The sequence below is a fragment of the Phalacrocorax aristotelis genome, chromosome 3, assembly GCF_949628215.1.
Source record: "Phalacrocorax aristotelis chromosome 3, bGulAri2.1, whole genome shotgun sequence".
Classification (NCBI taxonomy): domain Eukaryota; kingdom Metazoa; phylum Chordata; class Aves; order Suliformes; family Phalacrocoracidae; genus Phalacrocorax; species Phalacrocorax aristotelis.
In genome coordinates this window covers 101,460,911-101,604,407 of record NC_134278.1, presented here as the reverse complement: position 1 = coordinate 101,604,407, position 143,497 = coordinate 101,460,911, and the positions used below count along the sequence as shown (strand labels likewise).

At 41.3% G+C, this 143,497-nt stretch overlaps 2 protein-coding genes and 2 long non-coding RNA genes across 7 annotated transcripts; 2 read left to right on the top strand and 2 right to left on the bottom strand.

Annotated features, from left to right (window-relative positions):
- Nucleotides 1-25,652: 25,652 nt before the first annotated feature.
- Nucleotides 25,653-41,881, bottom strand: TLR5 (toll like receptor 5). 3 transcript variants are annotated; one of them, XM_075088791.1, is made up of 4 exons: nucleotides 41,789-41,874; nucleotides 32,905-32,961; nucleotides 28,270-29,324; nucleotides 25,653-26,197 (listed from the first exon to the last, which is right to left on the bottom strand). In XM_075088791.1, exons 2-4 carry the CDS (start codon nucleotides 32,913-32,915, stop codon nucleotides 26,190-26,192), a joined length of 1,074 nt encoding a protein of 357 aa, XP_074944892.1. In that variant the 5' UTR covers nucleotides 32,916-32,961; nucleotides 41,789-41,874; the 3' UTR covers nucleotides 25,653-26,189. The 3 variants fall into 3 exon arrangements, with proteins under 3 accessions (XP_074944892.1, XP_074944889.1, XP_074944890.1); XM_075088788.1 differs by having other exon boundaries at nucleotides 25,653-29,324; XM_075088789.1 differs by lacking the exon at nucleotides 32,905-32,961 and having other exon boundaries at nucleotides 25,653-29,324; nucleotides 41,789-41,881.
- On the top strand, nucleotides 41,867-45,065 carry LOC142055199 (uncharacterized). The gene is made up of 3 exons (XR_012659842.1): nucleotides 41,867-41,954; nucleotides 42,353-42,439; nucleotides 43,099-45,065. It is a non-coding gene; the product is annotated as an uncharacterized LOC142055199 (long non-coding RNA).
- A 197-nt stretch (nucleotides 45,066-45,262) lies between these two features.
- SUSD4 (sushi domain containing 4) lies at nucleotides 45,263-130,130 on the bottom strand. Its single transcript, XM_075088792.1, has 8 exons — nucleotides 130,004-130,130; nucleotides 87,898-88,110; nucleotides 80,313-80,492; nucleotides 76,606-76,794; nucleotides 61,596-61,787; nucleotides 60,971-61,115; nucleotides 58,916-59,298; nucleotides 45,263-57,674 (listed from the first exon to the last, which is right to left on the bottom strand). Exons 1-8 carry the CDS (start codon nucleotides 130,128-130,130, stop codon nucleotides 57,646-57,648), a joined length of 1,458 nt encoding a protein of 485 aa, XP_074944893.1. The 3' UTR covers nucleotides 45,263-57,645.
- Nucleotides 130,101-137,726, top strand: LOC142055198 (uncharacterized). 2 transcript variants are annotated; one of them, XR_012659841.1, is made up of 3 exons: nucleotides 130,101-130,191; nucleotides 136,809-136,913; nucleotides 137,655-137,726. It is a non-coding gene; the product is annotated as an uncharacterized LOC142055198 (long non-coding RNA). The 2 variants fall into 2 exon arrangements; XR_012659840.1 differs by having other exon boundaries at nucleotides 130,105-130,195.
- Nucleotides 137,727-143,497: the final 5,771 nt, after the last annotated feature.

Genomic DNA, 143,497 nt, shown 5'->3' with positions numbered 1-143,497 from the left:
CTTAAAAATTTGACCTAAGCCATATCTTCTGCATACAGTAATGTTTTTAAATATTATTCAGGAATTGTCATGTTTTACATTTTATGATGGATGATGTGCTGAGATTATTACTGAATTGACGTATATTTGAAGTCATTTTCAGGACAAATGAAGGACACGTGAGGACAGCTTGGCTTGAGATGACTGACAAGGTGGCACCTCTGGTTGTCTGCCCTCACCCAACCCTAGCAGCAGGTCGCCTGAAATCACCTTGCTGTAATGGCAGCGTTCGGGAGCTGACAGAGGAGCAGCCAGGTACCTGCAGCATGGGGGGAGCAGTGGGGCAATAACTGCATCAGCTGCCTCTTATCCCCTTCCCTCACCCGTGGAGTTCTTCGTGTTGTAATAAAAAAAACCCTTCTGTGTGTTGCACGCTGGGACAATAAGTCAACTCTTGCTTTAATGGTATAAATCAAAAGAAAGTTAATTGGAGTTACTGGAGCTGTGTTAGCATAAGAAAGGGAAGTCTCACAACTGCTGAGTTCTTGGCTCTCATAAAAATTTCTGGTCTGCTTTAGTGTTTGGCCCTAAATCTGTTTTCGAAGAGAGATGTTTCTGTGCAAAAGCAGAGCCCGTAGATGTCCTCACAGTCCAGGTAAAAATGAACAGAACTAGGTAACTAAAGGCACGTGAACTCAGTACTGAAAAGCCTGACAGCACAGAAAGATGGGTTTAGCCATGCTTTGAGTGGGGATTTTGTTGGTGCCATTCTGCAGTATAGGGTTAGATACTCTCCTTCACTTTTTTTTCTTACAAAAATACTCTGTTTAGATATATGTTTTAAAATCTGTGGTTTAAAAATTTATGTTTTAAATATCTATTTTAGAATACATTATTGTATTGTCCCAAATATTTTTCAAGTGATCTGATATAGCGTTGCTGAACATCAAACCTTTTTCCTAATATATACATTTTTCAGTCTGACAGAACCTGAACTAGTGGCTGTCATTGCAGCAAAGCTGTCCAAGACTCTTATTCACCCTTTCTTCTATTCTGCGTTCTTAGTAAGGGTCCCGTCTCATGTGACTGTAAATTTTGCGCTTTTCTTAGTTGCCCTAACAGCTTGAGTTCTTTCCTGACATAGTACTGAATCTGTTAAGCGCCAAATGTAGCTCATTTTGACATTAATATGCACTAAAGGTAAGCAATTTTCCCTGTATTTCATGTATTCATGAAAGTGCATGTAGCAGGCCATCCTCTTCTTTTGTTGTTTCCCATTTTTCTTGAGTTTTTAAAATACAGATTGTGTAGCATAATCTCTTTGATCCTTTCATATTAGAGAACCTTTATTTACATTTGGGGAGTATAACATGTCAGCTTTCTAGCACTTCACAGCAGTATTACACAACTAAATGGGGCAGAAATAGAGAGTACTGTGTTACACTGACACTAGTTTGAATACTTCTAGCAGTAGGTAGTTACATGATTTGGAGGTGTTTCATTTGGCATAGCACTCAAAGAGTATAATCTTCACAAATACGGGCATTATGAATTTTATAACATAAATGACATAATGACTTACTCTCACCTTTTTTTGTCTAGCATTATCTTCACACAAAGAAACTTAAAAGAAGTAATTCAGGAAGTATTAAGGAAAACAACATAAAATGGAAAAATGCTAGAATTACAGTGGCTTGCCAGGAGGTAAGCTCTGCTATTTTCTCAGTTCTGTAAGGACTTTTTAAACACCTAGCTTAATATGTCCCAGGTGAACAACATGCTGTTGTTGAATGAGAATTCAAGAAACTGTCCTCTGATACCTCTAGAGGGTATCACTTTCCAGAGAAGTTTGAATATGTGAAATAACAGCACTGGGGATAGATACCTTACCAAAATAAGGTGCCATAATGAAGACTATCATTCAAGTGTTACTCAATCTGGCATTTTCATCATTTGCAGCTGAGAAGCAATGTGGGACTTCAACTAAAATATTTTAACTGCGAGATACTCAAGCCCATACACAAGAATTTGAGACAGCTCGGTAGGTGTACTGGATAACCTAGATATATAACCTTCAATTAGCCTAGTTAAGACAGAGCAGGGTGGTGGGGGAGAGAGAGAGACGTACCACAAATCCTTATTTGCATTGAAATATTATTGTACACGATAACGGAATAAATGTCTTGAAAATGTGTGTTAACCACCCTATTTGGGACTACAGTAACTTTTATGATCTCGGAGTAATAATAATGAAACCGAGTTGTAGACAATAGCATGTAAAAGGTGATTGATGTTTAATAAGGGAATTGTAAACTTCCATGCATTTAAAATTAGTGGTATTTAAAAAGGATGCAGTCCATGAAGCTGCAATAAATGTTGGTACTTGTTCAAGATGACCAGTAACTTGATACATCCAAACAGTTTTTAGTGCTATAACTTTGACATACTCCACTTGGCATCAATTATACAAGTTCACAGGTATGTCAGTGCAGCAAATTTGGCTGTCACCAGTCAGGACTTTGGATGGAGACTGAACTGCCTCCTGAATGAGCAGCTCAAAACTGAGGCCGCCTGTAAAAGCAGAACGTGAGTATGCCTGTTTGGCTTTTGCCAGAAACTGGTTTGTTATGGGCAATGGAGGAGGGGGGTTGAAATCCATACTTCTCTTTGTCCCCTGAATATAGAAGCTGGTAACTTCGACCAGTATAGATGTTTCCAAATTCAGAATGTGAATGAAGTCCTTGTGATGCTGTGTATATGTAGCTGAAACTGTGTGTATGTGCTTGGATTCTTTGGTGTTCCAAATGCACACTTGGATTTTTATAGCTAAGAAATTACTGACATTCAAACTGATTTTTTAATTTTTCACTTCACCCTGGTTAAGCATAAGAGGTGGCCTGATCTGTTTCTGTTTTGGTGCTTTCAAAGAAACACTATGCTCGTATGTTTAAAATAATATTTATTTTAAATATATAAAATCTAGAATAACATGCCCCAGTCTTAAACTCCTATTATTATAAACTGATGTTTAATGTTATCATTACTTCAGTATTTTTATAAATGGTCCAGCACAGTAGGGACATATAAACTGTGTTTTCATTTACCATTTTTAGTACTTCATGATGCCTTTAAATTAATGAATTTTAAATGCTAGGCCTGGATCCATAGATGATTCAAAGTAGCTACAGCTAGCTTTAAAACTTCTTGAAACAACTGGGGAAGAAAAAGACAAAACACTTGACCTATAATAGTAAAACAGAAGCCCAATATACTCCATTGCTAGCGAGTCTGTATACACATGCCTTTTTCACAGCCCTCCTTTCAAGACTACCTCCACCTTTGTTCCGGCTTCAAGTTCTCCTTTCCAGCTCTGCTTTGGCTCCCTTGCAGTGTCTGAACATGCATCCTAAAGGATGAGAGCTGGTTATCATACCACAAGGGGCCAACCATTTCGGAGGGGCTGCAGTTATGCCATTGTGCGCCTGCTTTTTAAGTGTATGTTCCCAGACACGGAGCTTGAATAAGACCTACTGTTGTATCTCGCCTAGTTCTCTGGCCGCAAGGGAGTGATTGATCTCAAGCAACAGAGCAGGTGTGATGGCCTGTGCAGCAGGGGGGCACTGGGCCATGCAATCCCTGAGGATTAGCCTCCAGTCCTAAGAACTCTCAGCAATTTATCTTTCTGATATTAGGTCTAAATTTGCCTTTTATCCATTGTCATTGTGCTACTCTGCAAGTTACTCCCCCTCCTTTGGACAACCGAGAGCGGCTCCCTCCTGGTGCTTGCGTTCCTCAAATCCTTGCAGTCACTGCTGCATGCAAAGAGGCCCTGCTGAGGAAGGAGCCCCTGCTGCTTGTGTACAGCCTTGTTGGAGCGCCTTGTCAATGGAGGAGAGCTGGCACGATTCATTTATTTAAAGGGCCTTGCCCCAAAGATAGCTATTGTTTGTATTGTAACCACTGCCACCTGGAGACTGGGAATGGGGCAGGGGGGTGTGAGCTTCTGAGGTGGACTGTAAATCTAAGGGCTGTGGATTTAAACCTGTTTTGTTGTCTGACTGTGCAAGAGCTCAGAAATCATCCTGACATCTAGCATGTGCTGTCTCACTCCTGCTTTTTAATACACTAGCCTGAAAAGCCTGATTCATGTGAAGCGCTGCTGGAGCCTTCAGCTTTCACACTTGCTCTGGTTTCACATTGTTGTATTTTGAGATTAGGAGAGCAGAGATACATGTGAGATGTTGTTGCTGCTAGTGTATTCCTCCTTCTCACCACCCAAGTCCATGTTATCTGGAAATAACATGTTCCACCCTTCCTTAGGAAACCCAGACAGTGAGGAAGCCACAGCCTCTTCATGTTTTTACGTTTAGGTGTGCCTGACTGAATGCAGATTTCCTCAAAGCTATCGCAGCATTCAGTTTGGTTTGTTTTTACTACAGAGGGTCTGAAGTTGTATCTCAATGCATTGACCTAGATGCAACTCTTGTTTGTAACCTCTCCTACAGTGGGAGGGGAAATGGGGAAGACAAACTGGAACTGCGTCAAAAGACATTCTCATAAAATCGTAGAGTGTCCTGAGTCGGAAGGGACCCGCAATGATCATCAAGTCCAACTCCTGTCCCTGTATAGAACAACCCCAAAATTCACACCATGTGTCTGAGGGCGTTGTCCAAATGCTTCTTGAATATTGTCAGGCTTGGCGCCATGACTACCTTCCTGGGGAGCCTGTTCTTTTCCATCCCTTCTCTGTAGGACAGTGGCTGATCTGTAGCTGATGATCTGAACTGAGAATTTGGCTCCCAGCTGCCAAGTTTTGTCATATACTGAATTAGTTCAGTAAAGTGAGATCTGAGAGCTCCAGCCTGCCTGGGTATGGACGCAGCAGACAATAAGTATGCCAGAACCTAGAGCTGACTTAAGAAAAAGCATGTGCATCCTGGCCTGTGGTGTCCTCCCTGAAATCCCTCTGTTATCACTGCAGAAAACCTCCAAATTAAAACCGGGACAGGAAGCTACTGACTGCATAATGGCAATCTGAGACGTACTCCCACTGTCTTCTTCAGACATGCAGTCAAGGTGCAACCTTCTGGAAGCACTTGTGTGTCTTCCCAGTGACTGTCCAGAGAGCCCGAGATCCTAATTTAGGAGCAGTGAATTGTACCTAACTTGGAACATCACCGTCTGAAGGTTTCCAGAGGTTGCAATGTCTTTTTGGCTAACAATGCAGTATAGTTTCTTTCTTTCCTGTTAACTAACATACAAGGGGATTGAAACCTCAAACTGGAATAACACGGGAAAGTTGGACAAGCACAGGAACAAGTGAAATATTTATTTCCTCTTTGACATAGCAAGCTTGGCAAAAGGGCTACTTCAGTTCCATGAATCTTTTTATTTGACCAGGCAAAGGAAGAGGATGACAGCCCTTACCTGGGATGCTTGACTGGTTCCCCTTAGCCACCAAAGGAATCAAGCTGGGACAACACAAGCTCTGGCCTGGCTTATTTATCCTGCCTTCAATACTCAAGCTACCACATGTATCTGTGTGCTGTGGTCTGCAATAGGAAATTAAGCCATAAACCAATGTCGACTTCTGTTGGAAGTCATCCTAAACCATAGCCTTTATTATTTGCCTTTTAGGGACAGAGCACCTCCTTTTCTGGGTAACTGGTTACCTATTTCATGATAGGGTAAACTCAGTGGTTACAGCAGTCCCTGGGTCCAGTGCTCTGAGCCAAGCTCTTGCCTAGTCTTCCCCATGCTGATGTTTTAAATCCAGTTCATCTTGTTGCTAAAAGTCAGCCATCAGCTGTGTGCTGGCTTGGGAAATCTTAATTCAGTTGACTAATCTATTGTTCCCATTTGTTTGTTTGTGTAGGTTTTAACAGGAAAAGGCGTGTGTTTTGGTCTGGCAGCAGACAGCACTCACCCAGGACAACTGGTAATACTTCTTTGTGTGCAATACGCATATTAATAAAAAAGTTATGTCTTGTGTGATTTTTGTAAACTAAAATACTGGATTTCCATTTCAGAGTCTTCCAGTATGTAAACAGAGAAGCTAGGAAATACAGGTGATCTACTCTTGTTCTTAGAGATCTGCGGTTTTCTTACATACCTCTGTAGTTCCATGTAGGAGCCATCATTTGATTTAGGTTTTGAACAAACCCTCCCTGACCCTGGAATTTACTGTCTTCCTTTCTTGTAAGAAGAAACAAAGTGAGTAATTTCCAGTGGTAAACAGTTTTTCTGGTAAAGTTCTGGCATCATATAACTATATGTAAATGTGTATATAAAAACAGGAAATAAATAAGCCCATATTTAAGCATAAACCCACATTTCTTTAAAGGTTAGATCTGGTCATAAGGGTTGAAGCTGTTAAAAGAAAATATCTTGCCATGTTTACTTACGGTGTTTAGGCCAGCTGAAACTTTGAGACACATCAACATGCTTTACTTGAGGAAGCTTATGTTTACATTAGTTTCTAAAAATGTAATCTTCCCCTTCCAGCTTTCTAAGAAAGTTTGGCCTTTCTTCCCTTACACAGCTTCTGGCCACATATGCCAATTCATTCATCACCTCCAGAATGTGTTACTGTGATTTGTTTTATCTAAAGCTGGGTTTGAAGATGATGCACAGATTTCAGTGGGGACAGCATATGGTTGCCTGCCCTCTCCACGCTTCAGGCCACATTGGGCATCAAAAGCCTGCTCTCTGCTGCTTCCCGTTTAGTTTCAATACCAATTTAAGGCACTGATCTAGGTTTCAAATCCATAAATGGATCAAGCTTCAGCCACATTAGCAGCTGAATATTAATCTATGTATCTGGTGTGGCTGCTGCATTCCTGTAGGACCACACCAGGCACACAGCCGAGACATACCCATTCTCTTGACAATTGACAAGGGAGAACCTCTCAAAAGATACTAGATGAATCTAGAATCAGAACTCCCTGAGGATACATTTCAGAGCTTCCTTAGAAAGCCTTTTTATACTTGGGTACTTAAATTGTGAACTTCATTCTTGTATCTCAAAATCTTCTCCCACCTACCCCTTCTTTACTAAAATATTTACCCCAATGAATGTTGACCTTCAGGAGGGAAGACTGACAGGCACTACATGATATCTGCTTCATTTCTGCAATATTACAGATAGGGCAACACTGAAAAGAATGCCAAAATAAGGCAGCTGGTTTGGTTGTCTAGCATTTTTAGTTCTGTATTGCTTCTGCAGCCTTTTGTGGACGTTCCAGGATTTGCAGATAAATATAAGGTCAACTCTGGAAGGCAAGGATATTACCAGAGAGGAGTAGATACAAGAATTAGGGAGAGCCAAGTAATTAATACAGGTATTAGCTACTCCCAATTCAGAATTTGCAGAGCCCCAGGAGAAGGCACCATTTCATAAATTTTATCTCCACTGTGACTGCATAATTTTTCTTATTAAAAATGACGTATGAAATAAAAAAACCAGCCTAATTCTCAGATGATGGGTTAAATCCACAGCACTGGCAGCCAGATAAATCCTTCTTCTGCCAGGTAAATAAAGCAGAGACAGAACTAGCTACTCAGAGGTGTATTTAATATTGACTGAACAAGGGATAAAAGGGACCTATATAGAGACAGACTAGCTGAGCCTGAGTTGTACATGTGCCTCTGCAGGGTATCTTGTTGAGTAGTGGACTTTAATGCATTAGTTGGGAAGAACTGCCAGGCTTAACAAAGGCAGTTTGACCTGCAGGACCAGTGATGAGAACAACTAGAATTTAACAGTGTGTGCAGAACTGTAATACAGGTCCTTGGTGGATATGCAGGCAATATGCTGTGGAGTAACTGTAGTACCTTAACAGACACTCATTAATGTGTTGGCATGAATTGCAGCAGCCAGCCATATGTGGCTCATCTGCCAGCATTTCAAGAGGAAAGGCAAAATTCCTCTATTACTGTGGTCTGGATTTCTACCTTGTCTTATTTTTTGTACTGCTACAGGAATTTTTGAGAGGAGAGTGAGTTGTCTGGTCAAGTGTTTTCTTTCCAGTGCTTCCAGTTGTGGCTGTTTCAAAAAAGGTTTAAATGCTCATTGTATTCCTGTTGTAACGACAATGAAGTGTTGTGTGGGTGAGGGTGGGGAAGCTATTTTGTCTTGACCTCAGCTGGCGATCAGTTTATCCCCTTGAAGCATGGCAGTTGATATCTTTGGACATTAGCTAGTGTAATATTAGATACTATTATTCTTCACACAAATGCCTAATCCAGCTTTTGTTCTCTGAGCTGGCTCTGCCAGAGGATATCCGAGCTGAAGAGAGATGGAGAACAAGGAAGACAGTGTACTGTTGCGGTGTGACTGATGTTACTGGGAATGCGTAACAGTAATTGCAGGTTTTTCCTGCCCTAGTTTCCTCTTCCTGTTGGTACTGAAGTTAATGAGGATTTGAAATAATTCTTCAATATTGTGTTTGTATAATAATTATTGATATTATGAACAATGAAGGCTTTAAACATGCAACATACTGACATGCCATCAGGAATTTAAGTAGTGTTGCTGTGGGTGGCGGGGGGGGTCACACAAAATACAGTGCAAATAACATTTGTTCATGTGGGGCAGGAAGTCAAAACCTTCCCTGAGCCTTTATAATATAAGAAATTGTTCTAAATTTTGCCAAGAGAGCAGCTTGTCTAAGAAAGCAGTTTCTGGAGTAAATCAAAGTCCTTGTTGCCCTTAGGGCCTCACTGAGATGCTCTTCTCAGATATCAGCTGCATGAGATGGCTGTAAGTGTGTCTTTCTGACCTATTGCTGGTCTACCTTGTCTTTCCAGCAGCCTGGAGAGAATTAACAGAATCATAGTCCTGGAATGAGTGTGGAGTTGTCAGAAATCTCAATATTTGGGAGGCCTGAGCTTTAAGAACATGGCTGAACTAGAAAACTCTTCAGGAAGTTTACGAGATTTACAAAAATACAAGAAATTTAGCCATTTAAAGAAATAAGCCCTGTTTATCAGCCCTGGAAATTACTGTCCTTAACTGTGTCTGGCCATGGATTGGCAGTAGCAAGTGCTAGTTTTGTTCTGCTTGCCATTCAGCATAGGACACTAGGCAGGAATAAGAAACAGTGAACTCTGTACTCCTGTAAATTTTGTCTTTAAAAAGAGAAGCTGGAGAGAGAATAAGATCTAAACAATCATGTGACACACTTTGTTTTCAAACTGATGCTGAGTGATACCTGAATTCAGAGACTCAAACCTCCAGGGTTATTGTTTAACTGTTATTACTACAGTTTTAAGTGCAGTTTGGAAAATCTTGAAATGTCAGAAATGCTTTGTAAAACTCAGGGTGTTATTTCAGGGCTTATGAAGTAATGATGGTAGAAAAATTATATTTTAAAATGTTTTAATTTCGAAGGGCTTTATATACAGCATAAACACCTTATTAATTCAAAATATTTCACTTGCATTTGTACAGAAAATGTCCAGGTTTCTTTGTGGCTGCTCAACATTTTCTCGTTTTCTTTCTGTCTCTGAATCTTTCTATTTTGCCACTGAAAAAGTGAAAGACGAGGGAAGGTGATAAAGGAAATCAACCAAGAAAAAAAGACAAGAAAACTGAGCTTCTTTAATCCAAGGTTTCATTTTTTAGGAAGATGATTCTGACAATAAGGTTTTTGCTGGAAATTAATATTTTATATGTTTCCTGAAATTAAAAAAAAAAAAAAAAGCCTCAATCTGATAAGGATAGCTTGTTCTGTTTAAGAACTTTGATCTCTTTCCTGCCCCTGGCCTTTGTGCAGCTTTGTCTCCCCTTTGTATAAATCACAGGCTGGTCTTTTCACTCCAATTTGGGAAGAATGTCAGGTATGCCTGTGTCAAATTGCCCACATAACCTTCACTGCTTTAAGGCACACACTGACATTAAGTTATCTCCGTGTAACACTGGCCAAGGTATCTGGTTTATCTCCGTCACCTCAAGGTAAAGTCACCTTCTACACTGACTTTTTCAGGTAACTCGATTAAAAGCAGTATCTGCCCAGACTTTTCAGCTCTGCCATGCGTGCCTAATGGCATGGCGACACGAGTCCCTGCAAACAGAGACCATAGATGAAATCTGGCTCCAGTGAAGTCTGAATTCCTGTTAATTTTAGCACCGTAGGATTTGGAGAAAAATGCCTTTCTCCCATACTGATGAACTTTCTATGTGGAGATTCCTGGATCTCCAGAATCCTTCACTTTCTTTCCTTCTTTTCTCTCAGGAAAAGCTACATCTTCTTTCAAGTGCTGGCATCCCCATAGCCTACCGGTGCTTAAAAAAATCAGAGATCACTCTGTGGTTTCAGTGAAGTTATCTGGGCGGTTTTGATTCTCATCAAGGTGTTCATACAGGGTTACGCCAGTTTCCTTTGCTGTATACCTTAATTTCTGTTTGCAATTTCCTTTTTTTCTAATCTCTAATCAGTGTATCCCAGTAAGAGTTCTGCTTCTTTGCTTAATTTCCATGTTTCACACAAAAACTGTTTATGATATTTTGCTTAGCAAAGGTGCTTGGAAATTAGGGGCATTATAAGAATAACTGTGCAATGCAATGACTTTTTTTAATCTAAACTAAACCTCCCTCCCTATGAAGCAAAAGCTTTTACAAGTTGAAAAGAGGTAGGTCATCCAGACCGTACAGTGAAACTGCTATCACAGAAAATTGCTTGTTTTCCCCACTGGGGTGTTTGGTGTGTCCACCCAGGCCTTTGGGCAAAAGCTGAGTTCAGTGACTAAGTTGAGCAAAAATGAAACTATTTGGTGATTCTTTCAAAAGATTTTGGACAGTCCAAGAGGTGGTTACAAGAAGAAACATAAGGACTTTGATTCTGGCCCAGACCCTGGCTTTTCCAATGACTTTTGTACTATTTAGTTTCACTGTGCTGTCAAGTCTGAGCAGAGGGGATGATAATGCTGATAATTCAGAGAACTGAAGGAAGTTTACAAAGTATTCTGAAACTGCAGACCGCTGTTATATAGCACAAATTATCAACAGTTCACCCAGACATTCCTAATGTGCTCCTGAAGGGGACTACCTAGTTATCAAAGGCAACCCACCAAAAATCCCAAACTCAAAAATCTCAATTTCTCAATTAGCCAGCTGGGGCTAAACCACAACACTAACACAGATGGGATGATATGGCCATGAACAAATGGGGAGGAAACGCGTAGAATTGTGAGCAGAGCTTCATCTTGTCATTGCAGAGTTCTGGTTCCAGAGCCAGCAGGACTGAGACTGGTCTTGGCTGCATCTTTGGAATTGTCTTCTGTTGGAGCACAGATTCAAACCAATATGAGTTTTGGGGTGTTGGTTTTTTTTCCTGTATGAATTCTGTAATTATTCCCCAAAATTCTGTAGCTAATTCTATTTCACACCTTGCACTTTGCAGCTATTCAAGATCTTTATCCACTGTTGTCATACTTCGAAATACACCTTAGCTTAGATTCATCCAATATGTAAGATATTGCTTGGAAATAAGATAGAAACCCCTGGGCTGGCGTGTGACTTCTTCCACATGATACTTAATGCTATATAAAAGGAAATCACAGATGCTGAAAAAATTCCATTACTTAACTGATCTCCGGAGATACTGGCATTTAACCATCCTCTGAATCCACTTTGTCCTAGGTCAGTTCTATACATGCTTAGCTTTTGGATATAGCTTTGGTTTGTTGCATGTGCAAATGTAGTGGAAGTCACAGAAGCCATGCATGTATAATGCAAAGCTAAATATGGTACTCAAAACTCAAAGAATTTTGCCTTTAAAGTGTCCTTGATCAATTACCCAGTTCTTCCTGTTCCAATAATAGCTCCTCTGATGCTTTCTCTGAAAAATGAAATCACATTATGAAATTACATTAGCATGCATTGAGAGAATACCAGTTATCTCATCTGACGTTTTATATATTGATTGAAATGCTGAGAGACAAGAAAGTAATGATTTATAATGGAACAGTGAAAAACTGAGAAACAGATGGGGTAAGGTCACAAAATATGAATGATAAATGGGAGCTGAGCACACTCAGCTCCTGTGAAGCACAAGCCTGACAGGGCTGCTCCGAGGTGTTAAGGAAAGATATAAGGGGTTCTTGTTCCCCCAGCTGAGTTTGGTTTCCTTAGCTGTTTTATTTTTCTGTTTAGTCTTACTAACCTATATGGAACAAAAACGACTGATAGTAAGAATATATAGTAATATCTAATCCAGAACTTCTTATTTTTAAGTCTCAAAAATACTTCAGAAAGGTAAAGGAGCAGAGATGTCCCAAGGTAATTACCTAGCAGGTTGGTGGGGGAGCCAGGACAGCCCCCAGCACTCATGAACCCCAGACCAGAAGTCTTTCCTTTTGGCTGGATTTCCTCTCATCATGAGAGTAAGGAAGGGTGATGTCAGGATTGTGTTGTTGTCCACGGTTTGAAATAGCTGGGCAAGTTACGTTTAACTTGAACTGGTTTGTGTGGCATGTTTGGCTTTGTCAGCCTGCCAGCGCTGGCCACTAGGGAAGAGCACAGAGTATCTTTTAGGGGAGGGTTTTTTACAAACAAATTTTTTGTTTTAATTGCTATTTACATGTTCCACCCTTTGCCCTTTTTCAGCTGCAGGGAGATCTTGTTCTATTTTAAAAGCTAGGGCAGGAACTTGAGGCTAGAGACTGCAGCCAAATCAAACAGGAATCTCACCAACCTAATAGAGGGTTGGCTGATAATAAAGGCTATCTTCCCAAGCCTTTAAAGCTCTCTTCTTCCAAAGACGCTCCCTTATCTGAAGCCTCTGGCTTCCCATGAGAGGGTATAAACATCTCCCTCTGCAGCAGGGTACCCTTTGACAGTAAGAGGAAAGTACAACTCTAAGATAAGTTGAAGAGGCTTTTATGTCTAATCTCAGTAAGCATTCAGAGGCTGTGAATGTCTTTTTATCCTGAGTTGCTGGGGTTTGTTTTGGTTTTTTGGCTGGGAACACATTTTGCTTGGAGTTTTATTACATCCTTCATGGCTTGCTTTTTCTTTAGCCGAGCTGTCAGTGCATTACTTGTTTGGTCAAGACTTGTGTGTTTACTTGGCATCTTCAATATATAAAACTAGCGCTGTTTGCATGGCTTCCATGCAGCCAATTCTGCTAATATTTTAAGGCTCTGACTAATGCGGCTTGAGGGTAAATGTTTTCTGACTTTAACGTTGTACCTTGCTCACAGGGCAGAGGTTTCAGTTTTGTCAATTCACTGCTATTCCTTGTTAGAGTTTTTTTTTAAAGAGGTGCCAAAGTTTTAATTCTTTTTTCATAGGTGTTGAGATCCCACCAATGAACAGTTCATAAAAAGCCCAGCTCACTTTCACACAAATGCATTAGTATATCCATGTGATTGCTGAAGGCAAGACCCCTACACTGCCACTGTAGTAGTAGTAGTAATAATAATAATAACAACAATAATCTGCACTTCCAGGAGTGCCGGGCTCTGATATGCTCTCTGGGACCTGTTCATGGATCCTTGTTTCATGTCCCTTCCCAGCCCTTGCATCCCAACCATTGGTCTCCTGGCTGGTGCAGAGCAAATGGGATTCAAAGCCTGGGATAAGCAGCCCTGTTGTCCTTAAGGACTGATGCTGAAGGATGGGAGGTGCTTCGTGCCAGCCCAGGGCTGTACACTTTGCTTCCGCTGCACTCCAGACAGTCTGGCTGGGAAGATGGTGGGATTGACCTTTCCCTCCCAGCAGCAGTGCCAAAGGCCTCTCTCTTCTGCTCTCTGGGAGCCAATTAGAGAGAAAGCAAAGACATTTCAGCACAAGATTTACCCCTGTGGCTTAGCAGCAGTGGTGAGCACGAGCGGAGAGTTTACTCAAAGGTTGCCTTGAACCTCCTCCTGTCCCATGAATGAAGACTGAGAGTCCCTCACATGTTCCTAGTAATGACCAAAGGCCCTCCACAGTTGGTGTTCCCCCATGTTCCAGCCACCCTTCAACTACCTTCATGTCTTTCAAAAGGAAAACGTCCCTTGAAGCTGATGATGCGAACTTTTTTTTAGATAAAGCACATGTATTCAACGACCATAATTAACCTTCCATTTTAGAACCTCCATTTTCAGATCTGTTCCCTACAGGCTAATTTTTCTGTTTGCAGGAATACGCGAGTGACGCACAGATGCTCTGTCAAGATACTTTACCTATTCATTAAGTTTGATTAGATAGCATTTGCACTCTGCCATCTAAGAGTGCACCACTTTCTGATATAATTAGTGCTCCTCCAATTAGGATAAATGGCTGTTTCATTACTTTTAAGTGGGTCATTAAAGTGCCATTCCTGTCTCATGCCTCTGGAGCTGACAAGGGTACCTGAACACTCCTTTTTGCAAAGTCAAATCTAATTTCAGAAGGCTAATGGACAAAGTAATGTACCAGGGCAGATGTTGCTCATGAATCCTGCTGAGAACAGTTCCTGGGTAGCTGATTTTCCTGTGTACTTGATACTCTGATTTACTGACGAAACGGAAGTACCTATTTGCTAAGGTACCTTTTGAAGAAGTTCCTGGAGGCATTAAAAACTGAGAATTATTTAAAATATGTATTGATAAGCTTCTGTTGCCATATGAATTCCTGTTATGACTGTGGAAGTCTGTGGTTATCCCAGGGAAAACATAGAGATTGTGCCTTATCAAGAGCAATCCTTGCGTCTTTGTTTTCTCATGTCCACATTCATCCATAAGGTTATCTTCTCTCCAGGGATCTTGGTATTTTCTTGTAACCTGGGTGTAACATCCTCTTCTATTTCTTGAACAGGCCTTGCAATTCCTGAATCATTAGATACTGCAATGCTATAAACACCATTTTCTGAGAATTGGAGGGCAGATTTCTGGCCCACATCAGAAAATTGTGACTCATATTTTGGGAAGGGATAGAGACATCTTTTTTGCAAGGGAGATTTGAGAGCAGTGAGTCACCATGGTGGTCTCTTTCTGTGACTTGTCCTTTTTAGATGTAGAATTCACAGACAGCTGCATATTTAAAAAAATGCTTAAGGCCACATCTGCAGGAGAATGATCTTGATCATTTTGGATGTTGTAAGTCAGAAGCTGGTCCAGGGCTGAGATCATCTGATTCTCCCCATCAAGATCTAAAACTGTTTTTAAAATTTCTCAAGAAGGGCTAAGATTTTGGAAAACAAAGATTATACTTCTTGCTGTGGGATTAATCTACTAAAGAAGTAGTAAAAATGCCTTTTTTTTTTTTTTTTTTTAACTAAAAGATATATGGAACTCCCTGGGTGTCTTTCTATTGATGAAACTGGGTCAGATCTTCGATTGCTTAAAATGTAAAAGTCCATTTGTTTTCCTCTGAATTCTTTGTTTTTCTCTGATTTTCAATCCCTTTTCTTTTCTTTGCCTTGTCATCCCCGGCTCTCCTTTTACCACAGTATAACTGTGCAAGACTTCTCCTCCCCAGTTCATCCAGTTTACAACCATCTAGGTATTTCTCAGGCTCTCATCTCAGATGACTCATCAAAGCCAAAACACCTATTAATCAGTCACCATCTTACTGATTAGGTTTATTTCTATTAAGTGTATTAGTACCGAAGAAAAAATTGTTCAAAGATGTTTTTCCCGTCTTCCTCAAAGTCCGTGGATATAGGGCAGACGGGCTGCAACCATTATCCTCCTCAACCACTTCTCATTGGGTAGATCAAAACATGCAGAGTAGTCACAAAAGGCAAGTGGGAGCTAGGCAGGAGGGATTAGGTCTTGAGGAATTTTATTTAATTAACCTTCCTGCTAAAGCAATCACGTCTCACTTCTCAAGACCCTTACCCTCCTAGGTCATGTTTTCTCTATCAAACTGTGAGGTAACACACAGAATTATATAGCTTTCTTGGTATCTTTGATTAAAAAAAAATTCTGAATTGACATGAAACTATAAATAGATGGAGCATGAAAATATTTACTACTGCATAAACAGTTATCAGTCTGACAAAAATCTGTGCAGCTGCTGGATCTCTGTGGGAGGCAAGCCTGAGTCTCACACCTTGGGCCACTTGTGACAAAGGTTTGCATTGATCCCAGCTGCTACTTTGAAAACTGAGGCTTGATATATCTCCAGCCTTTGCAGGAAGTCAGAATAAATCCAACAGCTTCTGTCTAAAATCTCTGCTCTTTTTGCTGTGGATGGTGTTTTGGTGGCATAGCAGCTTTTAGTGAAGATTCTGGCTTCAGATTCATGTCCCAGGAGAACAGAACGATATTTTGTAAAGCCGAATTTTGGTGACTAAGGGATCATGATAGCTCATCAGGCATTATTAATGCATGTATCCTGGAGCTCTAAAGATGAGGGTCTGGCCAAAGGTTCATAGGTTCAGGCAGGATGTGCTGCTTTGTCATGCCAATGAAATGCAGTCAACAGGATATGGGGAGAACTCCAACCTGAGTGTAAGGGCTACCAAAGGGTCACTGGAAGAAAAGCTGCTTCTTCTATACACGCGTACAAGCTGTATCCCTCCAGAGCATCTCCTGCTAAGCCTCTTCCTTCAAGGGGGTAAAGCCAAGGTCAGAGAGCAGTGAATTGCTAAGTTAAAAACTCTGTATTCTGAGGTCATCTGAGAAGCAACAGAATCTCCAGCGTGGCAGAACGAAGGGTGAGGCTTTGCCAAGAAGATCTGCTGTTGTGCTTCTTGCAACATGTAGGTCTGTTTGGTGGATTTCATCACTCATTGTTTTGTCTCATGTATGAGAAGTATGGGCCAGCTCCTTGATGAACAGCCTGCTCCCATGGGAGAACAGACATATGAGAAATACCACCTTTCTCTGAAAATTGAGAAGGGAGAACAGCCCAGCCGTAGTGGTTACTTGCAGCTACCTACTTTGTAAGATATTTTTCTGCAGATATTCCTGATAAGTCACTAAGTTATAGTGCCAGGCCTCTTTCCTAAGGGCTTACAAGTACTGACTACATAGAAACCTGAGGTGAGTCAGGAGACCCTTTGTAAACCATGGACCCTGCAAGAGGCCTGTGGAAAGTAACTTAGTGGCAGAAATAATTATTTCCTAAGGACAGTGTCCCTGCTGCCTGAAGTCAGTCAGCAGTGTCTGAGCTGGTGTCACAGGTTGCCTGTTGAATGAGAAAGATAAAGCTGGTAGATTGGCCACTGCCACCTCCTCACTCTCTTCTTTACAATTTTTAAGTAGCTTCTTAAGTTTGGCAACCCCACAGTATCAGCAGGACGGACTGTCCCTGGGCACCTCTGCTAAAAAGGTGCCTCTCTGGTGCCTTTGGCAGCTGCCAGCAAGTGTGCTGGACCTGTGTAGAAAACTGCAGCATCTTATTTGTTGTTCTTCCTCAGGCTTCATATGATTGGGCAGCCCTTTCATCTTCTGACAATTTTAGGGCCATAACATGTATGCTGACACAGTGGAGTTGTGCAGAGGAAGTGTCAGATAGGCTTTGTAGCTATGTGCTTTATAGTGCTGTAACACGAAAAAGATAGTGTAGTTCTGTCCCTTCAGCTAATACCAAATTGTGTTATAACCCATCCTCAGACAGGCTAATGTTTTCTGTATACGCTGGTCCTTCCTCCTTGCTGGGCAGAGTACAGGTAGCGGAGCAGCAGGTGGGTCCCCAGCGTGTGCGTTGCAGTTGGCCAGCCGCAGCCCGGCCTGCCTCTCTCTTCAGGGTTGGGCTGTTGGCTGACTGTTGGTCTTCCCCAAATTATTTACTACAGCTGCTCTCAAGCATTTTATAGGCTTTCCTCTTTATCTCTTAGCTTGCAGGTAGCTTATTCCTCTCTCATGAGAGGTAGAGTTTGTGTTCTGACGGCACACATGTCCTCGTGTGGAAATAGTCATGGTTCCAAATCCTCTAAATATTGTAAAATTCCAAGACCCAGTCCAAGTCTCCTAAAATAGCACGTCTGAGCAAACTTCCTGGGGCTTTTTAAACAGCCTTCTGATGTGTGTGCTGGGGTATGAATGGAACTGCGGATTTCTGAAGTGTCAAGGGAGTGAATGTGTATATACCCAAATGAGAATATTATGAATGAGTCTCTTCAGAGAAGAACACTGATGAAAAGGACACTGTTAGCAAAAACGACCACAGAAGTATGAGCAAATACTTGAAAGGAGGAACACCCAGGGGGAGCGGGTTCCCACTTTCTAGTGAAATACATTATTTTCTTTTCAGAAGTCATGCTAAATAGGAAAGATTTTCCAGTTTTAGCAAGAAACTGAAATAACGTTTGTCCTCAGTGAAAGTTCTTCTGGGTGTGAAGACAAGTGCCAGTGTACTTCCATGGATGTAGGACAAGCCTATGGATTCCACTCACAAGAAGAGAGTAAGTTTAAAAAGTTAAGCCCTTATCTTAAGCCCTTATCCTTCTGTGTTTACATTGCTCCATCAGCGCAGTGTTTAAATGTATCTCAATTTTAATGTATTTACGATTACAGCACCCTTGGAGACCGAGCTTGTGCTAGTCTTCCCATGAAGAAGATGAAGAAGTGAGGTATGAAGAGGGTGATTTGCACAAGATTCCTTAAAAGTTTAATATGTCTCCTTTACTTCAGGTTATGGACCTCTTACGCCATTCTTTACCTTTCATTTAGTCGCTGCACCTACAATATGAATAGACAGGGAGTTGGCAGGGACAGTGCCCCCTGTAGGAGTGCAGCTCCTCTTCACCCTGGAAACTTCTGCTACCTTCAGATATATTTTTCTTGCAGCCATTCTTGTTGGTAGTTCCTTTGCTACTCTGGTTCTTCAGCTCTTTCAAATCAGACTACGGATCTTTTGAAACCTGTCTTTTTTTTCATGAAGTGATTTGTTTCCATCTTCAGCCAGAACCTAGGCTAGGAGAATTGCACAAAAATGGAAAACACAGCAGAAAACTGGGCTTTTCTAAAGCCTGTCTCAAGTTTTAAGAACAAAAAAGAAGAAACTCCTTCATGATTTAAGTTGTGTCATTCCCAGCTAGAGTCTGCTCTCCATCAAGTCGCATTCCAAATTACTCCTGGTAAAGAATTGTAAAGACAGTACTGAGTGAAATACAACTAGCTTTGTGTTAACAGACAGCCTACGTTTTCCTCTTGCTGGACGTGGCCCTGAAGAGTGTCGAGGGATTTTTGTGAAGATGCTGTGTGTTCTGGTTTTCTCTTTTTTTCCACATAAGCTTGTATTTTCCCTTGTGCCATGAGGTCTGCTAGGGGAAGCACTGGCTGCTACAGCTGAAGGCAGAGCTGGCATCTTCTTAAAAAGAAGTTTTCCTCTGGCAGGAAAAGTGCAGTCCAAATTTCAGAGACATGAGGAGGGGCTGTGATTAATCCATGAGTTTTCTCAGAAATCTGTGTTGTGCTATGGTAGACATACATAGGTAAACGGTTTGTTGATCTTCCCTAACTTGTATTTAATTGCACACACTTTCCTGCCACGCAGCTGTTGTCAGTCCTTGCCCACGGCACAGGACAGTCCTTTCCTGAATGGGTACAAATCCATTTGCAACAAAAGATGGTCCAGGGATGTTTGACACTGTGGAACTGGGGAGGTTACAAAAAAGAGTTACAAAGCATTTGAAGTTTGAAATCAAAGAAACTGACACTGAGAACTGCAAGATGGTTCCAACAGGAGCAGTTGGAATGCACTCACTCTGCAGCTTGAAGGCTACTCTCCCTAGGAAATGAGTGAGAAATTCAAGGCCTGCTGTTCAGGAGTGTTGAAGGTTCATGTCAGGATGGCTGCAGGTGCTAACACTCTTAGAACAAAATAAGTGATTCACCCTGGCATTTTTCACCATCCCAAAATGAAGGCTGGGTCCATAGGCCTGGGGTTTTCCTTTTTGATGAGCAGCCGTAGGAGTAAATTCAAGAACAACAAATCTTAATCTTGAAAAAGGTGGTTATAGTCAGAATGCATTTCTTGTACTTCCTACTGTTAATTCTCTTACCTTTTTTTTCCTTATTCACATTAAATTCTTAGGCTTCATTGTTTTGAAGCAACATATCCAAACGGCTCATTCCAAAGCTTTTTCCTGATAATTGATGAAATTTTAGTATCTTGGAGTTCTCAAAAGAGAATTAATGTGTTTAAAAATACTTTGCCTTCTCCCTATTCTCCCTACTCGATTGCTGGTATTCACACAGGTATTTTTTCATCTGGACTAGGCCATATGTCCTTCACTGTTTTTCCCATTGTTCTTAATTTGAAAGCCCTCATCAGAAATACCGGTCCATGTGGCTACCTGAAAAGTGTTAGAAACTCCCAGTGAAATGCCCAGTGAATTCTTGCTCCTATCCTGAATAGGCCCAGATCATCCCAAAATCACTGGCTCTCATGATGGCAACTCTCACTGACTCTTCAGCTACCGTCTCCTCCCTGGAAAACTAGTTCTGCCGCACATGGGCGAACTGGTGGCACATTAAGCGGAGACCTTACACTGTTAATTAGTTCTGTGGATAAATGGGAGACTTTAGCTTCCAACGTAACAAAAAAACATGTCGTAAAACTCCAACAAAACAGAGCAAACAGAATTAATAGCTTATCCTTTGTCAAATCTGAGTTCTCTTCCCAATGCTGCCCATGACAAAAGGTACATAACTTCATTCTCTCTACCTCAATTCCTCCATCTTCAAAGAGAAGATAATAAAATTGTTACAAAGCACTTCCAGCTTCACTATTACAAGGTGCCATGTGTACTAAACATCTATGCTTTGATACTGCATATAATCACAATACTGAAATTCCATGGGCAATTCAGTTTTTAGGAACAGCTTCAACAGACATGGCTTGAAGTATTTATCTGTGGGTGGCAACATGAAAAGGTTACACAGCCTGGAAACATCCTGATGAAAAAACCCCCTGCCACATCAAACTGTTGTTCTGTGTGAGGTTTCTCTGTTTGTCCCACTGCTCTCCATCAGTGCTCTCCATGCAGGCTTGAGGCAGCCTGATAATGCTGTTCTTAGACTGTGGAAGCTTGCAAGAAGCAAGCATACAGGTGATCAACCTGGTGCAATGCCTGCTCATAAACCCATTTTTGCAAGAGGCTGGTGAGATGGTAAAGATAAAGATACTCTAAACAGCAGTGTAGCATTTGGGATGCACTAAATAAAGACTGAAGCCTTCTTTGATACTTACTGATGTTTACATACCATGTATTTATTATTATCATTGAAAATCCTGACTTCCTTTCTTTGAACATAATGTCTAAACAGGAAAAAGCTAACCTTCCTGTTTGGAGAATTGTTAGTTTCAGATGAAATATATTTTTCTCTTGTACTTGCAGTTTTAAAAGATTTTATTTTTAATACAAATGGAAAAGACAAACAATAGGCTATCTAAAAGGAAGGAAAACTGCATGTCTGAAACAAACAGAATCTGCTATGAATAGATAGTCTGCGCTATGAAATAACTCATGCCATACCTATATACTGACTTTTGCATATTGGGAAAGGAAATGTCAACTTATTTTTGGCACCCGCCACACTGTATGTACACAATACAGAAAGCAAAGGTAAGGTTACAAAGGGAAGAGAAGCCTCCTGTCAATCTCTGTGCAGATAGCAAGACAGAATCATGCAGGGGTTGCATTGGCCCAACAGTAATGCCCAGATGTGATACAAGGTTGACTCACAAGGCTGAATTTAAAACTTCTGGTACCTCCTTGGCATCCAGCATTCCCTGTGGTTTGTGTCTGTGCTCAGTGGCCTTCTGGGTAAATCTCAGCTTTTAAACTTTGCTTTGGCAGCTTTTGTTTAGTTGAAGGAAATACTGGTGGAGCAGCATCTGCACCTGCAGTTCTGTTCCAGGTATGTGGAATCTTTGATGGCTGCCGGGACCAGCATGGTGAAACTGAAGACCAAGATGCTCAGCTCATCTTTGTGAGGGACAAAACAGAAAACAGGTAACTAGAAGCTATGTATGAAAAAGTGCTTATGCCCAAAAGCAGAATGAGCCGTTAGGCATCCGAAAGGTGTTTGATACCGTCTCAGAGACTGACAAGCAGCCTAATAGAATAACCACCAGAAAGGGTTTGTGAGGACCATAGATGTAAATCTGTCTGTATGGGAAGTCTTCATATCACCACTTCTTCAGGCTATTTCATTGCTTTCCAGGCTACAGTTTTCCTGATCCTATTTATCAACAACAACTATAAAATCTTGCAAGAATGAAGGAGGATATATGTGATATAAGACTACTGCCCAGAGTGGACTGGGAAGCTGGAAAGGCCAGCCTGTCTTTTCTTCACCATCTTCCTAAAGCTACTTTTTACTCAAGGCCTGACTAATTTAGCCATACCTCACAGTTAAGCAGAAGTCCTGAAATACTTGGATTATTTCTTAAAGCTTTGGCTCTTGTATTTATGGACTGCATGAATATCCACCTTCTGATTGTGAAGAAAGTGTAAAAATGTGGTCTTACAGGGCCAAATACCAGACATTTATAACTGATCTCTAATCTTCTGGGTTTTTTACACCAGTCTTCTGATTTTGGAAGCCATATTTCACACAACTGCATGCTTGCTTTTGGCAGTAGTGTATAGTGCGAAGAAACCTTGCAAATATTTGCTAGTGCTGGTCCTATTTTAAGTTAATCTGCCTCCTGTTCCAGGGCATTATTTTTGGTCACCTTTGTAGAGTCAGACCCTAAAGATGTATCTTGTTCCATGTCTGTCTTTGCTTCTTTCAGATTTCCACTTCTCATGGAATGCAAGTCCCCTTTTGATGGCAAGATGCTTAGGCTGACATACATATACCCTTCCTAACTTTGCTGATCTCTTTGCAGAGATTCACATGTGCTGCTTCTGCTCCGTTTGCAGTGTTTTCACCACTCACTCCTGCCACTCAGTTGGGTATTGCTCTTCATCTGCAAGTAGTTTGCCAGGTATGGGCCTTGCTTTGTGAATCAACTGGACTACTGCTATTCACAGTTCTAGCAAGAAGAGAACATGTTAAAGCCATTGTAAAATAATCAGCACCATGTGAAATTGAGAAGGTAGAATGCAATAATCTGAAACCCAGATGGTCTCTGGCAGTGAGAAGTAGGAGAGATGTCATGCTGAAAAAGACCCAGAAGTCAGCAACTGAGCTGAGTTAATGATGTGACACAAGAAAAAGAAAGGCAGAGTGATTCTGACCAACGTATGTAGGAATGTCCTGCTCGAGAGATCGAACTCTCTGTATCTTATCTATGCTAGTGTTCTCCACAGAGGTGGTACAGCTATTGGGGTCGAAGCAATGATAGATTAACAAGGTGGTAGATCTACCAGTATGCTGGAAAGTCTCTCTGAGGAGGGATTAGCAAATATCATTGGACACCACTATGCTAAGACTAGTGTGCATGTTGGATGGGAGGGGGAGGAGAAGCCCGATTTCACTGTATGTGAATTAACAATCACGTAAAATGTGAAATAATATGTGGGCTTATAATTGTTGGCTTCTGTTACCCTCCATAGGAACATGTTTGTAGAACCTGAGTGCTGGTCCTGAGTGCCCTGATTTCAACTAGGAACCCGTGTAATTTTGGTTCTGACAGGTTGGCTAGCTGTTACTGTTGAAAAACACTGCCTGTTTAACTGGCTAATGTTTATAATGTATGTTGCAATGGTGGGAGTGGGCTTTTACTATTAAATATCTGAGCTGATACCATGTGGCACTGAGTCACTGTCCTCTGAGTATTCCCTGTGCTGCTACTGCATACAAAATCACCAGCTTCCCTCTTAATAACTTGCTTTAGATCCAGTGTCACACTTCACACCCTGTTCTGGACACTCTCCAACAAGTTAATGTCTTTCACTGAGGAGGGTGAGTAAAACTGATGAGAGTATCCTTAACTAAAGAGCCATAAAATTCTAATAGAGCAGTAATGTTCCCAGTGAGCCTGAAGGGGATCTGATCAATAGGTATAAGGTTGAGGCTCAATTTATGGCCTTAACTCATCAAGCATAGTCATTCTCCATTTTTGTACAGGATGCTTTTTTGGTTCCTGCTGAGCAGAGGAGTATAAAGTCTGCACAGGCCCTTTTTTGACAATTGCCCAGGCTTTGTCATTTAAGGAGAGGTGACTCTATAGAGGTGGTGATCAGGGTCCTATGATCTATTTGAAGTCAATTTTTTCATTGTATAGGACAGAGGGTACCAACTGCATTTGATCCCAGAGTCTCAGGCTTGGAGTTATTTCACAGTGAGTAAAAAAGAAAGTTATTTTGGGTCTCTTTAAAATTTCACATTGTATTTATCCATATGCCTGCAAACCACTCCATAATCAGGTATGGTTCATTAGCATGCTCTCCAAAAATCCCGTTACTGCCTTTTGTAGACGTCTTGCAAGAGAATTTGCAAGGGGCAGATGGGGGCTGGGCTACTTCTATGTGTCTGAGATGACCTCTGTGGCAGAAAGGAATTTTCCCACCTGCTCCTGACACAGGTTTGATCTCTTTAAGTTTCCAAAATGGTATATAAGCATGGAGGCAGGCAATGAAATTTCGTCCAAAGGTTTTATTAAAACCTTTATGTAAAGAGTCAGACCTTTCCAAAGACTGAAGTAAATGCAAGTTTTATATAGCCACCTCCCACCAGTGGCATTACCATGAAGAAGACAGAAACATTTCAAATAAAATGGAAAAGCCTTGGTTAAAGCCATCTCGGTAATCACTGTGTCTACTTGTCATTCCTGTATACACAGGTTAGCAGAAGTAAGTTTTAAGTATCTGAAGTGATAGGAGTGTCTTGTAAGTACGCAGTAAGGTACTAACTGGAGAGGGCTCTCAATTAACACTTGACCAAAAATGTTTTGTGACATTCATTCAAATGTAATTTCTAAAGTGTGCTTTTAGAATTCCCATCTCTTACACCGTGTACACATCCATAGGCTAACAGTCTAGATCTGCACATGATCTTCATTGTACGGATTCATTCCTGCTTTGGCTACACGTCAGTGATTTTTAGTGTGAAATACTCCCTGGTATAACCTCTGATTTTAAAGGATGCCTATAAATATTTGCACTGGTTGGGGAAAAGGAAAAAGGTTGGACATTTTCAGAGAACTGTAAGAAATACAGGGAGTTGAAGTGCAGGTGGTGGCTTTTCTGAAAGCCCACGGGGACCCTGGGAAGCCAAGGCTGCTGGTTCTTTTTCAGACTCCCCTCTGCAGCAGCATTTTGTCCCTAATGCCAGCAGCTGCGGCAGACGGGAGGCAGGAGGAGTTTGGGAAGCCCTAGCTGTTACCCGAGCCAACAGCGACACCCGGGGCTCCATCAGCACAGTCCAGCCCCTTTTCCAATCTGCTCCCCCCCGCCCAATGCCGCCTGGAGAATTGTCCAAGGTTTAGCCCTTTTCTGTTCCTGAATGACTACACTGATTGAGAAGAAGTAATATTTTACTGTAGTAATTTTATCAATAGAAATCCTGTATACTGGTGCACTGAGAGTAAATTAGATTAGCCACAGGCACATCTATATTCAAACACCGACATTCACATGAAGTGGACTGTACTTTTTTGTCTCCATCAAAATAGTTAAGATGGTATTATTTGTTTGCAGCTAAGGTCAAGACAGTTTATAAGACCTCCTATTCCTGCTTCCTCACTATAGCGAAAAACTCACTGAGGCCATACTGAAATTATTTTGTTGAATAAATGTATAAACCGAGATGAACAGTACACTCAAGGAGTACGTCACCATCAAAATAATAGGGACAGGTTCTGTAACAGTGAACACTGAGTCAGGCTTTTATTAAAATGACCCTGAACAACCCTCTGAAGACACATACCTGAACAAACAGTGGTAAAATGATTAGAGATGTAAGAGAGTACCAGGCATTAATGACTGTAGAAAAACATTTAAACAGAAGCAGAAAAACACCTTAGAATTGATCAGGACACAGGATGTACAGAGAACAACCCAAATTACACACCAGTTGTCTATACTTTCCACTCCCAGAACGTGAAAGCTGCCTGGCAGTCACTGGGCTATTGGCCACGTCACAGGGGTATAGACTGCGTGGCTACTGGGGTAGTTTCTTGTTTGCTTTTCAAGCCCAGGCTTGCTTCAGATCTGAAGGGGATACCTGTTGTTCTCTGCAGGGCAGAAGGCAGCTCAACTGAAAAGGCACCAGGCTGAAACAGCAACAAACGAAGTAGACCAATGACCGCAGTTTTGCCACTGAGCAGAGAAGTTGGGGAGGGTAGGAGGCTGAATGAAGTTCAAAGTTTGTATGTTCCACTTGAGAAGCTGAAGCTAATTGACTAGAAAACAAATAAATGAAATCTGTGTTACCCCAGTTTAAAGCATAAAGGTCAAAGCACTGATTCTACTTTGAAACAAGAGCATGAAAAGTTACAGAGTTCAGAAAGCACAGGAGTAATCCATTAACCGATGGCCAGGCTAGGCCATACATGAAAGCATACTTGGGCACTCCCATACAGTACCATGGTGTTGTTTTAAAACAACACCCATGAGCATCCTTCTCTAACTGAAACAGATCTGTAAGTAAGCAGTACTCTGAAAATCAGGACTAAAGTGTCTGAATTTGAGCATCCAAAATATGAAGCATCTGTGATTCATTTAATTCTTCTGAAAATGTGTGTCATAGTCCATAAAATAATTGCACTTTCATATATTTGCTGGTTGCTTTCAAGGTGTCTCCACGTTTAGTAGGATTTGTACTGAAATAGTTATTTTTCTACCTGCTTTTTCACAGAAAGATGTAACAAACTTCTGTTTATTCCTGCCATGGCACAGCTGGAAATGGGATATTCAGAAAGCCAGCAACCCATACGCTATCAGTGTGAGAGTGTGGCTACAGTCTGCAGCTCTATACCACTGGCTTTCCTTCGCACTTTTCCTTCCTTCAGAATTTGGCAAGAAAGGTTATTTAAAAACCAATCTACATCTTGATAATCTTCAGGCCACCGCAAATATCGACTCCTTTGTAAAAAGTTTCGAATTGGTTTGTGTTTCATCAATTGATACTGAGAAAGTGACCCAGCCACTACCATAATGAGGACATCTTTCAGATCACAGAAGTACCTGCTCTGGGCAAAATTAAAGGCTTCCACACACCACCCATCTTTGAGAAACTGCCTGGTCACAATGCAAATTGTTTTCCTGCTGTTCCAAATGGCATCACGAATATTGTTGATATGTTCTTCCCCAGGCAAGAAATCTCTTTCCTCAAAGCACAAGGCAAATCTGTTTTCAGAAAAATACTGTGAATCCAGGTGCTTTAGCAAAGAATTCTGGACCCATTCAAAGTCGTTTTTGCTGTAGCACAAATACGCATCATATCTGTATTTACTTCTATCTGCTACTTGTGAATGGCTGCCTATAATTTTTTTGGTGATAGTTCTATACCAGACAAAACATATACCCCGACAGCGAGTAAAAATGATGACTGCCATCAGAAACATTAGAAGAGTGATGGAGGTGAAGATGAATAATGAGAACCTGAGTGTCTGCTGGAGTTCATCGTCATTGCAACCCTCGTATGTCAGAGCCGACAGTGGTACCCCTGCAAATGCAGGTGGGTATACGCAGTACCTGTCAGACTGTGAGCCAGCTAGCGTTATGTTGGTTTCATTTAGCCACACTAGTAGGCTCTTTAAAGTACAATCACAGACGTACTTATTGTGTGTTATATCCAGGATACTCAAAGTCATAAAGACTTCAGGCTCAGGGGAAAAAAGCTGGTTTCCCGATAAGTTTAGGTTTGTTAGGCTTTGTGGAAAAAGCCCAGGAGAAAGATGAGTCAATAGGTTGGAAGCTAGATTAAGTCTTTTTAGGGATGTTAGACCTCTAAAAACCTCCTGTGGAAGTACACTAAGGTAGTTGTTGTTCAGATGTAGAACCTGAAGTTTGGACAGTGCCCTGAACACATCCAAACATAAATCTCTCTCCCACACAAGCTGTAACATATTTTCGCCTAGATCCATATAGATTAACTGATTGTTTTCTGTAACATTATGACTTTTCACACAGTAAGACAAGCGATTCTGTTTTAAGAAGATATACTGCACATCTGGAACTTGGAAAAGAATATACAGGTCACCCAGGTTTGCCAACCAATTTCTTTCTAATTCAAGGTGTGTTGCTGCTATTGCTGTGCCAGCTACAGACATTAGTTTATTGTCCCCTAAAAAAGCAGAGGTCAAATGTGGAAAGGAAGGGAGTTTTTTAATGGCGTTGTCTCGGAGATCAATTACTTTCAGACTTACTAAGTTACTGAATGATTTTTCACCAATCATCCCGATATGATTTTGCTGTAAATCAACATACATTACACTATGTAGACCTTCAAAAGTATCATCGTACAACTCACCTAAAAGATTACTTGAGAGATTGAGAATTTTTAGGTTTCCCAAGCCAAAAAATGCTTGCCTTTGGATTTGATTTATCTTGTTTTTGAAAAGGTTCAGCAATTCCAGATTACCAAGGCTTTGAAAGATTAAAGAATTGAGAGAGAAAATGTAACCATTTGAAATATCAAGCAAACGAAGATCACTTCTCGCTAGTCCTGCAAACGTATCACTATCTGGATTTTTTATATTTTTAAAGCCAAATCCTGAACCCATTGTATGAGAGCTAAATATTAAAGAATCTATTTGAGTCCCTTTAATGGCTGCACAGAAATATTGGACTTTCTTTGTGCTCCAGCCATTGTCACTAAGGTCTAGTGAGTTAAATGTAATATTTCTGAAAGGATTTGGGCATTTGGCCCAGGCCATTTCATCTGTCTTGTACAAATTATTAGCACTGAGGCTAAAAAATAAAAAGTGTTTTCCTTGGAAGCTGGTAAGATTGCTTTCGCACAGGTTGGATATCTTGTTGAATTTCAGGTTCATGGTTTTCAAGAGTGTTAGATTATAAAATAAAGGATGAGGCTGAAGTTTTGTGATTTGGTTTCCTGAAAGATCCAATTCTTCTAATGAGCTCAAATCTTGAAAGTAACGTTCCTCCAGGATGTAATCTCCAAGGTAGTTCTGAAACAGACGGAGTACAGCCAGACCTGGCAAGCCCACAAAAGCATCAAGATCCAGTTGAAGAATCTTATTGGATCCCAAGTCTAATACACGAAGGTTTGGCAGGTTCCTGAAAGCTCCTTTTCCTATGGTAACAGGATAGACATACTGCATTCCGATTTCCAACACCAACAAGTGCTCCAGCAGTGGAAACGAAGTCCCAGTCACTTGTCTGATATAGTTGAAAGTTAGCAAAAGCTTCACTGTATCCTTCGGCACAAGTGGAACATCTGTGAGATTGCAGAAATAATACAGGGAGACTTGGGCTTCTGAGTAACAGCTTCTAAATGCACATATATCACTAGCTAGTGATAGTCCAAAGACAAGTACTAGCTGTTGATGTAACATCACGAATCTATGTGAAAAAAGTGAAAACAGGAAGCATTAATTCTGAGGTTGGCTATCTGCAGTAAGTTGTGGAGCATGTTCTTAACAGTTGTAGAATAAAACACTATTTTCACACTAAAAGTTAGTAGTGATTTGGGATTCATTCTTTCTCTGAAGTCTAACAGGCATCATCTGATATGCTGGCTGGTCAGAAGATGGGTCTCAAAGAAATGCAAGCACCTCCTATGATCTAAAAAGTAACCCTCCTTTACATACCTTGAGGGCAGCACCAAAATCCCACTAGGTAAGCGTGAAAATCTTGGCCTAGCTATTTAATTTGCGTCATGGAACTGATAATGCTGGTGTATTAGCGTAATTCTTTAATTGGTTATCCAAACAGGTTTAAACAGTTTGGATTATCAAAGTAAAGTGCAGTCATCCAGTCACCTCAACAGAACAGGCCAATGCTGCTCTTTCCCTGAGAGCTCTCGTTGCGAGGGCAATCACGCTACTTGGAATTCGGATTGCTGTCACACAGAAGTGCCTAACAGCCCTGAATTTTTAAAAGGAGGACCTCTTTTGGGGATCCTTGAGCCTCAGACTAACCCTGCGATGTGAAATTGTTTTAGAAAGGGTTGTATAATAGTTTTTACAAAAACTATAGGCAGGAACAAGGCTAATGGCAAAGGAAAAGAAAAAAACGTGGTAGCGTGAAACTGTGCTGCAAGACTTCACATTTTATGAATGAACTGTAAATTCCTAAGTTAGACAAAAAGGTGCATTACATAATTCATGCAGCTCACTGATCAATTCATTTATTAATTTATTCTCACTCTGGATTTTCTTTGCATTATGCCATCTGTCTGCCTGTCTCTTATCTCTGTCTGAGACAAAAACCTCTTCAAAGCAAGGAAGGTCTTTTTTTATTGAATGTGGTAAAGAACAGAGCAGATTATTACCCCTAAAGTCATTGTTTGTGTACTGTGGTTTAAAAAAAACCGTTCTAACTAAGACTGCGACCACCTGCCTCTGCTTTTAAAAAAGCATTTATTGAAATGAGATGACAACGCGATGGAAGAATTTTTGTGACCTCCAGCACAATCTGCTTAAAAATTGTAAGAGTAAATCCTTGTGGAACCAAAGCCCCACTGGCCATCTAACATCTGCAAAGTAAATCTACTTCAGAGAGGAAAAAAGTTGGTCTTTGAGACAGTAATTAAAAAGAGGTAAACCCTGCTAATTATTGTTATGATTTGAGCACACTGCTTCTTTAAAGCACAAATACAAAATTCTGTGAGGAATATTGCACTTGAATTAAAATAATCTTATGCTTGTTGCCATCATACAAAGTGATTTCTGGGAAATGAAAAAGTATGTCAGTAGAAACCACTATGATATTCCCATTGCAAATACCAAATTAAAGAGCTAGCCATCTTTTAGAGACTATCTGATAAATAGGAAGTGCAAGGATATTATACTACCATTCCAATCTCATAACTAATACAGTCTCACTGTATCCAATATTTTTTGTGATGTTCTCAAAGTCATCTAATTATACTAAAATGTTGACTTGTAAAAACTGTGACTACTAGGATGAGTCTGCAAATTTCCGCCCTAGAGGCTCAAACTCCAAGTGGGAGACATATGTACCTTGCAACTTAAAATACTAACCTTGTAATATCTTAAGACAATTTCTTGGTTTTGGGACAAGATCTGATTCTTGAAAGTAAGAGAGATTATGAATATAGGATGGAGTGCTTAATTCTGAAGTCCTGGCATTCAAATTTCATTCACATTTTATCTCACTAAGGAATTTAGGATGCACTGCAAAGAAAAGCAAAATGCAGGCAAGTAAGTACCAAAATTCTGTTAGATTTTAACTGCATCTTTGGGGAATAATTCCTAGTACTAGAAAATAATTGTGTTTTCTACCCTCCTTTTTTGACTTAGCATGTACTGCTAAAAGGGGATATTATAAACAGTAAACTATGTAATGCTTGTTTCTGTGACTACAAAATGTTGCAGGTTATTAAAATCAACTAAACATACAGGAGGTCATTCAAGATCTTGTTTACTTTTCTCTTTGCTTGAACAATGAAAACAAACCACCAAGTTTCCCTTTTATTATTTGTTAACTATCACAATGGTTCTTGTTGACACCATAATATGTTTAGCACAAACAGTTTTAAATTACATTTATCTTACATTTCCATCCCTTGTATTTGCCATGCCCAAATTATGTGGCTGGTTTTTAAAGTTTGGGCAAAATCCACAGCATCACCAAAAGCAGTGACCAAAAAAAGTACTCGGGACATCAAAATTTAATAGACGTGTATCAACTTACCACAAGAAAAAGTTCAAAATGTTTAGAGTGGAAGAATTAGAAAATGTTGTTGGTTTTAAATTTAAAAATGTAGGTTTTATTATTAGAAAATAAGAAAATGGTGGAATATTTCTAGCTACCTTTGTTTTTAAACTTACCTGCTTTTCCATGCTCTTACAGGTTCAAGAAGTCTCTAACAATCCCTTAACAGTTGTTACATTCCACCTCTGCTCTGGTGAAGAGGAAGATTTCATTTGAAAACTCTTCGCTCCCTCAATTTTTTCTGTATAAGTTACTACCTTTTCCCAGGAATCTTGGCCCTCCATAAACAGGAGGAGGACGCTGCCAGTAATGCCTCTTACTGCTCTCGTGAGGAAAGCAAAGATTTTTACTGTAACGGAATCCCTCCATGTAGCCTTTTATAGAACCCTTCACCATTGTACATTAGCACCTAAAACCTTTTGGGAAAAATATTCTTCCCACAAAATGACAATCACCCCATTCAGTTATGAGCCTGTGCATGGACACAGAGATGAAGGGATGTGCAAATACTTAATTTGTTATTGAAAACTGGAGCAATGAAGTTTAGAGATGAGAGCTCAGCATGTGAGATTTTGTTTCCTTCTACTGTGTTGATGTGAGAAGGGGTAAGCAGTAAAGGGAAGGGAAAAAGTAGGAGGGAGGGGAAAAGCGCAGCAAATGCTTTTGGGATGGAAAGTCCTAAGCAGGGTGTGTTTCTAAGCAATGGAAAGAAGTTTTACAATGCAGGGTGGATAGTCTACCTAGATCTAAAGGCAGCAAGCAAGTGCACATGGAATGCAAGTGCTTTAGCCCTGGCCTCAGCCTCCTCAGGAATTGTGCCTCTGGATCAGGGAAGATTGACACAGATGCTTTGAGTCATCTGGAACTGACCTACACTATTGTACTTACTTTTTTTAAAACTCAGTTTTGTTAATTTGGTTTTAGATCACCTAGAAGCCTTCACTAGCACAGCAAAAAAGGAAGGGAACTGACAGTACCCGAGAGTGGATGTTGTAGTAGTGCCTGTCCATCTCAGCACAGCTGTGCACACCTTAGAATACCCACAGAAGCTGTCAGTAAGCAGGGCCTGAAGTAGAGCTGAAAAGGAGGACTAAGACTGTCTCCTTTTTGATGTACGCAAGACAGGAAAGAAGTTAGAGTAACAACTCTCCCACAGAGAGTTAGAAAACACTTGCCATTCCCCTTTCCACAACCCTAACAAAAATGCACTGGAGTCCACATAAATAAAGAATGGGTTACATACCCTGTTTTCATCCTTGCTGATGGCCGAGAGTATTTGCTTGCTTTTAAAAAGAGTGATCTGAAAGGAAAATTTCAGTCTCAGAAGTGGTTTTGTGCAGCATTCAGTAGCATGCTTCCTCTCTTCATCAGCCTCCCGTGCTTCCACCACATAAACCCAGGTCAAATATGAACCAGCACATGTCAGTAGAAGTGAACAGACGTGCACCGTATCTGCTTATGAAAATGAGCAGCGGGCCTAAATGGTTCTCGGTTGTCAGCCATAGGTTTTGGGGAGCCAGGCAGCAGAGGAGCTGGCTATCTGGGTGGACTCTAGAGATCAGTCTGATACAATCATCAATAAGATTTAAAGAGTTTAAAGTATTTTCAGTAACCTATTGAAGTGACCATGATATCCCCCTAAAGAGATTTTTCCTAGATGACAACTGAGTCAGCCAGAGGAATTGTGTGCCCACCACAAGCACATATTGCTTGAAAGAATTCCACAAAGATGAAGTCCTGTGACCAAGAATACCAGTCATTTAGGTGTTTGGGATGTGGTTAGTGGATAAAAAGGTAAAGACAGAGGTAAAGCTTGTCAATTTTTCATTATCTGCACAAAAAAAAAAAAAAAAAAGAAAAACAACACAAAGAAAACAAAAAAAAAAGTAAATTTTTTTGCTCATGCTAATTTTCACAGAAACATCCAGGCCATTTTCTGTAGGTCACAGAATCACAGATGAGTGTGGTATATATATAAAAAAGGTAGCAGTATCTTTTGCTGAGTGTTTGAGAGTCTCGCCTCTAATTGCTGCAAGCCTGCTTTAGGATTAAGGATTAAGGGATAAACATTAATCCTACTGCCAAGTTGGAAGGCTTTTTCTTCCTTTAGCTCCACAGCTAAGGGCCATGCTGTTTGGACACCAAGATGCAAGAGCTCACATGGAGCCTGTGTGAGTGCTGCTGTTACCCTGATGTCTTTCTGTGAAACACCACTAGTTGTCAGAGGTAGAACAAAAGCTCCCCAAAGAAAGGGAAGAAAGAAAGATAAGATTAAACAGCTTCAGGGTGTATTTCTTGTCTGTAAGATCAATGCTTAGAAGGTAGTCCTCTTTTCTCCCCTCTATACGCAAAAACATCAGGCACCAAAGAGACAAAGACCATCTTAATTGTCCCTTATTTTTTTTCTATAGTGAGATGGGTTTGCATATAAAATTACACTTATTTAACTTAAAATTTGATATGCATATTGCTTTCATCATCAGCGTACAACTTTTCTTGTGAATATATACGTATCTTGAAAATATATTTAAGCCAACTGCTATATATATATTTGTTTTATATTCATCTAACCTTAACTCCGCTGAGTTTGCAGCAGTGTTTATGAGTAAGTTTCTGCAGACTGGTGCCACACTTCTGCTTTCCAGCAAATTCTAAGATTTGAAATAATTCTCTGGTTTCAAATCTAATCAGCAATAGATGTTTCTGTATAGAAAATCATATAATTTCAAATGTTTTACATTCTTGCCAACTTCTGTCCCTCTCTTACTTTCACCAGAGTAACTGTTCTGCCCGATAGGGATGGACATGCTTACAGCTGTGATATAATGAATTAGGGGTCCTGCCCATATACAGCTTCTGAACTCTGCTTGAAGTAGTTACGCTCATAGTATGAAATTGTTCTGGCATACTGCGCCTCTACATGGCATCCAACATTACTGACAAAGGTTGCAGGATGTCTTTCCCAGACCAGAAGAAACGGTCAGCTGTTGAATCCTTTTGGGACAATGGATTAACCATTAATTCCTAGAAGAGTTAGTTAACCCCAGATCTTTCTGCCAGAAGCCAGCAGCATGCAGCACTCACAAACAGTATCAATAAAGAAAACAGCTGCAGGTACAAAGTACATGGGCATGAAAAAGCCACTGGGAAAGAGAAACAGTGAACAGGAGGAGTTTGGAACCTTTGAGTAAGTGAGGACATTTTTGCTTAGTTTCAGGTTAAGCCTGACTCAGTATAGATAATCTCAGCTAGGAGGACTCTGAGATTTCAAAGGGCTCTTGATTCAGTCCACAAGTTCTGGAACAAGAATCCTGACAAAGTCAAAGAAATCCTTTCTTTCTTCTCTCCTCCTTCCTCTTTCAAACCCAGTTTACTTTTGAGAACAAATGTTAGGAAAATGTTCCTGTCCTGATAGTATTAAATTATAAATACTTGATCTTTGTACATCTGTAACTGATCTTTGGCCATGTTGCATATAAGGTGCTTGGAATAGCTCCAGGTAAGGTGTTATGGTAGAAACAACAGTCTATTACCACTCAGTCATGCTGACAGGACAGAGCTGAGCTTCAAGATACATTGAAACACACATACAGCTTGTTGGCAGTTGGGGCTGAAATGGCCTCTCACAGTTCAGCAGTGTGGGTCAGCTGAGCCAACCCAGAAGTGCTGCAGGAGCTTATGTGAGACACTGCTCCTGACCTGACACTTTGTATGTCAATGAATTATCTCAGTTCCCATCTGCATCTTCTTTTCTTCAGTGCCTTTCTTTTTTCACTGTACTTCGGCTTAGGCATGGACCACGTACACCAGCATAAAAAGGGGGCTTTAAATCCTACATTAGTATAACCTACTGCATCTGTCCTCTTTCCACATTGCTATTTAGGCTGGATGTAAAGGTAAGACTTAACTTACCTGCCTGGGGAATTTTGTATGTTAGCTCCCCAGTCAGAAAAGTAACCCCCAGTCAAAGTCTCAGAACAAAGACCCAATGCAGCCCATGCACAATTATATGCTCTCTCCCTGGTACGTGGCTAGTGTAGCTCCTGTCTTGTTTGGATTGCATTGACCCTTCTGTGGAAACACCCAAGCAGAATGAAGCAGACTTGAACCTCTCCTCTGCCTGCCCCCCCCTCCCCCCCCCAAAAAAAAAAAAAAGAGGAGAGAATAACAAGCAAACTCCACTGCAAATGATGGAAATTTGTCCCTGTTGTTTGTATGTCACAGGGCTTAGAATGCCTCTAAAGTATCTAGAAGAGTTGGGATAGTTACCTATGACTTTCAAGTTTTCTGAGAATGGGTCAAAGCTATGGAGGCTAGAGGCTGAACTTTGGAAAGTCGTACCTCAAAGTGAAAGGAGATGCCAAAAGAAAAACAGAGGAGTTAATTATAGCCCTCCAGTTCTGCAAAACAAGGGGAGTACTGATTGGGTACAACATTATGCCAGAGGCATGTACTGACAAAGGGAAGCAGAGGACAATGACATCAGTGGCTAATTCTGTACTCAACACTATAAAAATGTATAAAAATGGGCTACAAAGATGAAGTCTGGTTATGGATTTTAGCTAAACTAGCGTTTTGGATTAATCAGCCAAAATCAAGCAAGCAATGTTCTATTCTGAAATAATTCAAGGATTTTTTTATCTTCCAATCCCTGCTCAGATTAAAAATCCTCACAGCTATTGCATTCTTTGCACAGCCAAGCTTCTGCAGGAGAGGTGTAAGGTACTGTTACCTAACATACTTCTTTCATAGTATCTTAGAATGTCCTGAGTTGGAACAGACCTGCAAAGATCATCGAGTCCAACTCCTGTCCCTGCATAGGACAACTCCAAAATTCACACCATGTGCCTGAGGGTGTTGTCCAAATTCTTCTTGAATATTGTCAGGCTTTACACCAGTCCAATGTAACCCCATTTAGTATGGCCTTTTGAGCCCGACCCACCAGCCAATTGCTCACCCATTGCATTATATGTTTATCCAGCTGTACGCTGCACATTTTGTCCAGGAGGGTACTGTGAGAGACAGTACAGACAGCTTTAGTGAAATACAAAAAGATTACATCAACTGCCTTCCCTTGGTCAACTAGGTGGGCAACCTTGTCATAGAAATAAATTAAGTTTATTGAGCCTCGTGGTTAAAGCAGTTCCCTTGAGTGAGAACCAGACTGAAGCTTTTCAGACTGAGGAAAGCTTGGTACTTAGGTCTTCCACTTCCTTTAATGGTCTAACTGGGTCATAATATCAGAGGCTTCTCCCTTCCTTGGCTAAAGTTTGAAAGAAAATGTCCATGGCTAGTATGCTCTGCACTAGAACCAAGCTGCAGCTCTGCTGGAAGCGCTTCCTGCAGGCTCCCCTGAGGAGGCCTGCTTGGGGCTGTGTTCTTCATATTGATCTCCACAACATCTGCAATTGCTGTGCAGGGCTCCTCACCCTGGGGTGCTCCTGTGCAATGGCTTACATGTACCAGGAGCAGCAGCAGAAATGGTGGTGTCATGTGGGTTTATAACTGAAGGAAGGGCCTTTTGGACCAGATTTTGGGGACCTGGCTACCTAAAAATCTACTGAAATTCACCTCACTAGACAAACATGGCTCAATCTCATTTTTCAATTCTTGGGTCCCTTCATGCCATCTAAATGAAGGAGTCTCCCTGTTCAGTTTTCCCTGTCATTCACAGGGACACATGTCACAAAACTATAGTGAACTGAGAGTCATTCCTACTTCTAGGTGAAAGTGCAGAACAAGTAAAATAGCCTCCTCTAATAACCTATATCATTAGTCTTTTCTTCACTCATGGCAACAATTATGGGCATCTTTCCCAGGGGCTGGTGATACACACTGACTGTGAAGGCCTATTTGTATTTGGCACTTGTAAAATTTCTCAGAAAAAAAAACCCAAAGACCTTCAAAGAACACCGTTTTTCTTTTAATCTAACAGAAAGCCTACTGACAAGAAGTTTGTGATATTTATCTGGACCGTAAAAATGATATTGAAATCTATAACACAAACAAGAAGCCTTTGATCTTAGACTGTCCAGATAAAGGCCAAGTGCTATTATGAAAATCTGTATTGCTGCTGTTAACGGATTAGACCAAATCTACTTACTGAAACAAAAACAAAGCTCCAAGTTTTGTCCAGGCTCTAAGCCATCATAATATATGCATTTGTGCTCATAAAAAGCTGTGCAGTGTAAACACACTTTTCTTCATGGGGCTCCTCTAGCCAATTACAATCTAAAATGAAACAATTTCATTCATCAGATGATTAATGAATGTGCCCTTCCCACCCCCTCCACCTCTCCCTTACGTTGTTAGGATGCTTAGCTCAAATACAACATTTTCCAATTTAAAGTCAGGAAGCATGTTATAAGGTAAGTGAGTACTGTGACAGTTTGTGTCATTGATGGGAAAACCTAAGACAATAAGGCATTTAATGACCTGACAGAGCAGAAGGACCATAAAAAGCAGCCGCTGGTTTCGGTAATCAGAAGCTACCTATGGGATGTAGTGATCTAGTTCCTGTTCGTCATCTAGATTTACTTGTTTTGTATTTATTTACTTGTTTTGATATCCCTCCGATTATATGACAAGATGTGGACACACAAAGACAGTGTGACTCCTCTATTGTTATTATAACAGTTCTTTAAAAGAAAGCAGTATCCAGAAAAAAAGGGAAAATAAACTTGAAAGTATAGACTAAAATATGCTCTGGGCTATTTCTCTGGGGACAGGACTAAACTGGTTAGGCACAGGGAGGGTGCTGTAGCCCCTGGCCCCAGCTCAGCTGTTTTTAGCCGCTAGCACTGTTTTGAGTGTCTCCCTCCTGAGCAGTCTCTTTTTCCTGCCTGAGCAGCCAGCGGGGCTGATTGTTCTAGTGAAGCATCCCAGCGCTGGGCACTGGTCCATCTGCCAGCGCTGGGCAGCCCAGGCTCCTCTGCCTGTGTCTGACAGGGGATGATGAAGGGAGAGTGAGCCTCTGCTAGGCTTGAGAAGACGACCAACAAGATTTCTTATGCTCTTCCAGGTCCTAAGGAAATTAACTTCTCGAGGCTTCAGTGCGGACAGTGAAGATTCCTGGTTTTGTTTTGGTTTTGGATTTTGGTTTTTTTTTTTCAACTCAGTGCTACAGTTGTTTCCCAGCAGAGAGGCTAGTTCAAAGCTGTACAAACCACCCATGGGCAGTCACAGCTACCACTCAGGTATTTTTGCCTCACACCCTAAATCCATGTTGACTTCTTCTTTGAAAATTGTCATGTGATAACTGTCTGGTCTAGAGTAGAAGCCACTCCAGGGAAGTGGCGTTTCCCTCCTCTTAGTTTCCCTTCCCTCTTAGCTATCATTTTGGACTGTGTTTTTCATGAAGTGGATTTAGCCCAAGGACAAAAAGTCTTTTTTTTGTGCTTGGAGGATAATTAGAAGCAGCCAGGATTAAAACTCTCACATGGAAAAGATCAAAGTGATAATAGGAAAGGACTCTTAAGAATGACAGCTGAGTTTTTAACTTACAGGAGGCCAGCTTTCACAGATGGGACAAAGATTCTTAAGGAAGCAGCAGTAAGTGGAGAAACAGCATTCAGGCTGTAACTGTCAGGGTCACAAGCAGAGCTCTGTACAGCCTTTCCTGCAAAGCTAACCTTTCATTAAAGCTCATCAGCACTGTCATGCCTGTGAAACAGTGGTCAGGCAAAAGACAGCGGTAATGGTTCTGTGGCTGAAGTCAGCAAAGATGACTAAATGGCTAGCTGAGGGGAAATGGCATGCCTGCCACACCTGCATGCCTGGCACCCAATCTGGGCACGTTATTTATTAAGTAACTATTAAAAAGACTATGGAGACAGGTGCCTAAATATGTGGAGCTGAACGGAACAACTGATAAAAAAGAAATGTTTGCTTTTGCAAGTATATTTTTTGCACATACCTTTTAAAAAAGCAATCCAAAGATAACAAGCTGCAAATGTCCAGTGACAAAAGGACCATAAATATAGCACAAAAAAGAGACAGCCAATGTGTCCAGCATTTAAGTGAAGTTAGAAGCCTGCTCTGCTCTTTCCTGGAACGGAGATGTTGAAAGGATACCTTCTGAATTTCTTTGAAATTGGCTTTAAATCAGAATAAATTTAAGTTAGCTCTTAACTTCTCAGTGGAGTAGAAAAATGTGAAGATGACACAAGTATAGCTGACATTAACTTTGTGCCGTAGAACCTGTTGCACAAAGGAGACCTAACAAGTGAAGAAGGCAGAAAAGTAGCTAGTAGTAGCCTTGTGCTTATCTACTCATTTTCCTTAGACAAGATGGTCCCAACCCAACCAAGAAGAAGAGCTGTCATGCTGGCTAACCTGCATGAAAGGTGGTTAGAGTAGAAACAATACATTCCGTGCAGCGCATGTAGAACAATGTGCACCTGATTTCTGAATCCATGAAAGACCTGCAGTCTGACTCTTAGGGACTGACAAAACAGAAGTCCCCAAGCAGTTTAGATTTTAAATTCTGTCCCTACCCACCTCCTTCTGGAGTGCAAGCTAGCAATGTCTTCATTTAGCATGTCAATCTACCACGTAAAACAGCTACACTCAATACTGTTTTCTGCACAGTGCAATACCAAACCCTTTCATCTCACAAATACCCATTAACTGTGGAAGCATTGGTTATTTTGGACTGCAGGCACTCTTCTGTTACAGCTTTTCCAACTGAGTGAATAATGTGCAAGATTCACTAAATCAAAGACATGTTTCAGCCTAATGAGGGGTTGGGGGGTGCTTTGTGTGGGGTCCAAGGGAAGGGAGGGAAGAGATCTGCTCTGGGCAGTTTCCATATTCTGACTACACACATGTTCAACCCAGAAACCATCCTTAAAGAACAGCGTGCTGGCCCTTGCCCTCCCCTCTAGTCCACAGAATCACACAGAAAAGTGGGGGTTGGAAGGGAAGATGATCTCGTCCAACCCCCCTGCTTAAGCAGGTACCGCCTCTCACCATCTCACTCAACTTCTAGAAGTTTTTGTGCAATGACGCAGCTTCAAAAGGAAGCTGAAGAGTGCCAAAAAGAGCCTGTCGCCAATTAGGAAGAAGACACATGTCTCATTTGGCCTCAGGCAGAAGATGGAATCGAATGAACTCTCCCATGACCTGAGTGAATGCTCCTAGCCATAAGCTACTGAAATAAAGGTGTACAGTAACAGTTCATCACTCCATTTTAAAACAAAGCAGCAGCTATTGTGCATTTTGGGCTGGATCTGAGCTAGAAGCACGCCTACATCAAAACACCCGTGCAGTGTAGCTGGATGAGACATTGACTAATCAGCCCTGTCAGACTTAGGCATTGCTCAGTACCTGCAAAAGCAAAATGTTTTGTGCTTGAATACTGAAGTGAGGGGTGAGGAATCCTGTTGACATCCAGCAAGCTGGGCTCTTCCAAGATCAGGTGCAGGCGAGGCTGTGCCTCATCAAGTCCTACCTCGGATAGGACTTTTTTAGGAACTTTATACCCCACATATCTATTTTTCTCCTATAAAATGACTGTAACAATCCTTATCTGCCGGGGGGGGGGGGGGGGAGGGGGGAGGGGGGAGGGGGGAGGGAAGAATGCTGAAAAACATAGTGCTCAGAACAATGCAAAGTGCAACCCAGGTGCAAAGAACTTTCCTAGGGGTGGGTAACACGTCTTGCTTCTTAGCAGCTCAAAGAGGTGGAAAGGGAAGGAGAAGCTCGGCTCTTGGACAACGGCAGGCTGCGAAGGACCTGTCCGAGGCTGCCGCTGCCTTCCCGCCCCCTGCCCCGTCCCCCGGCTCACCCTGCCTGGCCCAGCCCGGTGTCCCGGGGCGCCCTTAGGTACACGCCGCGGCGGCGCCCGCCCCAGCCCGGGGGCCAGCAGCCGCCCTACGCGGGCCCGGCCCGCCCTGCGGCCTGCGGGGCTGCGGCCGCCCCGCCCGCGGGCTGGAGCCCAGCGCCGCGGCCGTTAACGGAAGCCCGGCGGGCGGCGGGACCGACCCTGAGAACGGCAGCGGGGACGGGGTCGCCCCTGCGAACGGCGGCGGCCGCGGCGTGCCCGAAACGGCAGCGCCGCCGTACGCGGGTGGCGAGGCCCGTTTGTCACCCTGCCTCGCATCTCCCCCCCTCCCCGCCATACCCACCCGCCGGCTGAGGCGATAGCGCCTGGTCAGAACGAAGTGGCTGGGGTGTCGAGGGGTGTCGCCGCCGGCCCTGGGCAGCAGCGGGGAATCCCTGTTTTCCAGCCTCAAAGAGAGCAGCTCTCGGAAAACGAGCTGTGGTTAAGCTGCGTACTAGTGCAACGCGATGGTAAATAAAGGGCAGCGACACACAGAGGTGGGGTGCTGCAGGGGTAAAGAATGGAGGAAAACGGTGGTTAGGTGGGTATGGAATGGGGAAAAAAAACCGTAAAAGAAAAAAAGGTAGAGACAGCAATGAAGAAACACTGGCAGGGAAGTTCCCCAGGAGGGTGGAAATCCTCCCCAGCTTTCTAAGACCAGGCGCTAGATGTCGAGAAGGGGTCGGGCAAGGGGAAGCCAAGCTGAGGGGTGCAGCCAGGGCACAGGAGCCCAGCCCTTACGGCATGGGCTCAATGTAAGCATTTTAATCAGAAGATGATCATACAGACTCATCTCAGTCTAAGCAATGTAAAAATGTGTGCTTGCTGGCTGCTTGGTGCTTGAGCTGTTCCTCCTGGTCTTCTGCAGGTGGAAAGAGCCGGCTCATCTCCGTCTCTTACCTCCAGTATGGCAGACCCTCTGACGGGGACTTCATCTGACCCAAGCTTACCAACTGTAAGCGGCTGATCCTCTACTTGCATTCTTATTTCTAATGGTCATTACATTCAATTTTCTACATTGCCTTATAGTAAGTAGAATACTTAGGCTTACTAAAGAAGGTAAGATTAAATGATAGGTCTGTAGCTGAAGTGATTTATTTGCCCGGTACTGCAATTCTTAAAGAGGACTCCAAGAATGAAAAGGCGGGGAGGGGGTCTAAAAGCGAGGACAGAGTAATTTTTATTTCTAAAAACTATAGCAATTTAAATTTTAATTTTGCATTTAAATACAATTTCTGAAAATTGATGCTGTTTGAAAAAGCGGCCACTTCTGAGCACACTGTTGCCTGGCCATATCTGTAGCAGTGAGCTGGTGATTTAGTAAGAGCGCATGGCAGACACAGGTGCCTAAAGCATTGGATCTACAATATGTGTCATGTAAACCAAAGCGTGGCCTAATCTGACAGTTGGAAGTGCAGAATTTGGGGTCATGTCTTAAGATTCACCTATTAAATAAAACAAGGCTCCACTCTGTTGGGCTTGCACAACTTTCAACCTCTCTTAAACGCCTAAGGCAGCTCTTGGTTGCAACTCCCAGCAAGTTGTAGCACCCTTCTCCTATCCGAACACTCAAAGGTCAGGTTGCTCCTTCTGGACCCTTGCTGTTCCTAATAGGATCTGAACTCCTGTCCCTGATGTCCCCCAATGTCCCACCAGACCACGAGGAAGTCTAGACAGGAAATTCTCACTCTTTCCTGCTTAAGCTGATCTGCTTTGTATGGAATCAGTTGGGCCAGAGAGGACACCAAAGTGCCTGTCTTCATGCTAATCTGGCTTATGTACCATTACTTACTGATACTTACGTCACTTCTGTATTAAGTACTTGTAAGTGATTGGATATATATGTATTTTAATGGTATTAATGCACTTCTCTGGTTACCCATGATATATTCTACTTATGTTAAATTGGGTGAGAGATTACATCACACTCAGGTACTGAAACAATAGTTCTGAGGCCACTGAAAACAGGACCTCTGTATCTGGAGAGAAGTAATTTTGCTAAATTTGTAATACTCTGTTTAAATGAAATACAGGGAATCGGACAGGACTTTAGGGAGAGTCCTACAGAATTCTGTCAGGTCACATGGGATATTAAAGAAGTATCTGGAAGCACCTGTTGTTTTGTGCAAATTTACAGTGTGAGGAAATGGTTGTGATACTTACGCTCAAATATATGATACTGATTTTCTGTCCTGCTTCTCTCTCTTACTTAAAATTGAATACATGGAATTGGATACCTGAAGTTCTGAATATTTTTGGGATTACTCTCAGCTGTAATTAATAGGAAAAGACAGTAAGTCTTGCTTCTACTGAGCCTGCCACCACAGCACCTCTTTCCAGGTGGTGACAGTAAGAACCACCATCAGGATTTAGACATGTTTGCCCCCAGTTCGCACATGTCTCAATGTGCGTCTGTTGTATATATGTATATATGTATAATCCTATTGTTGTAGCTTGTTGATGCAGGTGGGGAACACCTAGGTTTTTGTGGATACTGTCAGCTTAAGCCTTTGTTTTTCCATGTGCATAAAAGGCTGAGATATTTTATATTGAAGTTACCGAAGCAAGGCCTAGGACCCAGTGACAGTTTAGGTGCCAGCTGAGCCAGTTTCAGACTGTGACTTAAAACTTTAGAAGTGGCTGAAGCAGGAGGTAAGCAGGACTGCTATCCTTTCATAGCTATAGTCTTGGAGCATCTTTTTGTTTAATATATAATGTACATTTCAGCATGGAAGCAAGGTATTCACTGCTGCTTGTGCAGTCAACTGCTGCTGACAAGTGCTCACAAATTTACATAAGTGTTTTTTGCAAAACTTTTGCCAAGTTATGATTGAGAATCCAACCTGGAACTTTTTTTAGTTTGGTGCATTGACCTTGATTTATCACCAAACAATGCACACACACAATTATCACAACTGTAGCCTTGCTTCTGGATTAAATCTTTTGATTCAGTTATTAAAAACCTCCAGGTTTAAAATGTGTAGATCACAGGATGCCATAAAAGATGCCAATATATTCAGCTGCTGTGCTTGTGAAACTCAGAGAGGAAAGAAACAGCTATGTTGTCTGTTAATGCAGCCATATTTTCTGTAGCACGGTGCTGACATCTTTAAATGACTTCTTGCACAGAGGAAGTAATATAATTCCAAATGATGCAGACAAGCATGTTGTATTTTGATGACAAAAGGCACACGTACAGAACCAACTCATGTTGTTTTCCCACTTGCAAGAAATGATGGAAACTAAACCAAAAGTTGTCTTTGTGCCAAGGTGTCTGTGTTAAGCAGAGACGCGTTTTTTTGTTCCTCTGTTGCCTTATGCAAGTCACATACACATAGCAATCTAGACACCTAGCAGGAACTGTAAGGGATTAAGAAAGAGGGAAAAAGAAAAGATGTCCTCTCCACTATACAGATGAAAACACCAAAAATTAGGAAAAATTACTTACAGAATTTTAGTGTGTCCTAGATTTATGCAGCTTCTTGAAATTAAGCACTGAGATACCTAATTTTACATATTATTAATTTTAAGAAAATACCATATATGAAGGTTCATTTATAAAAGGTCAGTAAATGCTTTAACAGGTTTTGTATCAAATAGTCATTTGTCTCATATTTTGATAAAGACTGCAACAGGTTAAAAGGCTGTTTATTGCCATGGTTTGTCACCAGCTCTGGTGTCTTCTACTGATGTGCCTGTAATGTCTCCAGCGTATGCTGCTCTGTTTTCAACATGCTAATAAAATACATTAATAATGTGCAATCTTTTATAAGTCCCCTTAAAATGCAACCAAGATATAATCTTTATTGAAATAAGACCCAAACAGGTGCTCTCTCATATTTAATGGAGTGGATTTAATACTGAAAAAATGTGCTTCCAGCCAAAGAACAGGTCCTTGTGTGTGCTGGTTGTGCAAACGACGTTTGCCAGTTGTAATGAACTCAGACTATGAACTTCTCATAGCCACTGAAGGTTATCTATGGCGAATGACTAATGCCTTCTAAATTAAGGTCTATGATTGCACTCCAGTGATTAATGCATTAAATTAATGATTTCTTACATGAAAGACCCTTACCAAACGTGCATCTTATTGTACCTCTGGGCTCCCCTATAATGTACAATAGGCAGGTGACATACATGATATTTCCCACGGGCTTCTTGTAAAGCAGGCTTCCACCCACACAAGTTCAATGCTGTAATAAGGTCATTATTTCTGGAGACACGCATTTTCATATCTTGCATAGGTAGTGACATTAAGGTTCTTTACCTTATGATGTAGTTAGAATTATTATATTAAATACCAAGAATTATTTGATTTTTCCCATGTGGATTTCACGACAAACACAGGAAAATCTGTGATCTTGATAAACCTCCACTTTAATAAAAAAAAAAAAGAGCCAGTGTGGGATGTGTTGAGTGGAGAATTATTAAAGTGTTTTAAAAAGCTTTTATCAAAGCAGTGAACTCAACAGTTTGTTCACAGAATGCATAGAATAAGGAAAGATAAATTTCTGCAGTGTACAAAGATAATTATTCTCCCATAAGGCATATAGAAGGATCCAAAATGAGCCTCTGCACATGAATTTTTTCCTGGTTTAGGTAGCATTGATTTTGATCTGAATGTGCTTCTGTGAGCTTCATTCTCAGTGAGACTGAAGACTTTGGAGAGGCAGGGTTTTGCATTTATATGCCTTTATAGCCTTGGCTACCACTGAGTTCAATTACAAATATGACGGTATTAATTGAAGCAGAGAAAAGAAAAGCAAGATCAGTAAAGTCTAACTGAGCAAAGTGGATCACTTGATGAAAGTGCTCTATCACTCTCGACGTAAGAGTAATGCAACATATTGCACTTTAGCCTGAAAAAGCTGGTATTTTAACACATGTTGAAACCAAAGTTCTGTCTGTTGAAATGAGTGCGGTCAGATCTTGGCCAAAAAAGCTGAGAGCTGTGCTTACCCTGCTTTGGATTCTTAAAAATAAGATTAAAATGTGCAAAAGGGCAGTGTCTGAGGAACTGACTCAGCCCACTTTGCTTCTCTCCAAGGTCTGAGTAGGTTGCAGGAGAAAAATGTACTCCCACGCTTACTATATATATATATATATATAAAAATACATAAAATACAGCCCTGGATTGTCTGACCTCCACAGCTGTACAGGGCAAATCCCTATTTCGGGCCCTGCTGCCAGGCCTGCCAGACGCAGCAGCAGCTTCCCCCCGAGGCCACTCAGAGTAGAAGGAGACCTTTGTTCAGGCAGCACCCGCCGGCCAGGCAGCTGTTCTCTGTATTCTGCAAAGAAAAGCTGACCGGAGCTGAAACCTGGTTTTATACTAACCTAAATACCTTTCAAACTTTGGGACTGTAGTAAATTGGCCTGTGACAGCTTTCATTTTACTGAATTCTCTGGCATTTGTATATGAGCGTATATACACATGCAGTCGTGCAAGCTCAGGTCTCAGAAACCCCCTGGGAATCACACAGCACAAACATTATCAGCTAAGACAGGAGAGAGCCCCAGGAAATAATTCCTGCAGTGTTAATAAAAAAGGGAAGATGAAGGTAAAACAAAATCCACTGGTAACACCAAAAGAAATGTCCCGTGAAATTGAAAATTGTACATGCTGACAATATGCCAAGGTTCTGCATGCAGTTGGGGTTTAGAAGTCAGCACCTCCACGACAGCCTCGTGACTCCTGTTGCACTCGAGACATCTGTCAGTTAACGACAGTGTATTCAGCTGGCATGGCTGGATTGCTCCATTCTGACTGCTTCTCCAAATGTGAAAATGCCGGATGAATTGCGCCATGTGATGTTGTGCCGCTCAGAAACACAAAGGGTGAGGAGAGCGTAGAAACAGCGCATCACTTCTTGCACTCCCAGGAACATTATTCTTTTAAGGATTGTCAAAGTGGTTTATTAGCAAAGCATGTAATATCCTAGACAAAAAGCCCTTAATTTTTTCACATGGAAGGATGCCTGCAGACATCAGAATAATAACCTTAAGTCTCGATACTAGATCACATTTTTACTAAGACTCAGGAGGAAATAATCTTCTACCCAGATTCAAGAGGGAGGATTGCTGGGTGGCCATGGGAGTTCCCAGGCTGGCTGGCAGGCTCTCTGCCGCAGCTGCCTCTAGCACTTAATCCCAGGGCAGGAGAGGCCCCAGAGTGGTGCAGATAGCGGGACCAGCCTGCCATGGAGCTGTGCTGGGGCCGTGCTTCCCAGCGGCACCCTGCCACTGCAGCCCTCTCCAGAGAGGTGACCTGCCCACTCAGCCTCCTGCCCCACAGCAGGTAATCCCATTGACGGGTGGGGTCTCACCTGCCAGGATAGAAGAATACAGCAGTTGTGCTGCACCTCACTTGGTGCCTGGTTTAGCCACGCTTCAGCCAGTGCTGCTTGCACTCCTGCTTTTATGCTAACAGCACACTGCCAGCCAGGAGTAACTGGAGAAAGCGGTTGGAGCAGGAGGTGGCTCGGCAAATGTCACATCGCTTCTGGCTTCATCCACACCTGAGAGTCCAACCCTTCCGACATGAAATGTTTTTCACTTTTCTATGGCCTCTTCCTGTATTTTTCCTACCTGTTTTGACTTGCCAGCAGTTTCTGCTCATTTTGTGCTATCAGCACAAGCCCTAAACCACTGCTCTTATCTGCACCTCTTCCTGCCATGGAAAGTGCTGCTTACGTAAGAGAGATGGTGCAGAGGCTAAGCTTCTGTGACTCTGCCTGTGAAGCAGCCATCGCCTCACAAATCATGTTTGCCTGAAAATAGCATGCTTGCCATTTTCAGTAACCCCACAGATTGCTGATATTTTTCATTTACTTCGTACATTTGAGAGGATTTTGTGTGTAGTCACCTTTGCTACTGGGTTTCCTGGCTGATGTGCCAGTATTTGCACTGACGGAGCTGTGTGGGTCAAGACCTGGTACAGATGGGCTACAAGAACATAAACTTGTGTCTCTTTTGCCCTAGTGTATATGGTGCAAACCAACAAACAGCCTTCAGCAGTGAACAGCTGGTGTTTTTAAGAGAGCAGAATCAATTCTCTATGATCATGCCAAGGGGTAGAGCAGTTGCTGAAGCAGAGCATTTCCCAGTTACCACAAATCTGTGCTTTTGAATTTGTTTGCATTTCCTACCTTCTTAGAATTACATAGAAAACAGTTGTGTTTGGCATCCATACATGTGAGTCTGTCTACATTTGGAATTTAAAATGTACTGCAATCTGCTTGGCATCAGTTTCCCTGTAAGCTTTCAGCATATACTTATTGCTCTCCACAGCCGTTCTTCATGTCTTTCTCTGTGGCCCCGCTAATTAAAGCCTTAGCTCATTTTCCTTTTAAGGTCCAAACTCTCTTCACTCTGTAAAAGAGAAAAATCTTAATCAAATGTCAAAGGTCTTCAAACTGTTGTATTTGTGTTGCAGCCTGTGATGATTACAAAGGACCGACCAGCAGCCTGGGGCGTACACCTTTCTCATTCAGTAAACAAATCCTTTCCACAGAGTTTAAATATGTAATTGCATGGCAGATGCTGTTTCTTTTCGTAGAAGTGCTTACAAACACATCTTGCAGTAAGTGTTGAGATTTCAGTGCAATCATGGGCTAACATTTTTCTGATTTACATGCTGTTTTTAACTTCCAGGGTCCTAATTCTGAACACGGGATTTGGCTGCCCCGTTGTGAACTTCCTATTCTTCAAGTGCATAACTAATCTGAACAGGAAAATGAATGCACAGGGACAACACAACGAGGCTACTCCTAAGCTTGATTGTTGTGTTTAAGGTTTTTAAATACACTTGCTTTGGAGCAGGTGTGAGTTGAAAATAACCCATTACCTCATACAGCTCGGTCTGAAGAACATGCTGATACAATGATCTGATAGTGTTGTATGCTGATGATGCAAAAACCTAAGAGGACAAACCAAGGAAAAGGAACGATAAAGCACTGCTGCAGAGGGAGGCCCATTCCACCATGGACTGTAAATATACCGGGTTCAGTGGGGGCTGCAGAGCTCAGCATATCTGAGCAAGCAGGAGCAGCAACGTGGGCAGCGCAAGATGGCATGGGGGGCAGAGTGCTGCTCTCTCCCCATTGCATGCAAAGGCATCAGCCTCCTCGTTCTCATGTCCTCCACAGATGGGGCTACAGGATGTGCAGACAGACGCTGTGTGCTGCAAGCATTGGTGCTGTCAGAGACCCAAAGCCCACAGTCATTTCTTGCTCATTATTTGGGAAAAAAGTCCCCTCTCTACTTACTATGTGTTCAGTCTTGGACCACACAAGTAAAGTGTGTGGGGTTCAGTCTTCTTTTGGGCTAATTAAATTATCATTTACTTTCTTGAGAAAGGATATCCACTACCCTTCCTTCTGAAGAAACCCAAAATCTAAATTTATCTTGGATTTTTTTTTTTACAAACTATAGTTTTTAAATTATGTAGTGAAAAAAAAGCATAAGATGATACAGAGTGGCAGGTTATTGTTCTTGCCAGTGCTGCAAACAAACTGAGGCAATGCCCCTTGTGCTCGAAACCGACCGGCAGACCTGTGAGGATGAAATCACATTTTAAAACTGAATTTGGAAGGCAGAAAATCCTCCCAAGAATATCTGTCTGCATTAACGATGGAAGTAATTTCCTCCCTTGTTAGATACTCTGAAGCAGGCAGATATTTGATTTACATCTGCTGCCTCCTCGTGACATAAAATATGGTTTGGTGACACAGTCTCAATTAAGAAACTGAAGGTCAGGGAACAATTAATCACTTTGTTGCTCATAATTTAATATGAAGATATTTAGGCATATTTAGGATACTTAGGCATCCAGAGATGAAGACAGCACCGTGCTGGATTTAAAAAGTGTCTTAAAAGGGGAATTGTCTTGCTTTCACTTGCTTGTCAGTGCCTAGAGCAGCCAAAGGCTGACTATCAATGACCTGTTGCACGGCCCTATGTTGTGAAGGCTTAAATGAATGCAGAGAACCACAATGCACCCAGTCAGCCTCAATTCACTGCAAAGAGTATAATGCAAGTAAAATCAGAGAGCTGGGTGGAGTTTCCAGGGTCCAGTTTTCCTCTAAAGGAGTGTAATGCTAAAACCTGCCTTCCATTGGATGGGAGCACGTGGCCTTTCTTGTGCTTCTGGGAATCAGGAGAGGGGGGCTCTCGACTGTATGGCCAGAAAGAGCTCCTTGCCAAAAGGGGTCCCAGTTCCCATCCATTTCACTGGAAGCTGAGAGCAGTGCATATGTCCAGAGACTTCTGTCTGGAACAGCTCCCAGATTCAAAATTTCAGGGAACAGGAGACTGCCAGAGAGGAGAAAACTGACTGGGGAGGCACCATTACCTTTAATGAGGCTTCTTCTTGGCAATTCTTTCCCCACTTTTTCCATAAAACAGAGAGAATGTTATCATCTAAGTCTTGTCGTAGATAGGTCTATCTCCAGTAAGATGTACTCGTGACATCAGCCCAGCACTGTAAGCCTAACTGAAATGTTAGGCTGCCATGATATCCTTTTTAACACCAGGCTTCAGCAATCCTGTAGCTGTATCTAAGCTGCATGCTCCTGCCATGTGAACAGATACGTAAGTGAACCTGCTAAGTCACTGTGGCACTTCTCCCATGTGGTTGCCCAAAATCCAAAGGAAAACCAGGCAGTGGGTACACAAGCAGGCAGCTGATTTTGCCTGTTGGACTAATCCAACAGCTAATTACACCAAACTTCGGGAACGTATGTATCAGTGATAGACTGCAGACATTTATAGTCTTCATCAATGAACAGGATAAGCTAAGCTAAATCGTTCAGCTAAACTTTAGTAAGTAATTAACCCTGAATTATCAACAACAGGCAGCTATGGTAATGATTATGAAAGAAATAACAACAGGTTGTACAGTTATTCATACAAGAGCACTGAACAAGGCAGATGAACAGCATGTGCTGCCATGGAATTAATAGAAGGGACAATGGTGGCGAATGCGATCTCCTGCAGGGTGGTACAGTGCCGGGGGCTGAGATAGCTGCTGAAGGACACTTGCTTTGGCAAAAGCAGCATGTACTCAGCAGTAGATGGATGGAAGTCAGAAGCAGCTAGTAATAAGGAGCGTTAAAAATAAATCTAGCCTAATTAGGTTTAAAAAAAAATGTGAACCTGACAGCTCAGCAACTGGCAACTGTTTAGTTTGAGCAGTTATCCTAGGGACAAGAAATTCATACTGGAGTACCAGGAAGCGGACAGATAAAGTGTCCTGCTGTGTACCCTGTGCTCCCTAATTGGACCATATCAGTGCCCATTTTCTGAAGCTGTGAGCTCAGGTGTTTCAGAAAGAAGGGTCTCTTTAAAATGTCTTACCTTGAAACACCCTAAAATATTAATTAATTCTTTAAAATCTAGGCTACTGCCTTTGTATGGGAGCATTCACGTGTACCTGTGAATTCTGGGCCAGTGAAAGATCATGAGCTGACAGGCTTGGGACTGAGGCATGTAGATATATCATGGATATAGTAATGTGGGCTCCCCTCAGTGTCCCTCTCTAACCATTTTCGTGGACCATTTGTCAGCAGAGTGAGGAGTTCCATGTCCCTTCTTGTCCTCTCTGCTGAGAACGTAAATGAGGAAGGCAAATAAGAGCAACTTCTTATGAGGGAGGAGACATGTCCTGCTGGGTACTGCACTGCAATTAAGCAACTTGTTTCACTTCCCAGCATGACTGGGGTGGCAGAATGAAACTGGAACAACAGTATTATTTAAAACAAAAACAAAAACAAAAACAAAAACAAATCAGAAAGGCAAGAGTGGAAGGAACCGGAAAAGAAACAGTGGGGAAACAGAAAGGAAACACAGTAAAATCGAAAAAGTGGTTCCAAACCAAAACCAAGGCCCTTACTGCAAGCAGAACGAGTCTGACCACTGAAATGCAGAGGTGATGGAAAAGAGCTGCTGGACCCCCCAAACCAGGAAGCTTGTCTTCCTTCCCTGCCTCTTGACTGTCTTTTGAACCAGCTGTATTAAGAAAACAGCTCCCTCGGTTCTTACTGAGGAACATGGGGAATTTATCCATGTACCCCCTGGACTTTATTAAAATTTAAGTGGCTTTTCTTCCTTCTCAAAGTTTCTGTGTAATATATTTTATCAGGTGAATCCAGTTTTCCTGGGCTACAAAATGTCCTCATGTAGCAGCTCCCTCTGCCCTGCAGGGCAGTCCTTCTGCCTTGCTGGGGAAAGCTGCCCCAGGAATCCCAGTCAGCGTTATCTGTACAGTTTCTGTATGGGGTCTGCTCTGATATCTGGACAGCAAATAATTTAATCTCCACCTAACGCCCTTTCTGTTATTGTTAAATAACATATCTGTTCTGGAAAAGGTAGGGCTGGAAGAATGGGCTGCCCACTACTATATAATGGTAGTGACAAGAGAAGTCTTGTAATGCATGAAAGAAGTTGTATACATTATTCTGGGGGAGAAGGATTTGTCTGTCTGTTCTGGCTGCACACCCTGGCCTGGGAGAGCGATAGGCAAAGTGGGGCTGTCTCCCCTCTGCCATAGTGCAATTCCTTTGGGAACTGTGTTGAAGGAACTGGACATGCCCTTGACAATGGGAGATGCTCCTGACTTTGGGGCAGATGTTGACTTGCTCGTTCACTTGCTTTCCCGTTCTTCTTGCCCTGGAGTCCTACCTCAGAATCCACAGGAGACCAAGAACAGGAGCTTGGGATGGGCTTCTGTGCTACTCCTCCTCTGACAGCTGATGCTACCATCTGCAGCACAGCACAGAGAGGAATAAACAGCTTTTGTGGCATGGGAAGCAAGTTTTGCATAAACATGACAATGGTCTCTGCACTCCAGTGGCTGAGCTGCTGTTTTTCCTTGAACTCAATAGGTGTCTTCAGATCATTGCCATGAGAGGATTTACTTCACCTAATGTGCAGGGAGTATTAGAAGGGCTGCATTCATTTAGCTGCCTAAGATAGACACGAAGACCAGAAAATCCCAGATTTGGATTTGTAACAGAACAAAATTCTGAAATCAGTGTCACTTTAATGCAACAGGGTCTAATTCACAGGATTTTACTGGAGTTCAGCCCACGCTACACAAAAAGCTTCTGTTGACAGAATAGAGTATTTCTGGCTGTGATTTTGACAACTGCTGACCAGTTTGCCTAGTACCATCAGTTTGGAATTAGTCTATATGGGGAAAACCATGCATCAGCCAAGTTTAGTTCTCAAAAGCTGGGAATCACACAGAAACAGAGTGAGAACAGGCCCCAAAGCTTACATAGTACATCCCACCCCAGTGTTTTCCTGGCCCCTATTTATTTAAAAGTTTTTAAAAAATCTCTCACAACAGAGGTTTTTGACAGCTTCCTCAGATCATCTTTCTTGCTTGTAACCATCCTCGTGGCTAGAAGGTTTTTCCTAATATCTAACCTAATTCTCTCAAGCTGCAATTAAGCCTATTATTCTTGTCCTACTTATATGGATAATTCCCTTCTTCTTTGCAAAATATGCTTCTTACAGAAAACCACATTTTTGTGTCCCCTTTGGTTTTCTGTTGTTCACACTGCACACTACATCATCTGTAACGTGACCTGTGAGGACAGGCTCTTCCAAACTTCTAATAATTCTTGACTCTCTCTGTTTGGCTTCCCTCCAGCTACTTCTCATTTCCCTTGAAGAGGAAAAAATTTGCTCAACATTTGACACACTGCTCTAGCTGAGGCCTTACTAAAGCTGAGTGGAGCTGAAGGATTGCTTCATGCATTTTATAAGTTACAGTTCTGTGGAAACATCCCTGTATTGACATCTAACATTTTCACAGCAGCCAGGTCCTGTTGACTCATGCTCAGGTAGTGATTCACTCCCTGCAGTGCTGCTGGGAGACCTTGGATCCCCACCTTTCCCCCAGCGCTCTGCAGGTCAAGCCCTCATTAATAAGTCAGTGTTGGAGGCTGACACATTGCTCCTCCTCCTTTTTCATTTTTAGAAGTATTGGCACGCTGCAGCCAGTTCTTGTTTTTCTTTCCTGGATTTCTCAGTACATACCCTTTCCTCCCTCAGCCAAAGGCACACAAATTGTCTATCTTCACTAATGTGCTGCTTCTCCCCCCACCAACAAGCATGTTCCTGATTTTTTTTTTTAATCCGCATCCCGTTAGCTCAAGCAAAAACAGCTTATGATCTGCATAAGATGCATTCATCCTCCCATCTGGTTTCATTCGCACAGCAAACATACTGTCATGATCTTACCAGCTCTCCAGACTCTCGGGGCCCTAAGAGTATCCGCCCTCCTGAAGGTTTGGCTGCTGGAGCTCAGGGAGTGCTCAAGGTCGACCTGAGGTGTTAGGCCAGGGAGCTGTGGTGTTCTCCAGGCTGGCAGGGTGGCTGGGGAGTTGGGCAGGCTGGGGGCACCTGGGGGCAGCCCACAGCCCAGGGCATCAGCTTGTGGGTCAGGGCACAGGTGCAGATCCTGGGGCAGGTGGACCTCTCATGGGTATTCAAACCCCATGTGAAAAAAAAAAAAGCAGCAGAAACAGTCCTCTCTTTCCCCCCAAATATTCAAGCATGCAAAAACCCCAAACTCAAACACACAAGTAAGCCCCCCCCTCCAAACACCCTTTCAGGAAGTCTTATGCATCATAAGCAAAAAATGGTAAAAACCTTTCTTTTATCTTTGCAAGTTATATTTAGGACAGTGCTATCAAAGGACTATAAAACAATATTAATACATCAATGTTTTCTAGTGTATTTGCAGTTCTGCACTTTTTGAAATAAAATGGTCTAATAAGCCATAAATTTATATTTCTTAAGTTATCCTGTCTGGCTCCCTCAACAAAATGACTGCAACACAACACATAACAGCAGTGTAAATCTGTAAAACTGTAGAGCTCCAAATATTAATCAGAAACTTTCCTAACGAAAATTAATAAATGGAAGTCCAGAAATTTAATAAGGAATTAAATTTCACAAGCTGTTAAAAGAGCAGCAAAGACAGATTTCATAATATTTTATAGGGCATCTAAAGTAAGTTCAATACTTTCCAATGACATTATGAAACAAAAATCACTTAACTGACTGCAGGCTTGAGACGTGCTTCAGTTCAAGGTTGGTATTTCAGCGCTCTTGTCTTGTTTGCTGGGGTGACAATCCTGAACTACAGTCTGCAGTGCAAACACCTCTGGAAACCATGGGACCTAAAAGGGAAGGGGCAGCAAAGAAAATAATACCCAATAGATACGACTCTAGGATAAACCTGAGGATATGATTGCAGTTGAGAAAATTTCAGCAGAAAAAATTGTAAATCTTGTGTAGGCAAGAATGGAGGATAATGTGGAATATGTCTTATCTTTCAATACCAATCACTACATTCTCATCAATGATACCGTAGAATAATTAAGATTATTGTAATAATTGCCTCTCCACTGCACAATTTTTTGTCTCCATTTGCTTCTTGCTGTCATATACAGTTGCTGACAGGATGCTAATAAACACTTTTTTGAATCTGTGTTGCAGCACATCTGTCATTCTACTAGCGTAAGTGAGGCCACTAGATAATACCACAATACAAATAAATACTTAAACTATCATGAAAAAATAAGAGCAAATTGTAGCGCTCCTCTGTTTAGAACAATAGAGATATTACTGGTTTACTTAGTACATAAAATCAGAACTCAGTCTCATTTTTCTCGTTGGTTTGGATTAGCCCACATGATGACAATCTCTATCATTAACATATGTGAGTTCTTCCTTCAAACACTGCCAGTGTAACATATGTTTTGTTCGTGCAATACCAAAAATAAAATGAGAAAACCTGCTTGGCTTTCAGTAAGTGTATGAAACTGTCAGGAATTTTCCTGACAAATAACGAGTAGCCTGTAACACCACAAAGGTGAACCGTTCATACAGGCTTTAGCACAGTGCTCTGGTGTAGAGGACAGAAAAGCCAACAGCAGCATCTATAGAAGCCATGCCACTGCCGCACCCATTTCATGTGCTGTGCTTACCCAAAACCCCTCTGCCCCTTTGTAGCTGGGTAATGACTATAAAGCTGAAAATACTACAGACCAGGTGTTCTGCTGCCACCTCAGCTTTCAGGTGGGAGCAGGTGAAACAAGTGAGGAACGGAAAAAAAGGCCAACTACACAGTGTCAGATAAGTCAAAGGAACTGAAACGGAACTTTATTTTTTTTTTTTAAGTATTCTACAATAATGGCTCAGAATACTACCACAACGTACAGGGACAAGGTAGTGCTCTGGGCTATGACTGTAGATTACTCTAGTATGTATATATTTGTAAGAGCTAAAGAAAGGTTGAAGCAGGGCAGTTCAACATTTCTTAAGCACATCTTTCATAATTTTAACATTTTCTAGATCTCTCATAGCAGGATTTATCAAATGCAATGTAGTCACAGAAGTCTTGCATAAATACAAATATTGATACTTTACCTTAAGTATTGAATATGATATAAATTCTGCCTTACCTTTAAAAAAAATCTCCAGATCATTATGTGACCTGGGAGTCTTTCCTTTTCTTTCTCTTCAAGAGTTTTTAAATATATATATATTTATATATTTTTTTTATCATACATCAAAGTATATATGAATCCCATCATTTCTGTTATATTTTCTGCAGACATGGTCTGAAACAAAATCACCAACGACTAAATCAAAAGCTTTCTGGTTAACATAGGAAAGCCAAAGAGGATCTTTTCTCTTTTTTTTGCATTTCAGTACTAGTTTTTTTTTAAACTTGTAAGGATTCTTCATAAACTAGAGGTCCATATACCTAGTCTTTATAAGCAAATTTACATACTTTGACATGCTTTTGTGAGGCAGTTAGTATCAAAATCCAATAGTATTTCATACAGAACCATATGACTTTCTGCGATGCAGATATACATTTCATTTCTAAAAAGCCACAGTTCTTTTTCTACATCTGCTCTCATCAAATCCCCAGGATTCATTCATAAAACTGCTGCTGTTCCAAATACTGATGCTGTTATCCCTGCTGTGGATTAAGATGTACACCCAATCTGGTGAAGTCCTTGTGTGGAAGATTGATAAGTAGGAAAATACCCTCCCCAAATCCACAGATAGTCTTTTCTATCTCTAAATCCTCATAATTCATGTCACCAATGCGATGAAGACATGTCTCTGTGCAGGCTAAGGGTCTTCTTCCATCAAAGGAATCTCTAGGGGAAAAAAAGAAATAGCATTGATTGCTAGTTGTAACTTCCCTTTATACTTTTGCAGAGTATTAATATTAGCAATTCTGCAAAAATAGAAATGGACATTGTAAGGATCTGAACAACACGTACAGTGTCTCTAATTCTAGACCCACCTAACACCTATATGAAAATTAACCTACTAAAACTACCCAGATTTTCTAAAACAAGTTAGGTCCACAAAAACAACTGCAAACATCCTTTCTACTACATTAATTACTGAATCAGCATTCAGAGTAGGCAGAGACTTTTGCTGGCATTATCATAATCTCTCCCTCCTCCTTCTAGCTGTCCTCTTCCCTTTGCAATGCCATTGCAAGTTAGCCCCAACCCTATGAAGCAGGAAGACTTCCTCCACCCACACTTTCACCCACACTAAATTTAGGACACTGGGCTTGAGCTTGCTACTGATAAATCACACAGAGTTTGCTTTGCCTAGTGACCCTCAGTGACTGTGGAGAGCAGGATCACGGCCACTCCTTTCAAATGTCTCCAAGAAAATCTATCTGGTTTCCTTAACACTCTGAGCAGCACAACATACAGCCCCACCAGAACTCAACAGAATGATATCAATGCATGCTCATGCTCAATTTAAATGCAGATGATAATATATGGCAATCTCCATTCTCGTATGTAGTCCTGTGGGTATGTTCCCCTTGTGCTGTGACTCCCACATCCATGGCTTAATGCGTACATGCTTTAGACTGAAGAATTTGCTTTACCCGCAGACATGACAAGCTTGTTAATAACAGCTGCTAATTTTGGTTTAGTATCAAAACATGATTTGCTTTCCATTTTAAGGAGAAAACCCTGTTCTTTGCTGTGAAAGCCATGCGTGTGAGGGAGTTGTGAGTGTAGGGGTTGAGGAGCAGATGAACAGACCAACACAGGCAAGATGATCGTTAGCTTCACTGCTGTACACAGGTGCCTGCTGACATCCCTGTTGATGAGACTGCTGTTACGTGTCTGGACAGGAACCTTCTGGCCTGGGATCCAAATCCCTTGCACCACTGCTAGCAATGACATATTACAGACATGAAGCTCTATGACCATGGAGTAGTATGGTTTAAAAAATGTCCAAATTAAGATGTAGACAAAAACTTGGAGAAAGTAGGAGCAGGTCAGCTGGGTTTATTCCTGCTCTGACAGTACAAACAAATGATGGCTCCTGGTTATGGACTCACCTATTGCACCTATGCAAGACTCACCATCTGCAATATCGATCCGCGGACTTGTGGATGCAGCCTCCCCGGCAGTGCTACGGGATACATCAGTTCGATCTGAACTGGGAAGCGCTGCTGCTTGGCATGCTGGGGATGGGTACAAACTTTGGAGCAGTTCAGAGGAGGCTGACCTACTGTCACAGGTCTCAAATTCACTAGGCATCGTGTCTGTAATCCTGGGGCCAGGGTAAGCAGGAGGATTCTGATCTTCTGTCTGCAAACTGTGCTCCTGGTCTGTGGTAGCTGAGTATCCAGGTGCCAGAGCATTCAAGCCGCTGCTTACAGCTTCATCGTAGGAAGGCAGCATGACAGGAACGCCATCCACCACCACAAAGTCGGGGTCACCCATGGAGCCCTCCTGGTTGCCTCTACGTCAAACACAGACGAATTATCACAGAGAGCAGGAGCACGTCAGAAGCACCTTGGAGCAACTGCTGAACTTAAATAAACACAGCAGTTTCTAGTCATGCAAAATGAAGCTACAGGGTCATTAATATTCACAGAAATGTTTGCTTCATGGGTTTGTAAAACTCTGTTCAGGTTGACAGTCAGGTGGAATCTGTTACAATCGGAAAAATGAAACCAGTAATGTGAAGAACAATTTTGAGAAGGGGAGGAAAACAGGTGCTTGGAAGAGATAAGGAGCACCGTTTGCTGTGCTGTGCACAGCAGGTGCCATGCATATAAGATCACAGATGTAGTTCACCAGTCAAAAGTGTCTGAACCCCTGGAAAGATGTGTGCTAGAGCACCGAAGTGTTTACAGCCCAAATAAACAGGCCCTGAGATTACTACTGGATGACAGGGCTGTGGTGGCCAGATTTGTGGCCTCCTTCTGGTCTTATTTTGAAAGGATGAAGGTTTCCTTAACCAGTACCAAGCTGGCTTCTTTTTTAAGCAAAACATTTCTATTAATTAGGAAGGTCTGGTAAACCCTACAGTATCTATTTAGTAGCCAACTAAATCATAGTAGAGTCCTAGCAGGAGGGAATTGGTCCCAGGACATGAAAACATCTGAAAAGGAGAGGATGGAAAGCCATTTCAGTAAGCTAGACAAGTATGGGCTATAAAGCTTTCCATAGTGCAACCCATTATCCTGAAGATCTTCCTAGTTACATACATATATGTATTCTACTCTCCACATACTGTATATGTGCACATATACATGCATATAAATTATAGGCATATAAATGTACACCACTTACATAATCTGTATACTTTTATGTACTCATTTCTTTAAGATCACCAAGTCCCTTCTGCTGCATATATTTACTGACATACAGCTTTTTCATCTCTCTTTTCTGTACATTGTAGAATGTAGACATGAGAAGATGCAAGCGCAGGAGGGAGGCAGTCGCACAGTGAAGGTCCGTAGCAAACTGAGCAGACTGAAAACTAGAAACAAGTCTAAACCCAGATACAGTACTAGCTTTGCCTCCACATACCTGCCTTTGTTTCTTCAGCTGTAAGATAATAATAATGCCCACCTACCTGCCTCATGAGGAGTGCTGTGAGAATCAATGACAAATGCTCATAGCTGTATGGTATTTTATGGAAATAAAGGAAGATGTAGGAGATGTTTATGAATCATGATTAAAATAATACTCATGAAGGGAAAGCAAACTTTTAACATAAATTTGTCCATAGGGAAAAAGAAAATCTTTCTTAAAACTTACATTACTAAGTCTACAGTAGTTAAAAAATTAATTCCCCCAGCACCTGAAAATGAGTATTTAAAAATATTGTCAGCTATTTTTACATGCAGAACCAGCAATTCTCAGTAGTAGAGCTGTAATTACTCCCAAAGTGAATCTGGCAATGTTTCCCTTTTATCTTAGCTGCAGAAAGGACTACTGCGGGTTTTTGGGGGTACCCTTCCACACTGGTGGTTCAGAGACTTCTGCTCAGAGCAGAAGAACAAGGTATCTGCAAGGCTTGTGAGTCGTGCTGCCTCCTCAGCAAGGAGTACTGAATGTGAAAACTGAATCAAGGTCCTCAATCTTAAAAAAACAAAACAAAACAAAAACAAAACAGTACAAACCTTGGAAGGAAATGTGTCTTAAATTTGGTCTGGAACATCCTGGCTAAAATAACCAGTAGCAGTACTAATAAAACGCTGGTAGCAGTAAACGCCACTATTTTCCATGTCGTCAGGAGTGTCTCCTGAGTGTTTGGCCAGGTTTGTTCTGTAACAAAAAGACAATACAAGAGTTGTGTTTGATTATTACTGATGTTATTTTGTATTACTACTTCAGCAATACTCAGAAGTGCCAGTTAAGACAAGACATCTTTTATACATATGTTGTAAAAACACACATGAACTCAGTGCTACGTACCAAAAGCAGCCTTAATATTAAGCTGCCACGGGGGCTGTACCTTGCTTTTTCCCCTTGACTTTTTTTATACATGCAATCATGAACTTAACTTATATAGCATATAAAAATATCCAGAAGATGTTTAAAAATACATTTGAAGAGCTAACGATTGAAATGGTTTAGGATCATTCAGGATCTTGGAAACGCACTGTATTTAATAGCATCTTAATTCAACATTCCTCACTTAACCATGAAACAGATGAAGTCCACCAGGCATTACAGACCAACAAATTTGCTCTAAAAAAGAGGGACTATAAGTGAATAGGAGTAATGCCATTGCCGCTCCCTTACCTGTTTTGACACAGTATACTTGGTAGGAGGGGAACCACTCTCCGTACTGGCAGGTGATGTACTTGTAGTCGTTGGTGAGGGTGTAACCAGGATCACAGTAAAACTCCACCACCGTCCCGTGGTTGTAACGCTCGCAAGGCCGTGGGTGGCAGATGTAGTCTCCATGACTCACCATTGGAGGTAGTGGACAAACTTGGGCAAATAAACAAAGAGAAAAAGAGAAAGACGTTCACGCCAGCAACCACTGTGGGGTAGCTTCAGTGTTTCAAAATGTACAGGGCACATTTCAGGCTCCCTTTTGGGCTCCCTGCAGTTTTGGGTTCATCTCAGCGGTACCAGACTGCTGCTGCTGGGAGATCATGCACCCATCTGCACCAGTGGATGGATGCACATACTTCTCACGAGGTAATGTGTGCTGGGGTGGGTCACTTTCAACTCTCACTGACACCGGCAAGCTCTGCTGCCATCTGCTTGTTTAAAGGCCTGAGAGATGGGATCTGTGAAGCTTCCCGTCTTCTGGGGAAGAGGGAGTGGGAGGAAGACAGAAGGGGACACTTATGCCTATAAGATGGCTACATATGGATGAAAGGGGACAGCTAAAATAAGGAGAATCCCTCTCCTCATAAAACACCTTAAATTTAGCTGTAGCATCCTATTTTTTGTTTCATTAACATAATTAAATGGTTATATGCACTAATTAAATTCCTCAATATTCCCTTTTAAAAATAAGTTTGCCATCAACTGTGCTGCAAAAGGTGCCCAGCACATGATGTTGCTTAAGCACTTACAGTCTGTGCCACTGTAATATTATTAAGTTGAACTTAAACTCTACTGGTGTTACTTGTGGTTTGTTATCTCTGACCAGTCTGACTGATATCAGTGGGACCACTGGTGGAGTGAGGTCTTGTATATAACAGAGGCTGAGCCTGTGTTAATATAGTACAGTGGTTTACATAAGGTTAGATTAATAAGAAAGAATTGCAATATAAACATGTAGAACTTCTATTGTAGGCCCTGAAACAAGAAGAGATGTCCTCCCACATGGCTGGGCAGATGAACTCAATGGAGAACTGAGGGAGCACTCTTTAAGAAAGAGCAGCGGGGAAAGCAGCTCGCAAGCAGTATTTTTATGAGAGGAAACCTTTCCACTGAGTAAATGTTTGTTGATTACTGTTTCTTAAGTGATTCTAACACTGAGAAAAAAAACCCTACTAAGTGTAGTGATGTCTCAAACGGCTATATACTGACCCAAAAAGGGCTTAAATTACTTGATGGCTTGTTTTATTTCCCTTCAGAGGCAGTAACTAACTGGTTCAGTGCCCCATCTACAGGCTGTTCCCTTCACTTCATGCCTCCCTCATGCAGGCAAGACCTACTGCATTGATTTAAATAATGAAAATGCCATCTATTGGAAGAAGAATCTTCCCAGAAATTACAATTCAGCTGCTTCTCTCTGTGAATCTCGCTACATGAATAATGCATTTCATAAAAAAATACACAAGATATTAAATGAATCTTCAAGAGAGGCTGATTACAATGTGCAGCAATGTCTATTCCCCATTCCCTGGAGACATGGTTTTGTTTGCATTTTCACTGGCAAGACTTAATAATAACTTGAAATCAGAGCAAGTAATTCACATAAAAATTCACATCCTCAATACTCTGCATACTTTCTAAAGTGTCTGGGCCCACAAGAAAGAGGAATGCTTTACCGGGAAGTCAACTCAAGATTGAAAACAATTTTCTTAAAACTAGGGCAAAGGTGTCAAACTGAAATAATAGGAGAGCACCTTTTGTCCATATGAGGGATCATTCTTTTATTAAAAAGAAAATAATCAGTGAAAGCAATGATTCTGGCCTGCCACAAGGAAACCCAATATATTTTTATTATCTATGCTTAGAGCATGAGAACACAGGAAGACAGCAATTTAAGCTTATTTGCAACTGAGTTTTGCCAAGCTACGGCAGGCTGCAAGAGATGTGTGGATACTCAGTACCTTTCTAGCAATGAGCAAGTAGAGCACACCTTATCACAAAGACCAACACTCAGAGAAACAAATTTTCCTCTCCAGCAATGTACCTGTTGCCTCATCCCTAACCTCTTCATGTCATTAAGAGCCAAAGCAGCCTGCTGAATAAAAAGCCTCAAAGTTGGTGTCCCAGCAGTGTGGATCAGCTCAGGCATGACACATTTCCAGGAAGATTAAAAACAATACACTGTGGGAACAACCCAGATGCAGAGCTGTCAGTCTTTTTACAAATGGTGATGTATTTTATAAAACCTGAAAACAAGAGCATCACTCTTTGTATAGGATATGTCCCCAGTGCTAAAAAAGAGTGAGACCCCTTCCTCTGACACTCTCTATATTTCAAGGGAAGCGCTCATGTATTGGTGCTGCCTGGAAACTTCTGCAGACATTTCTGTAATGCACTGCTGAGCATTAGTCATGAATTAGAGTCAAGTTTTAAGTGGTTGTACCTGCCAACAGTTCTTGCATTAAACACACTTAAAACCAGCAGATGCCATGGAGTGGGTTTGAAAATGAGGGTATTTAGCTCAACTGTAACCATGCCTTGTTCATATGTCAACTGGACTGTCAGAGACGGGGTTCTCACTCACTTGGGGTATCCCTCATCATCTCCTATGGACTTTATGTTCATCCAGTTTCAGGATCCCTCAACATTTGCATGGGAAAACTGGCTCCCATGTACAATCAGTAATGCTTGGTTCAGAGCCTCTTTTTCCAAATCAAGTCAAATGAGATCCGTCACAAACAACCAAAAATGAACTCGCTTTGAGCTCTGGGCAGTTAGTCGTACACCCAGTCCCTTTCCCAACTTGCTCTGTTCCCATGGTCACCCTGGCCCAAGATCCTTTAAAGTCAGTGGAAGGATGGCCACTTCATTGCCTTTAGTTTTGATCATAGGAACGCAAGATTATGAAAGTCTGGAGGGCCGCTGAACACTCTTGGCTCCCAAAGACAGAAGACTTTTAGTGCAGAGCTAGTTGTCTTACAGGGTCAGATCCCTTATTTATGCAGGCTACCGCTAGATCAAGTACTGAGGAAAACTCAGGTGGCAAACATAAGCCCACTGAAGTTTTCTAGGAAAGTTAAAATTCTAGCATTCCCAGTGATCAACCCTAATTGTATTTGGAAATTACAGGCCGTGGACTTCAGGCAGGTGCATCAAACTCACAGAATGAGAATAGCCACAAACTGAAAGTGTGTCTGACAAGTTCATTTTCACTGTCAAAGCTGACAGCAGTATGAACGATAAATAATCATAGAAACAAGTGAATTCTACTTCAGGAAATTATCATAGTTTCAAAAAAGCCCTAGGTGCTGTTCTTAAATATGACACCAAATTTTTACTACCAATAGCTTTCATCATTTTCACTTTATAAGGCTTCTGAGACATTAATGAGCTAATTACAACATCCAGCATGGATAATCCAGTAGTATTTTCTGACAACCAACATTGAAAGACATGTGCAACGTTAAGCATGTGTCCTTAACTTTGGAGTTTGTCAGAGAAATGGACATAATTCAGGCAGTGTCTGCTGGTGGTTCCGCAGCATGTGATCCTGGGTCTCCAGATCCATCTTTGTTCAGCAATTGGCCACAGACTGTAAGGGGACGTACAGGAACTTTACAGCTCAGCATTCTCAGCTGAAAAGCTGAATCGTTCATCAAAAAGAAAGAACAAATGTGTTTATATGGCAAGCAAATCCCTTCTGGGATGCTCAAGACACCTGTTACTCAAGGAAGTTGAAGGGAGGAATTCCTGATTTGATGGACTTCCCCGCCTGCTCTTTGGAGCTGCTGGAGCTGAGGGCTCTCCTCTGTGGTTAGCTATGGGCTTTCTGCTCTGACTGGTTTTAATGAAAAGTTAGCGCTCTCAGGAAGAGCTTAAAACCTGGGGAGTCGAGCCTTGTGTTACAAACACTGTCACATACTGGCTTGGAGCAGAGGCAAAGCCAGGTCTACTCCATGGTGTGTCCCCTCCATCGCAGCCTCTGCAGTGCAACAGCCACATCCCTTGGATTACAGTCGCAGCAAGGGTGACGCAGGCTGCAGGCGCTTACTGCCCAGACACTGGAGGAACAAATGGGGTTCACCCAGTAATTTTTCCTACCCATTATGGTTGAGAAGCTTTTTAAACTCTGCCCAGAGGATGCTGCAGTAATTCTGCACTGTTGATGCTGGAGTTGTAGGAGGGAGGGAAGATTTTTTTGCATTAGCATATTCTCACTTAACATTGATGGCACAGAATAAAGATATCATTACTTTTTAAAAGCCACTGGTAGAGATCTAACAGTGGAGTTACAGATATTTACAGTGATCCAAACCCTCTTTTTAGTTGATTAGTTCAATGGCTAGTCAGTTTAGTCTTTGGTCAAAGGCAGAAGGAAAATTATTAAGGTTTTGCCCAGCTTTTGTAGGTGAGCCAAAAAAATAAAACAAAAATGTCTTGAAATACAGGGCACTTATAAAAAAAGGTTTGGAATAAGCAAGAAGCTTATTTTCCACCTGTGATTTTTTACATAGTATGTTTTTTTTTCTAGCTAGAAGTCTGCGTTTCATGTAGGACGTCAGTTGCTCAGTTATTGGGGTTCACAGAAAAACCCAGTGTAAGGCCAGCTATTTTCTGTTTGACGGAGGGATGAACAGGGTTATTGACATTTGCCCCTAATCAAAAATAGTGCTTCTTCCAAACAGACCACGAACGCCTGCGCATTATGCAAACAGTGAGAAAAGATTAAGATGAAACTTCATAATGAGAAAGACACAGATAAAAACCTGTCAGTTCCAATGCATAGGGAAACCTGCTAGATAGGAATCAGAGAGGTGGACACACTGTCTGGTTTGTGCGTGAACTGGAAGGGAACAAGAGCTTCTCCTGACCCTCACCTGATGTTCCTGTACATATCAGGACACTAATTAACACCAGAAATCTGTACACCAGTCACCTGGCTATTGCATTCCAACCAATGCTTAATTCAAGCCATGATCTACTCCATGAGACCGCAGGAGTATACGTTGCAACAGGTCTGACTCTTCCCATGTAGGGTGGCCTAGTCCCTACCTGAGGCTTTACTGGCTAGCTTCTGGGGCCTCAGTAAGGATACTTTTCCATGTATTGCCTTCGTACAAACACATGCTTGGGTACGTAGGATCTGAAAATTCATTTTTTATACACAAACATAGAAGATGAAGATTATGTTTCTTCCTTTTCCTTTTACTGCTTCTTTATGAACACTGTGCTAATAAAACTTGGTTCCTTGGTTACTTCAGTGCCATCACCCTTCAGACTTTCAGAATATAACAAATACTGAACCAAGAAGCCTTTCTCTCATATACCTCAACAATTCCTGTCTAGTTCACCTGACAGACCTGGCCATTTCCACAGGTATTACCAGCACATGAATCACACTTGCACTGCACAGTACAGAGCACTAATTTCAAGCTCCTCATCCTCTCACATACACATAACAACACATTATAAGATAATCAGTATGGAGGGGAATGTAATGCCTATATCCTATATTCAGCTGATGGAACACTGGTATTAGCATCTTTCACAAAGGAAAATGTTTCTTAATAGTTACGAGTTTGTAAAAAGCAACAAACAAAAAGAAAATAAATCAGTGGTGTTCAAATAAAAGTAGCTGTTAGTTGTGGATTTTTAAACTCTAAAGACACTACACTGTTTAGAGAATTTACAAATTTATTTGTTAGCCAAAAAGACCTCAAGACAAAAACTGGTAGACAAAAAAATGGTTTTTCTAGTGCAATATCAAATAGGGAAATGCATGGGGGGAGGGGGAGAGATGGCCAATGGGAAGAAGAGGAGGCAAAGGAAATTACTTCTGCACTTCAAATATTAAAAACAGGATTCTTCTATCCTATAGTTAGATTTCCATTTATCATAAAGTAAAAAACCAAAAGTATTTTAATTCTAAAATTGCAAGACAAAAACTCCCATTAAAATGTCCAGTATTGTAAGTAGGATGGAAAAAAACCTGTTGGACTCGACCACTCATATCCACTTGAGAGCTTGAAGAACAAATTAAGAGTTTTATAAAAGGAAGGAAGTAGCAAACCCAGTTGCTTTAAAATAAGCCTTGTCAAAACATCTCAGTCTAGAACAGCTGCTTAACGAGAACTTATTCCTAATGACACTCTTCAGAAATGTGAGCAAAACAGGAAGCATTACTAGAGTAACTTTTCATTTATTATGAACATCAGCTTAACAGTATCATAATGATAAGTTCCTATAACAAATGCTGCTGGCATTGTGAAGGGAGACCTAGTGCACATTATAGCTGTACTGGAAGAAGTGAGAAAAACTTTTAATTTGTGTTTTGAAAGTGAAGACATGCTTTGAGGAACTTTTCTGATTACTCATTCCCACAGCAGAACAACAGCACCAATAGTAATACCAGAATAGAGAGTTTAGTGAAAACAACTAAGTGAGCACTAATATATAAAGTAACTTCTGTTAAGCCTGACAGTAGACATGACTTAAAGTAATGAAGACACAAGATGCTTATTTTGAACTCTGAAGGTGCCAGCAAATCTATTTCCTGAAAGCCTACAACAAGAATTATTAAAAATATTGTATTCTTAGCCAATCATTTCCAAATTCTTTTCAATCTTAACCTTTCTCGATTACTTACCCTTCACAGCACCACTTACATGTTTTCTTCTGTAAAGACACCTAACAGCTAAGTTCTTGACCATTCAGCAAGTCAATGTTCAAGCAGCTAGGAATATACCCCAGGTCTCATGGCTCCAAGCTGCCTGCTCTACCCCTAGACAATCACCCCTGGGTAGTTCTGTACCAGCAACAATAGCGAGGTAAGCCTTCCGATGTGCACACAGTGAGAAGCACTTTTCACCTGCTACAAAGTGTGAAATTAATTGAATAATTAAGTTTTTAATGAAAATCTGCTTCTCTGGTCTAGCTTTGACAAACATCATCTTGCTGAAAATTGTGATCACTGACACCAGCTGTATGAGCCTAAATGAAACAGTATAAAACTAGTTTCAGTCCTATTTTAACAACAGTTTAACATTAGCTGAGTCCCAAATGGAAACAGAAGGTGATTTGCAATCACTTATCGTAGACAGAGCTTCCTTGTTACTGGAGTTACAAATTACAGAGCCCGTTTTGCAGTTCTAGTCAGCTGAGCTCCTACAGGAGCAGCTATGCCAAATTCACACTCATCCTCAACAATCCTGCCACTCCCAGCACAGCAACCTGTGAAACATTGATCGTAATGGCAAAGTCTTTAGTTTCAAATGCATTTCACAACAGATATGGGATGAAACACACCTCAGGTGAGCTTTCTCCTATAAATTATGTTAAAAGGTGCAATTTTCATTTAAACTACAAAAAATTGATGATGAGTTTGCAGCAATAGAGAGCTAGGAATTCTTTCAGCAAGAGGCCCATAATTATCTTTAAGGAAATACTTATATTCATAATTCACATGGGAGTGCTTGGAGCACTATGGTCTTGTTTACAGCAGATCATTTCAGCCTTCTTCATCGCTTGCTTTTAGTTTTGTTTCTTCCTCTTCTTATGAGTGGCTGACTTTATGATGAGTAATAGTTTTTTTTAGAACTTTCAGAAGCAGATGCTGGGGACTGCATAGACACTTAACAGGAAGGAATCAGAGAACTTCAAAATAAATGAAGGCTTGGGTATTTGACAGGTATTACAGGATAACCCCAAACCTGGAAAAGGTCAAAGTGCTTAGAAGTTGAATGGAGGTGGAGGAGTGAGAGAGAGCTGTTGGGAAGCTGGCTAAGAAAACCAGAGAGATAAAAGTGTCTGACAGGGATGTCTGAATAAGCAAGTGCTCACTGTGAGCTGGATATATCAGTTGTTTTATGTTATTTTAATAGCTTTTTCCTCTTTGTTTATAAGCAAGAATCCCTTGAGCCTGTATGGTGTCACCTACACCAGTCATCAGGGATTGACAGAGAGAAGGAATGCTGGAATAGACAAGCTGTATTCCAGGGCTTAGCTGAAAGCTGAGGAAATCAAGCTATACCACCTGGGAGAAGGAGAAGCACAAGGTCCCATTCCCAACTGAGTGGTATTAGGAAAAAAAAAAAGTGGAGAGAACAACCAGCAGATGATCTTAGCACTGCAGTACCACAAAGGAGCTTACAAGACTATGAAGGCGTGGAAGAGTATCGGTTTCTGTTATTTATGTTTAGTTACCAAGTGCCTACCTACACAGATTGGTGAAACTGCCACCCTTTCAATATTGGTTTTTATCTCTTGAAGTGAGCAAACCTACGCAGTGAGTATGCTTCCTAATGCACAGAGTCTGTAGCTACAGTTCCCTCCATTTGTGGAAGATGTTCTGTTATTACACTGTGTAGTCAAATTTAATGAACATGTCCATAAAGCACACAGATATTTGATTTCAAGGTAGACAATGTAGTGTGCTTTTCCTTTCCGAGGAGTCCTGCCAGATACAGTTAAAGATTAATATTATAGAACAGCCCTCAGGGAGAAATTTTGTGTGCTTTCCCCCACCTAATCCTCAGCATATTTAAAGCACCGTGGATAAAACACTACATGCATCTGGCAGCTAATGTGGAACTTCAGGGCAGAAATTATGGCTCCATAAAAAAGCTGGGATGTCTGGCTGATTCTGGAGTTTATGAACGGTACACAGGTGATAGAGCAGGTGTAAAAGAATGATTTACTGTGACAGTCCTGTGCATCAAGCAGAAACAGAGGACATAAAAGAAACAGATTACAAGTTGTTTTTCTGTTGCATTTTTGAAAAACTATGAACAGTGGAGAAGGCATCTCTTTCAATCACAGCCAAGATCAAAGAAGATTTCTGCAATGCAAAAAAAGGAGCAGTCACTTAGAAATATAATTGTATTTATCTTCCTCAAACAATGTCTTCAACTTGGAGACTGTTCTCTAAACCCCCATCCCTCATAACGAGAGCTGTAAAAAGCCCACTTTCTTGTATCATTCTGTCTCAAAATGTGGTCTGTTTTTTTTTCTGTTTCACTTTGCAATACACCTGCTGGAAATACGTGATTGGATGATGATTAGGCAGTACGTCCACAGAAGAACATGACTTGTCTCCCTAGTATTTCATGTCACTGTGCTCTTTCTGAATTCAGTTCTTTTCCACACCTCTTCAGCTGTGGGTAAAGGTGTACAGGTGAATTTCGGCATTTTCCAACAGCACAAAAATCCATATATTCCAAGTCACCTGTGTGAAGCTCCTTAAAGTGTTCAACTTCCATGCTCGTACAGGGTGGCCAGGCACATATAATTTCTGCGCTCTCAGATGATGAACAAATTAACTGCCTACAGTGCAGAAACATGTAGAATTATTGAATGACCTTTTTTAAAGAAAACTATCCTCTTAGACTTCATCACACTTGCTTTCTATGACTCAGTCACCCCCAGGGTGAAAGACTATCAGCCTATTTCATCCTTTGGCCATCAGGCTAAAGGTGTCACTGATCTAAAGGTGTCACCCAAGTAAAGGTGCAACAAATACTGTTGGCTGCTGCCGTTTGAACATTTACTGCTGGTTGTCATTCCTGAGTTGCAAGAAGTATTGCTCCGGGCAGTGAATATACACTGAAATGCTGCTCTAGTCAGAACTATTAAAAGCAAGGCTATCAATGCATCTTATGTTAACATTAACTCAGTTAACTTGGATGACCTCTTTGGCAGTTGAGCAATATTTAATTTATTCTCCTTCCTGCCTGCAAGCTGAGTAGACATACATAGAACAGAATCCTAGTATCTACCTCTCTTAATTTCTTAATACCACAGTGTTTCACAGTTTGCTTGTATTGCTGCCCTCTGCTTGCTCTACAGGATTTTTATCTGTTGGAGATCTGCTGTATCAACATTTTCTTCCCTGAGGATACACATCAGTCTGCCATGTTGGAATTTATCTAAAGCCTTCTCAATGTCAACAAAGAAACAGAGAGAAATCCAGTTGTACTAATGTACAATATCTCAGGCTTAGGATCGCTTACTTTATTCTGACTCCCAAACATAAAATGATTACAGGCTGACTTGTATCTTTTTTCTTAGTGATTGCTGTATGTTCCATCAAGAATTTTAAATATTTTAAGGGCATAGTTTATTAAATGTATAGCTTGGTGTCAATCACTGTTTATGGCATTAGCAGTTGTTATATAAGATTGACGACTTTTGAAGCCTTCCTTCAAGTATCCTGCATGTAATTGGTTAGAAAGTTTAAGCCACTTTGTTTTGAAATGTTAAGCAGATATGGCATTTCACCTGTAGTACCGCCCTCCTCCGGTGCTCCTTCATGCTCTGCTTTCTACGTTCTGTGTCAGAATTATCAGACCCTCTCTGAGTGTCTGTCCTCAGGTTTATGAGAAGAATAATTTTAAAGCTCTGTCCTGTATTCTTGCCTGTCTTTCCAGAATACTTTTTTTATGTGTAGCATACTTTGCTGGTTTTAATTTTCACGTGACTAACCCCCTTTTATTCTTCAGAGATTTCCTGGTGCTCTAGGTAGTTGGGTTTTTTTGGGTTCCCGGTTTGTTGTGCAATTTTCTTAATTCCTTCCTTTTCCTATCTTTCTCTCATAGTTTCCATAACTTTCATGATCCCTTCTGTAATCAGTTGTTAGCTTAGTGTTATGTCTTTTCACCTCCCCCTGCAATAAGGTGGTTTTATATACCAGAGTTCTGAAATGCCTTCAGTTTTCCTCTGTGTTTTTCCTCTCTTCTACTCATTGACTCTTCCCTTTGAAGTCTATTCCTCATGTTTGTTTCATTTTTATTTTGAATCTACCTACAAAAATTTGAAATATTTTCTTTTAACATTCTTTCAAGCTTAACCTTAGCTAGATAATCTGTTGATCCTCGCATGTAGAATGTAGTTTTGATATTGCAATGTATCTGACTTCCTGCAGGACCGGCTTTTGTATTCCACTGGGATGATGCTGAAACCAGACACTCCAGATAACAAGATCATGCCCATTTGCAAATTCAATCAACTTGTTTTCCCTTTTACTCTTAAATACAAAGCCAGGAATTCCACATTACACTATCCATGCAACTATTTTATATTCCAGCATTAGGGCTAAGATCAAGTTCTCCCAGCCTTTCCTCTCTTTGCATGCTTTCCCCCCAGTTCTTTGTAAGAACCATTTCTTACATCTTCTTGGAAATCTTCCAAAGGGTATGAAAGATTAAAATATAGAGTCCAGATGGCAAGGTGTGTAATCATATGCAGATCACGTTCCCAAAGTACTAATGGTCAGGCTTTTTTTTTTTTTTTTAAATTTCTCCAAATCCTGTGTAATGTCTTTATTCACCTTAAATATAATAAACATTTCATAGTTTTATACATTTCATTTCACAGCATTCCACACCAGTATGTTTTCAAGTGTTTGCTCTCCCCCAATGTTTCTGGAAGCCATCTGATTTTACATTAATATTTATACCCCATATGATGATCTTCAATTTAAGGGTTCCCCCCCCATCTTTTGCAGATTCTGATTTTACAGAAGGCAATCACTAACTCACATTAATTTCAACTCATGGATGATTAAACCAAAATTGGTAAGTTAAAACCCATATAAATAAGTACATTAACATTTTCCTTAGATTTTCATATATCCTTGGAAGTGTCTAACAAGTTTCAGTACAAAAGACATTTAAAAAAACTTTTGCATAATTATGGAATTCCACTAGAAAAAATTATATTAAGAAAGCTAAAGATGTAAATCAAGGAATTAAAGGAGAAGAAAATTCAGTGTTAAGAGGTTTCATCTTGTCCTCTAAATGACTGTAAAATTTTCTAGCGCTGGCAAAACAACACCATTTCCTCTACCGTCATTCTCAGATATAGCTGAACCATTTCAACTGAAGCTTCCCAATTGATTCAGCTTGAGGCAGACACTCAAAAATCAATCTGAATGTTTTAAATTTGGCAAAGGTACAAGCATTTAAGAAGAGGATCTCATACCAGTAGATACTTGGCAATCTGAACTAGAGGCGCTCTTATTTGCCCAAGCTATAACAACCTCCCTGATCAGGCCCAAGCAGCTGTTTCTGAGAAGCCACTGCAGAGCATTGCAGTGTTGGCTGCACTTCAGTACCAGGTAATGCAGTTTTTATGCACTCCTGTGAATAAAGCAACAGTGATTTTAATTATCAAAAAAATCTCTTCCCTATTAGCAAAAATTAGTCTCTCACCAGAGTTGGTGGAAGCTCTGTGCTTTGCAAGATTGAGAACAAGACTGGACTGAGCATTGGAAATCATGCTGTAGGATGGGAGCTGAGTGGTCCCTGGTGTAACTACTTATTTAAATGAAGCCACAAACCCTTCATTCAGAATTTATTTGGCCTAATAAAGAGGGAAACAATCATGAGATTGACATATAGCATTTATGTGATTACACAGACGTTTAAGAAATTCCTTCGGTGAAGGCTTCAAGAGGACGATATATCAAAATGAGAAAGCTGTAAGCAGCATTGTTTATAGCAGAATAAAAGCTCTAAAATGATTTACCATAGCTTCCTAACAACCACTGAAATTCCATCTAAATATGAGAAAAAACGTCTTTCCTGTGAGGGTGCCAGAGCAGTGGAACAGGCTGCCCAGGGAGGGTGTGGAGTCTCCTTCCCTGGAGACATTCAAAACCCGCCTGAGCGTGGCCCTGTGCCCCCTGCTCTAGGTGTCCCTGCTCAAGCAGGGGGGTTGGACAAGATGATCTCCAGAGGTCCCTTCCAACCCCTACCGTTCTGTGATTCTATGTTTTGCTTTTAATCATTACCATATTAAAATATTGAGCAGGAACTGTCATTAGAATAAATTTTGAATTGATCATGGAAATAAATAAATGGAATGAAATTTGTTATTTGCAGATTTCCTCTGTGAAAAATACTGCTTGGCGAGATTATACCTCACATGTAAAAGGAATGCTGAAAAATGAGCTTGACATCAGGATGCAAGGTGCAGCATAAAAAATATGCAGGGAAGGAGCTTTGACCGCTAATTAAGAGTAGTGGATTGTAACAAGATTCCTGGCGACTGGCACTCCTTGCATAAATCACTTGAACAAATACTTTCAAACGAGGGCATCTCAAGTTGTTTTACCCTATCTGGATTTAATTTTTAAGTTTACTGCACACCAGCTGAAGGATCCCTACAACAGGGTTCACAAGGGGAGTTGTCAGGAGTGACCTCTGAGTGATGCGGTGCTCTCTTCTGCCCCAACAGAAGCAGGGACAGCCCCAAAGCTGAGGAGAACCTGCTCTTGCAAGCGTTATGCTCTAGACTTAGGTCTCCTGTGGTTCACTCAACACATGCACAGATGGGGTGCCAACATGAAATCACCATGGGAAGTTTTAACATTTAAAGACAGCAATAAGAAAGTGATTAAAAGGGAGGCTGGATCTAAATCAAAACTCAGGCGGCTTCCCAGATGGCCTTGACCCAGCATCTGGCACAGACTGATCCCCCCATTGCAGATCATCATAGTTGAGTGGGGATGATAACTTTTGACGTATGTTTTAAAATGTAGAACTGTCAGGGCAGCAGTTCTTATGTTTTAAATTATCAAGAAAAAAAGAGCCTCTCCATGACTCTATAATACAAGCAATAAACAATGACCACATTGAATTTTCTCAGGTATTTTGACAGGAGCTGCAATGCTCACCTGTGTTAAGTGAGGGTAAGCCACAACGTTTTCTGCTTCATACACTCGAGTTTCTGTATTTTAACGTTCTTATCTTCCTAACTGGAGAATTGTCATTTTTATCAAAACAGTCATGCTGTTTGGATTAAGCCTAAGAGAGCCCTTCTGATTTTTTGATGTCTTTTCCATGCTATAAACAACAAAAAACAAGCCTTCCAAAAATGGCTTACATAGAGCTGACTTGGGATTAATCTTTTATGGTGTGCTAAATAAATAAAAAAAATCTTGTTATGTCATTCCAAAATTGCAATATACAGTTAAAAATAAGGATCATTTTATTATTTTTGTGCAGTATATCACTTTGTTGATGCTCTTGGCAAATTTTTTGCACTTCTAGAATGCTTAGCATTTAGCCCAGTGACATAAGCATCACATATGAATTCCTATAATTGCTTTTAGCTAAATTCTACATATAGATAGCTTCCTACATGCTCGAAATAGAGCAAAAACATAGCCCTTTTAAAGGAATGAAATCCAGAGGATGTAATTGGATTCTGATGACTTCCTAGGATGTTTCACTCAAGATGCAGTATGAAGATGGAGGAAGGTAGTTCACAAGGTTTTGACAGTGCATGGAGCAGTCCATTCGGTATCTTTGTTTTAAATGTATGGGATGCAAATATAAATGCACTACAATATCCTCCATTCCAGCACTGCAGCTGTAGTCACAGATCATTCCTTTTGGCTTGGTACAATTTATCTCTGTTTCACACTGAAAGTTTTTTATGTTCCTAATCAATAAATTAGCTGAGCCATTTTAGTGGCAAATCCTTCTTTCAGGTTAACTACTATGAAAGACAACGAATACTCAAGCATGCAGCATCGCGTAGCACTGAATAATGTTTGCAGCTGGCACAGCCCAAACAGAGAGTTTCTATGGAGTATTTTTCAGTTTATCATGGAAAGCTACCCGTATCTATAGAAACCCTGACTGCCTGCACACAAACGTGAATTCCATAACTTCATCAGTATTTTTATTAGAAAAGCTGCAAAGAATTTATGTTTTAAGGGCAAAGCGATCATTGTTAAGAGCTTCCCCTCTTGCACTTTAGACAATGAGAGGGCAAACATTAGTTAGGGAACACCAAGAGCTAATGGTGCAGTGAATCACAATAGGTTGCACGCAACAAAACCCAGATACACTCTGCATGGCCTGTGGAAGCATTACATATAGCATAACTGTGGTTATAGCCCTGAGTTAAAACCATATAGAGCATGCTGATTTTGCAAAATTGAAAGAAGAACAAACAGTAAGACATTTACCTTCCACATCAAGGCACCTAGGTGGGCTATCTGACCAGATAAGGTTATACATGCACTCAAGGAACTCTGCCCCTTCTAGTTTATATCCAGGAAAGCATTGATAATACACCACTGTTCCTACGGGGAAGGAGGACTCGAACTCAGATATGTTAATGTAACTATGAGGAAGAACCAATGGCCTCAGGCAACCTGCAAATTAAGAAGAGGGAGGTATCTTTTATTATAAGGTGCTTATCTCAGTCGTCTTCACACATCTTGGTTATAATTCCTAAATTGAGGAGTGCGATATTTTTCATCTTCTCTGCTATGAATGGCATGTCTGCATGATCTACCTCAGATACATATGCCTCGTTATCTTGTTTCAAACCCTTTTATTGTTTAGCCCACAGGCTTTGCTAGCGTGGGATTCACTCTCGGCAAATCCAGGAAAGGTTTACTGAAAATGACAGCATTTTGTTTCACAAACATTCACTGGTTTAGCAGATGGCAATTCCTTTTTGAGGTAGAATCTTTACTAAATAAAGATTGTCATTTATATAAACCATGAGTTTTATTCCTCCTCTTAAAACTGACAGGCATGTAAACCATCTTTAATATTAAAACTTCTCCTGTGATAAAGTGCACACAACTGCAAAAGATCTGCAGACAGAATGAATGATTTTGAAATTCTAGTTTGAGAAAGTCTAAAGGGATGTGACTTCCTATGAGCAGTCCCATGATAAACACTGAACAAGGTCTCAGATTAGGTTATAAAAAAGTTAAGGCACCTGTTATCACCAGAAATTGTAAATGTAGTCAGAGACTACGTTCTACTTCTGGAATTGCTTCTGAGGGGTTTGTACCATGGATGCTACTGAGCTGTGACAGTTAAATGGTCACCAACCATAATTGGTGCAAGAAAGAACAGTGAATTTAATAGATGGCGTGACTTTATAATATGTCATTCACATACATTCAAAGTCTGTTAGGTAAATGTTTGTATTAGAGAAAAAAAATTCCTCATGGCCTTAGAAATGACCCTCTGGGCAATATTTAATACTGTTGATTTTTTAATTTGCAGTAATGTGGAGGAAAGATGATTAGTAATCAGGGAATGAAAAACAATATTCTAAAGTTATGAGACTAATAGGACCTGCATTATGGCAAGCCATAAATAGGTCTCTTGCCACTACTAGGAATTTGTGAAGGATGTTCATAGGACTCTCATAATTTTAAGCCTGAGGGGGAAACTAAAATCAGTCTGAAAACTTCTTGTAAGATACTGGCATCTAAAAGAGAAAGTCTCGGCAGCATTTCAAGTGGTTATTTCCTTGCAGTGGTCTTTTGTGTGAGAGGGACAAAAGCAAAACAAAACAACAGAAAAAGCTTGAAAGCTTTTTACAGCACACTCTACTAGCAGAGCAATTATTTTGATAGCTGTTTTACTAGCCGGTTAGCTCCTTGTTCAAATAAAGCTTCAAGCATCCTATCTATGCGCTACTGCCCGTACCCCTGATCAGGTATGCCCCCCACACAACCCACCAGCTCCTGCAATCTGAGCAGCCCACTGAGCAGGATGATATAAGCAGCCTCCAGTGGGACAGAAAGAGGGAGTGCAGACTGCCCGAGCAAGACGAAGTGTGCTCTCCTGTGAACTGTATCAGGGAAAATTTTGTCCTGCTGGCTCAGAATTTTGATGCTTATTGGGAGCAGGACAGAGATTTACTTGAATCTGTATGAGAGCCAAGTGTTTGTGAAAATCCCTAGGTCTCCAAACACCTCAAGCTGCTTGAAAACTTCATTTTGTCAGTTTTTTGCTAAGTAATTCACATCACTCCAGATCAGTAATTATCATCAATATCTCATGGCAAAAATAGTTTGAGATCGGATTCTTATACGCTTTACAATCCTTTCCACTGCTCTGCCAGAAAAAAGGCATCTTAGTGTCATGAGACTCCCCTGCCTGTTCTAATCTAAGGGCCATAGAAATGTAATTGACAGCCCACCAAGTGCAAGCAGACAAGTGCCTTTGATATTACTAGCGTGTGACATTGCAAAAAGAAAATTCTGGAGTCAGTTTTGTAACAGGTTTATAGAATTTGGCAAAATATGGCAGATACTTGAATCTGAATCACCTAGTCTCTACCTGTGTGGTAGTTACAGCACTTTGCTCTTGTGCAATTGATTTCGTAACTTCTATTAGCGCTGCTTTTATGTTTAAAAGTAGTTAATATTGAATATTGAGTAGCAGCAATTGATTGTGCTTCATAGTATAAATACAGGAACAGAAGAAAGTAACAAGCCAAGGGGCACTTGGGGTACTTTTGCTTACCCAGTTAATACTGGTTCTCACAAAATTTCCACTTGGATCTTTGGCAATACAGTACCTACAAATTAATCTTATGAGCACTCATCTCACCTAACTGCAAGAGTCTTCATCTACCTTAATTAGATGTGAGGTTCCACCCACTTCCAAAAATGGGCTGTATACTGCCACACACCATGCCACTAATGGTAAGATACCCTGAAACTAGTGCCCACTTTTTTATGGGTTTGTGAAAACTGCACTTTTCTGTTGGCCCTCTTCAGATACACTGAGCTAGCCCTGTAATCTGCCTAAATTTCTACATACCTGTACCATAATCTGCAACAAGACCTTGAGACGCAGATTGATGTGGCCCAAACTGAGGGTCCTAGCCACAGAGACCCACACAAACTAAGCTCCTGTAACTTTGGACTCCAGTGCCCATCAATCTCATCACTTTACAGCAGAAACAAACACCAACCCCTGACTTTTGTGTCTCACTCTGCCACCATCACTCCCGAGAAGTGTCCCAGCTCCCCTGCCTGCCTGCCCTGACTCTGCGCATTGATGTGACGGTGTAAGTGCCTATGGAAAACTGCCAGCTTTAGGGGACAACAGATGAGTTTGAGAAGAGTTAATACCACACCGGCTTCTCCTTAGCACAGATAGTTAAAACCCCTTGATGCTGTTCAGCTGGTCAAGCTTGTTACCAAGACGTGAACTGGTTAAAACCAAGTCAATGGTACTAATGCATGTGTGTTAGAAATGTCAAGGTAATAGCAGCCCAGGGTTATTCAGTTTCCATTCACTAAGGCTGGCTTACCCCCAGCCATTTTTCACAGTCTAAAGCTGGGATCCCATGCTACTAATACTACTAGTTCTACAGCAAATTCCTGTGCACACCCTGAATTTTCAGTCAATACCTATGGGTTTAATAGATTGTGAACTTGATCAACAACTCTGCTGAAAACTCTGATACAGGAACAGGTTCCACCTTCTCTCCTCTACCCTTGCCCATTGCACAAGGCAAAGAAAGGTAAACTGCAGTCAGAAGCTTAAATCTTTCCAGAAATTAATTGGTGCAAAAATGTCAGTTGCCTATCACATCCTTTGCTGAACTGGCTGATTTAACCCGGATTTTTTTTTCTAAATGCAATGCATCTGTGTCAGATTTTAGACTAACATACAAAAAGCAATATTTACAGTAGTATCTTAAGTATGGATATGTTCAGAAAGTGGCATCTTCTTTCTTGCAGTGAGCAACAGGGAAGAGAAATCAAAAAAACTTAGCAGCAGCACTATGCAAATACTGTACAGTGGGACTTATCAGGACACTGACATCCTTACAACTGTAGAAAAAAAATAATGGCAAACTATCACAAGGTGCACAAGCTATAAAACAGGATGTGCTGGTGTACTAAACCTTGACAAATGGGCAGATTATCCCATGTTCCATCGTCTTGACATATTGAAACCATGTTGTCTAAGTCAGGGTAACGGATCTGGAATCCTTCATGACAGCTGATTATTAACTTATCGCCAGTCCTGTATGTCTTGTTATGAATCTCTGCATCTTCAACATGTGGAACAAGGCAATCTGTGACTTCATGAAAAAAAAAATAGTAACTTAATTAAAAAACATAGCTAGCTATTCAATAATCAAGCTCTTAAGCAAAAGTTATCAGTTAATGTAAGTGCTCTGCTTAAACCATTTAGAAAATACATGCATTTCAGTAAATATGTCCTCTCCCTAGTTAACCATCGGTTACAAAGTCTATACCACCATAGAGGAAGCTGATGTGCTACAATAATGGATCATTCCCCCAGACTTTTTTAAACAAGCAAATTAAGAGCATTTAGAAAGATTGTTTTCAATTTTGTCCTTCCATTCATCATGTGTGCGAATTACACCGCACAGTCTGACTATCCCAAAGTCCCATGTGAAGGCAGACTCTTTGACAGCACTAAGGACAGGACGAAAAAGAAAAATACAGATATGGCATGAGGGACACAGAAAAACCGCAGTTTTAGCAGAGACAGATGAAAATCAGGTACATTTACAACGGTTTGTCCGGCTCCATTCCACAGGTTGTTATGAGAATGCCTTCACTTTAATCTCATTGGTTCTGTTTTAAATCAGCTAATTTTACGTGCCTGAATTCATATGCCTTTAGAGGGCATGATTTTTAAGGCCCTGAGTAGCATCTCAAGTGCTTGTAGAAGACTGTCAACAAGGGAAATGACTGCAAACCTCTAGTGATATAAGGCATGGGCTCTGTTACCTATCTGTGATCCATATATCAATACTCTTATATCTCACTCTATATACCAGTGCCAAAGACACGGAAATACTAAATAAAACCCAGAAGACTAAAAAGAAAGACGACGTGGAAAGTGGAAGGAGAGGGTGAGGCAGGGTAAAAAGTCCCTCTGCTAACACTGAACAATTAAGAGACAAGCCAAGAGGATATGAAGGGATAGTCCAGGTGACTAAAAGTTCAATCTCCTCATAAATGTGAAGTGAGATTAAACAGAAGAGAGGAAAAGATTAAACATTGGGAAAATATAATCAAAATTATCTGTTTGTCTGCCAGCAGTCAATCCATGACTGAGATGCTGATAAACGTTTCCAGGCATCAAAACCCACAAAATATTTCAAAGAAAAGCAAGAGAGTAAAAATATTATAAACCTGTTTTACGCTGTTTTTTTCTCCAACACTTCTACCACAAGAGACTATTATCTTCATTTAGGAATGCAATATTTATTTAAAAAAAAACCCAAACCCAAGATTCAGAATTCACTTGAGACTTGCATAAAAGAGAAAGTTTCTGTCATTTTCATGGGTAATTCTCGCTAAAGAGGAAGAGGCAACTCTAAATTTGTATGTAGCAATTAATTGTGAGCATGCACAAAGTAAAGTGATAGCAACAGCTTGCTTGTTTGCTTAGAAAAGCAACTAGAAGTAAGATAAACTGTCATTTAGCATAGCACACGCAAACTACTAAGAACAAATGTATTTCGTAATGTACTTATTTATTTAGGCAAACTAGGAGATTTATTATTCTGAGACTCCATTGCTAAGTTTTACTAATATGAAGTGGCAGAGTGTTGCTTCCTCAGTTAAAACATATTTTCCTTTGTACCTTCCCATTACAGGGATGTTTTCTAAAATACACTGTACTTAGCTAACTTTTAGTAATGGGGCCTGGTCATATTATTAGTCAAAACTTCTCCCATTTCCCTTGTTACTTCTAGCTCCCCAGCTGATGCCTGTAACAGGAAGGGCTGGCAGTCTGCCAGGCAGTCTGAGAACCTGCAGCAAGACCTTTCATTAGAATTTATTCATGTATAAATGCCCAAGTCTTGGAGGATGCATACACTAGCAGAAGGTTATAAAATGCAGTGGGCTAAGGATGCAGCCATCACTTTCAAAGACTGGACAATTTCCTCTCTCTCTCTCTGGCAAGTTAATCAGCAGAGGAGACAGCAGAGGATGCCCCATAACAAATGCCTGATGTTAAGCCTTGAATGCTGTCACGAAGTGGCTGCCCTGGTCACCCCCAAGGATGGGATGAGATAGATGGGGATCCTGTTCTGCAACCACACAGGAGGAGGTCGGAGATGGATGCCACAAGATAATGTCAATGAACAGCTCACTCTCTTGGCATAACAGCTTTCTGTTGCTATACAAATAAAAGAGGTGTGTATACATACACTGCAGTAAAATATGAGATCTCACTTTCAGAGTGGGGGAAATTGATTCTGTAACCGTGATCTATTACAGCGACTTCATCCCCATTATTCCAAGTAACAGCTATAGATCGAATCATTTTAATCGGCTAGATGTTGGCAGAGAACAGTGGTAAGTTGCTCACTGTACTATCCTTCGCCTGTGACATCCTGGCTGACTTTGATAACAGGCCTATTACAAGCCCTGGCTAAATGCGAGACCAATGGACCACAGTATTACAGCTCTTTTTCCTGATGCCTTGTGAGCAAATGCTTTTCCACTGGCTGAATTTGTATTGTTTAGCACTTAGTCAGGCATAAATTGCAGTAGTCGCCTCTCTACAAACAACAGGATTAGCTGGCAGAAATTCTGCTTGGAAAAGCAGAGAATCAGTGACTGGATTTTAAAATGTCCTGTCCTAGAAAATAAACTGCTTTATTCTAAGTACTTTTCAGCAAATCCATGGAAGCTGCTAAACCATTTAAGGGAATACACGGTCTTTAACCAGCATCGAACAGCAGTGGCTATGACTTACACTCCTTTCCGGCAGTTTTAAATGATCTGCTTATATCTACTGTGTGAATATTAAAACAGGTCAGCCAAAAGACCACCCCAGTTAGGAACACATTTCTTATCTTGCAGAGGCACAATGAGGTGTGGGTGCAGCCAGCAGGCCTGACAGCCTGCCAGGGGCAAGGGCTCATCTTGACCTAACTTTCATGAAGATGTAGCTTTGTACATTAGGCATTCTTGGCTTTAGCAAATGAAGTGTGTTCCCTGTCACAAGAAGATTGGTCTGAAGAGTAACATTTGTTAAACACTATAGTTATAGTGCTTCAGTTTATGTGCAAACTATGCAGCATCTTTCAGAACTGTTTCTTCCAGCCCATGGGGAAGGAGGACCACTGTTCCTCCTCCCAAGAGCACCTGGAGCATAAAGGCAACTCAGAAGGAAGGCATGACCTGGACACAATAGAGACAGCCACACCATCCATGGGTACCAGTTGGCTTGGCATGGCTTGTCTGTATCGCAGGTGAACACTTACCCTCCAAAAATTGTCCCTGATCCATGCTGATCCAGAAGGTGCTTGTAGAAATTGCTTGGGGACTACCACCTGACATTGGCCAAAACCATGTCAGGCAAATTTCTAACACTGTAACAATATGTGCAGTTGAAGAACAGTGTCCTGGCCCATGCTCTGGCACTGTTTTGTTTACTAGTCTGTAAGTAAACTCAAGTGCAGAGGTCCAGGACTCCTGTGTATCTCACTGTGGAGTGGTCTCTGAATTAGCCTTGACTACATCTAGCCATAACACTGACGGGCTGGAATGGAGAGGAACAGGGAGAAAGGATGAAAGGAAGATCATGAAGAATGGGTTGAATGCAGGGACAGCTCATCTGGACCCTGTGCTCTTAAAATGAAACATTTAAGATGGAATTTTCTCTTGTTTTTTACTAGTGTTAAATCCATAGTACTGTGTTAGAAAGATAGTTCTGTGGATGGCAAACACAGTATTTCAGTGCATATTAAATAACATCTTCTCTTTATTGTCTTTGCTTGTATTACAACAGTGCACAGAGACTTCACCTTAGATATGTGGCCATTGCTCTAAGCACAGGTTACAAACTTCATATAGTGCTTGGAACCAGGTTTAAGGATCGACAAACACTGGGCAAGACAGATAAGAGATGGAGAAATAAAAATATTTCAGTCATCTCACAGATCCAGGGACAAAGGTAGAGAGAAATGAGTGCTAAATGACATAAAGGAAAACTGTGGCCAAACTATGTACTAGTCCATTACTTTTACTGCAGATTTATCATCCCTGTCACTGGGAGAATGAGGCACTGAGGACATCTCGAAGGCGTCTGCCTGCAGAAGCACTGGGAGAGAAGGGTACAGCTCTTCACTTGGTTGTCATCCCCACGTACACTGTAAATTTAGATTCAATCTCATAGGAAAGAGGTAGCATTTGTTCCAAGTAGGGCAACAGTCTCAGCAGCCACATTATCACAGTAGGAGAAGATTAGATTAAAGTGTGAACAACATGACATATTGCTCTTAAACAGTAAATACAAAATTCCTACCTTAGAGCTTTGGTATTTATGTGCATAACTGTATTAGAATTGATGGAAGTTACAGTCACAACACGAGAACATAACTCTAAGCACACAGATTTTTGACAGGGCATTTATTGGCCACCTAGTCATGCAACTTCATTCTCATACTGACACTTAAAATCTACTGCCTCTTAACAAGAAATGACAGACCTATAAAAATCAAATAGATTGGATGAAGAGCTCCAGGCGAATGTATTAGTTTTAAAATCAATTACATTCTGAAATGTGTTGCTTTGCTTCCTTTGGTAAATAGCATTCGTTTATGATTGGGGATTGTTCTAGTAAACACACAATGACAATTAAATGTACATAACATATAGACATGAAATTATATGTAACCGTCCTTAGTTGAATCCAAACTTCTGAGATTAACTTAAAATGAACTGCAGTATTGACTGCTTTTAATGTTCAAGCTCAGCTGGCAATATCTGACATTTACACAGGCTGGGATGAGAGGCATGTATAGCATGTGATACCAAACATGGCAATCAGCCCCTACCTTAAATGGGCAAATGCAATATAAAGTTCATTTTGCCTTGTGATAGCTAATGATGAATGGTAAAACATTAACTTCTTGCTTCTCCAGCAGTTGCTACAAATTTCAGATTTCATTTTATATATCATTACAGGATTTCTGCAATGAGAACTTTTATGTATGTCATTAGACAGCTGAGAATTACAAACCCTGTTATAATTCCTTCTTAACTGCTCTCCAGATCTGCCACACTCCCACGCTACCCACCTCCCTATCATGCTCCTGCCCTGAGTACACAAAAATATCACTTTATAAAGCACTTAAGCAAATACTTAGGTCTCATGGATTGCCACTGAACTTCTGCTTAGTATTTCTTCTGACTCAGTGGTTGTATTGTGCATTGGAAAAAATAATTAATTGTAATCTAATTTTTTTTCCCCTATTGCTAAACCCTAGGATTGTTTTAATAATGCCTGAGGTATTATTATATCGTTAATCAGGAAAGTGCTTAAGCACTTGCTTCACTAAACCCTAAATCAGGGTCCTACTCTTCAGTCCAAATAATAAAAAGCATTCTTGTTTATGCCTAATTTTGAGCACAGAACTTTAACAAGACTAATCACATAATTACAGTTATGCTCAAGCTTAAGTGATTTGCTTGATCAGAGCATTGGCTTGCAATCCTTTTTAAGTGTTCTGTGCTGTAAAGTAATTATTATCTCTTAAGGAATTGTTGTCACATCATCCATCACATTCTCATCTTCCAATTTCTTTCTTTTTTAAAAACACCCGGCTCAAGTGTTGATGCCACTGACATCAGTGGCAGTTTTGCTGTTGACGGGATTGTGATCAGAAACTTCCTCCACAGACTCCCAGGGGCCTGGGGGGCCTGGGAAGAGGTTTGTATATTCAATAACACATGTTAATGCTTATTTTAACAACTGCAGTGGATGATACAAGTACTATTTCAAAGATGCACATCAAAATTCCTAGAAGCTATGTGCACTGGTAAGAAAACAGATTTTGCAAGCATTATAGCTTTTTCTGGTAGTTCAAATACCCAGCTCAGACACATGCTGCTGTCACTCTACATGTATTTTATTATTAAATAACCATGAGATGAGAGACAAGGGCATTTATGAAAGGTGTCTGTAACAGGAGAGGGTGTGAATTTCATACACACTTTATTTTTAAAGGCATTAGGTGGTTCTTTGAAGCTGCCCCACGCCATCATTCTGACCAGGTGTTATTGGCCCCCACTGCCTTTATGTTCTATGCATCAGACGTTGTCTCAGTGCATACCCTGAGACAGCTTAAGCCTGTGTCCCTCATAACTCCGTAGCCTGTGGCCTCACACGTGTCCAGGAGCCCGTATTTTATCAAGACCTCTCCTGCCAACAGGGTAGCTACCTGAAAGACCATGGACTACTTACAGCTGCCTCTGGCTACTCTCTCCAATATCTCATGCACCACAGTCACAGACCACTGTTTAGGGTTGTTCCCTTCACATGCTCATGTCTCCTGAGCATGGTCTGCCCAGGGCTGGCTGGCTCCTGTTGTGGCACATCCCTTCATGCACCTCTCTTCAGGCACAGGATTCTCATACCCACTCACCCAACAGCATAAACAAGTACTTGAAGTTTTTATACATGCTGGGTGATGCATGATCCTGTGTGCTAAGTGTATTTATAAGCCACATAAGCCTTCAACTACTTTTCAATGAAGTCCATATATTTATCTGATTTTAAATGATAGAAGGCATCCTGAAATAGAATTTATCTTGCTCCACCTTGAAGACAACGAGGCAATGGCTAATGACTTCAGTGGAGAAGTCACAACACTAAAATGTACACACTTGATTTAGCTAATGCTTTTCATGTCTGTTGATTTCAGTAGCTCTGTTGACCAAAAATAAATTAAAAAAAGAACAAGTTATTGTTTTAATATACTTGGTGAAATAAATAGTTTGTGCTGCTTGGATGTATTTTTAGCCAAAATTTACATTTATGATATTCAAATTAATCCTGCCTCTGTCTAACTCCTAGAAGAAGAAAGTAATTTAACATCCTAACTATTTAAAACCAAATACAATTTCAAAAATGCAATACAATAAAAATAAATTGGTTTATGCCATAAAAGTCTGAATTATCTCAGAGTAAACTTCTACTGTGACTAGATTTCTGCAGTCCAGATATATTTGATTTTCCTACCTGAATCATGCACATCTCATAAAATATAATTATTTAAAACTGCTGATTAGCAGCAACAGTAGCACTGGAAATTAATTATATTTTCCTAGTAAGATGTTACAGAAAGGATTATTAAGTGAACAGCTTTAATAAATAGTTACAAACAGTTTACTGATATCGGAGGTTGTTTTTTCTCTCTGCATCAATTTGTAACTAGACAGAAGGAGAAATGCATTATCTCTTTTCCTTCAGATTTCTTTAGGTCCCTTTCAACACATACACACACGCACAGACACAGCCTCTCATGGTATAAATTTAATTGACAAATGGGGATTATGGATGGGATGGATGGGAAACTGAAGTGTGTATCAAAGAAGATGCAGTGAAATGGATGCCAGTCTTTTGTGTTTTGTGCTGAACCACACGAATGTGGTACATGGACAAGAGAGAAGAAATGACACTGGTGAAGTGACTTAAGAAAACTGACTTACCTTCTTGTAGGCACACAGGTTTATCACTTGGTTTCCAGCTCAGGGAGCCATTAAAGTGTCTCACACAAAGTTTTTTTGAAGTACCATTAAGCCTGTATCCTTCTTGGCAATGAAACCGGACTACCACACTTTCAAAGAAAACACCTGCACTGGGTGTCTTGTATCCGTGTTCAGGAGCTCCAGGATCAGCACAAGCATGTAGGTCATCAAACCCTATGTCAGACAAAGATAAAATCAAACTGTGTTCATTTACTCCTTGTGCAACCACAGTAATGCTTTTTCTAAGTTTTTTCCATTTGATGTTTAATTTTCTTGGGGGCCTCACATCATCCATTAATGACCACTAGCAACCCTACTTAGGTACTGGGTACTCCAGACTCGGGAGAGGACCAACCTCCAGCTACAGCAGAAATACTCAAGTGACAGAAATACTCCCAGCTTGTCGTGCAGCTACTGAGGAAGCAAAATCAACCACACTCCTCAGTAGCTGACCTGTATAAAAATAAAGCACTTGACACAACCTACCTGTGGGGATTGCACAGTAATGTATCTGTAATTACTCATGGGGACTATGGGATTTTGGAGGTCTGGTACAGTCACTGGAAAGAATAATAATAATGTGTCAAAAGCCGAGAGGAAGAGGAAATAAAGAAAATGGTATGAAGCCTAACTACCATCCAAAGACATAGTAACTAAAACAGAAGATGAGCTGCTAGGTACAGGGAGATTATGAGCTGGGAGGGAGCTCTACCCACAGGGAAAAGGGGTACTGGACGTTTGTGATCCCCCCCATCACATTGGCTTTGTGGCACTACCAAATTCTTATAACGCTGTTACGGAAGCACTGTATTACTGCATTGATGCCAGAAGGCGGTTTGTAAAGCCCTTTACTTCCACAAAATTAACTGTAAAATAACAAACTAAAAACCAACAGTTGCAGTCATAAAATGTGACTGTTTATCACTTTATCAAACTAATTTAAATGTCATTTGCATAAACTGAAGCTTTTTTTTACTGCAAAGCAACGAAGGTTTAGTGCAGCACTGAACTAGTACTGCATACTGAAATAGCAAATAGCCTTGCAACAGGGGCAGCAGGGGGGCAATCAATGCTGGTGGGAGGGATGCCTGGAAAATTTGAAAATCATTGCATTGTAGCTTTAGTGTTTTGAGTTTAAAAGAATAGTATCAGAGAGCCTCAGCTACTTCCTGCATGATAAACATGAAGTACCTCTGTGGTACAGTCAGAGAGAAGGAAGTTATTACAGTAGAAGGCTTTTCAAAATAAATCTCCATTTACCAAGGCCAAATCATTCTCTCCACCAAAGGGCTCCGTATAATGTTGTGGCAGCCAAAAGGAGAGTGCTGAAGGTGGTAAAGGGCTCTTGCATTTGAACGCTGAATTTCTCCTTTCAGTCTCCTGGCTGAAGGCTGCCAGCAGAGAACAGAAGCACACGCCAAGCCACTGTGTTGTATGTCCAATTACCTGATCCCACGAGCAGAGGCAGGGCACCCCGTGAGGTCACCGGAGAGGATTGCCTTTTCCCAACTCCATACACGGCTGATTTTATGTGAGTCCAGGTCACTGCGCTGAACTCCCCCACGAAGCTACAATTTCCAGGAGGTGACCTGACGGCCAGAACCCAGCCTGAATAACTACGTGCCATGCGTGCCAGACACAGTTGTCGCTTATACCCAGCCTCTGCTCCTCTGCAGTGCTCTGATACCCATGGCTCTTCACCTAGAGATTTCACTAGTGTCCCCTCTCTTTGCACTGCTGGAGCAGCACAAGAGCAGCAGAGCATCTGCTCTTATGTGGTTTTACTCCTCTGTTTAGTGAAGTTTATGGTCAGAACTGAACGGTCAGTGCCGTAGCCAAGTGAAAAAAACCTCTGAAGTTCCCACCTTCTCATCTGCCGCATGGCTCAAGACCCCCATTGCAAATTGCATAAGACTATCATTTGCTAACATGACAAACAAGGAGAAATACAGTCATTATCTTCATGGGATTACACACTGTAGGCAATACTTATTAATAGAGAAGGGCTGTCCATTTTTACTGGAGATTAAAAAGAAGCTTCTTATGCATCAGGCAGCAAACCCACATCCTTCAATAAAGTCAATGATGATCTTAATTATTTTCCATTAAACCAAGGGATAACATGACATTTAGCTCAATTTTGTTACTTTGGTAATCTCAGAATTTGCAGTCAGGCAAGGAAAATTATAACCCACCTTGAAGTATGTGTCCTTTCTTAATAGCTGCATCAGGGAAAAGAACACAACTGCCTACTGCTGTGCTGCTGCAACAACAGAAAAAAGAAAGGTGCTGAGGTCACATACAATTTGCCTGGTAAAAAAATGAGCCAAGCTCATTTCTCAGTTTTCATTAAGTCAAATATGCAACGTTAGAGATTTTGGGACCATCAGCACAAAACCCAACACAGAAGGCAAGAATGTTTTTCTTCCTTGGTGCAGCCTCGTTCTGTGACCCACCGCCACTTTTCTGGTGACCTTGCACAAGCAAAGATTTCCATTCCTCCTAGGGATCATTTTGCAGTAAGTTGGTCTCTTAGGTTCTTCTCTCGAGTGCAGTGTGTCAGCAGACAAACCTGTCCCCAAGGGGAATTCCCAAGAAGGAACAGGAACACAAATGGAAAAATCGAATTATGCACCCTCTAGTTTCTACAAAGCCAGTAGCCAGCTTTTATTCAGCTACTGAATAAGAGAAGACACATGGAATCAGCACAGGATCACTGCTTCCAGACAGTATCTCCATTGCTCGTTCGTGCAAAGAGGAAAAAGCCCCAGGGAATAGCCAGTTAGGTGGATTATATGTGCACTATGGTATCTTCTCATGGTAAGATCATAAAGGCAAAGCAAACAAAACCCCAGCCCCACCTTTTCTCCATAGAAGCCGACAGCAAACTTGGCCCAAATTTTAGTCCTACTAAAATCAGTGGAAGTCACTTTTATGGAAAGCTTCTTTTTGAAGATTCAGGCACAAAGAGGCGAAGCTAGTGCTGTGTCACCTCTTCCTGTGCTTTGGCTGAGAAGCAGGCAAAGACATGTGTGAGGGAGGTACAGCGAGGCGGGCCGCTGTGCTGAGGATCTCCCAGCACACAGAGGGCACTGCAGGTGTTTTGAAGGGGCTATTGCAACCTAGAGAAGCCAGGAACTGCTCTGATTTTCACCAGGGTTGAGTTGCACTGGGTATTTCAACAGCTTATTTAACTGACAGCTAAGTCCATCAGTCTTTTCCAGTGTAAGTATGAAACTTCTGGTACAATATTCAAGAACAACAATGCTGAAACATCCCTGAGAACTGCCATCTTCTGGTTGTCCTTAACAATATCGGACGTGGACCCTTTACCTAATAATCCTTTTCATATAATCTCATCTAGTTGAGCTCTACTGTATCAAAAATTAGTAAATGCATGTCTTCAATGAAATACAGCTTGGTAAATTAAGTCCTTTTTTCTCACAATCTTTAGTTTCTTTCCTTTTTCAAAGCTACACATTTAAGAGCACCTACTCAAAGTTGTGATAGAGTATTTTTATAATGGCAGGAGCAATCTCACATTATAGATGGGACATCTTTTGCTTTGGTCCCTTTAGAACCTGATGACACCAGCCAAAACATTTTCTGCCAGAGCCACAAGATAAGTCTTTGGAAAGAACCACAAAAGTTACATAAATGGGAAAGTCCATCTTTTGGTTATAATAGAAAGGCATTATCCTGCAGGAAAGAGTATATAAAATAAGATAAAAAATAACTTAGAGCTACAATGGGTTCTGCTTCTTTATAAACCCTTCAATGAGCCTTTGTAGAAAAGAATGAAATTTTACTTTGACTACTGGACTTTTTCTCATGGTTACAATGAGGGAAGGGGAAATCATCAGCACCTACTAGTAAAAACTATACAGCACACTTGTCAAATAAAGCAGTAAATTTTCATGTTACTTATATAGTAAAAATTTAGTAAGGTCAGCAGCCATCATCATAATCAACACGTCACTAGCAACAACTTTATGGGATGCTATTGTATGGCTTTAAATTCCTGAAGTAAAGACTACACAACTACTGCTGGAACTGGCTATTTCAGTAATCAAAAGAGTGCAAGATTTAGTCTAAGTTGCAGACTTTCTGTATCATGGCACCTTTAAGGGATGCTGTGTAAAATATAATGAACAATAATAACTTCTAATAGGGTTAATAAGTGCAGAAGGTCATAATCACCAGTAAAACATGCAGTTGAGGCAGAATATATTTTGGTTGTGGTATTTACCATATCTCTACTGTTGGACCAATAGGAGGTCATCAGAAAATACCAACGCTTTTAACCTGGATAAAACACAAGCAGTTTACAACAGTTCCTATTTTACCTAAATTATTTGGTATAGTCAGTCAGATAAAAATGATGTCAAATTAATCAGTAGACTGAAAAATAAGCAATGCCCTCCTAGGGGTGTAAAATGAACCATTATAATTCATTTGAATGGACTGTATTTCTGGAATCCTGCATTATACATTCTCAAACATACAATGATTCATGTCATCCCGGATGGAAAGCTTGAAATATCAGATGCCAGGGGAAAATTACATATTTGTGATGACAAGAAATCATGATAGCCACAACTGAACTTCAAACATGCCTGAAAAAAGGCATGAGGAAGAATCCCTCAGCTCTTCTTGTCATTCTCTATTTCTCTGCACCTTCTTCTCAGTTTCCTCTTTTGTTTTCCTTGTTTCCCTCTTTCCTCAGCTCCATATCTTACAGCTCCTTGTAAATTCATGGTGCTGGTGAGGTGATTTCTAATCTAGATTTGATGGACTTCTTTGCCTCTAAAACTGCTATATAGCATTTCACTGACATGCTGCTGATGCATGTTAGCTCAGAAATGGCTGCACTCATTCTTGAACAGAGATATCACTCTCATTCCAGTTTGTTACATACACACAATGAAGGAAAACTGACACATAATGTGTCATAATGTTAAAGATATAGAGTATTTTCAGTATTTGTCTTCAGATGGAGAATGGGTTTCTCGTACAGCAACATCTGCATTTGGCTTCACTAAGTCAGCAAGTCCTTTCTATCTCAGCCCATGGTAGAGGGAGGCAGAGGCTTTGCAGCCTGTAGCAGGATCAGACTGCCTGCATGCACATTTTATAAGAAGTCTGTAAACACTGCAGGAGCAGGCTATCTTAGGCCAGCTCTCAGTAAAAAGCCATATTATGATTAAAGAAGAAGCGCCACAAGTGCAAACACGCTGAGGGCTTGCTTGTCTTGTACAAAGGAAAAGTAATTTTAATCCCTTTAAGACCTTCTGCCCTGTTTCTGTGAAAGCCACATAGGCACAGCATTTTGTGCCTTTGGCTGTTTATGCTTCCTCACTGTTGATGACGTTAATTGAACTATCCACATACCACTGTAACAAGAAAAGGATGTGCTTCGATTAGCATCTAGCCTTGGAAGTGAAATGAAATTATAAATCTGTGATTTCGTTAGTGAAATGCTTTCTAAAATCTAAACTCTCTTTAATCCTAAGGGTCATTCACTAATGCTTCAGCTTCCCTGAGACTTCAGCAGCTTTGTAAAACCCTGCCCTGTTTAAGATGTGAATCACAACCTCCCTTGCTATCCTTGCAGAACATACTCCCAACTCCCAGTGCTGTTGGATATCCCTCCTCATTTGGCCGAGCTAACAAACCAAAGGAAGAAAGGGAGAAGTTCCAGTTACTTTGTAGGAGAAACAGAACAGCAAATAAGACCTCCATGGGGTGGGTACTTTACTTAAGCCACAAGATGATCTATAAAACCAAGAACACCCTTAAGCTTCATTCTCCTTCATACAACCCAGTGTCATAGCAGAAAAATAAGAAAATCAGTGTGTAATGCAGTTCACAAGCACCAAAACCACCCATCTGCAATAAAAGAAATGAACATGCAAGCCCTGCATGAAGGGCAACAGCCTCCAAGAGAGGCAACTGATCATTCAAAAGGCTGAAAGGTTGCCTCATTTGCAATTCCCCATTTTTCTTATCTTTCCATTTCATGTCCTTTTCTCCCCCAAACCGGGCCTCCCTCCTGTGTTCTCCATCCTTCTTCACCCCAACCCACCCAAAGCACCACCTGCCCTTGCACCCTCCTATTAAGACCTCCATGCTCCAAAATCTTGCCCACCACCATGCTTACCACCTTTCTCCTCTGCTCAATGTGCGCTTGGAAAGGAGCGGTCACTCAGAGGTGCTCCTAAGAGTGATGGTAGGCTCAATCCTAAAATCCCCACTCAGCATGACAAGTCCCTGGGCATTTCTGTGCTAAATCAAACCGACATCTCCCTGGAAAGCCTAACGATTGCTGCTCCCTCCAGAGCAGGCACAGGGGAGGGAAAATGAGGAGCCGTCAGCAGGACAAAGCGCCCATGGAGGGTAAAAGAAAGGGGTCTTCCAGGAGCCACGCTGGAGCTGCTTCTGTGTGAGAGAAAGTGGGAAAAGCTGCAGCATCAGCATGGGCAAGTTCACGGGCCCTGCATAGACAATTGCAGACATAATAACAGCATCTTTATTTCAGGGGTCATGCTTCCAATTAGTTACTCCAATTACCACCCAACACTCAGGGATGATAGCTGGTGCTTGACCAGTGTCATACAGCAGGGAACAAGCTGAATTTTCTACCCATGGAGGTGATTTTAAATTTTGAATGTGAACCTTGATTATTTTATTGCCTTGACATTAGGCTAATGCATGAGGAAAAACCACTTAAAATTGCTGGAAAAGAAAGATGGTTTACAATACAATCAGCGGAGCACTTCAGTAAATCCACAGCAAACTAAAAAGATGCATTTGCTTCTTCTAGAAAATTAGTTTCTTCTAATTAACATCTCAAACAGCGCAGGCCTGTCCCTTTAATCATAACTTCCCACAATTAATATAGCTATGTCATCTTTGTAAATCAGCCATTTAAATTATAATGCAAGAAGTACTTGTTGCTTCCAGCCTTTTGTAATCCAACAAGTGTCTGACTGCATAATTTACGAACCCTTATGAAATGTCATACGGTACTGGGTGATCCGCTGATCCTCCCATCACTTAAGTAAAAAAGAAAAGGCAGAAAGTAAATCTGCTGGTGGTTCTGCTGACAGAGCTCTGTTCTTCTATGTTTTTATTACAGAAAGTTACCATGGCTATCCTGGGGTATGATTCAGGGTGAACAAAAGCCAATTTATCACAGAAAAAATCCCACAACCTCCTCCCAGTTCCTAAACATTTAAACTGGACATTTAAAGTTCAAAGCAAGCCATTGAAAATTATAACACTTGCACGCTGAGGCCTAAACTGAGGTCAGTTCAAATCAAGCATTAGGCAGAAACAACTGAAAACCTGAAGCCAGAGTTTGTTCAGCTTTCTGCAAATATAAGGTGGATATTTCTTCATTTCCATTTATTCAGCTAGTTCAGCTTAATGCCTAGTTCTAGTCAAGCTGCAAACTCTACCAGGTATCAAAAAAGTATAAAACTAGGATTTTCTTTTCTGTTCTGTGAAAAAGAAGCAGCTGAGAATGAGTGACTTCTTCAATTTCCTTGTTACAGATGATATTTTACGTTTCTAAGTGAAAGTAAATATAAATCAAATATAAATGTGCTTAAATAAGCTTATTTTTATGCATACTTATTAAGCTTAAGGTATTTTTAACTACTTTTAAACGGTTCTTCTTTAAAATGATAGTTCCACGCTTCTTATTTAAACCCTGACTATCCATTAATTCTAATTGTAGACAAACACACTTTGACATAGATGATGAGTTTTTGAAACAATCTAGATTAAAAAAAAAAATCAAACGACATCTTTTACCATCATAAAAACAAGGATGTAGTACATACACATTAAGCTCTATATATTCTTCAGTAAATGGGCAGGTACCTAACACATCCCCCATTCCTTATGCTGATAAGGCACCAAAATAATAATGATATTCTCCAACATGTGCTTGTTGACTGGTGACCCTAAGAATCATCATAAGGAATTAAATATCTACAAATCCCAAACATAAAATATTAATATATCACTTATGCCAAGATTTCCTTTTTACTGATTTAAATGAATAAGCGAGCTCATTAATTTGATTTAAATCAACCAACCCCACTTAAATTTTCATCCTCATATGTAACATTATATATATTATATGTCTAAGTATTTCATTAAAGTTGCGATATTGTCGATGTGGGAATCCAGCCTTAGGTCACTAAACAGGATTAATAGCAACACAGAAAGCCAATAATAAAAAAGTGCCAAATAAAATAAAACTATACTCCCATAATTTCAAGAATGTTATGGGCCTGCTGTGTTTTTAAAAAGCAGTATCGAAGTATTGTTGTTTATCTGTCCCATATTTTTAGCACTCTGGAAAAAATTAATTACTGTTACCAACAGTTTAAACATTTTTAGTCTAGACAGGCATCCCTTAGGAAATATAGCAAAAAAACATTAAAAATGAATCATGAGCTAGTTACTATAGTAATATTTCTTCTAGGCCAATAGCATGTAATATTATTCATCACAGCAAATCCAAAGTAATGAAACATCACACTGTTCGGCAGAGATCCGTGTTTCTGTAAGATGCAGGAATCAAATACTCAGAGGTATGAGTTGGGGGTTTGATATAAATATCAAATGCTCTAATCAACTACAGACTTCCCTAGATAATACTATATTTTTATTACACACAACAGTATGGTAATCCAACAATTTTTGCTTTTCAGCTGTGCTATACAAATTGATTTTATACTTTCCCATGAACAGGCAGAATTGGATATAGGGACAATCAGGATTCATGTGTGAATATTATAATGTTAAACTTTTAAATAAAGTGCACACTGGAGAAGACTGAGAGACAAGGGATTTAAAAAGCTGGTACATACTTAAAGCAGGAGAGCAGACAGACACCGTTTCCATCTTTTGCACTTGATTCCTTATCACAAATCCTCTGATGCTTCTGGATACTCTGACAGCTCTTATGCCCTACAGTCATTTTTCTCTATATGCACCTACCCGCGAAACTGTGACCTTTCCTCTTATATGGGGACGTCAACGCAGCCATCTATTTTTTATTTGCCTTTTCCTCGGTGCATGCTTTGCTTGCTCGTACTTATTTGGTTAGCCTTGCAAAGTTGGGGCATTATTTGCCTACAGGTCTAGAAGATGTAAAGGAAGATAATGTGGTTTTGCTGGTTCACCAGGTATTTTCCCCATGAGGATGGCCATTGCACCTTTCACATTTGCTTCAGATCACACCACAAAGCACTTCTACTCAGGTAAAGCTTTATGAAAGAAAGCAGGTAATATCCACTGGAAAAAAATACCCTGATCGATTTTGGTCCAATCTTGACCCAAGGAGAATTTCTGATTTCCTTCTATATTGAAAAGTGACTTTATGTTCATATGTTTTACTAGTACTGTTAGCATTAAGCACAGATTTTAGTCTGTTGTTTCCCTTCATGAGAATGCATTCACTGAAGAAAAATGAAACAAAGTTGGCTTGTTATTTTCTAAGAACGAGTCAAACCCACAAAATTGTATAGAAAGGAAGCAGGAATTCAGTTGGGCACAGAAAATGAAGCATTGTCATCATACTGAAATGCCCGTTACCTAAATTATTCATTTAAAATGATCTGTCCTGTGAGTTATTCTGTCCAGACTGGAAAAATCAGTATTAGGATAAGATGATGCAGAAGCATAGTTTTTTCCTTTCTTTTTGACTCATAATTGTGTTCAATTTAATTCCTCAATACAGGGTAAAAACTCCCCTAAAATTTGTTCTGGGCACTGCCTAGAGAGCTGGTTAGGAGCAGCAGATAGGATATAACAGCAGATAATCCAATTGTGGGGCTACCTCCGTTAAAAATCCTCATGTGCCCATTTCCCTGGTGCACTCCTACCTGAGGACCTCCCAATGGCTGGAAGGCAATGGCAGGCTGCTCACAGCCTCAGAACAAGCAACTCAAAGAGCAAAGTCACCGAAGAGCTAGTGAGCGAGATGGAAACATTTATAATTAAAATGCTGTGCCACTACAGAGCCATCATATTTAACCCCCCCCCACCCCCCCCCCCCCCCCCCAAATAAAAAAAATAAATCAGATAAACGTCAATGACAAATTTCACTGGCATTTCAAAAAATCATCAGTGTGTAAAGTCCCCTCTGGCCTAGTATTTCCCCTTTCAACGCAACCTGTTTCCCCTCTAGCCAGTTTCTTATCAATTCCACAATTCTTCTATTAATCCAATTCTGCATGTATACCTTCCCTGGTGGCAGTTTACTGAAGTCAAGCTAGACGATACCTGCTGCATTTCCCTACCCTGGGAAACCAGCTGTCATCTCAGGAGATTAACATATTAGTCTGACACAATCTTTCTTTAATACATCTATGCTTTATTTTATATCATACCTTCAAGACTTTTAATATCTCTACCTTGAAAAAATTCTAAAATCTTGTGAATTATTGAAGTAAGAGAACCAAGTCCGTGATTGCCCAGATCATGGGGTTTCTTTTCTTTTCTTTTTTTCTTCCCCCCCCTCCCCTTTAACGTGTGGGTATTACAGATAGTGTCTCAGGGTACTACTGGAAGTTGCTCCCTTTCAGTTACAGAAATGGAAGTGAACTTATTCAGAAGAGGAGGAAGCTGAAAACAGAAGAGAAACCAAAGAAACTGGAGCAGGAACTGCAGGAGCAACTTGGCAAGGGTACAGAGATGGGATGGAGTGACATACAAAAATATGTTAGCCTGGAAACTAACTGACAGCTGTTTGGATGGTGATACCACTAGAAGATAAGAGAGGAGAAGATGGGAACACAAGAAGAAGCCCAACAGGGTTCCCAGTGAGCTAAAACAGGGAGCTAGAGAGGGACGAGAGGGAAGAGCAGGGGAAACCCTGAGTCACAGGCAGCAGGGCTAAGAGGACAGGCAGTGCCTGAAACAAGAACAGGGCATCAATGCCAGGAGGATGCCTGGCAGGACAGTTTTGGAGGCTGGCGATACACTATGAAAGCCTTCCCAAGGGTTAATGGCCTATCCTTTTGGACCAGAAGAACCTGGTTATTTTTTTTTCTGCTGATGCCTTCGAAAACTACAGACTCCATAATGTTCTCTGCATTGACACCACTGAAGTTGAGACTGTCAGATGAAATCTAATACACTTTACATAATGTATACACATCGCTGTTAGTCTGTTGAAAGATTGGGAGTTATGGCATTCATGTGCACAGATAACAGGTAATGCTGAGCTACCTGATGCTCAAAATATTTTTATAAAAGCCAATCTGAAAATCACTTATACTGGTTAAATTTAAAGACTATGGGCTTCTGTTCTTCAGAAAGTATTCACATCCCCACCTATCATGAAAATAGATTCTCATCATTTTGAAGGACTAGAGGAAGAGGAAGAATAAGCTGTTATTAAATTTCTATGGTACTGCAAGTTGATTAGCTGGGAGCTAGGAAAGGCCTAGAACTAGAAAAGAGATGGTTCTTTGTTCTGTTCAAGTGATAAGAGTTCTAGCCACATAAACAAGCAATTTATTTAAAATGTAGTTTTGTTAATAGATATTAATTTGAGGATTTCTGCAGCTTCTCTTTCCCCAGAGTGTTAAACGGTTCTTTTCAGAGCAACAGCTGCAGCAAACCTAGTTAAAATAAAAAGCAGGCAGCACACAGATCCATACATATGCTTTGCGAGAAACAGGCAGCATACCCAGATTTATATGTGCCAGTCCCCTAGGATGTCATAATTGTGTTTGTTCTTTTAATAACTTTAGGCTCCAGTGATCAGAATAAAAATTATATGCTGAAGCTAATGCTTCATCCTTAGTTCACCTTGCTATACTGAATTATATAGTAAGCAGACTTAAATAAATGCAGGAGTCTGGCTCCCTTCTTACACCATAGACTCCAGCCACGCATATAATGGGTTGCATGATTTAATTCAGGGTCTCTCTTTTCAAATTTTACTTTGTTTTCACAAAATATTTGGCTCAGCCATTTCTTTTTATAACTGCACAGATTTTTGAGCCTGCCTTCCAGTGTTCAGCGAATTGCGGTCTCCACTGATACAAGAAACACATCAAGCTTCCTGACTTGCAAGGACACTTGGGTTATTTAGACAATTGTGTTCTTCCTAATTATTATATCTACACCTTACATCTACAGCCTCTTCCTATAAATGTAGCCCAAAATACTATGTTAGTTAAGCAGCTTACTAAGCAGGCATGTCCTTTCAGTAGCTATTTTGACTACAGCATGCCAGTACTAATCTTACGATCATAAATGATTTTTCACTCCTATAACCAGACTCCAGATCTCCCTATAATGAAGACAGGCGTATATATATTACCAGTTTACATGAGGGGCACTGAGACACGCAGAAGTAGGTCATAAACATAATAACACAGTGCTGAGCAGAAAGCCAAACTCCAGTCAGCCAGTACCTTGTCCAATATGCCTTACTAGATCAAGGTTAAAAGTGAGCTCAATGTGCCCAAATAGACTGCCATGTTCAGTTTCTGACCACCTTAGAATGATTTTTTTGGGGCAATCTGACACCGTCTTGAGCCTCATTTGAGACTAGAGGTGAACTGCTTTAGGAAGTTCAGACAATTCTTGCAGGCCTTGCTGGATTAGGCAAGACTAATAGCTTTGTTTTGTTATGCACAAAAATTGTGGGGTTTTTTTTGCCTTCAGTAACTCAAAACCAGTTTCACAACAAAACTGAACTTGACTGTTGATAATGCTGGTTGAAGAAGAACATTGAGGTAGTCCCTGCACCAGGTTCCTGACCATCAAACTCTTTTCCCTTTGATAGTCCTCCTTTTTCTTCATCATTACCAGTTTTACTATCCTCCTGAGAACAATAATGACCCTTTCTTTCCATATGTCCTCTATCCTCACCCAGCTTTCTTCTGTGGCTCTGCTGGTGCCACTTTACAAAAATCTCACTTATAATAATCTTTTTATTTCTTCCCATTCTACCTGATGGGAGGCATCTACCATGACTTGGCATCTGTTGTTTTGTGCCAAAACTGCCTTTCCAGAGCTGCCTCAAAGACCACGTCTCCTCACTATTCCTACTAATGTCTCTACTCTCGTGTCAATCCCTGCCAGGACCCTGAGGGCACTGATAGGTCCTAATGGCCCTGACTGGCCCACCTTGGCCCCCACTCACACCCTCTGCTCACAGCCCAGGAGCTCCAGGTAGCTCAGACCTGGGCACCCAGACCTTGCCTGGGCTATGCTGTAGGTGTGCCTAACTCCAGCCCTGGCCCCATCTTCTGGGTGGACCTTGGACCCATGTTGTAGACTCATCTCCTGCTTCTCTGACTGGGTGGCTCCTGGATCTGGCTTATTCTCTGGCTGTGTCTGGGGCTGTCGATGGACCCCATTACCAGCACCCAGTTCTGCTGAGACCCTGTGGGACTGTGCCCTGGTCAGTGAGGGCATGGCCATGCTGGGGCCACCCTTGGTTCCTGGCTTGTCCCCCTCTGTGGAGCGGCCGCTTCTGCTGCTCCCTGATGCTTCAGCCAGGCCACACATAACCCCAGCTCCTGTCACTGCTTTCCTTTGTGAATTTCAAGACCTTTGCCCTGTTCTTCCTCATCATATGACCCTATTCTCAGTTCTTTCTCTGCCCTACCTTTCTTCTACATTCTCCCTGGGATATACTTTTATGCTTTGTTCTTTTTCTCAGGCTTGAAATAATCTTTTTATGACAGCTTCCTATACTCCCATTTTTCCCCATTCACATCCTGTTGTCTTTTAAACCCCTTCTCAAAACCCCACTTATTTCATTTATCCTTTGCCAGGCCCAGCTGCTTTCCACTTTGAGGGTTGTTCTCCATGAGGCCTTTGAGTATAGGCTGTAAAATCTAAAGACAAGAAACCATCTTTCCACACTTGGTGGTCTCTTACAGAGTCTGCCCTAACTGTGGCCTGTAAATTTTCATCTTTTAATTAGTTTTTTAAGAAACCCCACAGGCACATTATGGAATTTCTTTACCTGCCATTAATTTGCTGTGAATACATCACTGTACCTAAAACCAGAGAGACTGCCACCAATCTGATCTGCCTTCTTGTTAATCAATACTTGTTTCCAGTATGAAAAGAAGTATCTCTGCTCCTGATTTCTGATTCAAGCCATTTTGTAGTCCACATGCTGCTCAGCAAAGATGCATCAATCATCACACATCCGGCAGGAGTGACCTCCACAGGTAGTTACAAGTTCCCACACTGAGATGTTGCTATGTTGTGTGAAGCATATGGCTTGACCTAAAGATCTTTCCCACTCACAAAGCATGCCTGTTCTCCACACGTTTAGACCTACTGAGCTCATAAAATGAAGCATCTTGTGCCCTATCGGCATCGTGTTGAAACTAGGCATGTTTATAGGAATGATAATCTTGTATTGTTTTGTTAAAGTTAAGATTAATGAAAGGCTAAAGAACGCATATACAGTAGTGTAAAGGGATAAATGCCAACTTCATGTTTAGTAGCTGTCTTAACATGGGACAGGCAACTTCCCCCTTAGCCCAGATATTACTCAGCCATTAAGAGAAGGATCAATGTCACTTATTATCCCTTGTCAAAACAGACTCTCGGAGGAGCAATCTGGATGTTTTGCTATGCTAGGATTAGGCTGAACTCAGTAAGAACAACTCTGCGCACCCTGCGTGCCACTCAGAAAGGAGCTGTGATGAAGGATGGTGCCTACACACCACATGCAGGCATACACATTCACATACATAAACATACCCTGGGCTTTAGCTTCAACTGAAACAGAGGGTTGAAGCCCTAGGGACTTCACCCTTCTTCCTGCCCAGCTAATTCATTTACATAGCAAGTTTAAACTTAACTTCTAAACTCAGTCAAAAAGGAACTTTCTCAGAAAAAATGCCAACTAGGCAATGCTATCTATTGTGCCTGATCCTCTGAGGGAAATAGAAAAGCTAAGTTCCTCTTGCATGTCCAGCATTTCATAAACCAATCCACTCTATAGCTTATTTGATGCCTTACTAGACATAATGCCTTACAACTCTGCTATCTTAATGAAAATAACTTTATATACATATGTCCTTGTACATCTTAAAACTCAGCATGTTTCCTATGTCATAGATACAGCTATGCATACAGTACACCACATACATAAGCCTAATTGGAATTGGAGTGAAGATCGAGGTAAAATGACTGTATCCTATGGAGAAATTGAGGAAACTGCTACCCCTCAAAGCCTCTGGATGCATTTCTGGCTTAAAACACCTCAGCTCTCTCTTAGGTGGCAAGGGATGCTGTCTTAACCTTATCAGCTGTTTTACATGGTATGGAAGAAGTACAAGAACAAATAATCCAAATTTGGATGAATTCAGCAATTTTAAAAACTCATTTAATCACTAATCGGGTAAACTTAATCTGACACCAAAAACCACATTTTGCTACACTTACTTTTGAAATACAGCATACCCAAACTGGGAAGAAATTGGTTTAGTGTGATTTATAACAGTAATGAAGAGTTATATTCTTTTTGGTAATGACATTGTGTGATACATTTTCTCTTTCGGGAGTAAGCTTCTGGATTATTTTAATCTGTCTCATCTACTGTTACAGACTTCAGCAAAACAGTGAAATCCTCACAAGAATCAGGCCTGTATATAAATCTGATAATAACCCACAATCATCTCTCCATTTTGGTTTTATTTATGTTGTAGATACTAGGCTTTTTCAAACTTCCACCAACCAGTGGAAATTCACCAAATATATAACCCGGTGGGCCATTTAAAGAGATTTTGCTGCAAATCATGACTACTGCGTTTGTGGGGAGCTTTCAGTACCAGAGACTGGAAGGGGAGAGGCAGAATGTGAACACCAGGGAGCGCAGCTTTCAACCTGAAACCTTCCAAGTATTTGCTCATGACCTACAGAAGATGGATGAACTGGACAGCATAAGCTGTGTACAAATGGGAATGGCACTACTTAAAACCAGTCCTTGCTTTGGCAACTGTGGGGAGATGTCAGTCCTGTCTCTTAGGTTCGCAGAGGCTGCCTGGAGCCTCATTTAAGATGCTGTCACTACAATTAAGCTATTGTGGCTTACCTAGGTAGTCTGTGGCAGCTGAGCTGCAGCAACAGACTGTGCACGCTCTTCGCCCACGAGATGAAATGCATTAGCTTTAACTTCTTGCATCCACACTATTTGCCAGATGGATTCCTAACAAACAACAGAACCAAACTGCTGAATTATTTTACATATGCTCAGAAAGCTTGGGAAAAAATAACACAAAAGAAGTAACAAATGGGAACCAAGTGATGTATTTTTGAATGCAACAGGCTCCATCATTATTTCAAAAAGCCTCTGTACAATTCTATTTTTAAAAAAATGTCAAAAGTCAAAGTAGTTTCCCATGCTAAGCGAGATAACAGATCTAATTTTTCAGATAATCAAGAAGAGAGGCTTTGTTTTCACTCAGTAGATCTCATGTCCTGTTCCTATTGGAGCATGTTTAACTAATGGATTAAATTAAAGCTCATATTGTGCTGCAAATCCTTCAGCTATCCTTGCAAGAAATTACCTTTTCTCTCTTCAGTATGAATCTACATTGATGCTCCTTTACAACAGATGTGTTATTATTATTGCTGTTTCTTTTGGTTTGGGCTTCCAGTCTTACAGGGTGCTCTGCTTTTTTCATCTTTTTTAAAAAAACGAAAGCCAAATTAAGTTAATGTAGCCACTAGAGGGAGCCTCTGATAGCGTTCTAGAGAAGAAAAAACTATTGAAAGTGACAGAGAAATTAATTAAAGTAATTATAGTTGAGAAATTGAGTTCAAGAAGCAGCAGCTTTGCCTTAAGACCAAATTCTATTTCAGTGTAAGGTTCTGTAAAAAGATGTGATTTATGGCATAACCCATTCCTTTCAATATGGAAAGCATGCAGAGGAAGGACAAGAATCAGACTGGGGTGAGAACAACTTTGATTAACAGTTACCTCACCTAAAAACTCAGCAACTCTTCAGTCTCCGTGAGTAGCTAGAAGCGATTCAGATTACTCAAGAGAGCCAGCCTTTTGCAACCAGGTATTAATATATAAATACACTAAGGTAGTAGAATAGGATTAAATTTTCACTATCCAGATATAAACTTTTAAACAGATTTTGCAAAAGAAAACATATAGCTTGTTTCCTATGTACGAAGCTTGTGTGCACACAGGTTTTATATGCATCACAGCTGCCTTGCTGAGCGGATGGATAAAAGCAGCGTTCTTCAGAAAAGACAGCAGAGCTTTCTCAGACCTCTCAACATCTTGCACAATCCCCCTCATGTTCCCTAGACAGCTGACCTTCAAAATGTCATTAAAAATATGAAATATTAAAAATATGCCACTCTAGAGTAGCAGCTGTATTTTATACCCTATTCCTTCCGTGGCTCTTCAGAAGAAATCTGCCTTAAAGCATATATTGCTTAGAGGATGAAAAGGGATATAGTATGTTTATATCTGGTCCCTCCACCAGTACATTTATCAACATATTCATCACTTGCTCTAGTCCCTAAACTTCTGAATTCCTTATGCTGTTTTTGAGAAGATGCTCGCCTTATAAAGACTTAATATGTTGTTATTCTTAACTATTATCCTTCTAACCAAGACATTTTGCCAGAGGGGCTTTACTTCATAATGACAAGAACTTATGTTGTAGTTTACTTAGGCTGGAACTGGGATGTTTCCCTTTCTCTTCCTACTAATGGAGGAAAATATTGCCAATCAAATACCAGACCAATTGCTAGATGATGCACTACCATACTCTTTCAAGATGCTTCTCTTGTATGTTAGGGGATACTGGATATTCTGGATTTTTCTTTTCCATAACTGAATAAGTACCCTACTGGAGCCCTGGTAACACTGACCATCTGAAGCTATCTTTCTTTCACATATCTGAAATAACCCTATACAGGCAACCTGGGTTAAAATAAGCTATAGTCTTGAGAAAGATCGCAAATGTCTACAATGGGCTCAGATATGACTGGAAGAATGGCCATGTAAGCCAGCCTAACTTCAGCATTTTGTAATCTAAAGGTATTTGCAGTCCAACGTCCTTTCAACCGCTTCTAGCATGTCTTTAATTGAGTATGACTTTAAGAAGGCAAACTGATACTTTCCGTCATGTGGCTCCCTTCTGACCAACACTCTTCTGGGCAAAAAGGTAGACTCAAGCCCTTAGGTTACAAAGGGGAGGCTACACCTCTCTCCTTTAAGCCGAAGCTCAAAATGTGTGGGACAGGATAACATGCATCACAGGAATACTGAGATACTTTTGCAAGCACCTAAATGCCTCTTGAGCATTTGCAAATTCTGATAATTAATTAATGCAAAAAAGTAACACATTGGGTACAATTAGGTATTGTTAAAATCTTGTTGTAACATTTCCTGAAATCCAAAGCTATGAAGCCAGAGGTAAAACAAGCATGGAGAATTTCAGTTAAATGGTCATAAAGTTATAGGGCATTGAAAATAAGGATTCCTACTGAAGCAGCTTTAGCTACAGGCATCGCTACCGACTCTACCTTCACTTCACAGCACAGCACAGCCCCTCTCAACTACACAGCTGCTCATCACACCTAATATAATCCCGGTTATATAACCAGCCCCAGCACAAGGCACTTGATATAAATGTTGATGCCATGGTGATTTTGAAAAACAACATTTCTATTAACATTCTGTCTCCAGCTTTCCCAGCTGGCTGACTGCAAACCATTTCCCAAGATGTTCCAGTTCCTCCCTGCAGAGCTCTCTTGTGTATCCTAATAATAATTCACAACATTTCTATTGCACCTTTTACTTTGACTCCCACTGGCATATTCAGCTGTGACTTTCAGAGCAGCAGTAATACTGTTGTAGCTGTGATTGCCTTCACGATACACCAAGGCAACATTTGTAGGGAAAAGAAATATATTTTGCTAGACCAATTAAGTTAATTATAAAAAATGGACCATCTTGGAGCCATACAAGGCCTTCCTCACAAAGTCTGCTGTATTGTCTCTACTGCAATTGTGAACTAGAAAACAACCGTTTAATGGCATGCTGGCCAAAAGATTCAATTGATTGGGAATATAACCTAACAAGGTTGCAGGACTTAAAAGTTTGCAAAGATTTTATATTTAGAACGAGGAGCAAAATCTAATCAAACTAGAAACATATTTTCAAAAGCATCTTTCCTCACCCTCTCATCATTAGTCTCTTCACTGACCTCTTTCCCCTTTTGATATATATATGGATCAGTGAGCAACTACTTAAGTTTTATGCAGAAAATTAAGAGACCAAGAAATACATGTCAGAACAAAGAAAAGAATGGAGATCAATCTAATGCAAAAGCAATAAAGGAGAAAATGAAATAAAGTCCCTTTGCAGATCTGTTCCTAGCATTTTTTCCCCCCAGTTTCAGGAAAACGTACAGAAAGCAACCACATGCCAACATAAATTAGCCTACACCTAGTAGCATACATACAAGGACAGAATATAGTGAGCGAACATCAGTGAATATAGTATAAAAAGAATAAATAATATTTTATTTTTGGCATGGATATAAAGTGCTAGAAGGTAAAATAACAGTATACCTAGTGGAGGGCGATTGCAAATTTCTTTCATGGCCCCAGCACCACCACTCCAGCCCTGAGTAGTTCACTTCAACAACCAAGCACAGTTCGACTTCCGAGATCTCATCCAAAACCGGCACCTCTGCTGCGAGTGTGAAAGGTCACAAGTAGACCATGTGTGATGCAGACACTTCAGCAACTGAAAAATCCATTTTACATTTGCAAAGTCATCTAATACCTATTTAGATGACAGCAATCTTTTGTCACTGTTGAACTAAGGTCACTGAATCAGGAGCTTAAAATACAACTGCTCCCTTATCCCTCTATCCAGATTTAAGGTTTCAAGACCTTCATGGCTTTTATGTAAGCAACTATGAGATGCTGCCAACACAGCAGTCATTCATTCAGAATCAGCTATAGGAAGAAATTACTCAAAATGCATATATGTCTATGCAAAATCAGTCATTTTGTATCTTACTTCTTAAAACCATTCAATTAATTTCTGTGTTTCATATATGTCCCACACTTGAGAGACCTTTGATCCTATCTGTGCAATGGAGAAGTACATCTAGGATTGACTGTTAAACAACAACTAACTGTAATAGCCAGCATATTCCAATAAAAGCCAGTTCACATGACCTTCTGCATCTTTGTTTTAACCAAGCCAGGAACACTCCTGCTAAGCCATCTGTTCCTATAATGAAAGCAGCAACACAAGGATATTGAAGAATGTGAGCTGTGCTTTGGTCCTACTTGCGCCAAGGCAGCATACGGTCATGTTGTGTGTTCATGAAGACACCAATGCAACAAACTGTTCTTAATTTCAGCTGAGGATAGTAGCCAGACTACGTTAAAAACAACTATCAGTCATAATAGCAATAATAGTCATGATAATAGTAATAACAGGCCACAATAGCACTGCCACACATAATGTCTCTGTAATTTTTTTATTTTCTAATGGTCATTCCCCTTACTTACATTGCACTATAGACCTTTAACTCTGTATTGAAAGGGTTGCTAAATTGTTTCACCTTGATCAAGTACAACATTCATCCTGGACTAAAGTTAGAAGAGATATGAAAGAAAGGGGAGGAAAGGTAAATCACATGCTGCTAGAATTAAGTATTTCTTAGGTCATATTTTCAGGCTGGAATTATTCAGGCTCTTGAACATGAGCAAAAATGTCCACATGTGTGTGCTATACATACAAATCTTGCTGGATACACTTTAAAAATTCAAATGACAGGTCTCAGATCTTCCGCTGTTTCTCTGTATTAAGAACACACCTCAGCCTTGCACCCAACTTGCTGCAAGTTGATGCGCTTTGGACATGACCTGCATATCATATTCAGTCATTCCACAACTATATAACGGCTGTATAATGGAGTGTGTCTCACACACTTCCCATGTCCTTAACAGGACTGATAGAAAAGTCTGACGGGGAGGCTTCCTCTGATGTGTGTTGACATGTGGTATATCACAGAATAACAAAACCGCTGAGGTTGGAAGGGACCACCTGATCATCTAGTCCAATGTCCCAGTTCAAGCAGGGTGAGCTAGAGCAGGCTGCCCAGGACTGTATCCAGTCAGGTTTTGAATATCTCTACAGACAGAAATTCTACCACCTTTCTGGGCAACCAGTGCCCGGTCACCCTCAGAGTGAAAAAGTGTTTCCTCATGTTCAGAGAGAACCTCCTGTGTTTCAGTTTGTGCCCATTGCCTCTTGTGCTGCCACTGGGCACCACTGAAAAGAGCCTGGCTCTGTCTTTGCCCCCTCCCTGCAGGTTATTTTTATACATCATTAAGACCTCCCCTGAGCCTTCTCTTCTTCAGGCTAAACAGTCTCAGCTCTCTCAGCCTCTCCTCACGTGAAATGCGTCCCTGTCTCTCTTTCTTCCTAATGTAGCCCAGGATGCTGTTGGCCTTCTTTGTTGCAAGGGCACATTGCTGGCTCATGATGAGTCTGTTGTCCACCCGGACCCCAAGCTCCTTCTCTGCAGAGCTGCTTTCCATCCCGTCATCCCAAAGCTGACTAGTAGGATTTGCAAGCATCTGAAAACGAACTCCACTTTAAAATGTGTGCCTGCATAACACCAGACTTGGATGTAGATGCACAAATAGCAAAAAAAAAAAAAGGTACTTTAGACTAGGCCGGGCAGTGGAATTTGTTACAGCTGACTATGAAGTGTTGATGAGTCAAACATGAGACTTACAGTGGAGAGCTCAGCTTGCACTACCCTGACTTAAAACATTCCTCTCAGACATCCACACAGGACCAGAACAGACAGCTAGTCTTCTGCTTTGAAAACATCTCCCTTGTGTAGTTTGGTAAGATTCAATTCTCTCCTATACAACAAGAGAAGATAAATTTCCAGTGAATGCCGTGAGGTTTCATGTCTCTTATGAAACACAACCAGTCCTCTACTTTGTACATCCATCATTTCAAACACACAGATGAAAGTTTCACTGAGTGATCTTGATTCCCAGGTCTGGCCAGGGAAGAATTGAATCCTTGAAAAGGAAAATATTTTAAAGAATTTGTTACATTGTGAAAATTACTTTCAATCAAAGGCAAGCGGTAGGTAGCCTGTTGCAGTCTGGAGTGTTTTCTGGATTCTTTACTTTATATCTACATGGCTTCTGTAATTATAAATACTTCTTCCACTGTTAAGTCACTTATGACTTGAAGTCATGGCCAAAGCACACTACATCTTTCTCATCTTCTGGCTGAACTACCATATCACGCTATACATGGAGACAGACAAGAAAGCTACAGACTTTATAACTAAGGGAAAGAAGAACACATTCCCAATGACCCAGCATGCCATATTTGTTGCAGGACCCAAAATCAAATTGATCTTCCAAATCTCAAAGTGAGAAGGTTTCACCTCCCGCTGCAACCGCCCCTTTACGGCCACAGCAGCTGCAGTCTCTCAGTGTTCTAGGACTGAGATGCCAAAGACAAGATCTGCAAATACAGCAGATGCGGGTGACAAAGGGTGTCAGAATTTCACCTCTACTGCAGAGCTCTCACATATGGAATGTGACTGTGATCTCAAAACTTACTGTTACTAGAATGAAACAAAAAACTCATGTCACAATCTAGGTTTTTCTATAGAAATTTTCTCAATGATTACAAGTGGAAAAAGCATCAAGAAAAGGTTTAGCCCTGTTGCAGTCCTGCTTAATGCACTGCAGAGGATTTTGCACAGAAAACTCTAGTATTGGACATGTTTACGGATTAGACAAGTGCACCAGGGCAAACTGAGGTTAAAAATGTGAAAGCCAAAGTGCATGGTTCACATTACTACTGCAGTTCTCTCTCAACACAAAACACTACTGAAAATCAGAAAAATTCTTTCGTTGGAAGATGAATGCAGGATTGATTACCAATGACCTCAATGCATCTCAAAGGACTGTACCTAGCATAAGGACAGACTGGAATTTAAAAGTGATCAGATCCTCTTTCCAGGAGATTTAGAAGACAGTGATATAGAGAGGGCTAGTCTTCAAGAGGCACTCAAAACAACTAATACCTTGAGTCTTAAGTTTTGAGGATGCTTCTAAAGAAAAATATGTTTTATTTCAGATATGTCTTAAATCTTTAACTTTAATATCTCATCAACTCCAGACCCATTATACAAGGCAGAACTTTCCAGAGTCAGAAATAGAACAGAAGGAAACCAGATGTGTGAGTGATTGTTTACAAAACCAAAACGTTGCATAAAATACATAAAGAGCATTAAGGAAACTGAGGCAGGAGACCAGCTCCACTAACTTCTTCAGCCTACACACACGTGCGCCCAAAGGATGAAACTGTGATCTTCTGCATGTTATATCTATTCTGTTCCATTATAATTTTGAAACAGTGGGATCTTTTGCCTAAGGAGTCTTCCCAGCTGGCGATGCTAACACATCACTAAAAAATCATACATCCATTTCAAAACTAAATAGAAATACAATTTGGTAACAATTACTTCAGCTATTTATTCCTCCAGATTTCAAATATGAAGCCACAGCTTTCCACCCTTGAAATAAACTCACCCTGCAGGTGGGATTCTCACCACTGTGGCCCAGTGAACCGAGGTGCACAGAGACATCTCAGCTGCTTCTGTATGACAAGTCCAACATGCAGTGGAATCACAGCAGCTCAGTTCATTTGAGGTAGACTATGGACAGACATTGCCTTTATTTCACAGCAGCTTTTTGATGTGGTCATACAAGCTTCAGAAGAAGACAAAGCTAACACTATGGTTACTGATTCCAAGGGTACCTGTAGGTATAAGCAGTGTCTGAAGAAGCCATGTGGCGAGGCCACAGCAGGGACAATATCTGTGAGCAAGAGTGGTGACCACTTCAGAATGAGAGGAATGCTTTCCTGCACATACAGAAGACACACTCGTGTAGGCTTTGAAAAGGGAGAGGTGTTCATCCTGAATAATCAGTCTTAAGAACTGTCACCTGCTGTGGTGGAGTGTATAGAAGATCCATGCTTAAATAAATATAACTTGTTTGATTTAAGAAATCACTGCCTCCAGCAAAAGCCTGTGTATATGTTTACATGAAGAACTAAAGAATGAATAGGTAGAATACAATATTCCACTCCATTCCAGGAGCATATTCCATGAAAACCCCACAACCCCAAGCCTGGAGCAACGTTAAGATTATTTCACTGCCTACTAAAACCTGCAATTTTGCTGTTACACTTGACATTCGGAGTAAGATTCATTAATGGTCTAACAAGAGGTGAATCCACTCATATGGCGCATTTGTTTTTGGTATCAAGGGATACATGACCTCACCCAGAGGCTGTGGTAGAGGTTCTCAGTTCAGAGTCAACACCCAGAGGACAAAGCCGAGAGTCAGGAGTTGGACTCAAAAGCAAGAGGACAACGTTAAGAGCCACTGCTGTTAAAAGAGCATGACAATATAGGCACTGCCTTTGTTTTGCAGGCATCCAAGTCTGTGAGCAGTTTTGCAGACAGAGTAAGCAGAGCTGAAGAGTATGGCTGAAGAGAAGACAAGCCCTCTCGTGGGCTTGGCTAAGGGGATCAGACCATAGCTCTGATGTGTAGTTCCAGTTCTTAAAATTTATCCATTTAGAAATCTTTTTGTCTTAGTCCATTCAACTCATAGCATATGCAGCATTATCTATTGACAAATAACCTTTATAACATATAGGCACAGGAGAACATTTACTAACAAACTGTCAGATTTAATAATTTCCTGGCTGTAGCTGACTCATTATGCAACTTGAACTTTATAGTTAAATACAGTGTGTGTGCACAGTGTGTCTCTTGGTATTTGCTTTGTTTTTTTAAATATGTTGTTAAGTGAAAAATGTTCTGCTGTAAAAACCAAAGATGTTGAACACAGTAAGCTACTGTCAGTCTTAAAATACATACTAATTTTTCTAACTGCTACATTGCATAAATAGATATTTAGAGTCTGTTTAAAAGCAGACTATTTATATAACAGTTCATAATAAACCCTGTAGCAACAGTACCATTTTCATGCAAATTTGTACTGCATGTCTTTTAAAAATATTCTCCTTTTGTCTAATATTCTTAGACAAAGGTGAAACGGTTCAGAAAAAGCGCTATTTAGCTATGTAGTTTTTCATCTATATAAATTCTGATCAATATCAATTTTGTAAACATAATGGGCCAAATTCAGCTGTGTTTTAAATCCGGAGCTGTCAGAATATTCTGTAATTAATATCTCCTGCCTTTGCGGAACACTGGGCAGATGGTCACATTTTAAAGAGATTTCAGTACAGTGGCCAGAAGTAATCCCCCACTTATGGGGCCATACAATTAGGATGTCTTAGGTCAGGATTCAGTTTTGAAAGATAGTACAAAATCACAACTTTCAAGAACTTTTACTAGAAATTTGGGGTAAACCACCTCTGAAAATGAAGTACTTTGATTAAACCAGCGGTGTCCAGTGCTTTTTAAAAAATATTAATAACACTTGAACTTGGGATGCCACCTCATGCGTCAGGGCTTAGCCCCAGGCAAAGATTTTACATTAAATGGTAAAAAAAATGCTTAGAGAGTAAACTATGGAACCTAAAAGAAACACAAGCTGGCAGTTGCCCAAATAAACTGCAGTCACGATATAACCTTCAGAGGGACCAAAGGTCTCCCCTGCTCAGTTTTCTAAGTTACAGTATCAGGTAGGGCAGAAAAATTTTGCTTTGTAGGCATTAGACTACTACAACTAAAGTCTATTGAACAGAAATATCAATTTCTAAATTGTCATTAAGAAAATTGAAGTGAGCTAAAATTTATATTTTAAAATATTTTCAATGTCTATACAGTATCTCTAGAAGTACGATCCTACAAGGAAAATTTGGAAACTGAATTCCTCTACTTAATTGTGACATTTTACTTCTGATGCAGTCCAAAGCATAACTCCTGGGGTCTTCACTGAAGCAGGTAGTCTTCAGAAAATACATAGGAGTAGCCACAGCAGCAGCCTTGCATGACAACTGGCTGCTAAATGCGGAACTTTCAGGGACAGGAGAACAATTTTCTCTCTTTGCCCACTTAGTACTGGCTTTCCCTTCAAAACTCACAGCAGTTATTAGGAGTTAGTGTCAAGTGACCCATGGCTATGGGACGCATAGGTATCCCCTAAGAGTATAATGAGAGAAGACTTTCAGGTGAAAGCAACTTCAGATTTGGAGCTAACAAGTGATGACCTATTGAAGGAAGAAGGATCGATGATCAAGTACAAATCCCTGTTGTACTCAGCCCTCTTGAATATACACCCATTCAATATTAATTTTCAATTTTTTTACAAGTCAACTTTTCAAATGCCTGCTCCTATTTCCGGCTGTATAACTTTGCATTCTGTATTACACATGTATAAAAAACAGGATTATTGTGTGCAAGTATATTTCTCCCTCAAGCAATGCATAAAGGAGTGGGCGTTCACATATGTGTAAGGCGAATGTGTGAGCATTCATCCACATTAACATTTTTGGTTTGTCAGTGGCTAGGTCTGTGTGCAAGTAATCAAAAGACAGGTTGAGACACAACAAGGAAATCTGTAGATTTGAATCAATCATGTGCTGTCAACAGAGATTTAGCTCACAAAGAGCTTGATTCTTACAATGTGTTATTGCCTTAAATGCCACACTGTTACAGAAAATCATGTAAATAAAGCCATTTCTCACCACACTATTACATCCTTTATTTAAATGTCTAACTGAGGAACTAACAAACACAAAATGCAGCTGTCCAGAAATGTTAGCATCTAGGTCTGTAACGCAATGACCACTGCTAAAACCAAGGTGCCTGGGAGCCTTTCTGCAACCAGCCTTACACGTGCCAGGGATACTGTCTGTTTTTTTCCTGCCAGCTTATTTTTTTGCATCCAAGCAGTGTATTGCAGTTGACATAATTTCTTTTCTCCGAGGAGCGGAGAGAGCAGAAGTCTTCTGAGTTTTGCTTCTCGGTCTGCTCAGGGGATCTGAGGAAGCAGGGAGAACAGATGGGCGAAGTTGCATGTGCAAAAGTATCTCTGAACCAGCAAATCACTCAGCAGAAGACCTTGAAGGGACACTTCAGCTGTCACATTCCCTAAGGTATCAGATTACATTTTTGGTGCTGGTTTTTTGTGGTGTTTTGTTTTTTTTTAATCACAGGCATCTTAATATTAAGCTTAAACTCAGAATATCTGTGGGACTTTTGGCATTGGCAGCATTCTGTTAGTCCAAGAAACCAAAAGGCTCTCTCCACTGGGTCACAATTTATGAGCTTGCATGATGAGCTTGTATTACGATGACTCTTGAGCTGCCCTATGCAGCTAATAGAAGCCACTGCACTTTGCACGGGGAGGATACAACTGAGCTCTGTTCCCACCATGGCACTTTATTTCCTGAGTCTGGGTAGCTTCTTACAAGAAAAAGGATTTACATCCTAGCAGCATTTAACACCCACGGACCCTGACAGATTTAGCAAGAGGTACAGTGATTCAGCACACAGAGGATGGAATAAAAATGGTGACGTTGTGGCTAAATTGCCCCCACTGTGTCTCTAAACACTGACAACCTCAAAGCAGCCATTTATGATACTTGAAAACTACCTGTGCAATTGCAATTGTGCGTCCACAAGCAAAGGTCATGAAGCGTCCCCTGGACATGAACACAACAAGGTCAAGAAAAAGGCAACCTGGCAAAAGAGCCTGATTGTGTAAGTAGTTACTGAACAAAACCAGTATTTCCTATTCTATGCATTATGGCTTTAAAAATGAGTTAAGTCAAAAAAGCAGAGAGAGGCATAGCATAAGCTGAGTGGCATCACTGTGCCCCAGGATATCATATAATGGATATGGAAGAGCTCAAATATACAGAGAGACTGATTCTACTTCCTCTGTCTGCAATCAGTATGTTTGTCCTGGGATAAAACAAACATCCATAATCAATACTGAAGAAATGCTGGCCTGTGCCTCATACACTTGAGCAACTGATCAAGAAACAATTCATCCCTGTGCAAAGCTTACCCTTGCGAGTCTCCCAAGGCCAGTGTCACTTTGGGTTATCAGCTGCTGGAAGTGCTGGCTAAGTTAAAACTGCCTAGAGCAAGCTTTAAACTTATATACCCAACTTCTTTGACAAAATGTCTGTGTTATACTTTATCTGAGTTTGCAATCCTCTGATAATGCAAGGCTCATTCTCCCCCATTTTCCTTATTCTCTGCCCTTGCTTCCCTTTTTGGCTCAGATCAGTCTTCCATACGTATCAGAATGAGGCTTGATTACAGAGAACATACTAGTATCACTCAACTGACATTCACCATTATATGTCCTTGTTAAAAAATAATTCAAATTAGATGAAATACTGTTAAGTTTTTTTCCAGGAAAAGGTTGCTGGATGCACAGTTTCCCACTGTGATTAAAAATAAAAATCCTTTCTTCAACTTAACGTACAAGCAGTAATGTCTCTAGCAAATATGCTGCCTCATCATTATGAGCTACAGTCTAGGACCCAAACCCCATATAATCTGAATGCAGGTTTTTGCTTTAGTCACACTCTTAGCAAGTATCCCAAAGTCAGCAGCACCTCTCTGGTCTGTCCTGTACCTTCACAGTAGCTCAGGACCTTTGTTTCACTGATAGTTTATGGACCTCAATTTACATCAGTGCCTAAGCCAATTCCAAAGTCACTTAACTGCTTTTTTAAGATGATAGCATGTTTCTTGTCTTCCAAATCTGACAGTACCACCACTCATCTTTACTTAGAAACTCAGAGTTAGAAACTGGAACTGTTTGGGTGCAACAGGGAATTTTAATGGCCAGTTAATTTCCCAGGTAATCCTGGCAGGAGCACAGAGGCCATGCTACCTGCTAGGCTTTGCAGTACTCTACAAGACTAGGAGCAAAAGCTTTCAGAAAACAGCATAATTTTCCAAACCTGAATCTGGGTCATTTATCCCCCAGAAAAATGGGATTCTTCCTTTATTGTATCAGTACCATCAAATGTTTCACCTCTGAAATTATTCTTTAAAAATAAAACAACTAGGATTCTGAAGGTAAATGGAGAAAATATTTATGCTTTGACTAGAACAAACCAGATCCAAGTACTTCTGTGTTGCTGTTTCAGTTAAATCAGTTACCTTTTCTACTTCGGCTGTTTCTAGCAACAGTTCAAGTTGCAAGTCTCTGTCCTTAGAAATACTAAGCAAGGACCCACACCATACAAGAGGAGCAGAGCGCCATTCTCTCAAGGAGCGAGCCTATTATGAAAATAAACTGAACAGATGCATAACATCTTGCTGAAGTCTGATTAAAAACAGAAACATGAAGGTTAAACCTCAGCAATATCAGATTGTTCAACAAAAGATGCAGCTGGTGTGGAAAGATGAACCTTTGCTCCACTGTCTCCCCTTCAGAGCTAAAAATAATAGTGAGTCATGCCAGTAGCAGTGTTGCTATTTAGCTTTACAAATTCAGGTCATTAGGCTTATATGTACAGAATCATTCCCTTCCTACCATGGATCATGAAATGACAGCAAGGACATAAGCACTCAGGAATTGGGCACCAACCAGCTCTTGGTTTCAAAACTCAGTAGGATAGCTCAGGAATAAACAAAATTAATACAGTCAAGTTCAATAAGAGAGTCAAGGCTGAAATTACCATTACAACTAGGAAAAAAAGGGGAGCTATACACCAACCTCTGAATAGTACATCCCTCGATCCTTTTTTCCCTCATCTAATACATCCCTGTCTTTTCTTTTTTTCTATCTTTTTTTTTTGCTATTTCAGATCAAGACAAATGGTTATAAAGTGTTTGTGAAATTTTTTTTTTAAAGCTAGCTGATGTAGACAGATAGAGCAGATGATCTGTAGAAGGCTGCACAGGAGCCAAACTACAAAAGAAACATAGACATTTTTAAGTGCCTTGTAGCTTCCCAGAGAATCTCCCAGAAAAGTCCACCAGTTAGTTTTATTTTCAGGTAAGTACTTTTGAAAATAGGTCAGAAGGGGAGATAAGTATGGGCTGACAAGACTCTAATGGAGCAAGAATGAGTAGCCTTCAGATGCTGAAAGGAGAGGCTGTATACCCAACCAGAAGGACCAGCATCATCTTTTGTTCTAGAAATATGAGCTTTTCTTCATCCCTTCATGTAAACTGAGGAGAGGCATTGTTTTGGGACTGTTTCATAAGGCCAAATCTCTTCATCTCATACAACCTCCACTCACCCCTACCTCCTTCATTCCCAAGGTCAAATGTAGGAGATAAAACAAAGGATCCAAATTTGCTCTTGCAGGAAATTTGGCAGTGCTGCTGGTGATCGGAGCCCCCATAGCCTGAACGACTGCCTTGGTGCAAGAAACAAAATACACATGAGAAATGGAAAGCTGATGAATAGGAAAATCCCTACATCATCCTATTTCCAAAGACGTTCGGATCAGGGAAAAACCAGCAAATGGTATTTCCAAGCTGACAGCAGTATAGGGTTAACATTCACAGCAAGCTGCCAGTCTTATTGGCTCCTGAAACTCTGCTGCAGCTCCCCGTACTGCTTTGGTTTTGTACTTCAGACGAGATTTAATGATAACAGAATCACTTGACTGCAAAGACAGAAAAATTTGGCATAATGAAAATAATTTCTTCTAACAATGTATGTATAGATACACTATCAAAGGACTTTTTCCTCTCCATCAAAACAACCGAAGAATTAAACTGAGATTAAGTATGGCAAAAAAGTGACCATAAACAGCAAATGCTAAGATGACTGCACAGTTGCAGCTGGGGGCTGTTACATTGTTTCCTTGGAAAAATAATTATCAGACTTCAGATCAGATTTATAACTGTTTCCTCTGAAAGTCTGCATTTTAAAATCACAGCTTTAAACAGGCCAGAATGGCAAATGCAATGAATCATTTACCTGTGATACTAATGCACTGCAGCAAAATCTCTTTAGCTGACATAATCGTGAGCTACATTAAATGAGTGCCCCCTTATATTTTTTTTATATTCTAATAATGCTAGCAGACTAAAAAAAAAATGTTTTAAATACAAATTTTTTTCAGTCTGCTTAATCAAGTTGGATCCTTGTAAAATTGGTCTGGCTAACATACTAACTTTCTGAGCTGCATAGATCTATTTGCTCTAAGTACACAGTATCTCAGGTAGCCTGTTGGAAGAACCATGAAAACTCTACCGCGTGCAGAACCCAGAGTTGAAAAATGCATCCATTAGTAGCATGCAGGAAACACACCTCCCATCACATCAAGGCTACTGCAAAAAGGCATCCTTCATCCTGGTTTTGACAAAATCCCTCTCCCCACAGTGAATGAAATTCATCTGATGGATTTCTCTCTGAAATGAAGAATGAAGTCCTTCTCTGTAATGTTACTGTATATGAAATAAAAATGAAATAGTATCTAAATATTCCCAACACTACTCTGTTCTCCATCCCTCACATGAATCCAATATCATTCTTGTACCCAAACAGAAGCATTAGAGACAACACTCATCCATTTTGCAGTGTCAAAAGCAACCTTGTAAATGTTAAGAACAAGCAAAAGAACCTTGAAATGAGCATCAATGAGAGTAATATATTTTTTACAATTTAAATGCTGGGGGTCTTTTTTGTTTGTTTCTTGCTCTTATCCAGCATATATGCACCTCTCCCTGTGCCCCGCACCCGCTAAGGTTTATAAGGGCACGCTTATGTGCATTAGAGCATGGGCGCATACAACGACAGTTATGTACCCCTCCTTCATTCCTCCTTTACAGCCAGATGCCCCTGCTAGTCCATGTGCCCTTTCCTGCAATTTCTTCCACCGCAGCTCTTACAGCTGGTGTGCAGTGGTGTGTCCCATCGTGACCCAATTTCAGAGAGATCATAGGTATAACAGAGTCGAGCTTCAACTACACGCATTTTGCAATAATTTGCATATTTTACCTGGTGAATATTTTCACTGGGATTTTCACTTCGGATTAAAATATCCTAGCCTCTGCAAACCAGCCTAGTCTTGACAAAATCAGTCCTAGACTGTACCTTCCTTGTGCTGGTCTCTAAGAGAAACACACTGGAGGAGGGTAACAGTGACAGATGACACACAGGTTACCAGCAGTGAATGGCTCTGCTAGATTTGAAAGATGGTCTCTTCCATCTGGGCAACCACTTCTGGGTGTCATTCTTCAAAAAGTGAAGGGGCTAAAGCCACTCTCTGGGACATGAATCATATAACAGAGTTTTAAAATGGGGGTACTGCACTGGGAGAGAGACCTGAACACTGTCAAAAAAACAGACTACAGCTGTATAATTTGCATAGTGGCACACAAGACAAAAAAGAGGGGTGTAATAATGATAAGGTGTGTAAATTAAGGATTTTTTTGTTACAAATATATCTACACCATTGATGCTTCTAGAGAGAAGTAGGGCTTATTTGTTTTGTTTCTTGCCTGCTGCTGTGACTGAAGGGCTTGCTGAGGAGCTCAAAGGGAGGTGGGACACCAGATGCCTGCAGCTGGGCGCTAGCTACAGCCACCGGGGGTGAGAGGGCTGTGCTGTCACAACCATGTCATACACTCCAGCTCACCGGTCTAACTCCAGGTGGTATTAACCTGGAGTTACATGTAACAAAAAGAGAGGCTGTATCCTCCATACTTCTTCCCTGGCCTTGCAGAAGAACCTCAGGTCTCAGAGAAGAGAGAAAAAAGGAGCGCAAAAATGAGTGCATGCGTTTGTATGAGTCAGCGATGGGAAAAACCGCCCAGGACGGTTATCTCTGAAGCTAAGGAGGGATAGCACGGGAGTTAGTGCTGTGCACCCACCAAATGGCTGTGACTGTACTTTTTATGGGTCATGGTCCCCCTTCAGAGGAGAGAAGGGCATTCTGCATTTTACAAGACCAAGACAAATGTATGTGTATTCTCATTTTTACTATTGCTTATGATAACGCCATTTTATCTTAATTCCTTCAAGATTACTGCAAAGCTGGTAATTGCAATCAAGCTATTTTATAAGTCCAATTTACAGGAGAACAAATTATTTATTATTTATTTTGAGCTCTAAGTGGATCATTTGTGTTTTCTCTGAGTAATATGATGTGTACAAAATATCCCTAAAAATGACAACTAAGTGGAAAGATACAGAAAAATTACTGTCTGTCTCATAAGTACCCCTGGCTTTCAGAATACAAATCATTATTATGCAAGCACAGGAACAGTGCAGTAGGCTCCCACAGAGCATCAGAAATAGAGAAAAGACATACTCTATGCCACGAAGTTCTTACAGCTAAAAGATTTAACTCAAGCAAGTAGTCCTGTTGACTTCAATCCCCACACCATTGTAGTCCTCCTAATTCAGCTCTTAGCGTTGCTCTAAATCTCGCAAACTTCCATTTTAGCCTAAAAAAGCAGGCCCTCCCCACACACCCTCTAATATCCCCTACCTCTCTCCCGCTGTGCCACTCCAGGTTCCTGAACGACCCAATCATTCTGGATACTTACCATCAGCACCAATTTTACTGGGAACAGGAACTCAGGCAGCTGTAAGCATCTTCTTCTGAAGATTCTAGTTAAAATTGTTTATTTGCAAACACATGTGGAAGTCTTAAGCTACTGACTGGCTTTTGTGTGTATTACCCCAGGGCTATTCAGTATATACAACTTCACTCAGACTACAGAAGTAAAATACAAATTCACTTGGGTGCAATTTAGTGTGGCAATAACCATACTGTTTACATCACGATCAAGTACGAAGAGTCGGTCTAATACCTCCAAGGAGAACGGACTCTGTAAATAAGCATCTTTTATAAAAGGGCTCTGAGATCTATTCCTGATTCTTTCTAGTTTTAACTTCGGAAAATCCTTGCAAGCCCTTCCAAACTAGCAAAGCAAAGCTGACCTTTTTGGTAGCTGCTGGTAAGATATCTGATCTCATGTAAAATACAAACTTAGCTGTGACCTTAACTGAACTAGAAGAACCTAAATTCCACCACGAAGAATCACAATGGCTCCTTCAGTGTTGGTAGCAACATATCAACATAGGGCAGTTACAGCTAAACCTTAGCTCTCAGGCTGTTAACTAATATCTAGCTTTTCAGAGACACTTTGCTGGGCTGGAGCAGTCAGGATTCTTCCCATCCTGACCCAGGGAATTGGTAGCAGCAGTCAGGATGGCCAAAGACACAGCACTGGTGGACTTGAACTGACAGGCAGCACAGTGGAGGAGGTAACACTTAGGAATCCCACACTAGAGGCATAAATCCTCAGAGAGTCCTATGTTACAGAAAAGAAGATTTAAATTAGACTTCAGAAAAGCCTTTTTAATGGTTAAGAGAATGAAGCACTGGGACAGGTACTCAAGGAGATTGTAGAGTTTCCAACATAAAGTCTTGAATGATAACTTCCCTGAGATATGTATGTGGGACCTGTTCTGGGCAGGAGGTGCTCCTGAGGTCTTCTCCAGTCCTATTTCTGTGACTCTGTTCTCAAGTCTATTGTCCCACCTCCGGAAAGATGGAAATGAATTTTTTGTTCCATAATTTTTTTAGTGTACGCATTCACTGGTGCTAATGACAGAAGTGAGAACAGGATGCCACAGTTACAGGCTTCCACTTCTGAGCATCTTCTCCTCCCTCCCAGCACATATGGGAATTTTTCTCTTGAATCTGTATGGTGCTCTCCAGTCTCCTGACAGATCAACAACCATGCATGCTGCTGCCTTTCTGCAGTACCAAAAAAGAAGATCTGAAGGCTTTGCATTTTCAAAGACAACCTCTTCTTTTTAGTGTATTCTCTAGGTTTCCAGAATGGAGTCCAGTAATATAACAATTCCCTGATTCATGTGCATGCTGTATCCCGCTTTTTCCTTAGCAGTGTACAAGAGAGTTTATTTTTAGGACACTATCTCATGATACCCTTGATAACCCAGCTTCTACGTAATGTAACCCTTAGTAACCTCACCTATTTTCTTCTTCAATCTGTTGTAAGCCCTGTCTCCTCTTTTCAGTTTCCAAGCGAACTCTTTTTTTTCCAGACTTTGTAAATTTTTACAAAGTGCAGAATTTGGCTTTACACAGAACCTCTGCTGCACGTGTAGCCCTCGTATGCTTCCCAGTTCTGCATTTTGCACTGCTTTACCACTTCTAGTAAACAAATGAAACAGCAAGGGACCAGGCACTATACCTATTTCATCCTTCTATGCCCTTTATATTACACCTTACGTTTTCATGAGCAAACAGTTGCAAGCTGAACTAATTTTTTACATTATATATCCACTGATTTCTAAACTGCAATGGGCAGTATAAGGCAATGACACTCATGACAGTCTGCATGGAGCTACCTGGTCACGCAACGCTCTTCTCCTCTCTAACCACTCAAGGATGTTAGAATTATTTAAAAATCACATGCAATGCTTTTCTAATGTTGCCCTTTCACGTTAACTATGGTCACAAACCACATGACTGAGCAAGGTAGAAATATCATTCCTACTAATATGTGCTTTTGACTATGAGAAACTGCATGATACCGTTTTTCAGTGCTCAACTTATAAAATTTTCTTTTATTTTTTATTATTCAGAAGATGTTTTCAGTTTCTGGAAAAATGCCACGTGCTATCTGAGACATAAAGGAGTAAGGCAAATAAACCACACTGGAAAAACTCCCTCTGTGATTTGCTTAAGTAGCAATTTATGTGAATAGGAAATCTGCTGCTCATTTTGGTTAGAAGAGAGTCACAGCCAAAAAATCCTATTATAAAGGCCGTTTCATACAAATGTGGATTAGGAATTTCCCTAAATTCTATTTACAGAAAAAAGCCCTGAATGAATATCCAGAGGATCTCTTTCCAGTCTGTGTCAAGATCTGTTTCTTACACGGAACGGGTCTTTAAGTATTTAATCTTTCTATAGTTACTTCTCCACCTACAATGGACATCATAAAACTTATTTTCCTTTATCAAATACTGTGAACTCTACGGATGAGAAGGGCTACATTTAAAAAAATCACATTTTTATCACTATTGTTACTATTAACCTAACACAAGCAAGAATATTTGTCAAATTATGGGTTTAATGAGATACCCTTATCAAAAGTAAGTAGTGACACTGGCAGAAAAGCCCCGTATACTACTTCCTAAAGTTGGTCATGCTGACAAACACAAGGCTTGTTTAATACAGAAACGTTCCTGATAAATTCTGGAACTTTCCTACAGAGCAAAAGCTTCGTATAATCCCTTAATAATGAGCAGAAAAACAACCCAGGATGGACACTACCCAATTTAAAAGTTGATATGATTCAGGGGTCACCCATCACGAGTGTGGAAATACGTCCGACGTTTTACATGCAGGAGCTCAGTGAGCACAGATGGTACCAACAACCTCTTCAACTGTTTTAGGTACGTGGAGAAAGAAACACCCCGGTTTGAATAATCTCATCAGCAGCCCAGCTGTTCAGGAAAAGCCATCGGGAGCCTCCTCTAAAAAACAGGCAGCCAAACTCGGCGTCAACAGAAGCAGTGGGATAAGGTACTCAGAAGGTAAGCATGGACGTTAAAAACTGCTACTACAAACTGCTCTACTGTGAAATCTAGGAGATATACAGCCTCTAATGTTTTCATAATGCTCTGCTTGCACCACGTCGAAGAAAGTAGCTGAGAATATGTAAAAGCAAGTGAGGAGATGTTGGTTTCACAGTTAAATTGCTGAATTTGGTAAGATACATGTACCTTCAGTCCCCTTAATATGTTAGCAAAACAAATTTTTACACTTAGTGAATCAAATTGTACACACTACACCACTTTATCCCTCGAGCTTATTTTCTAAGGTATGTTCACCGCTAAATGCAGCCCAGTTTTTCATTCACATTTGCACTGGCATGTAGCAAATATGAATTCAGGCCACACTTTGTTGTCCTTTTCATGCCTAAAACTTCACTGAAATGCATGGCACGAGTGCAAGGTTTTCTACTTTTAATAATGTGTATTTTGTTGTAAAAAATATGAATTGCAATCAGAGATAGACAATATTTGGAAAAAACTGGAGTACATGATCAACACTATAGAAAAAATCCATCAGAAACTGTATAAGTAAAAAAAGATAACATCTTCCTAGTTCTGGTAAGAATATTTAATTAGTAACCCACGTAACGACACAACTACAAAAATGATGAATGTTAAAGAACCTTCCACTTTGGTAAACTTTATTTTATACTTTGTTAAAATCCCGATTTGTTAAAATCCCGATTTCCCACTCCTGTAACATTTTCTTCGGGAGGTTCTCAAACTACCTTATAACGTGGGCATGAAATACACCGCTTATCTACTTTACAGACGAGAAAATCAAGCAAAGCGTAATTAATTCATTCTTCTAAAGTTGTAATAATCCCTAATACAGAGATCAAAGATACTCTACTGTAATTCTGGGAGTAGGGGAGCAAAACAGAGAAGCGAAGTAGACCTCAGTGTCCGAACCCCGTGGTAAATCAGGGATAAACCTCCTTCTTGCAGGCTGCTAAGAATCCGATTTAAGATTAATCTGTCAAATATGCCCACCTCTCCCAAGGCTGTAGGCAGAAGGATGTGCCACTAAGACAAATGATGAGCTGCCATCCTACGATGTCGTTGGCCTTGCCGCTTGCATTCAGAACGTCTACAAAATGGTACTGAACTGCTAACTTAAGTCTGCAGAGAAGGGAATGGAGGTTGCGTGAGGCAGATCTAGGACTGAGAATAAGATCGTCTGACAGTGGGAAAAATCTGTTCCTTCCAAAATAATGAACTCCAATAAGCTGGAGGTTAAAAACAATCCTGCAAAATAACTGATGATTTCATCCAATATACAGAGAGCTCGAGGCTGAAATGTCTATTTTGCTTGACAAGTGAAGCAGATGCACCGAGAGGGAGTGAGTAAACAGACTTCACGAGACGGTATCAGAAAACATATCTGATTTTTCAGAAAATGCTCTTTACAATGTAAAAAGTTTATGCAAGGCAGTTGGGGGGAATCTTTGGCTAGCTTCTCTTGCCAAAAACAACTGCAGGTAGACAAAAAGTGAGCCCTATGGTGGGCCTGCATCATCAACACACACAAAATTTTTGTATTATCTCAAGGAAACAAGTCCACTATCCTCAGAAATCCGAGGGATGTGTTTTGCTAACCACCGCATCCAAAGGCAGTGGTTAGATAGCATAACAACGGCATAACCAAGACTTCATTCAAATGCAATAAAACCAATGCAGTAAAACCACCGAGCAGTAAAAATTCAGCTTTGGTCTAGAAAAAAACCCCCACTATCACTGCACAGCAGCATTCACTAAAATGTTGATGGCTTCACAACATGCCAGATACCTTTATCAGCATGCATGATGCGTAGTACTTCTCATCTTAAAAGCACCCATGTATGTGAAGGGATGATGCCTGCAGAGCTTGCAACCAGGGTATTGCACAGGGATGTGGCTCCGTGAGAGCAAGCTCACAGGACAGTAGCCTGAATGACCTGCAATGTAGAAAGTATGTAGAAAGATGTAGACTTAGGAGAAGTTTGGAGGAACTGGAGCCGTCCAGTCTATGACAGAAGACTGAAGAGAAGGAACAGTACACAAAAGGCAGCCACAAAGCTGAGGAGCAGCAGCTCTGCCAAACATCTGCTGTGAAGAGGACGGGAAATATGCTTCAACAGCAGCAATGATGCTTCAGGACCTTAGGAAAACCTTTCTAGTGTAAAGGCTGATGAAGCACTGGCAAAGGATGCTTGAAGGAGCGGTGGAGACTTTTTAAGATGATGATTAAATAAACATCTTGCAAGAAGAACACGAGTACACCTCGCCCTGCTTGAGGCCAGCGGGCAAGACAAGGTGACATCCCACAGCCCCATCCAAGCCGACGGAGATGCCTGTTGCAGCCCTGAGCCTCTCCACGGGGCCACGCAGAAGACACTGCAGAAGAACAGAGCTCACCCAACTGATGCAGGACAACGCAGCAGACGCATGCCCAGGAGATGTCCGGGTACAATGACAAAAAGAATTTTGTCACATAAGGCCATATAAACTTCAAAACCAGAAGATTACTGAACTTTTTTCTCTCCCTCCTTTTTGACTCCCCCCCACAATTTCAATATAATTCCAGTAATTTTAAACATATGTAAAAATATATTCTTACAGGTATTATCTCCATACTACAGATCTAACAGTGAACTCCACAATGCCTTAAAACTCTGAAATAACTTGTCATCAGCTCCATCCACTTGTCCATTTCATTTTTCTTCTCACTAGCCATCCCACCCTGCTCCTACTTTCTTATTTTCTCTTTTTTTTTTTTCCTACATTATGGAATTATAGCAAAAAGCAAGATAAACAAAGATGATTAGATGAAAGCCACAAGCTGAAGTATGAGAGATTTACTTTATCCTTGGTATCAGCAGAGTTAAATACATCAGGGAGGAATGAGGTATATTGATAGCTGAAAGGTTTGTTCATTTGAGTTCACTTCTACAGCAAATTTTCTGCTAGATCCACTTTGGAGAAAGTCAGAATGTAATAAAGAGAGTTATTCTCTGTAGGGTTATTGACAAGAAAAAAGAGTTATAAGTAGTATTGATTTGGGGTGAAATGGTAGAACGTGACAATCAATAGAGCTTAGACAGATATAAAATAGAAGGAGTCACACAAGTCATGACAGGATTATTACAGGAGCCAAATCCTGCTATCAGCTAAGGAAGAGAGGAGGCTCTAAATGGGATCCAAAATGTAAGCCATAGATTGCTTTATAGAAAAAAAAAAATCCTAAACTAATAATTTTCTTTTTTTAATATGCGAGATAGTTTTTATTTCAGCATATTGTCACTGCTGTTTTTCTAAAGCTTTTGAAACAAATTCTTTCCACCTCCATAGTATTTTCATTAAATATCATCAAAGCTCTTTTCAAATCTCTGAGAGAAGTATGATTATCCTTATTTAACAGATAATGAGAAGATAGAAAGAGATTGGGGCTACATTTTCCAAAGCAGTCAGTAATGCTGGGTGCCTTCTGTCTGGATACGCAAATCCATAAAAAGAGAGTCATACAGACACGAAATTTTCAAAGGTCCCGGGAAACGACAACTTTGGTCGACGTCAAAGGCTGCTTACAAATTCTCATACTCTGGGTTGCCGGCTGGGGAGCCAAAAGCCGAGCCTCCACAGCAAGCTGTGTAAGCACAGTAAGCTCGTTCACAGATACAGAGCCTAAAATAGGAGGGATCCTAATTTACAGTCTTCTGTTCTAATTACAAAGCTCATTATTTTTTTCCACTCAGATGACTCAGGGTGAAAAAAACCCAATAACCATATATTCTACCACATGAAAGATCTGTGCATTTACGGTATTTATATAGTACATAACTTCCGAGCATAACCACACCAGGAAATAATAGCAGTAACAACTTAGGAACAGCAATGAATATTTTTCACTGGTTATTTTAACCACGCACGATCGTTGAGCAAGTTGCCTTTTCCTAGACTCTGGACCAAAACCCAAAAACCTCTTGAAAGATCCTAAAATGCCTTACAAATGGAATTTGATATAGAATTAATCAGACTACCAAGGTGAAAGGCGGCAGTGTTAGTAACGATGAACATCACATACGAATTTATTGCAGGCTGTGATGAAAACTGCTACATTCAAGGGACACATAAACCATATTTTCAAGAACCTCTTGCACTAATCAGCTAAATAAATGCCAACAATCAAACTGCAGGATATACACGGCCTCAGGAGGAGGGGGCTTTGGAGCAGTCTCATTTTTATGAATGGAGGTGTAAGAAGGAGGTTAGAGAAGGACGGGAGCTCACACAACTCCAGTAGCGAGAGAGGAACGCGCAGGACAGGCAGAATGGCATCACCATGCCGAAACGCAAGCTGGCCAGGAAACCATGGGTAACGCAGTTGCAGAAAAAAAAAAAAGCCATTGATTTCTAAAGAGGGACTCGTAGAGACTGCAACAGTTTAAAAGCTTGTTTAGCTGGAGTCACACTTGCAGTCACGGGATTTCTATTGGAAAATGGCATTACAGCCTCGAGATAGAAAATTACGACTGAATCGCATCAGGAGGAGGATGGACAAGATGACCTCTTGGGGTCCTCTTTGGCTATATTTCTGTAAATATATGTTCAGTGACAGAAAACACATCTGGATCAGAACTGCTTGGGGGCTTAGGCATTCAAGTTAGAATATTTTGGCATAAGTCTTTGGCATGAGAAGAAGCCCATGCAATTTTTATATCGGACTCTGTCTGCCATTAGTGATGCGATTCAATCATAAAATGGCTTATTCCCCCAACACAAATATATAATACCATGCCAGAGTAGAAAAGCGAAGCTGCTCTCATCACAGCTAAGTTCATTTTACAGCAAAGCAGTTTACTTTAAGACTTTTCCAGCAATTCAAGTCTAATTATGGAATCAATTTAAAGCAATTTTGTAATTAAATGTACCTGCTGAAAATATCTCACAGGCTCAATAATTTAAAATGATAGCGTAAAAATGTAATTAAAATGAAAAAGGCCAAATAAGGCTGGGTCGTTCCTCCACGAGGAGAGCGCTGAAGGACGTTCCAATCGTTCCGTTTATCAGACCCAAATCGCCTGCTTCCCCCCCAAAATTTCTGCTTCCCCCAGCTGCGCGGGGATTTAGCACCAAGAGGCACAGAGAGGTGTCCGAGCGGACCGCGGAGGGGAAGGCTCTTTTTTTTTTTTTTTTTCTTTTTAAGGAAAAAGCAGGCTGTTTCGAAACCGTGCTGCACTTACAGGGAGCTCCCGCTCCCTGGCAGGGGCCGGGGCGAGGCTCCCCGCTCCCGGGGGTCCCCCGGCGTGGGGCCGGAGGCTGCGCGCCCCCCCGGCGGGGGCGGGGCGGGGGGAGCGGCGCTTCGCTCCCCTCGGAGGGCGCAGGGGGAGGAAGTTTCCCCGCTCCCCCCCTCACCGGGGCTGCGGCAGGGGGAAGGGGTGGCCCGGCCCGGGGGCCGGGGCCGCTCACTCACCGCCCGCCGCCGGCCCCGGGCCGAGGCTCAGCGCCAGCTGCAGCCACAGCGCTGCGGCCAGCGCCCGCCGCCGCCGCGCCGCCGCCGGGAGGGCACCGCCGCCGTTCGCCTGCTTCCCATGACACATCTTCTGCCCGCCAAAGGCATCCGGTTCGCCGCCGCCTGCAACGAAAGAACCGTTTCGCTTCGTCGGTACCCGGGGCTAAGCGCACGGTTCCGTGGGTCGCCCCCCCAGCACCCACCCCCCCCCCCCGCAACCCGCGGCGCGGCTGCCCCCGCCCCTCCCGGCCGCTCCCCCCCCTCGTCACTACCTGCGGGTCTCCCCGTTCCCCCCCCCCCCACCGCCGGCGGGCACCTCCGCGGCTTGCCTCCGCCGCTGCGGCTCGGCAGCCTGCCGGGAGCGCAGACACAGACACGCACACACAGGGACACGCACACGCACAGAGACACGCACACGGCTGTCCCTACCTGGGAGCGGGGGCAGCGGGGATCCGCAGCGCCCACCTGCCCGGCCCGCCCGCCCGCGGCCGCGGAGGGGAGCGGCGCCGCGGGGAGCCCTGCGCTGCGGGACCGCCGGCGCCCAGCGGCAGCGCGGGCAGCCCCGCCGCGGCGCACACGCATGGCAGCCGTGGGCAGGGCTGCGGCGCCCCTCCGCGCTCGCACCGGCGCGGCGCGGCACAAGGAGCGGGGGTCCCGCCGGGTGGCGGGGGTTCGGGGGCGCTGCCAGCGGGGAACACGGGGGGAGGGGCGGCTCGCACTGCCCCGCTCCGGGGGACGCCGGGGAACTTCCACGGGCAGAGAAACGTGAAGTTAAGGCTTACGGTCCTGGTAGTTTCTGGTCGTTTTCACTTCAAAAGAGGGTTCAGGGTGTGCAGCTCTGAGGGAGCAGCTTTAAGGTGCCCGGTGCTTCATCAGGTAGGCACAACGTCAGGTATGAGGTACGGTTTGTCAATGCCGATGCCAGTGCCGCATCATTCGCAGTCGGTGGGAGCAAGAAGGTGCATTACAGAGTGCTCTCACCCATCAGCTGCCATTGAGCAAAGGCAGTATGCCCAGGCCTGCCGGCTGAAGCAATTTGCCTGTTGGGATGCAGCACCCAACTGGGTTTAGTCAAGCTGTGAAATTCAGTGCCACGAATCGCTGAATCGGGCACCGTCTCGTGGCTTCAACAGCTGTGGTATAACTCTGTGTTTTCTGGTGCCATCTACAGTGTGCTGAGTTAGGGGTATTGCCCCTTTACCCTCAGCTGGGCATTGCAGGCCTTCCCTTGCTCAGAGCTAGCGGAGGGTGTCCTTTAACTGAGGAGGCTGCAGAGATGGTGTTTGTGAAACAGATTAAGGTGTACGGCACACTCCTGGGACACCGTGAGGGGTAGAAAACCAGAGACAAGAGAAGACACACTTGTGACAAAACGTACCTGGGCTCAGTGCAAAACCATACCCAAAGATACGTGGGCTTCTACTGACAGCATGTGGAAATAACACATCCCAATGCTTCAAAGGTAATGGTCAGTATTGGTTAAAGGTATACGTACAGCTGGAGCTGCTTTCAAGTGTCTCAGCTACTTGATGCTGTTTCCTACGAGTTAAAACTTAAGGCTATTCAAGAGGGATTTTAGCTCAAATCAGTGCATCATGTATCAGTTCAAAGAGCAGTGTAAGAAGCATAGTTCTTTATCTCTTTACTCTCCCCCGGAGAAAATGGGCATCTCCTAGTGAAATACAGGTCTTCCATTAAGAAAGGAAAAGTATGTGGTCCAATTTTCAGCTAAGAGAGTGTTTTATCTCTGAGATACCTTTGCTGCTGCTTCTAAACAGGAAAATTTTGGAAACTATAGAGCCTTTTCACCCAAGTATCATTTCCTCACTAGGTGAGTTTTCACCTCCCCAGCTCAGTCCAAAGAAAGAGTTCAGGTTACTGATAGCTCTTTTAAGCCAAGCAAATACAACACAGGCACAATTGCATGATAGAGATGATGCTTCTGAGGGAATAAGCTGCTGGCTACTACAAGCGGCAGGACAGAGCAATAATGCAGCAACTCCTATTATCTGTAATAGGAGAATCTTTATTTTTATGTCACTGGTTTGAAAGCTTTAATTTTTTAAATCAAAATAGCAAAAGCTACTGTCCCTAGGGAGCTAGTGCTATTTCTGTTCTGCTCCAATTAAAATGCAAAGTGCTGGCTGTTAAGTCTGTGTTCAGCATGGATGGGGGCATTATACCCAGATACATACTGGCCTTCTGAGGAGGAAGAGATGAATGAAGTCATGCCCATCAGTGTTGATAGGTACTACTTAACTCCCCTCTTTACTGCAGTTTTATCCTCTCCCCACATGTATGTAGCTGTGCTCATGACGCCGTTCAGCCTGAGGAAGGACAACCCAGTGCTCTGGGCATCCATCAGGCACCCCAGGGAGTACCACCACTCCAAACAGCACCAGGAGATCAGCATTCGCTTATGCAGCAGCTCTTCTTCAAAATCTTAATGAACTGTAGAAATTCACCTCTTGCCAAGCAGCACGTGGATGTAGGACGTAAGATGGAGATGGTGGCCGAAGGGCTGGGGCAGGTGGCCCCCAGGGGGTGAAGGAGTTTGGCAGGCATCTCTGTCAGCCAAGAACAGGGAAGGAATCCTGCAGCCCAGGAAAGCCCAAACTGAGTTGTCAGCAGCAGCAGGAGGTGGAGGAGGATGGTGCCTGAGGCAAGCCCGACCACAGAGAGGCAGAGGGGAAGGAGCTGCTCTGCTTTGGCTTGGACTTAGTTTCTGGAAGGCATAGATTGCCTGAAGGGCTACAACAGCTCAGTGACCAGAACTGACATCTGTAATCAATTTTAGTTCATCCCCCTGAGCTGAACTGGGGCCAGAGCAGTGATCAATGGGCTGGACCTGAAGCTCTGAGTTGCTGTTACACACACAGAATGTAAAATATGGGAGGACTTGTCCCCTAACGATCCCCCTCAGTGTTTCACAGACACAGATTTTGTGATTTTTAGCATTCCCACACTTGGTTGGCCCTCCACTATTTATTTTAAGCAAGTATACAAACCTGTAGGGACTAACCCTGAAGTGCCACTGGTGGGTCTAACCCCTCACCAGCACTGTCCCACATGGGCTGGAAACAAGTCAGAGAGATGACATGACTTTTTTTTCTCTGTAAATCCTCACAGAGCTGCCTCCATCTCCCCATGCTGCTGCTGTGGCTAAAATTGCCTCTCGCTAGCAGCCATCCCCAGAACGAAGACAAAAAGCGCCAGCACTTATCTGCGCCCACCAAAAGCAGGTTCCTGTTGTTCCAGCACGTAAACGTCAAGGTGGTGCCGGCAACAGAGGTAGATCTCAGCTTCCTTGTGGAGGGTTGTGCGTGCTGCCATGTGGTGAGAAGCATTTCTGGCCAGCTTCACCCTTGTCAGAGGGAGAGGGCGTCAGCTCCCCTCCAGCTGGTGCATGCAGCAGGTTCCTGGCTGCTTCTAGCAAGTGTAGGGTGGGCATCCCAGCTAGATTTTGGCTGTTTGTGGGTTTACAGCTTATCTTCTCCCAGAGCTTTGTAATCCTCTTCATGAGTAAAACATTGTGCGTATATCTGAAGTTACAGCATTTTATTTTTATCTTGCCATACAGACTAATTTATTTAATTCACTTATTTTTATCTTCCCATGCACACTCATTTATTTGATTATCTTATTGTGAGATTCATGCTGGATAAAAGGCTAGATTAAAAAATGCATCCAAGCCAAAAAGTGGTCCCTCACTCCAGGCCAAGTGGCAGGAGCAGTCACACTGATGCTGCTCCGGACTGGGGAACAGGGAGACCATGCCCACCTTCTGCAGCATTTGACCCTGAGTCCTTAATACAACATAATCATTTTCTCTGTGTGTGTGTGTGTGTGAAGGTGTAGGAAGTGCTGTTCAAAGCATCCAAGGCAACACAGAGCCTGTGCCATCGCCAGTCCACGCAGTGCTCCTGCAGTGTGAACCTGATGGTTAGTGTTGCCCGGCTGGTGCTGTGGCACAGAAAAGTGCTTCAGGATGCCAAGCCAGGACAAAAGAAGGACAGGGGGAGCCAAATCCAAATCTGGTGTAGTCTTGTTCACACTGCTTATTGGGAAGGTCTCTGGATTAAATTATTTCCAGAACTGCAGACAGGTATTATTTCAAAGGGAACAAATTTGTTCACTCCAAAAAAGAGCTGGGGAATGAATTAACATGGGTGCAGTGTGGACAATCTGGGAGCAAGACCTGTGAGTGGAGATAGGGTAGACACACCCAAAGAGCTGCTCAGTATCTAGGGTAGGAGTCAGATGGAATGGGAGCTTTTAAGTCCAAATTTGCAATACGGCTCTCCTCCCACAACTGAAACAGCTATGTCTTAGCCTGGGGTATGCCAAAATTCATTAGGCTGTTCCCTTTTTATCTGAAGCCTTTGGACACCCACTATAGTAGTTATTCCGGCAGTGGTCCCACACTCAGCAGCTCAAGAGCCTGAGCCTGTCCAGGACCAGGAGACACATATGGGGCTGCGTGTGACCTGCACTGTCAGGACACTTCTCGATGCCAGCCAGCTCAGGCTTTCCACAAAGCAAACTGTGTGCAAAGTAGGTCAGAGCAATGTAGTTCTGCCCACATTTGCTGGGTAATATAACAGTTACAGCTCTCCTCCAGGAACTGGGAAACCAAATTCCTTAGTCTGAAGGAGCTCAAACCTGTATCTCTTTGCTTTTTTCAGCGTACAGACACTATAGACACTGAAGCTCCATCTACATAAGTACGCTAAATGGTTCTAGGACACCAAATCTCATTTCTCTGTATTCTTAAAATGTTATCACACCATTAGCTTGGGCTACCTAACACTCTTCCAAGCCTGGTTCAGGAGATGCTATGGGCCAGAGACTATTCTCTGTAGGTGGTTTGTGTACAGCTTCTCAGTTTCAGAAAGTAAAGAACTTAACTTTACTTTGGGGCCACCCAGTTGGCCCCACTGCATGAGGCTGGTCATCAGCACCTTTCATTTGCCAGCAGAAAAAGTAACCCAAAATGTTGGTACTGTATCTTTGTGTGATTAAGTATTTTTTAATTTTATTTTACCTATAAAGATATTCCTTCTCCCTATTCTACCTGCTCAAAAACAAGGTCAGAAGGAATCGTCCTAGTGATGTGGCTTTTGGGTAGGTAAGTTTCATCCTTATTTTGATTCCAGCAAGTGTGAAAAGGTTGTAGTAGTGATTGTAGCTGAGGGTAATGAGAGAATTCATTTGTGGCAGTGTGAGACTGCAAAAAAGCCATCAGGGCAGGGTAGTTGCAGCTGAACGAGTATAGGGGTGGTCAGTCCTTGGGGAAGAGAATAGCTTAACGCAGCAGTCTGCAACTAATTTTTTTTTTTAATACAAAATGGCAATGACGAGCACTGAGATTTGGCTGGCAGGACATCATTTCAGGCTGTAAATACATATTTTTAAAATACATGCTTCAGACCTCCTGGCCATAGACCAGCTTCCTTTTTCTTCAGCCACAGGGAAGAACTATTATTTCCCAGCCTACCAGCCCACAGGTATTCCTGAGTATTTTCCAATCTATTTCCAAGCGTGCTTTGGTCCCTACCAGAGCATGCCTGGAGACCCTCCTCTTCATCGTGGCATTGCCTTTGCTTGACTCTGCAAGAGGCTACCCCCCCACTCCTCTCTGGGTAGATTTGTATTAGAAATCTTGATTTCATCACTTCAGTTCATCCCTGTCTAAAAAGGCCAGCTTTCTCACCTACATTTGCCTGAAGAAGGTGATTGCCATCCATTCAGTAATTGCAGGGATTGCAGGAAAGCAATTATTCTAAACAGAATACTTTAAGGTGATTGCTTAGAAGAGAGGCTTGCCTCGTAAGTGTGCTTTCAAGAACCGGTTTGCAATTAGGAGGATAATTATTTTCATAAATTCTGGACCACTAACAATTATGATGGCTTAAGAAAAGCAGCCCTAAAATAGTTGAGTCCTGATTCTGCAGATGCTAAGTGCTGGCTGCTTTCAACTCCTACCAAATTCAAATGAAAGTTGAAGGCATTAAGTTTCTCACAGTCGGGATTTAAGAAGATGCTTTCCCTTCCTTAAATGTAATCACTCTTGTTTGAAGGGGGGGCCACCCTGAAGAAAATGACGGGAATATAAAAGGAGAATTCTTTTTCCTTCACTGAGCCATTAGCACTGACAGCCATAAAACCACATCTGGGACCAATACACAAACATTAATAACCAGCCATCAGTGTAGTTTTACCAATTAGTGCTAATTACATTTCATTAGAAAAACTGGCAGCACAGGGAGGGTGGAGTTTGGACTACTTTATTATTTCTTACTGACTTAATAACTAATGAAAAGTTTTAATTAACATAAAACTATATTTTTATTTCCATCAACATAGTTTAGAGGAGATTGCAGGGAAAAAAGTGATACCTGGCTAATTGGAGAACCTGACTACATAGCACTTACCGGGAGGCCTGTTATTTAGCACAACACATGGAGATTTTTGTATTTTTCTGATTATAGCCAAATTGTACTTGTCACTAGTCCTGTGACTACATTTGGCCCTTGCTTTCCGTTAGACAGTAATTTCCAGCAGAAGAATGGGAAGTGAAACAATTCTAGGACCTGAAACAATTTAAGTCAGTTATGAGTGCTTTTCTTTTCATCCCACTGGATGAGAAGAGGCTAGCAAATACAAAGTGCAATATGCAGTGTTTGATTTGCAACACCGTTCTGAGCATGAATAGCGTTCATCACCCTTGAGTATAAACTCATGATTAATTTTTCTATGCCCACAGCACACTTGACACAGTTAATTTTCTTCGCATTATGGCACCTGAAGTTCTGTGTAAGAGAACCCAGTGTCTTTCACCTCCAGCTCACAAATTCGTCACTCACTGAAGGTTAGTCTGTGTAAATTAAGGTGTCCAGCCCCATCCATTTTCCCACTGGAAAAGTTCCCAAATCGCACTTTCTGGCCCTTTTCACCAGTTCGGCAGAGGCAGCCAAGAGCAGGACGAGGAGGCACACATTCGTCTTCCACTGCACCTTTGGGGTGGGCAGCACAGCCCATTACATAGGGAACTGCACAGAGACAGCAAGACACAAATTCCTCCCTACCACTGCCTGAACTTACAGCTACAAGCAAGTCTTTTGGACTGAGCTCCCCCAAAGGGCACTTAAATTCAAAATTGCAGTCTCTAGGCCCCTGCTTAGCTGCAATTTAACTCAAAGGCACTTCACTACTTAGAAAAAATTCCCAGGGTTTTGGGGGTGTGTTGCTGGGTGTGGGGCACAGCCTCAGCAGCAGGGATCTACTGCTTGCCTAGGAAGAGGTGTATCTCCATGTGCTGGATTGACAGGAGTGTGTGAGCTAGCAAGATGCTTCTTGAGAAGGGTCTCTTTCAAACCAGAAGGGATGTGCCTTCCCTTGTCCAAACTGAGCAGCTGAGCTTTCCACCCAGGTGCAGAAGAAATTTGCTTCCGTGGCCCAGGGGGATTCAGGCCCTTGCATCTCATGTCTCTGCAGGGTTGTGTTGACACAGTGTGTTTGCCTAGAAGCATTTAATTAACCATGTAGAAAAGTAAAAATATGTGCGCTACCTTTTTCCTCGCATAAAGAGCAGCTTTATATATTTCTTCAGGCCACACGGAAAGAAGGAGGAATTGGAGTGGAGTCCCCATGAGAGAGGAGAATGAGAGAGATGAAGCAGATGTGTTCACACATATTCTTTGAAAGGCTATGGCACAAATTGAGCCACTGTTTGAGAACCCTTCCAGTGCAAATACCCATACCTTTACAATCCTGAAAGCAGAATAACAGAAAAAGCTAAAATGTCACAATTTTATAGCACTACATAATGGCTTTCTAAGCTGTGGAGATTTTTTTATATTGGGTCCTAACCAAATGCAATGCAAAAACCTTAACTTCATAACACATGGTCAAATATGATTTCGGTAAGAACTGATTTACATGCATCTTACATATTCCATATCTATGCATTTTTATGTTTCTTGATAGAGATACAGCAGTTTCTGTTAACATCATTTCATAGCAAAGCCATGCAAGAGCTAAAAAAGGATAGTTGCATCATTGTTACACTAGAATTTTTGTAACTTTATTTAGCATCTGTTCTGATGCACATATTAAAACCCACAGTATCAAATCGCAAAACTTTTAGAAAAATCCGCACTGTAAAGAAGCAGCCATATATAGTGTGAATTAGTGCAGCCAGAAGAAAAGGACCAGAAAGAAAAACCTATTAGACAGCGCTCAGCGTTAGCTTACTTTGAAGAAGCAGAGATTTGAATCTGAACTGTTCTTGTATCTAATTTCCATGTTTATTTTCCACTTTTTTCATGTAGCCACAAAAATAACTCGATTCAGCTATAGCCACATTGTATTGCGCCAATTGTATCAGCTGTTTATTTGGCTCACAGTACAGGCAACAGTTCAGGTTCATTCAGGTTTCTCCCTGCATGTGATCTTTTTTTCCTTTTTGGTGCTGCATTTTTGTGGTTGAATATCTGTCAGCTCCTATCAGGTGAGATGATAACAAATCTAAAGCTGTCTAGAAAAACCATGATCACCACTACTGCATACTGTTCCCACCCTGAAATTCATAGCAACAGTGTAGATTGAACTGAAGAGAAGACTAAACCAAACTAGGTTGGATTAGCTGTTCTCCTTTAGCAAAAAATAAAAAAAAGCCCCAAACCCCAAGCCAAACAAACAAAAACAACACCCCTAAACAAAACAAAAAAATCAAACAAAAGTTTCTTAAAAGTTCTTAAAAGGGGGGGGTGGAAGAAGGTCAGGATAAATCCATGGCAGCCCTGCTGGTATGTGTCAGCCTCTCCCCGCTGTAGTCCATAGAGGGGAAGCTGTGGGTCGGGAGCCACTGAGCAACTGAAGACCGGGGTGTGTGTGTGTGTGTGAGAGAGAGAGAGAGGAAAAAAAGGGCATGGTTGGAATTGGGGTGAGTTACCCTGTGACAATATGTTTGGGAACAGAAGACATGAAAGAGAGCAAGCCCTCTACAGCGCCTGGAGAAGGAGAGGGCAGCAGTCTGCCAATGGCAATTTGCATGTGGCAACAGTGTGGATTGGAAAAGCGCCTGAAATGATGCTGGCTTCCTCTTTTCTTCATGTTCCTGCTTTTTCCGCACAAGGTCTGCTGCACCCTCCAGGGACAACCACTCCCCAGAGCAAGGGCTGAAACCCTACTTAGCTATGCAGGGGGAGGAGTTCCGTCTTTTGTCTGATAAGATGACTTTCAGGTATTTCCATCCCATGGGAGTCATCTAATTCTTCATGCTTGCTAATTAAAAGCAAAGCCCTCCAAGTCTAGTCTTCATCAACAGGTTAATTGTCATAATAATTATTGCTTTTTATTAAGTTCAGTGCCATTTAAAAGCTTTGCCCTTGTTTGTAATTAGGTGTTAAGGTTATATTATTTAGATGAGGTGACTGCTTCCTTTAAAGTGTAGAACGCAAACTGAAACATAAACTGATTTCTCTGGTATAGCAATGTCAACACATTTGTGGTGCATAAAGCATCAGGTATTATATACATGGGTGGGCCCATGTACAGTGGTGATGACAGCAAGAGCTTCAGATGACAGGCTTTCAAAATCTAATGCTAATTAGATCTTCATCAGATCAGACCTTCTATGTGCCCCTGACCATTACCCTTCTCTCAGTTACCCCAGTATATTCTGTATGTTGAAGTGTATTATTTGGTTAAACCTAAGTTTCCAGAAGGGCATCCAATTGTCTTGTGGCAGTTTGTTCAGTTACTTTCCATGTGAAGATAAACTCCACAGCTATCCAGCTTGATTTTGTCAACTTCACACCCCAAACAATGATTTCTCAGAGCCTTTTTTGTCTAAAGAGTCCCCTTGTAACTGTACTTTTTCCTGTGAAAATATTTCAATACCACTTTTGAACTACTTCACAAGACTTTTTAGAGTAAGCTCAGCAGACCAAGCTCTTTACTTTTCTCACTCCAAGAGTGCTAAATAGGAGCTTGTTTGAGCAGCTCCAGGGCCACCGGTCACACAGGGAGGCTGAGCAGGGGCAGGATCCCCAGATGGCAGGGACACACCAGGCTTCCTGGTCCCAGCTGCCTGAGGCAGTGGTCCATGTGATCTGGGCCTGCTCAAGCCACCATTGTGCTCCCCACTTCTGTGACAGCAAGGGAAAAGCACTGCTGGGCAGAGATGGCCCCAGCTGGGCTTGCTCCTGTCCCACGAACAGCAAGGAGATGGGGGCTTTTGAGTCCCTACCTTTGCTAGTCACTGCCACGAGTCGGCTCTGCTGAGCTCCTGTGCAAGGCAGGGAGAAGCCTGTGCTGGGGTGGAAAACACTTTGCTTGGTCCTGGGAGAAAGGGGAGGGAGAAATGGACAGTTGTCTCTTGGAAAGTGGTTCCTTCTCTTTGGAGTAACAAACTTCAGGCTTGCTTTTACTGTTGAGAAGCTCATCATAGCCCATGACGCTTTTCAAAGGGGTTACTCCATGCTGGGTGACGACAGCCACCAACTGCAATGCTGGCTTTGTAGGGAGCTACCACTGTCCTACGCAGTGGTAGCTCCCTACAAAGCTCCTAATGAAAAGCCCAAACTGCCTTGTGCCCAGCCAGAAAGAAATTGAAAGAATTCACTGTCATGTCTTTTTGTACCCTCTCCATTCCCCGCGCTTCACAAATTCTCATCTATAATTGATTATGTTACCCTTTTTTATTGATTGTACATCACTGCTTATTCCTAATTCCTGCTTTCATTTTTTCACAGGGTCTGGATGGCTTTGCAGGCAACACTGTCATCCTTTTTGGCACTGGAATCACAGCTTTTTGGCTATTTAATGAGCTCTTCTTGAAAGAGCTTACAGTTCTCTGTCACATTTGCTCCTGATTTTTTTTTTCTCACTGTCAGTCTCACCGTTTTTTCTTCATCTTTGGGAATCTAGTCCTTCTGACACACTAAAAATGTGTAAAAGTCTGTTCTTGTTTTGCCCGTTTTGAATATTAGCAAACAGTGAATACTGTTCCCTGCTTGACCACTTAGCTTTACCTGTCATAGAAGGGTCCAGAATAGACTAGGGCAGGGTGGGTGTTCTAGGTTAGGAAGTTACCATTATAACTTTCAGAAAAAATGCCTTCAAAATAGTCTCAGAGGATATTGCAGTTCTTTCCATACACAAAGCTTGTGAAGAAAAGAGGAATTGTTTATGTGAAATTTTGTCGCAACTGATTTGAATCCGGGAGTTCTTGTTCGGTCCATCATAGTCAAGTCAGAAATTATTTTACTAGCATTTGAGTCTCTTTGGGTAGCAGGTTGTATTTCAGCTGGTGATTTATTTATGAATCTGAGGAAAAAGCTTATTTATGACTGCAAATGTGGGATAAAGTATAAAATTTTACCTATACCCAAAATTGAATCACAAAACTTCATACTATATTTTATTCACAAGCTTTCTTCCTAATATATTATTTAGCAAACATAACATTATCTCATTATATATGGTCTTTGCCCCAAAGAGTTTGCAGTCTCGTTCAGGCACGAAAGATTTTTTAAGCCGAGGAAAGCATAATGAAGTAATTAGTTTTGAAATAAACAGACATCATTTCAGATTAGAGAGGATGCACTTTGATTAAGGCATCATCCAGAAACCTTCATCTGCAAGGCACAAATTCTGCACCAGCAATGGCAAAAGATGTTTTGTGAAGGACTTCACTGAAAGCAGAGAAGGGCCCTCTTAGATTATGACAGTGAAATAATTTTACCTATGCCTAGGCCATACATGCATTGACAAAACACAAAGGATAGTGATTTCAAAAGCCATACATTATGTTTGATCCTTCTTACAATATAGTGAGCGTGCTTCCCTGCAGTTTGATTTTGCTGGGAACTGAAACCATTAAGGTGCACGGTCCTCAGGCAGAGTTACAGCGCTGAGAATTATTCCACCACAGTTCCGTGCAATTTACCACGTCTCATAATGCCTGAATACAGGCAGCCCATGAATGCAAATGGGAAGAATAATTTCATTAAATTATTTTTATAACTGCATAATTTTAGTAATTAAAACCTTTACTTATACCAATTCAGGAGTGAGCAGAATATTATACTAATGTACTGCACTTACTAAATTTTCGAGGTTGACTAGTAAATTTGTAGGTGACGCAAGCCGTAGTTAAAAAGCTTTGAGAAGAAAAATGGTCGAACAGCATTTTGATTAGTACAGATATATTTATGGGAATTGTCTCCCCAAATCCAGTTTGGTGGGAACAGATGGGCTTTTTCACATACCTGATTCTTTGGCTATTTTTGCTGTGCTTCAGATGTTTCTGAGGCACAGGTGTTTCTAGGCAACATTTACTGAATTCCCGAGGAAAAATATAAGCGTAGGAAAAGCAACACTAAAAGCTGCCGGACCCAGGAGCTATACTGAATTAACCTGTTGCCTAGTCCTTAGTTATTCAAGGCCAAAGAAATATGCTTGCTTATTTCTTTGGGCTTTGGGTCAAGCTTTTAGGTTATGATCTGCAAAAACAGTGAGAAATCCAAACTGAGCAAAGCCCAAGAGATATGTAAGGGAGCATTGAAAATAAGTTGCACGTCAAATACTGGTAATCATTCAGTCATCTCCATAAGCATGCATAGGACATGGAAAACAAATGCAACCAAGCACATGCATTATATGAAAATACGGATTTTATATCAATTTTATCCTGCCAAAACCCCTGCATATCCCACAAAAAAAATACATGTAAGGGAGCAGGGCTCTGTACAGATTTAATCACAGTTCTGGTCCCAGGTTAGCTTAAAGGAAAAAGAGAGAAGTCATCTCACCTTTCATAATTCATTAGAAACTTAAGGTAGACAGTACGGTTGATTCAGAAGAGTACATGACACTTTTTTCATTGCCTCTTCAGAATTTCTCTGCCAGAAAGGTCTTATATCTCAGCTTCTTGCAAGATTGTTAAATTACTAGTCAGAAGAACAAACCTTTCAAAAGATTTAGAGGTTTTACTTTCTGGATTATATACCATGGTGATTTAATGCTAACAAGCTGCGGTCCTGACTAGGGCAATTTCATTCATAAGAATTTACGGGCTACTCAGAATATATCCTGAATGATGATTATCATTATCTGACAAGTTGTTCTGTGAGCAGGGGGACTGATGTTGTGCCTGCATCTCTCAAGTCATCTCCCATCCCAGGCATCCCATCTCTCTGCTTTCTTCAGCAGCCCCTGGCAGAGCTGCAAACGCCCCAGCCATTGCCTCTGGTGTCACACAAAACCTGCAACGGGTTCTACATGTAAAACCAGCATGCACAAAAGAAGAAACAATTGGTTAATTGTCCTGGTAGAGAGAGGCTTTCTTTTCCTGATGCCTTCAGAAGTCTGTTTATTCTCACTGCTATCCAAACAAAGGCAGGTTTGCCATGACAGCTTTAGGCACCTGCTGGAAACTAAGATCAC

What these genes read in the sequence shown, in the direction of transcription:
- SUSD4 (XM_075088792.1), bottom strand. Translation starts at nt 130,130, where the DNA reads ATGTGTCATGGGAAGCAGGCGAACGGCGGCGGTGCCCTCCCGGCGGCG. An exon ending in ACCTGTGTGCCTACAAGAAG is followed by an intron (nt 80,493 to 87,897) that starts GTAAGTCAGTTT and finishes TTTTTCATGAAG; the next exon opens with TCACAGATTGCCTTGTTCCA. An exon ending in TAATCTGCCCATTTGTCAAG is followed by an intron (nt 76,795 to 80,312) that starts GTTTAGTACACC and finishes CTTAATTTGCAG; the next exon opens with GTTGCCTGAGGCCATTGGTT.